The sequence below is a fragment of the Wolffia australiana genome, chromosome 20, assembly GCF_029677425.1.
Source record: "Wolffia australiana isolate 7733 chromosome 20, ASM2967742v1".
NCBI lineage: Eukaryota > Viridiplantae > Streptophyta > Magnoliopsida > Alismatales > Araceae > Wolffia > Wolffia australiana.
The window spans coordinates 4,928,201-5,045,617 of NC_135854.1; the positions used below are offsets into that span (position 1 = coordinate 4,928,201).

Sequence of the window (117,417 nt, forward strand, 5' to 3'; positions counted from 1 at the left end):
TTCAGTCCCAGATACGAAAGAAATATCGGATTTGAAAGGTAGCTTTCCGGATATCTGTAACAATAAAAGGAAATTTTAAGAGCATCAGTAACTTCCAATGACATTGCCACTTAAACTCAACAGTTTATGTTGGAGAACAACATCCTGCCTAAGCTAAGAACCATCTCCCTTGCTACCAACTATAGCTTTCATCATAGTGGTAGTGCTGAAATAGGCACGTGTTATAGAGCTGAGCCCACCTTAATTATGATAAAGACCTATCAGGTAATTTTTGTTGAAGGTGTGAAATAGTTTAATATGTACCGATCAAGTTACAAAATGATCATTATAGCAACAAGACATTCATATTAGTTGAATCATCAATTTCTTTACTAGGCCTGAAATTGGTCATAATTAAAGGGTTAAGGAATTTGGTCCTAATTTAAGGGTTTACGTAGACCTTCCGGTTTGATATCGAGCATAAACTAGACCTGCTAAAGTAGACTTAACGGGTTTAAAGCATAAAACTTTTACGTGTTAAGGGTTTAAGGTAACTAATCTGTTAGGAAAAAAAGGTAACACGCCTGAAAAACTAAGATATTGGATGACTTTTCAGCAGTATCAGACAGCTCCAACCTTCCTGACATGCTTAACTGCAAGTTGAGTCCAACAAAAAAGACAGTATGATTAGGTCAAAATACATGTGATCATAATTACACGCTCTTCACAAGAATATTCTATTATTTTGAGTCTTTACTCACGCTGACTGAAATAGCACCGTACATCAGTTCTGTCAAGTTGTGGACATGAAGCGTCCTAAATCCAGCAAAGTGTGTTTCAAGATTATCCTGCAAAAAAAAAAAAAACAATGACGGAATTCCCTCTGTCAAATAATCGCTTCAAAGACATAAGAAAATTTTATGTGCCGTCAAAAATTGATTCTCACCCTATGCCATCCACAACTTTTTCCTGTTATCCGATAGTTTTAACCTTTCTAAATTTGATTCTCAGTTAAAATGACAAAAGTATTTCTCGGCGTATAAACTAAGTAACAACAGGTAACTGGCAAATTTGACAGAATACATAGAGCTTATTTACGAAGAAATCATAATTCATTTCAAAATCCTTCATCTGGAGGAGATGGCAACAATGAATAATTGACTGTAATTCTGACATACTCTCTCAATGGCTAACTTATTTTCAATGTAAGAATCACTTTACCCTCGTATAACTAATTCTGGCGTACTCTATCCAACTGGCTGAGCGACAGTTTTCACCTTTGATGATAGATGGAGCTCCCAGCCGCCAACATCCTTTCTAGAACCGTAGGCCAGAAGCTCCTTATCCCCAAATGAACGACCTTCTCGACCAGGCTTTAAGGAATTCCCTGCTTCATCCGCCATGTAGAAGAACAGATGACCCGTTCCCCAGTCTATATCATCCACACTCGTCCTACAACAAAATTAATCCTTCATTTCCAAAGTAAGTATGTCAAAAAAATCCGTTATGTTCAATTTTAAACCTTACTTCTCAACGTCTGCTTCAATTCTCACAGCCCAATCTCCTCCGTATCCACTGCCATTTCCTTTCACTTTAATGAAGCTAGTAGTCAACTTCAATCCCCGATCGATGATCTCCTGACGCCCATAATCTCTTCCATTGTGTTCAAGCCACCCATATCGTTTAATTTCATCCCCATCTTGGCAAAAATGCCGCACCCCAAATTGCCCATTTTGCATCCCAATCCACATAAGCCCAGCAAGCAACGACTTCGGCGTCCTGAAAATCCTCACCAAAAAAAGACGAATCAACATCACAAATGAGGCCAAAAATCCACAATTTCGCCAAAGCAACCTGGAACGAATCCCAAGGTACGCGTGAGGGCGATAGGTGCCCCAGTATAAACTCTCCTTGTGATCCCCTTGGAACTGCAAAAGAAAGCAAATCTCAGGCATTCAAAAGAGACACAACCCAGAATCAAAAGAAAAAGGATTTGCTCAATACCTGAGGAAGATCCGTCATTCTTTGAGCACTGAGCGGAGCAGCCACTCTCTTAAGCTGGCGATCGACAGCAGCGCCTTTCCCGGGAATCCAAACATAGTGATAGAAGAATGAAACGCAAAGAGTGGGGACAACAACGGCGAGAGTGAGGATCAAGAGCAGTTTTAGGTTGGTGTTTACGAGGCGTATAGCGCCGTGGAGGCCTCTCTTGAACCTCTTCGGCACTTGCTTCGGCCTTCCACCGCGAAGAAGAGGATCAGCGTCGGAGATCTCACTAGCAGCAGATCTCGATCTGTTCCTCGCCGATCTCGCGGAAGCTCCCGCCATAGCCAGCGAGCTCGGAAGGAGGAGAAGAAGATGATTACCAGTCAACGGGGTATATTTATAGGCCGTTAGGATCTATGTGTCTAGGAAAATGAGATGACGTCAGCATATTTTTTAATATATTTTTTGTGGGATACTCTCTCTTGTGATTGAAAATGATAGACGTTCTGCTTCATAGGAGATTTAAATTTTGATAAGAGAATCATATAGTTAAAATTTTGATCATTCATCCCTTGTCGAGTATTATGTCTGAGGACGGGACGGTTTTTTCGTCCTTGGATGAAAAACGTCTGGTCCATGTGGAGGATGAATTTTCATCTTGTCCAATGTTCGAGGCCTTGGACGGGATGGTTTTCCGTTCCTGGGATGAAAAACCATTCTGTTCGCGTCTGTGCACTATAGTTAGAGAATATGTGTCTTGGAAATGAGATGATGTTAGCATATTTTAAATGTATTTTGTGGGTTACCTTCTCTTGTAATTGACAATGATAGATGTTCAGATTCATAGAAGTTTTAAAATTTTATAAAGAAATTATAAAGTGAAAATTTATTGCATTTGTCCTGCTTCCAGTACAGTGCCTGAGAAGGGGATGGTTTTTTTGTTCCTGGGGCGGAAAACTGTCCCGTCCTTCCGGCGGATAAATTTCTGTCTCGTCCAACATCTGAAGCCCTGGACGGGATGGTTTTTTGTTCCCAGGATGAAAAATGGTTCGATGCACTATAGTTACAATCGATGTGGCTCGATAATGAGATGTAATAAGCATATTTTCAATATATTCTGTTGGCTACTCTATCAAAATTTGAAACAATAGATATCCCAATTCATATAAGTTTCAGATTTTAATATAAAAAATCCTGAAGTGAGATTTTAATATATTCGTCCCACATTATGTCCAACGCCTGAGGATGGGGCGTATTTCACCTTCTGGCAGACAAATTTCCCTCTTGTCCAATGTTCGTGGCCCGAAACACGATGCTTTTTTGTTCCTAGGATGAAAAAACCGTCTGGTATGCATCCATTCACTATAGTTACGATTGATGTGTCTTTGAAATGGGATGAAGTTGGCATATTTTCAATGTATTTGTGGGCTACTATTTCTTGTAGATAGTGTACCAATAGTTGTCTAGAAAGACTTGTAATCATGTGAAGTTTTTTTTTGGTGTCCGTTCAAGCTTGCGTTCTTTCTTAATGAGAAATTTGTGGATTTGGAGTTTATACTTTGATGAGTTCATATGGGTTTGTGATGGCGCACACGACCACGCACTATCACTAGACGTGACACCACTACCGCACGAGACGTCCGTTGTCATGACACGTCGCCAACGTTAACTTCAGAACCGGGATCCGAGCGTCATTTAAAATTAGATTTGAATTTTACAGTTATCTTATGTTTCTCTTTCCTCCAAGGCCTATACATAGGCTAATGCTATAATGGACTACTTGGTGATTTTTCTTTTGGAATTGAACTTTTTCTTCTTCTAAGAGAAGTTGCCCTAGTCCCCTCTTTGCTACTGCTGCCGCCGCCTCTTGCCGCCGCTGCCACCGTTGCGAGAGGAGTTTTCTGCCCATAGCTGTTGCCCCCCTACACAGCGTGCACGTCCGCCCGCGCCTGCCATGCGTAGGGCCGCCTGCCTGCCCCCGCCCGCGTCAGCGCGCGCATAGCGCCCGTGCCCACCGTGCGCACGGCCGCTTGCCCACACACCGAGCGTCACCTCCTGCCTGTTCTGCCGTCACTTGCAACTGCCAGCACCGTCGCCCGTCGCTTGGCCATCGCATGCAGCCACCTACCCCAAGGTCGCCCGCGCAACCCCTCGTCGCCGCTCCTACCATTTAGGTTTCGGGGCGTGTCCCCGAACCCCGCAAGGGGGTGACTCCCCTCCTTGACCCCCAAATGACCGCACAGTTGGATCTGCGACAACCTGTTGAAGCGCACGTCACATGCCCCCACCAAGGACTCATCTAGAATTTCCTGCTTCGCCTCTTCGCACTACTCTTGTGCCAAATGTACATTCTTCCCTCTTTGGTGTCGGTGTTTCTCGTCTGTCTTTCCACCGCCACCGAACTTAGTTGAATAGGTTTGAATCTTCTCGTGATCGTCCGTTTGAGATATTGGATTTGGAGCTTGGTTTTTACCGCAGTGGTTGTATGACAGTCCTCCCGCCCTCGACTAAGGAAAGGGGCTGCACCATCAACATTTTCACCGGATTTAAATTTTCAAAATCAATCGTGTTAATTTGTGGTTTGTTTTATCCTTCCCTAGTTGAGTTAGCCTATCCTACCTGTGTCAGTCCTAGTCATCCTTCATCAAAATGGTATCAGAGCCAAACCTGTGTCTGCCTACCTTCCCTGCATTCTTAGACGTCATCCATTCTCATTTCATCTTGCATGCATCTGCGTTCAGGCAAACGCATCGTCGCCATGTCTGATCCTTCCCTAGATAACCGTGAGGATTCTATTCCTATCCGAGAGTAGTCACCACCTGCTCCACCATCCTCATCACGAGGGGATGTAGATTATCCTAGTCATCCTGCATCAGTTTGACTTTTGTGTTTTTTCTTTGTAGATTATCGGATAGAGTTAGAGCATATTATATTCATTTATATATGTTGAATGGATCAGAACTTCGGTTTTGAACCTTGAAAATTCACCAAATAAGTGTTCAATTGAAATTTTTTTCATTAGTCAGACAGCATTTGACTAGTAAATGATAACGCTCGGAAATATTGGATGTCTTGGTTCACATTGAGAAAATATTCAAATAGTTTCTGAAATATAAATAATCAGAAAAATTTTCATTTCTTCAAATGATAATGAATGATATATTTCATTTCTAACTATGAATGTTTGAAACCTTTTTGGACTCTAATCCAATTAGAAGGAATGTTTACTTATTTGATTTAAAAAGTTTTTTAAAAAATATTTCTTAAATTTTAATGAATAGAAAATAAGTGGTCATCCCAAAGTCATAAAAAGGTTTACTTAGCCATGCATGTGAAGAATATATGTTTGCCTGAAAGAACAAAAATCTGATTTTTAAAGCTTAACCAGAAAATCAGGATTAATCCTGACCAGAAATTGGAAAACAGATGGCCATTGATCTTACATCATAGTAAAGAAAGAAAATATATGATAGAGAAAGGGGAATCTGTAAGTCATCACCATTTCTCTCTCTCTCTCTCCCTCCACCAATAGTTTTGATCAATTTATATCATTTCAAAAACTTTAAGTATCAGAAAGCATTCCCAATAATTGATTTCATCTCGCACAATAGAGCAAGAGTCATCAGAATTTGAAAAAAAGTGATGATAAACAATGAAAAGGTTACATTTTTAACTTTCTGAGTGATAATAATACAAAGAAAAGATATGGCTGAAGCACTAGCATCCTCTATCGGATCACCCAAAAATAAAAATAAAAACATAAATTTTCAACTATTTATCACAGTCCTCTATCCAATCGTCAGAGACACCTTGAAGAAGACATCTACAAAAAAATGCAGATGGTTTGAGTATTCTACAAACAAAAAGTTACGTTTCCTACAAAAAATGCATGATTCATTTTGGGTTTTTTGGTGCAAGGACTGGAAATATATAATTAAAAGTGTCATCCAGTGGAAATTGAATTATTAATGAACAAGATTTAAAAAATCTTCTAAATGAAAATGCATTGTGTTTCAGAACTACTAATAAATATAGAAGAAAAACTGGAATCGTTTGAATTCTGGATATGTTTCAACTTTTGCACGGTGACGAGGGATAATGAATGAAATGGTGATTGTAATTTTCAAGTTTTAATATTTTAATTGATCGAAAAATGATTTTATATGTATTTTTCCTTTTATGATTATGATAATTTTTTGTTTGATAGATTTATCTTTAGGGGGATCTGAAGTTCCATGAAATAATAAGGATAAAAGTGCATAATATTTTGGGGGAAATTGATTTGATATAATTTCATTATATTATTATATTAATTTATCTAGTGTTTAATCTGAAGGGGAAGCCATACATACCTTCATCATCAAGACATAAATTTTAAATACAAGGAAGAAGAGAAAGGAACGTTGGTAAAATCAAAGGTGTTATCCTGATTCCATATAAAATTGAGATAGTTCATTGTTTGGGACTGAATCAATTGAAATATGATTATATGAGTGAATAATTCATTTCAGTCTAAATATTATTCTAAGAATTAATGTTCTTCAATTATTATAGAGATTAAAATAGTCACATTAAGGCAAAGGAATATTTATAAAATATTTTGAATTATTTGCTAGATTAATGTTAATGGAAAAGTAACAAAGAGAATACAAAATGTCGAGGATATACTGAGACTGTTCAATGGATATTATGAAGCTATTAAGCCAATCACACTTCTATGTCATGTTCTAAGTTCATTGAAATGAAAATTCGTTTGATGTTTATAAGGAAGACCATGAATTCATGCCATGAATTATTGAATTATGATGAGATTATAATACAGTGATCACTTGTCGTTAAAAATACACTCAAAATATTCATATTCGAAAGATACTTTAAAAGGATATCAAACTATCTGGAAGAATAAAACTATATGATAAATATGGCTGCTCCTATAGCCATTAATATGGAGATACCAGAGAGAAATAGTGGGTTCTCTTTAGGGCAAGAGTCCACTGAATTGACTCGTATGAACCCTAAATGGGCATTCTCCAAATTTCTTGTAATCCATTTTATTTTATTCTTTTTTAATTTTTTTTTTGAGGATGTTGATAACCTAGCTTTTGTTAACAACAAGATTGACGATCTTCATTATCATATGGCAAGACCGCGAAATCTTCACTTGTATGGTCATTACTAAAACACATAGAGAAATATAAAGAACAAAGACTTGAATATATAAGACTTCCATTTCATTTTATCGATCACGATTATGTTCACAATACATGGCATTGTCCTCTATTCCTTGTCATTCCACATCTTCGTGATCATAAACATACTTTATAATATTCACTTCTTCATCCATTTTAATTATATTTAGTTCTGAAAATATTTCTAACACTTCCCTAGGTAAATTCATGATTTTTATTTGAAAATAGAGTGTCTCAGAGTTGGTAAGTTAAAGATATTTTCTACTCAAAATTTGAATTTTCTGGATTGTAGAAAGACAATGATACTTATTGTTTTCATTCTTACTCCAAAATAAAAGTTTTAATAGTTCATCATTTTCAGGATAATTCTCAAGAAAAAAAGCCATATTTGGAGTTAAATCATAATGTGCTGAAAAATTATGAGAAAAATTATCATAATAATTTTTATAATAATTAATGGATGAGTTAATATTTTTTTCTAGAATAGTAGTGCTCATAAGAACCACATTTATCACGACTTTTTCTAGATATAAGATCATCATATTCATAATTTCTTCCATAAAAATATGAACCCATTGCATTATAAGAAAATACTCTATAAAACTACACTATAAAACTATAAGACAAATTAAAAAATGAAATTCATTAACTCAATGGCACCTGCTTCCCAACAACGATGCTAGTTGATATATAGGATTTGAAAGGATACACGTGGCCAACTTCTTAAAAATCACACAATTTTTTATCATATTTATAACTGAATGGAAGACAAAAGGGTAAGATCTGGGACAATTAATGCTCCACATTCTTTAAATTAATCTGAATCCTATTTCTCTACAAATAAATAGATCAGTCTGAGATCTAGATGACTCTTGGTTATTTCATTTCATAAAAAGAAATCCCAGCTGACTGTTAGTCTGTTTTTTGAAACTCGAATGACATTCATTCTCTGCATTAATTTCATGTGAGCCAACTGGATTTGAAGGGATATGGGAGGACCATTTCTTTATAATCATCCAAAATTCTGTTAATTTATGTCAGCTTTAAAACTTAATGGAAGACAAAATATAAATTATGGTACTGTAATGGTTCCCGATTCTTGAAATCAATTTGACATTAACTTATATCTTAACTTATAAAAGCAAGAATAGTGACATGTTCATAACTCTTGATTATTTCATGACATAAATACGGAAACCCCAGATGACAGCTGCACCCTTATTTGATACTTGAATGACCCTTGAAATAATTCCAAAATATTTTGTAATACATAGAAACTTTTGGCATAAATAATATCAATAAAATTTAAATACTTTAGGATTAAGTTTTTTCCTCAATATCCCTATATGCACCATTTGTTGGATGTTGACCCTGTTGATTAGCCCCGTAGAAGGATACAATCTCGATGACCGGTATTTAGGAGAGATATGATGATACTTTGATGCGTGCACTAACGATCATCCAACACCCTTAGCCTAAGCATATGATGGGTGGATGTATGCATACCTGATACGAATGCACTTCAACCCATTCTTGGATTTGACGTGTGGCATAAATAATACATCACTTGACACATAAGTAATAATAAGTATTCAGATATCTTCAAATCACTGCAATGCGATCTGAATTTTACATTTTATGGATTTCACTTCTGTATTTTGTAGAATGCGTCATCATTCTTATCTTTTTGAAACAATCATTCGTTTTCAACCGTTCAGCTTAAGCTAAAATAATGCTATTCAGACAAACATAGCTTTTGAAGATTTAGGCTTGACAATGTAAAATGGTTGCTTTGGCGAAGGAATTGATGATTTACTTTTGGTCAATTACAGATGAATGAGTCTAGTTTTTCTAAGACGTACCGATTAATCTTCAGAACTTCAACGTCATATCATACACTATTTGAATAAGAACAGTAGAAAATAAAACGTCGACTCTGTAATTATCTGAACTGGACTAAATCTTAAAAGAATCCTAAAGCTGAGAGTTGTTCTCATCCTTTTCAAATCCTTACGTTTCGAATGTATTTCTTTGCTTCTTCATCACTTTATCGACATCTTTACTCTTCCACTATCATTCTCTTACTGACGTGAACCAAAAGAGAAAATCCAGGTGTGCACATATCCAGCAAAACCGGCTATGCCCAGATTTTCATTCAAGTAGCTCATGCGTTCTCCGTGGTTCTAAAAGAGTCTACGTTTTGTGTTATCCTTTTGGAAACTTGTTTCGTGAAGAAACGAACCACCGTTCAAGAAAAGAAAATTTGGCTCCAACCCATTCTTCTTATTATAAAAGCAAAAATCGGTTCATCTATCTATCTATCTCTCTCAATTTTTTTCTTTCTTATTCACGCAGTGGAATGACAAATAACCATCTGTCTCTTTCAATCGTTGCCTTCATCTTGTTGTTGTTCTTCTTCCTTTTCTCTTGGTCGGCCATCGCCGAGACAGGAGTCTGTTCGTCGCTGGCCGTCCCTAGCGGATATAAATGCGAGGAGTTCGACGTGAGATATAATTTTTTTTTGTATAAACTATTATTTTTTATGTTTTTTATATAGTTTTTCTTGATCAATCCAGGTGAAAACCGAAGATGGTTATATATTAAAGATGCAGAGGATTCCATCGGTCGCTGATCAACCGGGGACTCCTGTTCTGCTTCAGCACGGTGTCCTAGCGGTCGTTTAATGAACTGGGTTAAGAATATGAGAAAATCTACTTAAAATTAATGATACATGGGTTTTGAAGAGAAGAAGAAATTGAAAGATTGGAGATTGTTTTTAAGAAACGATTGCTGTGCAGGATGGGATGGTATGGCAGCTAAATTCTCCTGGAGAGGCTCTTGCTTTTGTGTTAGCGGATGCCGGATATGACGTTTGGATCGCCAACACTAGAGGAACTCGGTGGAGTCGCCGCCATGAGATACTTGATCCTTCTTCTCGGGTCAATATCATTCCTATCTCTCTCTCTTCTTTATCAATCTGTCTTTCAGTCAGTTAATCTGTTTATCAAACTTTTGGCTTTGGTGGAGTCTATATATCTAAACAGTTTATCTATCTATCTATATATCTAATCTATTTTTCTCTCTATTATTACTCCATTCTATATATCAATCAATCGGTTTACCAGTCCATCTGTCAGTCTATATATAGGTTCAATATATTTGTCAATCTATTGTTATATCATTCCGTGTATCAATCAATCAATTAACCAGTCCATCTATCTATCTATCTATCTATCTATCTATCTATCTATCTATCTATCTATCTATCTATCTATCTATCTATCTATCTATCTATCTATCTATCTATCTATCTATCTATCTATCTATTTAGTAATTTTCAATTTATTGTTATACCATCCCAAGTATCAGTCAATCAATTAACAAGTCCATATATATCTCTATCTATTCATGCAATATATTTTTAAATCTATCGCTGTATCATCCCAAGTATCAATCAATCAAGAGTCTCTCTATCTATGCATCTAATATATTTGTCAATCTATTGTTGTAATACTCCATCCATCAATCTAACTATATACCCATTATTGTTGTCTATACATTTTTGCAATTTTCAGTCTATATATCTAAGTATTAATCTAATTTATATGAATAGATTTTTACCATTCCATCTGTGAATCAATCTACCAAGACATACATCTGTCTGTCTGTATAAATGTCTCTTAATTATTTTTCAATACAAACATGTTAAGTAAACTCATTTAACAATACTCCCCTATTTAAATCCATCGAGCTAGTTATCTCTATCCGTTGATCTCTTTTCTAACCTGTTGATCAACAGATTCATTCTCTACATCTCTTCCCGTTTGATTTTATCTTTTCCTATGTCTTTCTCTCAGTTCTTGTCTCTTGCTCCACAGATTTATTCCTTACATGTCTTCTGTTTGTCCTGTGTCTAGCTCCCAGTTCTTTTGTCGTTCTCCACAGATTCATTCCCTTCATCTCTTACCATATGCTCTTATATTTCCTCTGTATTGCTTTAAGTCATCGCTTTATCTACACATTCATTCCCATCGTCCCCTCCCGTTTGCTCTGATCTTTCCTCTGTCTTGCTCTCAGTTCTTGTGTCTTTCTCTACGGATTCATTCTCTTCATCTCTCCTTGTTTTCTCTTATCTTTCCTCTGTATTGCTTTCAGTTATTATGTCTTTCTCTACGTATTCATTCTCTTTCTCCACAAATTCTTATGTCTTTCTCTGCATATTCTTTCCCTTCATCTCTTCTCCTTTATCTTATCTTTCATAAATCTGGGTTTCAGTTATTGTGTCTTTCTCCACAGATTCATTCTCTTCATGTCTTCCTGTTTGCTCTTATCTTTCCTCTGTATTGCTTTCAGTTATTATGTCTTTCTCTACGTATTCATTCTCTTCATGTGTTCCTGTTTCCTCTTATCTTTCCTCTGTATTTCTTTCAGTTCTTGTGTCTTTCTCGACAGATTCATTTCCTTCATTTCTCCTTGTTTTCTCTTAACTTTCCTCCGTATTGCTTTAAGTTCTCGTGTCTTTCTCTACAGATTCATTTTCTTTATCTCTCCTTGTTTTCTCTTAACTTTCCTCCGTATTGCTTTTAAGTTCTTGTGTCTTTCTCTACAGATTCATTTTCTTTATCTCTCCTTGTTTTCTCTTAACTTTCCTCCGTATTGCTTAAGTTCTTGTGTCTGTCTCTTCATATTCTTTTCATTCCTCTCTCCGCGTTTATCTTATCTTTGATTGGTTTCATGGATTTCTTGCTGTCAGTTCTTGTGTCTCTCTCCACAGACACAAAAACTGACAATAGTTCTGGGTTAGGAATTTAACAAATTGGTGAAATCAATGTAAAAAAAAGGCTTTCTGGGCGTGGTCATGGGACGAGCTGGTAACTTACGATCTTCCCGCCACCGTTGAGTTTGTGTACAAACAAACAGGGCAGAAACTCCACTTCGTAGGCCACTCGCAGGTGCAAAAACTCACGTTTTTAACTTGGAAAAGTATAGCAAAGATGAGAACTGAAGAGGGATTGGGCATGGGTTTTACAGGGTACGCTGATAGCTCTGGCGGCTTTGTCGGAGGGGGGATTGGGGGAGAAGCTGATCTCCGCCGTCATGCTCAGCCCCATTGGGTTTCTGACCCACATGAAAACTAAGCTCGGAGTCCTTGCAGCTAAATCTTTTCTCGGGGAAGTAGGGTTTCCTTAGGCTGAATTTCTTTTTGCCCTCCCTCTCTCTCTCTCTCTCTCTCTCTCTCTCTCTCTCTCTCTCTCTCTCCCTCCCTCCCTCAGTCTTTTCCATTCTGTCTCTCTGTCTCTCTCTCAATCTCTCTCTGTCTCTCTCAGTCTCTGTCTCTGTCTCTCTCTCTCTCACTCAATCTCTCTCTCTCTCTCAATCTCTGTCTCTGTCTCTCTCTCTCTCTCTCCCTCCCTCAGTCTCTCCCAATCTGTCTCTCTCTGACTCAATCTCTCTCTCTCTCTCTCTCTCAGTCTCTCTCACTCTCTGTCTCTCTCTCTGATTCAATCTCTCTCTCAATCTCTGTCTCTGTCTCTCTCCCTCTTTCTTTCTCTGTCTCTCTCCCTCAGTCTCTGTCTCTCCCTCCCTCTTTCTCTCTCACTCTCTGTCTCTGTCTCTGTCTCTGTCTCTCTCTCTCACTCAATCTCTATCTGTCTCTGTCTCTCTCTCCCTCTTTCTCTCTCAATCTCTTTCTCTGTCTCTGTCTCTCTCTCCCTCTTTCTCTCTCAATCTCTGTCTCTGTCTCTCTCTCTCTCTCTCTCACTCAATCTCTATCTCTGTCTGTCTCTCTCTCTCTCTCTCTCACTCAATCTCTATCTCTGTCTGTCTCTCTCTCTCTCTCTCACTCAATCTCTATCTCTGTCTCTGTCTCTCTCTCTCTCACTCAATCTCTATCTCTGTCTCTGTCTCTCTCTCTCTCACTCAATCTCTATCTCTGTCTCTGTCTCTCTCTCACACACTCAATCTCTATCTCTGTTTCTCTCTCTCTGTCTCTCTCTCTCACACACTCAATCTCTATCTCTGTTTCTCTCTCTCTGTCTCTCTCTCTCACACACTCAATCTCTATCTCTGTTTCTCTCTCTCTGTCTCTCTCTCTCAGTCTGTGTCTCTGTCTTTGACTCTCTCCCCCTATTTCTCTCTCTGTCTTTCTCTCTCTCTCTCACTCTCAGTCCCAGTCTCTGTCTGTCTCTTTCAATTTCTCTCTCTCTCTCAGTCTATGTTTCTTTCTGTCTCTCTCTCACAATCTTTCTCAATCTCTGCCTGTCTCTCTCTCACACTATCCCTCTCAATCTCTCTCTCTCTCTCCCCCTCTTTCTCTCTGTGTCTTTCTCTCTCTCTCACACAGTCTCAGTCTCTGTCTCTGTCTCTTTCAAGTTCTCTCTCTCTCAGTCTATGTTTCTTTCTGTCTCTCTCTCTCTCACAATCTCTCTCAATCTCTGTCTGTCTCTCTCTCACACAATCTCTCTCAATCTCTGCCTGTCTCTCTCACACACAATCTCTCTCAATCTCTGCCTGTCTCTCTCTCACACAATCTCTCTCAATCTCTGCCTGTCTCTCTCTCACACAATCTCTCTCAATCTCTGCCTGTCTCTCTCTCACACAATCCCTCTCAATCTCTCTCTCTCTCTCTCTCTCTCTCACTCACTCACAATCTCTGTCTCTGTCTCTGTCTCTCTCTCACACAATCTCTCTCTCTCTCTTACAATCTCTGTTTCCATCTCTGTCTCTCTCATAATCTCTGTCTCTCTCTCATAATCTCTCTCTCTCTCTGTCTCTGTCTGTCTCTCTCTCTCCCAATATCTTTCTCTGTCTCTCTCTCTCTCTCAATAGAGATATAGATATTAAGATATTTAATTTTTTTTATCTATTTACGTTCCAATATATCGTTTTATCTATATTTCTATAAATCTTTGTATCTATCTCTGTATTCATTTTTTTACGCTTGTATTTGATAGTTATATTTATATTTATGTTCCATTTATTTATTTCGGATTTATTTTAATTTAACTCTGAAACCAAGCTCGGTGCCCTTGTTGCTAAATCTTTTCTCTAAAAAATATGATTTCCTCGCCTGATTTATACGTATAAATATGAATATTTATATCTACATAAATACAATTTTCTGTCTTTCTATAAATATATATATATACATATCTATGTATCCATCTTGTACATCGAATAATCTATTTACCTATCTACCCATCTTTCGTTTTATTATTTATTATTTCCTTTTATTATTATTTTTATTTTTACATTTGCATTGATATTTTTGTTTCAATTTCCATGCATATTTATACATATGCATCGATATTTATTTTTATTTTATGTTTATATTATTATTTTACATTTCTTTATTCTTTTAAATTGAAGCAGTATCCATCTTACTTATGTTATTTTTTTAACTTTGGTATATCTATCAAACCATCCTTCTCTGTTTATGGACATCATCTTTTATCTCTCCTCTCAGTCTTTCTCTCTGTCTCTTGCTCCAGATTCCCCACAGACATTTTTTTCTGCTCTGTCTCAATTCCTTGTCCTTCTCTCTCTCTCTCTCCCTCTCTCTCTCTCTCTCTCTCTCTCTCTCTCTCTCTCTTCCTTGCTCGCTCTCTCAATCTCTCTTCTTCCATTCCGCTATCCTTCCTCTATTAATTCCTTCTCTCTGTCTGCCTCTTGGTCCATTCTCCACAACTTTCTTTCTTCCCACTCTTTTCTCTCTCCCTCTCTCTCTCCGTCACTCTCTCTCTCTCTCTCTCTCTCTCTCTTTAACTTGATCACTCTCCCTCTCTCTCTCTCTCTTTGTGTCGCTTACTCACTCTGCATCTCTCTCTCTCTGCCACTTAGCCTCCCTCTCTCTCTTTGTCACTTACTCTCTCTTTCTTTCTCTCTGCCACTTACTCACTCTGTCCCTCTCTCTCTCTTTGTCACTTACTCTCTCTTTCTTTCTCTCTGCCACTTACTCACTCTGCCCCTTTCTCTCTCTATCTATCACTAACTCTCCCTCCCTCTCTCTCTCTTTCCCTTTGTCACGTACTCAATCACTCTCCCTCTCTCTGTGTGCCGCTTTCTCTCTCTCTCTCTGCCACTTATTATCCCTCTCCCTCTCTCTCTCTCTGTCACTTACTATCCCCCTCTCTCTATCAGTGCCAGTTTTTTTTCTCTCTCTCTGTCACTTACTCTCCCTCTCCTCTCTCTCTATCAGTGCCACTTTTTTCTCTCTCTCTCTGCCACTTACTCTCCCTCTCCCTCTCTCTCTCTCTCTTTGTCACTTACTCTCCCTCTCTCTCTCTATCTGTGCCACTTTTTCTCTCTCTCTCTCTCTCTTTGTCACTTACTCTCCCTCTCTCTCTATCTGTGCCATTTTCTCTCTCTCTCTCTGCCACTTAGTCTCCCTCTCTCTCTCTCTTTGTCACTTACTCTCCCTCTCTCTCTACCTGTGTCACTTTCTCTCTCTCAGTTACTTTCTCGCTCTCTCTCTCTCTCACTGTTATTTACTCACTTTCCCTCCCTCTCTCTCTCTCTCTCTCTCTCTCTCTCTCTCTCTTCTTCCCCTCTCTATACTCCCATTCGCTCTCAGTCTCTTGCCCTCAGTTTTCAATGAACAAGGTGGCTCAAAATTGTTCAACTGTCATTCCTTCAACAGATTTACGCTTGGCTCGGTATCGCAGAGTTTGACCCTGCCGGGTACAATCCTCTCTCTCTCTCTCTCACCAATTAGCAGAAAGAACAAAAAATTTAAAACGTTGATTTAATAACAATGAAATGAATAATTAAATACAGATCCTCGGTGAAGAATCTCATGAAGAAGCTTTGCCGCAATCCCACAGTCAACTGCTACGATCTATTCTCTGCATTTACTGGTAATAAATAATCCCCTATTTTTATAATCCTAAAAGAAATTGAATTATGATCGACTTTGTGGAGTATGGGGATTTATGAATTTTATTTATTTATTTTCCAGGGAAGAACTGTTGCCTGAACGAGTCAACGATAGAGCTCTACCTGCAGTACGAGCCCCAGTCAACGTCAACGAGGAACATGGTTCATTTGGCGCAGAGTGAGTTGACTTTTCCTCTTTTGGAAAGATTCCTGCTGACCCTCACACTAGGGATCGACGAATCGAGTTAATCGATCGAGCCGGGTCGGATCGATCGAGACTCCGTCCGAACAGCGGGTCCCACTGAATCGCTCGACTGGATCGATTTATTGGGTGGTCGGGTCGATCGTTCGATCGGTAGGACCCACCGAGATTGAAACTTTCGTTCGGTCTTGTATCGGATCGGTCGCCAGGTGATCGAGGGAATCGCTCGAAGAGGTCGACTTATCAGTTCGGTCGGATCGATCGACGCCGGCGATCAACAACGATCCGATCCGACCCGATCGGATCGGCCCGTTAGATTCGGCTGACGTGGCACGCGCACGCGATCTTCCCAGATTTCCGCGCCGGCGCGCCGACAAAGTTTGATTATGGCGGCGGGGAGAATCTACGGCGGTACGGACGGCTGACGCCGCCGCCGTACAATTTCTCCAAGATTCGGGGAGATCTTCCGTTATTTATCAGCTACGGAGGAAAGGACAGTTTATCTGACGTGGAGGACGTGAGGGACTTGGTCAACGAGCTGACAGCTGGCAACGTCTCATTGGTCGTCCAGTACGTAGGGGATTTTGCCCACGCTGACTTCGTCATGGGAACTGCCGCCAAATCAGTCATCTACGATGCCGTCGTTGACTTCTTCCGCCGCCATTCATGAGGAAGTGGACATCGTCATCGTCATCGTCACCATCGCTGATATCGTAATCATTGTCTTCATTGTCATCATCAATGTCATCATTGTCATCATCATTATCATTGTTTTCGTCATCGTCATAGATGTACTAGATGGAACGGATTATCATTATTGCCAGCGACCATCCGTCATCATCATCATCTTCATTAAGAGAGAGAGAGACAGTCACGAGGAAAAGTTATTGACTGGCGCCATTGCCTGAATAAATGAACATCACCAACTGAAATTGTCATCATCATCGTCATTGTCATCGTCATCATAATTGACATTATACATGGGATGGACTATCATTATCATGATCATTGCCAGCGACCCCTCTGTTGTCATCATCATCTGTATTGGTATCATTACCAGTGACCCCTCCGTTGCCATCATCATCGTCATCGGTATCGTCATCCTCATAGGCTGATGATATCCGCAAATGACAGACGGATGATGACGTCCACAAACTATAGACAGATGATGACTGCGGACTCCTGATTCAGGGTATGGATTACTTTAAAACATGCCATATGATCCTGGAATAATTTTGGAAAATAATCAGCATTAACACAGTTAATACTATGCTAAAAAAAATAAGGAACACCCTTCCCAGTAAGCTACAGAATAAAAACCCTATAAATAAGTATGATTTCTCGGTATATACTATATTGGTTGGCAGGTAGGATGTTACACTTTTGTAAGAAAGCAGCCCATGAAAGTAGGGAATGATGAAATTACCTTACGGCTGACATCATTCATGAAGAGCAGTACTCACCTTAATGAGTGAAACTCATGCCAATGAAAGTTGTAAACCAGTGGTGTCAAAACAAAATATTCGATAAACAAACATATAACTTAATGTCTAATAATATAACTACACATAATCTTGCTTGAATAATTATTGACCGCTCACTTTACTCCGAATTGAAATGACAGCAACACATTATCTTTTCTAATAATAGCAATTACACACTCAACATACACTATCTTATTATAGCAACAATCTCAATGGTTCAGATCTAATCACTGTCAACAGAACAATAAAAAACTTTATGATCAAGAATCAAGAAACATCTATAAATATGATAACCATGGGAAGTTAATATTCAGGAAATTTTATGATCAATGAAGTTCTGAATTCATCATGTATTTCTCTGTTATTTTTCTCCCTCTCCATCTCTTTCTTGTTTCTTTATTCTTTCGTGGCCCTCAAGTTTTTTTGTTTAATTTAACTAGCCATAGTTATTATTTGATTTTCCTTGATACCATAGTACAAGATAAAATGATACCAAAAAAAGGATAGTGACACAATGGGCTTGTCCCTACATCAGTGTAAGGACTTTCTATCTTCTCTTTATTCTAACCAAGTTTCCAACAAACATGCAAACCACACTCCCAAGATTAGAAGACCATGCAGAAAAGACACAAAGTGACACACTATCTATCAAACCATAAAATATCATACTGATGTTCAAAACCATAACTACATAGCATGATACACTAATAGGTCACCCAAAAAAATCTTATGGAGTGTTAGTGGATCTTCAAATTACTCTTAAGATACTACTTGCACTCTCAAATCATCTATTTGCCAATATGGATGCGTCATTGTCCTATTTTTGTGAAGAAAGGCATGATGTGGCAACACAATCTGTGGTGTCACATCTACCTGATTTCTCACTCTCTGCCAATGAAGTGATACCTCCAATTAAACGGTGCAAACATTTTGAATTTCCAAGCATCGAATAATAGCATAAAATTACGTTTTTTCTTGTTATCTGCAATCTCATTTGGGGAATTTTTTCTATTGATCCACGTCATACCTACAATTAAAAATATAGAAAATGAGTCAGTCAATCATTTGCTGTTATGGATTCCCAATTTATGATTCCATAATGACATCTTTATATCATGATACCAAAGTTCTCCAATAGAGCCGGCAACCATACCATATCAGGAGCTGTCTTAGCCATGCCACAATATATAGCTTCCGGACTGGAAAAAGAGATAACTTTCTGGTTATAAGATCTGCATAAGATAGGACTTCCCTAGTGTAAGTATAATAGATGGTTGATTTGTATTTTCCCTGGTCTCCATCATATCCAACATCAGAATATGCATCATTCAGACAACCATGCATGTATTGTGATAACCAATCTTTCATCTCCATTGTTAGAAATGTTACATTTCACAAGCATACCAAGCAAAAATATAAACAGCACATATTTCCGCCGCAGAAAATTAATATATTTATGATTTAATGTCAATTTTTTAAAAAATATATGGATTGACCTAGAAGATTATTTCACCTCAGAATATTTTGTCTAAAGATTATGTAAAATTACCCAAAAATCCAAAAAATGAAAATATGATTCTAAGAATCTAACCATTTGCAATCATATAAAATCATTTTACTAGACCCTCCAACATAGGCTTGCTAACACACAAATCTAATATTTTTACAAATAAACATAAAATTAAGTGATATTAACATAATAATTAGTCAATTTAAACCATCCAACTTAAATTATTGTTAGTCCGTTAGCGATGGTATTTAATTTCCCTTGGATTATCCACTCACCCTGTGAACCTAAAACATGAGTACGAAATATTACATATATATATATATATTACATATATCAATATGAACATCCCTGACTAATGTGGAAGATTTTTGGAAATATATGTGGCTTGTAAGCTAATTGCACATTCCTGGTTTTGTTCCATATTAATTGATACAAAACATATTCTTTATAATAGGCATGTAAAATTTTTAATTCAAGTCCATGAATATATTCAGTTACATGTTAATAAATCGATTACTATTTTTTAAACATGTATTTTAAACATTATTATTTGAAGGATACTTGATAAGGGCATACAATATTCAGATAGAAGTACACTGTTAATCTCAATAAATCGATTACTATACTCATATGATGAATATAGTTGATTTCATAGCCATTAATGTGAATACATTAAGGACATATATTAGGCGCTCTTTGGATAAAGAGTTTACTACTTTAGTTTGTATGAATCCTTGAATGAAATTATACCAATTATCCATCAGGTTTCTGGGGAGACTTGAGCTTGATGAAATCTTGGAAGACCGTGAGTGAGAGCGAATAGATGCTCTTAGGGAAGTGAACCAGCAAAGATGTCAATCACCATGAATGGAGCAAAAAGAACCCTTATTCCTTCAGTAGGGCGACTGCCATTTTTTAGTACATTTCGAGTTCTTGTTTTTTAAGATCCAAATCCATAATTTACAATGGTTATAAAAATAGACGTTACAGGTGTAGAAGTAAAATTATAGAAATGCAAGGGTAAATATGTAAATGCTGGATTTTAACAAGGTTGATTCATGTCATAAAAGTATATAACAAGTAATTAGAGCTAATGGGGGATTAGATGGGTGTCTATAAGAAGTATTGTCAAAATGATGCTAAAATGAACTGACTTCAGGACATATTGTTTAGTAACTTGTCGATTGTGCGACACGGGGCAGGTTTGACGGCGTGACACTGGGTAACACAGCATTTTAGGATTGTGTTTCCTTTGCAAACTGTTAGATATCCATTGCTCAGTGAGGAATGTCAGAAACATAGTTTGATCCCCGAAGCTCAGTTGTATAACCAAGTATTGACTTTCTCAAAGCTTATTACAGTACTGAGTAATGATTCGGTGCCATCAAAGCTTCACATCAATCAAAACTGAATACTAACATTTCGAAAGTGTTATTATCTCTTAATCAAGAGATACCTTCATCACACCAGAGATTATGGACAAGAAACAGCTCAAAGAAGTTTTTTACAGCTCATGAATAGGAAAATAAAATAAAGTTTCTGGAATGAAGCCACAAAACTTGAATTGTCAGTTCCATATCGTGGGGCTTCTGAACTGCGATGAAATAGCATCATTCAAGACCTTTACAAGCTCATCTCTTTGAATTTCCCTCTCCTTCTTCAGTTCAAGATGACGAAACTGCAAGCATACGTTCAAAATATTAGACAGGCTCAAGGAAAATGAATTGAAAAGTATAAAGGGGTATGGGGATATGAGGAATCATAAGATGCCCAAATCTAAATAAATACTCGACATTTTTAATAAAACCGATGATTAAAAACATCTCACATCTTATCATACTTTATTTTTGGTTAAAAAATTGATTGATAATTTCATAGATAATGGGATTGAATCATACATAGATGTATAGATTGAGTTATAGATAGTGGACAGATAAATAAATAGATAACCAGATAGCTAGAAAATAATATATAGATAATTAGATAGTACATAATAAATGAACACGTAGGTAGATAGATGGATATAAAAAGGACATTTATGAAGGGAAAACAACATTTCGCTTTTTTCTTAATTAGAAAGGAAATTAATTAAAGGGAAGATTTATCTATGCAGTATATTACTCCTATAGAAACGAAAAATGTTAATGGTTGAATACAAAATCCTTCAAAAAATTTAATAAAAAAATGCATAACACCTAGATAAAAGTTCCTTTTTAAAATATAAATCAACTAGTGACAATTCTATTACCTTCACGTATCCTGTCTGCAAGGAATCAGGAGTAATGATTATTAAGCATTTAAAATCATGCTCATATGCATATTCATACTGCAAAGTGAGACTTGGATCTTGTAGAAGAACAAACTCTGCCTGCATAAAGATAGTGGCAAAGGAATCAGCCAACCAACGATAACAAATCATGGGGATATTGTTCTTTTTGAATAACAAAGGTAGTTCAAGTAGTTCTACCATTCAATGTGTGATGCTTTATTGAGGCTGTAGCACCATTAATTTTACACAAAAATTAGATCTTTCATGACTAAAAATAAATTAATTCCAAATGAAGAAATGAAAAGATGAATTTTTTGAGGAAAATTCATGAAAAGATGATAGAGCAACAACTTCCAAATATTGTTAAGCTACCCTGTTTCTTGTGAAATTTCAAAAACAATAAACAAGAATAAAACGAAGAGATGTCACGCCTTCAAGTTAGCCTGCCAAAGCTCAGCAACCAACTCCATCCGTTCTTCTAGCATACCACCCCCACCTCTAGAGCATACAAGAATACTAAATCCAAGATCGCTCCTGAAACGTCGGAAATAATTTTGATATCTTAAGTTCTAGTAATGCATTTGGATAGATAGAAAGGTTTTATAGGAGCTAATCGAGTAGAATGATTAAACTTGCCTGCATTGTTTTATTTCCAAAGAAGGTTGATGAAGGATCTTTTCCAAAGCAAGGCTGATCCCAACCGCGCCAGGTGGATTTGTTTTCTAATAAACATTTAAACCATTGGAAGACTGGATAAGATAAAATAAGCTAAAAAAGGGATCATATGCACTAAACACCTCAACTTGATATTTTGTCATTCCATGGGACAACAGCTGACAGTGGCCGATAAGTTATATGGTGAAACTTATCAGAGGAAAACACAAAGAGATCACATGGGAACTCCACTTGTTGTTAGTTGAGAAGACACTCGTGACGAAAGCATTATAGATAAGGTGGCTGATTGGTAAAGAGCCATCCAAGATTTGATTTCCAACATTGGTAAGACGGCCCAAGGGGCAGTTATATGTGACCAGAGGAAGGAAGCTTCCAATTTAGTCTCCAGCCCGTTGTTCTCTTTTATGCATTCACTTACTGTAACTCTATTGTTCTCTTCTTATCTCTACTGGAAGATATTTGATTGTTGAACTCATCTCTGAATTCTGATTTACTACTAGCATCAAATTCAAGAGCTCTGATCTTATCAAGAATAGATCAAATTTGTTAATTGATTGAGCAGATTATCCTTGGCCACAAACATTGATTCTTGCTCATAACACTTTTAAGTTTATAGGAAACCAAATCTGAACAAAAGTTTACCCAAATGAAAGTAATTCTAGTGCAAGTCCAATAGAAGAAGCTAATAAAGAATATTCCTACAAAGAACTCTAATTGAGAGGCACAATGTTGACATCATCTATTGTAGACATCATTTATAATTTAGACATCACATGTCACATTAACATTTCATGTCAATAATGATTGAGATACTGAGATAATACATTGCACTTACATGATTCCACATCTGATGAAGAAGATGGTCATAACATCCACCAACAGCAAGCAAGGTGCTTTCAGAAACAGAACTCGGATTACTTTCTTTGATTAAATAAATCTGCATAAAAAGTTAAAAATAGGAAAGATGATGTATTTGAAAAAAATAATTATTTAAACATCAAATTTTTTTATGTTCACTTTTTGTGATGGGGCTGGAAGAGACATAAAAGAAAACCAGGACCACCAGTGAACTGTAGTATCTTAAAACAACATTGGATTTCTTTTTTTTTTTTTTTTGAAGAGAACAACATTGGATTTCAAATTGGGAAACCAAATATTATAGCTTAAACCTAAGATCCAGCGAGGCGATGAGCGCACATGAAAATTGAGAAGAGAATGAAGAACTTAAGCTAGCACTTACAAAGGGCACTAAGAATGAAGAAGAAGAGTGTGAAGATCCTCTCTCCTTCCAGGTTTTAAGCACTTGTCATTGTGGATGATACATACCTTCCCAGACACTACATGGAGAAAAATAGAAAGAAAACCTGTGTTGCACTTGCCACTTCAGGCACAATGTGTGGCCCTGACTCGAGCGGGAACTCCTGTATTTTACTGTCTCAAGTGAGGAAGAAGGGGGGTTTTCTCGGAAGACAGTTGCAACTGTGACTGTGCTGAGAGGGAGATCCTTCCCTCAGAGGAAAACGAGGGTGATCCGCCTTCCATCTCATCTCTCCATCTTCCCATCTTTCTCTCAATTGCATTCTATCTCTAATTACATGGGCTGTATTCACCGTCGGCATTTCTTGAACATTGTTACCTCATTGGGAAATTCTGGGTTCTCTTGGAAATTCGAGGTATAATTTGCATTTTTAGCCATAGATACATATATACCTCCCTCACATATCAGTGGATGACTCCAGTGGACCCAATCCTTTCTTGGTTTCTGATCAGCGACTTGTTTTGGCATTCCCAAATCTTTAGAAGAGATGAGAAGACGAGCCCAGGATAGGGTCTCCCCTGAGGAACGACTAGGTGAGAGAAAGACTAAAAGATTCATGACTGTGTGGGTTCCAAGGACATTTACAGGGTTACGATAGTTCTGGGACATAAACTTAATGTACACATATTAAGGGTCAATAAATAAACAGGGAATTCAAACTCAGATATTTCTAAACAGCAAAACTAGCTGACAATCAGCCTAATAACCACAAATTCCCAACTGTGCCTGCCTACTGGACTAGTGAAAAACAAGCAGGGTCATCCTAACAGCACATCCCCTTCTACAGCAGCCTTGACCTCAATTAGAGTATGGGAACAGCTGAAAATATGAACATCATCCCAAGTTGCCTTGCTTACTAGTGCTCAAGGGCTAGTCATCTGATGAGGACATAACTTGATGACACACTTTTTTTGGCCCGATGATGTGCTGCGTATCTGCTTGTAATTCAGTTTCTTTTGGCCCAATGAAGCATAAATGTCTCCATAGGCTTTGTGAAGCAGTGATACATGAAAAGCATGGTGAAAAGTACAATCTTTATGAAGTTTATGAAGAAACCTAACAGGTTAATGCGCTGGAGAGAACCTATAATGGTGAGGATCTGGATCAATCTTTGAAACTTTAGTATACCAAAGCCATGTCAGTCGGCTGTCATGAAGTCTAGATCACACCTATTTACAATCTTGATAGAAGGAGCACCTAGGGAAAGATGGAAGGTGCATTATGAATGTAATATGCTGAACCCAACAATTGGCTCCAGATTGTGTGGTCACCTGTCATGAAGTAAAAAATTGTGACATCCAACAACAAGGACGATCTGGCCAAGGATGGTGGAAATATTCAATTGGTGGTGAAGGCCACAGATATTCCTCAGCAGGAGGGAGAAATGGCATGGAGGCACCCCAGAAGCTACCCTTCTCATACTGTTGACAGGTTTGGAAAGTTCTTGGGGCTCCTTCCGATGGAAGCAATTTCCTGTTTTTCGAGCTAGCCAGTGCAATCCAATGCTCTTGCCCAAGGAGCTGATCCAGTAGGCACGGACAACAGGAAGATCTTTGAAAGCCAAAGGAAATGCATGGAATAAGGAGGATATGCACCTTCTGGCACTGATTGAGAGTGTAGACTACATCAAGGTCCTGTGAAAGGCGGCGGCAAACTTCACATCATGGTAATGAATAAAAGAGATGGCTCATATTTAGAGCTAAGGATATGAAATTAGGACATGAAACTGAAGAATTTGAACAACAGTGGTGGTTTGAGCTCTGAGTATTGAACAAGACTGGCTGAATGTACAAAAAAATATTTGGCTTTTGGAGGTATGCCAGTTTTACCATTCCATCCTCAGCCTGAGGTTATAAGATGTGTCGCAAGAGAGGAAGCCACTACAACCAGAGATCATTTGAGCTAGAAGTCCTGAATAAATAATCCAGAGCAATTTCCCCTAATTCTTTTATATAGCTCTTCCACGTAGGAGACGTGGAAGAGGTATATAAAAGAATAAGGGGAGAGAACATACCAATCCTGGGCCAAAGATGTGGACACAACAGCCTGAGTTGATTGAAGAAGATGAAAATTCTTTCACCTCTTTGCAATGCTTTTATTCCACTACAAGGTCTGGAGCATCAAACGAGGAGGATAGCAGAGTCAAAGAGGCAGGTGGGGCAGATGATGCCAAACTACAATGCTTTGGTGGAGGTAAATCAACCAACTAACTATGATGAGATGGCTTTCCACACAGCTCATAATAATTCTGCCTTTTATGGTCCTATTTTTTGAATACCTACAAGCTCCTGGCTTATAATACCTATTTTCCTGGCTGCCTTCCTAAAGGGAAGATGAAGAAGGGAATGACATGCATGCCCCTAGCAGCCAAAAGACAGGACTGCCCTAAAAGAGAGTTAGGGACCACATCATTCTCAAATATTATGCGTAAAATTAAGAAGAAAAAAATCTTCACGAACTGCTGGGGTAACACTGTCTAGTAACTCGTTGGTGCAGGATGCCCTCAACATCCATCAAGTGATCATGTAAGGATCAGTAACACATGTTTCGCTTACAGAAGGTGCTTCATATATTTCGGCTGAAGGATTATCTGATCCAAGTGTCGCCATTTCAAAAGATTCTACCTAGTGAACTGCAACAGGGTCGATGCACATGATGTCAATAATACCACTGTTCCACAACTGGGGCCATACCATTCATGGGAGATGATGAAGTCCAATTAAATGATCCAGTACAACCTCTATGAGAGAGAGCTGACCCAGCCAATTTGGATTAGAGAAATATCCTTTTTTAGCAAGATAGGCTGTTGACTGAATACTTAACAAGATCAAGGCAGGTCCCTGGCATAGCAGCAATTACAACCTTCCACTGATATCGAACAACCAGAGGGACCAAAACACCCACTGAATTCCAGATGAGATTAATTTCATAGCAGAACAGTACCATAATCGATGGACCCCAAAATTGCCTTTTTTGGCTGATGAGACCCCTTTATCATGGCCTGCAGAAAGGCATTCCAGAGGAGGAAATAACCAAGGCTAAAACAAGTGCCCCTACTGACTGATTAAAAATGATGGAATCTTGAAGGCAAATCCAGGTATTGACTAGACTGGAGATTTCAGGAAGTCAACGCAAAACTCACCCCAGAGAAAGTAGCAACAGTGAGGAAACCTTCTGCAATCAATGACAAGGAATAGAACTTGCTACACAGAAATTTCCCTGGCTCACAAGGTGATATGATCATTAAGAGGTGATAATGAACTGCCTTCAAGTGCAAGATTTCCAACTCTGACACCAAATTGAGCTTTCCAGTAACAAAAAGTCAAGAAGCCATGAAAGAGGAAGTAAACGTCTCTGAGGCAGCTTAAGCCACAGAAGAGGAAGTAACCATCAAGAAGCCATGGGCTTTGATACCATTAAGAAATTTAACCACTGAAGAGCTGGAGAGATGAATCGTTGGAGAGGATCTTGGACATAGCAAACATAACAGCAATGTTCTTACTCAGTTCAAAATAGGTTCAGCACATTGATAGACTTTTTGTTGAGTAGGGCAATAAACCTGACTCAATAATAATGAGTGACCTAATAAAAAACATCCTTAAAAAGAGGAGAGAAAAAAAGAACAAAAGACTTCCGTATATGTTTTAAGACAGCTAAAATAAATTAGTCTACGTAGAAACTGCGAAGTAGAACAGTATATCCAGAAAGTGTGGTTTACAAGAATAATATGTAGAATTTAAAATATTTATCTACAAAGATGTACCAATATAATGGCAGTGTATGTTGAATTTAACCAGTTAAATTATTGAATTTCACAAAAGAAAAGTATCTGATTCAACTTTTTGCGTCAGGAAACAAGCCTCCTCATAAGACTGCATTAAATACACAGGTCACACAACTGCTACCTGAAAATAAAGGCCTCTGTAGTCACTATCCTCAGGGGGCATGAGGACGTCCAGGGAAATGCGCTTTTCAATTCTCCATACTCTCACATATGTCAAAAGATCGGACAACTCTTGTAGTGCTTTATGAGTTGTTTCTGCAGTCATCTCAAAAAATGTACCAACTTCAGAATTTAAAAAGGCAAAACGAGATAAAACAAAAAAAAACAGTTGCATAACTTTGTGCATATAGGTGATATCTTCTGCTCAGACATATCATTTTGAATGCAATTTCAATGATAAAAGAGAGTTCCATGGATGAAGAGGAGGGCGGGAATGGTCAAGGCAGAGGCTGAACAGAGCTGTTAGGGATTGACTGTGGACGAGCCACCTGAAGACACGGCGAAGAGGAGACATTCATGAGGGACGGGGATTGCAGAGGGAGAGATGAGGTTTGGACATAGAGGGGAGAAGGGACATGTGCTTCCAATAAAAATATCGAGGGGTGAGGGATCATATCAGTGGGCCTCAATCCAGATATATTTTTCTATCCTTATGGCCTCAACCCATATAGTCATTTATCTCTCATTCTGTTTGCACATCTATCACTTTTGGTTGGTTTTCAAAAGGAATGAATGTCCTTCCCTTCCAATATCAAGTGCAAGATCAGAGTAACTACATATTCATAAAATCATTGCATCCGCATGACAGACTAAAGTGATAAAATTAAACAATTGTCATGCTGTGTAAAATCAAGAGACCCAAAAGTACCAGAAGAAATGGCCCCTCTCAATCTGGCCAATGCTTGATCAGCTGGGCCGCAGAATCTTAAATCCACAGCATGTAATTTGTCAACCATGGCCCCTGTTAGATCATGATCCTGGAATAAAAAAATAGAAATATGTCAAAGTCGAGCATTATTTTCTTGATCAGTATCCATCTCCAAAATTGACTTGGTAGCTGAAAAAAGTATTTGGAATATTAGTAACACATTGTGTGTAAAGGAGCCTCAATGTAGAAACAATTCCAAAGCTTAGGCTTGAATCCAGAAGCCTAGCTGATGTACCTGATATGATCCCCAACCCTGCATAATGGCAGACTCATACTTACCCTTTCTTCATGTACCCATTAAATAGGGCTGGCCTTCCTTAGGAGGGCCGCCAGAGAGTATTATGCAATTGGAAGTTCCTTGTATCTTCTCCCCTTAACATCTAAGCCCCATCTCTCTCCATCTATGATCCTTATCCACGTGACTGTCTCCGCCTCACTACGGCTTTAGGCAGCTCGTCCCTGGTCGATCCCTACCCAGGACTGGGTCGACGACACCATGGCGGTGCCCTCCTGTGCTTCACGGGAAACATTTTTCCAGGAACGGGTTGCGCCCCAGACTCTGAAGATGATGACCAGGGGCTCCTGCTGCTATCCTGCACCCGACTCTCAGCTGCTGCTCCGCAAACCACCCAAGAACTTGGCAGAGACACCCACATGTAGTGTTCGGTCGTTTGATACCCAGATAAAAATCAAGGCCATTTTAGATCCGGACATCAGATATCAAACGGATATCGGGATGGATATTGTAGGCCTCTGTAAATGGTGAATGCTGGTACTGGATATTGAATCCGGTTTCTGATATCGAAACCCCATATCTGAATATACAAATCTGTATCAAAATGGGTACCCGGATAGCGATGTCTGATACCCGAACACCAGTTTAAAAAATCATTACCCTTTGTCCCATATGGAAAAAGCAAGTTTAAAATCGTATAAATACTTATGAAAAAAATACATAACTGAAAAAAACTTTACTCTCTATGCACCTTGACAACTAAATGCTTCACAGATATGTTTTGGGTCCTGCTCTCCGTGCTAATGGACCCATTTTGGACCGGCTGGATTAAGTAGAAAATAATAATTGAATGTGGACGAAAACCTTGAAGAAATATAATTAATGCTCAAACATACTACGTACATAGCTCCCTATAGCTTAGTTACACATTTATAAATTATTTAAATATATTTCTATTTATATGTCGAATACGAAAAAACCTATGTCTGACACCAATATCTGATATCGTCATCCAACCCTTGAGACAAAGAAGGATGCCGATATCTGGATAATGCTATGAGATATTGGTACTGTAGCCATCGATACCCGATACCATCATCCGATATCTGGATATCGGTAACAATAGATATCAGATAATCCCATTTCCGATATTCGTTTCGGCATCTGTCCAGATACTGCCATCTGATATCAGGCTTGGGATGGTGATATGGACCTCTTGAGAACTTACCAAAAGAAGAAAAGAAGACTCGTGGACTCAGCACGTGCAAGATGATCAGCACGTGTGAGGAGCTTTTGAAATAAGGCAGGAACGAAACGATTCAAATCAAGGCCGTCATTCTATAAATAAGAAGAGGAGGAGGCGGGGAGAGGATGAAGAAGTCATTCCACTGGCGACGACGGAGATTCTCCTCGCAAGGCTACCTCGACCGATACGGCGGGCGGAGCTTACTCTCCAATCTAGGAGAGTTATCTACCTTCTCATCTTCTCTCGGATTTATGTTCACGTTTGAACGATTCTCTCTTTCTCTTAAACACGATATCAGTATTTTCTAAGTGTGAACGGTTAAATCAAGAAGATATCTGGTTTTCTTTATTGGAATTTCTGGAGTATTCGTTGTTCAAGATTCGGAATCTTAACAGATGGGTAAACACTACCCTTGTGCAGACAAACCCTAACAGACTGCTGACACAGGTAAATGTTTCTAGAACCACTACTTCCCAATCAGGAAATGGGCCCAATGGAAATGAGGCTGCCTACTTATCTCATGGTGTGGTGCCAAATCTTGCCGGGATTGACGGGATTTAGGCGGGCCCAGTTCTGCCAGATGGGCTTCCTGTCGGTACCAATAAAGATAAAAAGGGGCATCTTCAATTTGGTCAAATGCAGTGACATATCCAGACTTGGTCCATATTATTTCTATTAATTAATATCGTACGTGGACTTCAATATCTTTTGGTTTGATTTTGCTAGGCACAATTTTCCAAAAGACCTGACTGAGGTATCAGATGAGAATGATACACATATTTCAGAGTCGCCTATTTTCATACCTATCAGATCTGTCAACTTTGCTAAAACATCTTCTCTTCTGTCTCTTGTGTGAAAGGGACATCCCCTTTAATCCTATTCGCCTCATTCTAAGTCTCTTCTTCTTAGTAACCAACGCAATAGCATGTAATGTACCACAGAAACTATTGAAAACAATTATTCATTTTCAGGGATTCCTTCTCTTTAAGTTATCCATCCTTGTGAAAGATTTCTCCTGTATTTCTGGGTTTAATGGCTGAAGTAACTGATTTTGTGGATTCAGAACACAGCTTCTTCTAGCATGGAGAAGTTTTGTGAATTCATCAGCAAGCTTTTTTATTGAGCCCGCAGAACCAACTACGCAACCCTTGAATCCTCAAGAAATTTTTCTGATTCTACAAACACAAAAGAATTCAATGGCAGAGAAGGAGAGATGAAAGATAAGAGAAGCTCTCAAAAGAATAAACTTGTTCAAGTTTGTCATACGAACCTTGATTTAGGTTTCTACCAAGCAAAGGGAAAAAGAGGGGCTGAATTGAGGCGACAAGGATTAACTGGAGATGACCCTGCCTGAAGATGCGGTGAAGTACAGATGAGCTTAAGGTTAAGGAATCTTAGAGGTGGGCAAGGAGACAGACACATTAGAGAGTAGAGACATAGAAGGATCAGCACTTGCGGCATATCTTTTCCTTGTGGGCTACCCTCCCAAGAGGAGAGCTCCCCTATGAGAAAAAAATGCATCTATGAAGGAGAGATGACAATAATGACCCCAATGGGATACAATGCCAAAATGGGCATTGTATAAGCTACACTTGAGATGATATAAGCTACACTTCACCGCATCTTATGTCCATACAAATCAGTGTCCCAGTTATCCCAGTTATGGTAACATTAAATGCCGTTTTATTGGCTTACAATGGAAATAAACTTTAAATGATTAGTATATGAAAAAGGGGAGTGTCATTTCATCTGCAAGAAGATCCAGAAGCATCTTATTATCCATGCCACCATATATTCTGCTAATCAAGTAGCGGATGAGTTCAGAAAGGTGCTTCCCAGTCCTTGAATGGAGTTTGCTTGAACTAAGCTAGGTCTGGATGATATGTATGCTCCGGCTTGAGGGGGATTGGAATCGGTTTTGATGTATACTGGCTTAGTCCCACATTTCCGCTTATCCATTCCTATCTTATTTACCTATTTTCCCTTCGATGATTTTTTTTTCTTATACATTCGAGGAAAACTAGTACACATCAATGTGCAGAACAGGAAGAAGCACGCCGAAAGATAGGACGAAAAGTCAGTGGTTATGTGGCCCCTGCACATAAATATGTAGCATGGGTAGAAACTTGTGGAAAGTGTTATCAGCTACTAAGCCCTCTAGGGGCATTATCATCATCTCAAATTTCCTTTTGTGTTTCCCTTTAAATATGTAGCCCTCCTCGTGGAGGCCAGGACATGAGTTACAAGTAGTTGGTTCCTCTCAGTAGCCTCTCTTCCCCTCGATGACATCCACTTCGTCGAACCCTGATCCCTCCGACGACGTCCACTTCGCTGCTCCTCCGTTTGCCCTTGTCCCCTCGGCATTGTCCACTCTGCCAGGGCCCGGTCGTTCATGATATGATCCAGGCTGGGATCTTATCATTGGTATCAGAGCCATAGCGTGCCGCCGTGACCGCACCGGTGCTGCCACCCAGCCCATATGTCGTCGCCCTCCATGTCCGCAACGGTGCTGGTCAGCTCCAGCGCCAACCTGCCACTACCCTAGAAGATCTAGCAACCAAGGTGGCCGCCCTTGAGGTGGCTCAGGCCGCCAGCGTGCAAGCCCTCGAGGGCCACCGGGAGGCCTCTTTGAAGCAGCTCAGAGACATGGTAGTGGCTGTCTCCAACCAACTGGTGGCAGTCGTCACCGCTCAGCTAGAGTCAGCCTTGACTGCGCAACCCCCACCTCTGCCCGGCGGGGACCCCACCGCCTATGACTCCTCCCACCTTGGAGGCTTACCCGGCTGATGAGGTACTGCAGCTCCTCGTCCTCGGTCGGGCAGCCGCTGCATCTGCACCGTTCTCCGTCATGCTGTCTGCAGCCGATGCCTTCGCGCCATCATCGACCAGTGGTGTGACGTCAGCCTCCGTCGCAATGACAGCCGCCCCTCTGGGCATCACCAGTGGCGTGCTTGAGGACAAGCTGTGCTTGAAGGGGGGAGTATTGTTATGATCTACTAAGCCCTCTAGGCCATTATCGTCTTTTCAAATTCCCTTTGTGTTTCCCTTTAAATATGTAGCCCTCCTTGTGGAGGGCAGGACATGAGTTACAAGTAGTTGTTTCCTCTCAATAGCCTCTCTTCCCCTTGAAGACATCCACTCCATCAAACCTTGTTCCCTCCGGCGATGTCCACTCCGCCGCTCCTCCATTTGCCCTCATCCCCTCGGCGTCGTCCACTCCGCCAGGGCCAGCTCGTTCACGATACGATCCCGGCTGGGATCGTATCAGAAAGATAGGAAGATGAGATGTCATGTATCCCTCCATATATTGAAATTAGGTAAGAATAAAAAAATGAAATAATGTAGCTTTGGGATGGATTATAATTCAAATTCCAAGAATAGAAGAACCAAAAATAGAAAAAACTTGTGAACCTGAATTAGCTGACGACGAATAAAACCCCATATTGACTTCCGGCTTGTAGATTGGGGACATAATGAACTCATAAGTGAGAGGAGCTTAAAATTTTTAAAAGGATCACAATCGGTAAGTCATTCATTAATGTTACACTGAATTATTGAAGGAATATAACACTGCCATACCTCTGCAACATTTTGCCTCTGGGCATCATCAATCCCTGCCCATGACCAGATTGATTGTAATATTTTAGCATGATTCAGACGAATATCTAAAGTATCAGGATGAAAGAATTTTGATACAACTTCCATTGCAGTCTGAAACCAAATGAAGTGTGTCACTCATGAATTTATCAACTATTTACAATGAATTATTCATCAAGTAAAAGCTTCCCACATAAATTTGTCACCTATTTACCATTACCATGTATGACTGGAAACAATAAAGAACAACATTAATCTCAAGGGAAGGGAAAGAGCTTCTTATACAGGTCTCAGTGGGCCCACAATATAAAGAAATAAAGGTATCCTATCCTTAAGAGACGTTATAATGAGGCCCGCTGCATCATTGCCTCTTTGTCACTGAACATAACACCTTCAGCTACCCCTTTCTTTGGCTATACATCATAGCCCATCCCTCTATCTCATGGACCAGTTTTCCTCTGGGCATATGCTTAGCCATCGGAACTGTCAGTTGGGGTAGCTTCATCATTAGTAAGCTTCTGCTGATCACGTGGAGAAGCTGCAACAACAGCCGGAGGGCATGCATGATACAAGGCATTTCTTCTCAAAGAAATATCAACGGAAGAAGTTGAAAATTCAGTCTGGAGGAGCTCACGTGCATGCTGAAATGTCGCATGTGCGAGGAGAACATAAATACAAGTAACGGGAAATGAGAAGGGAGTCTTTTTGGCGTTCTTTTGCAGAGTCAGTTGCAACCGCAACTGAGGGCTGGGAGCAGGACAAGGCCTGCGACCAGAAGGGAGAGCTCTTGTAAGATCTCCATCGAGTCTTCTACCTTCTATCCCCCCTTCTTCATCATCTCTTTCCCCTCCTATCCTTGTTGGGATTTGGTGGATCGACATTATTTTTACGATCTTTATCAACATTGGGATTTATTGGTGTTTGGAACAAGGATCTATCAATACATTAACATCTGGCAGCTAATTTGATTGCACAGCCTTTCACTACTTCTGCCGGTAACACTCGTGTTATATTATCTAGTATTTCTACTTATTTACCCATAAAAGCGAAAGTAATATGAATTCTAGACTCCAAGGCCACTGATAATGATGACTACGAATACTATTTCTTCATTCAGTATACATTTTCCCCAATAAAAAACCACTATTGCAGCTAGTGGACATTTTATTCCCATAGTAGGTGTTGGTATAATAGAGATTCCAAAACTGGGTGACTCTAGAGTTTTTCATATCCCGGATCTCTCAGCCAATATTATCTATCATAGTCAGATAAGGAGATCAATTTTTCATGAATGGATTTGTACTTGTAAACAAGGAGATGTGCTGGATGACTGGGCGTCTCGCTGAAGCAAGGACAACTTGGCAGCCATAATCATGAATTTCTTAAGTATGTATCTCTGCAGTATCATGTGGTATTTAAACAATTTCGATCAGAATATGCTAAAGTTGGTTCAGTGACCATTCATATAGAATTTTCTGAGAATTTGTAGAATCCTAACTGGAAACAGGCAATGAGCGTCGAGATGATGGCACTAGTTGAAAACGACGCATGGTCTCTACTACCTCCGCCAAAGGGGAAGAAGCCAATGGATTGTAGAATTGATCTTCAGACTGAAACACAGAGCTGATGGAGATATAGAAAGGTATGAGGGCACGCTAGGGGCAAACAATTTCACTCATATTATTTTTATGAAAGAAAGATAGGGGATATCACACAAAGTCGATGACCCTCCCAATGATATAAAAAAGATATGATCATCACATACACGTAAGGCCTAGAAGACTGGCCTGGGCCTTGGACACAGGCCTTTAAACCATGCAGCAGAAAAAACCCCGGCTGGTTGTACCACTGCATCCATCAATGCTTTCCGTTTGGTAAACCATCAATGCTTTATAGTCATATTTATGGAACAGACTATATGGAAAATTTAGCACCAATTGATAAGCTGAACATACCTATACCATCAAATGTCTTAAAAGGATGAAATATATACCAACAGGATGTAAAGAATGTATATTAAATGGAAAGAAGAAGAAATTTACGGTCACAATCGAGCAGGATTCTGACATGATCCCATGACAGGTCTATGTCCGATCAAGGCCCAATAGGAAACCCAAGGGGAAGACAGCAGCCCAGACCCCTTCAAGGGGAATTAAGCCGTCCATCCTCCCGGGTTAGAGGGGAGAATAAAGAACCCAAGAGTGAGCCTCGTTCCACCCTGACCCATTTTCTTCCCTCCTACCAGTCGTGCTTACTTCTCTCTATGCTTGCAGGTCTCTTCAAACCCGGGAGCAGCGACTGTTCCTGGAGCTCCGTCGCCCCTGCTCTTCCTCGTCTTCCCTTTCCCCCCTAACTCTCTTCTCTATCACCTTCTTCCTTACCCTCAGACCTCTGGAAACCTTCGTATTTCATTGGAACCCTGCGTATTTTATTGGGAACTTACCAGATTCATAACTGCCCAGAATGAGAGCTTGTGTGTAAACTGAACAAAGCACTCTATGGGCTCAAACAGACAGGACAAGCTTGGTTTGGTGAGCTGACCAAGATTGTGAAAAGTATGTGTTATATAAAGAAAGCAATGGGGATCATACTTTGTTTATAAAGCATAGAAAGAGAGGAGTGACAATATTTTTTGCATATGTGGACAAAATGACAGTTACAAGAGTCGACCGCAAAGAAATACGGAAATTAAATGAACATCCATCTCTGGAATTTGACATTAAAATACTGGAGAACTAAAATATTTCATAGGATAGAAGTTGCCTATTCAAGAGAGGGGATTGTATTTATCTTTCGAAGAAAAAGAGGGAATATCACCCGAAATCGGTTTAATCTGAAATGAATAATACACAGAGATACTAAAAAGGATGAAACGTCAAATGATTGGCAAACCTTTAGCACTTCTGACGTTGACAAGGTAGGAATACCACCAATAATGTCAAAATCACCCTGAGAAAGGAAGAGGGAGGACATGCTGTACTGTCATTAAAACTATTCAAGAATGGGTGTGTAAAAATACTTTAAATAATTTTAAGAGACATGATATCAAAATTAAAAACATTAATTAGTTAAAAAATACCTGAAGAAACCGGTTTGGGGTGGAATGGCCAACTGATTTCCTATGAACCCATGAAATTTCATATCTTTTAAAATTGGCCTTCTGCATCCAGAGTTCATAAAAATGATGAATAAAAAATTCAGACCATAGGCTATGCTGATTCATCAGAACAAAGAAACATAGCACAAATTAGAATTACTATAATGTTATGGAAGGAGATTTAGATGAACCTCTTCTTAAAAAAATCTATAGAAGATCTTTTGAGACATCGAATGACGCCCAATAAAAATCATAAGTTTGTTCAAATGTTAATGCTTTGGGCATTCTGTGTCAATCATGTTTGAGAGCACTGGCCTTTGGTCATGAAAAATTGATAGCATATAAAAATGGGCTCAACTGTGGCTTGTAATACTCGTGGCTTGAAAGAACTTCTAAGTTAAGTGCAGCTCTTGCAGCCAAGATACATCATTCATCAGGTGTGGGCCTCACATATGGTGTAGGGATGACCAAATCACAAAAACGATGCGGCTTATCTTCAGGAACCTAACAAGAAGGAGTCAGTTCTTGGTGCCCTACCTAGAAAGGAGATATGTCATGCAAGGATACAAATTCATGGGGCACAACCAGCTCTATCAAAGTGCACGATAAGCCCAATAAGTCATTGGCATCCCAAAAGGAACTTGAGACAGAAGGAAGATTGACCAACAAGTCAATGCAGATAAATGATCCATGAAGCCAACTAATGGCACATCAACACAGTAAAAGATACCTCATGACAGTTTGCGCAAATTACGGAAGTGGGCACATAATTGTAGACAGAAGCATTTGTTCAAATTCGTCATTTAGGTCAGACATTGTAGATAAATGAGGCAATGATTGTAACTAATATGCATTAGAGTTAAGATTTTTACAGAGTACAACTGAATTTATAAATTCTATAATGCATTCCTCTTTGGACAGAAGTATTAATTATTGTCATGGAATATGACAAGCTTAATGTTTTCAGGGTATCTGTGCAATATATCCAAATGAGTTATGGAGTAATCCCAGTTGAACTCGAGAAATGTAAAAGTCATCCTAAAACTCGAGAGAGGTAAAAGTCATTTGAAGTCACACATTTTACACAAAAAAGACATCATATTGTACATGTATCCATTGGTAATGAGAATAAAGACAACCTAAACCAAACAAGATAATACAGACAAGGACTGACACAAGACTGTAACTCAGATTCAGATTTAACTTGCATAATTTGACAACCGAAGGCACAGTAAATGCATGAGCCAAAGATCTAAGGGAAAATTGACAAGCCATATTTTCATATATGAATATATGAAGCTATGTACAATCCATATACAAACTGACCAAAATGATCTTCCATTCGCCTCTCTCCAAACCAAAAAAATATTAATGCCTTAACGTCCTAAAGGACATTCTCCATGGAAGCCTTTTTCCCCTTGAATACCACTTCATTACGGTGCAGCCATATCGCCCAGAGCACTGCGAGGAGTCTCCCCGAATCCAGCTTGCTCCTCTATCTTCCGTCAACAGCTGAGGCCCAAAATGCCTCATCAGAGGACACATTCACTCCCCCCCCCCAACTGCTGCGATGCCCATATTCCCTGGGCGAAGGGACAAGTGAAGAAAAAGTGGGAGCAGTCTTCATCGCCTCTGGTGCACATAGGGCACTCTGTGGAAGCTGGCAGGACAAATCTCTTGAGTAGGACTCTTGTAACCAATCGTCACCAGCGGGTTTACGCCTGGAAGACCAGGCAGCAGCGCAGTTCGGACGTGCAGGCCCAGCCCACTTTGGCTCCTACTTAAGTCCTACCTCCAGGAAGGAAGGGTAGGGCGTATGATGCACTGTGAATCTCTCTAGTTCCCTCCTCCCTACCTCATTCCGGTCGCGACTCTCCCCTTCTCTGTGCTCGCAGGCCCAAAGTCATCCACCTGCCGAGCAACCACTGCTTGTCAGCGATCCTTCGTCATTCCCTCCACCATTCCTGTTTCTTCTCTCTCTACCCATTTCCACCCTCCTCCCTCATCCCTCTGCGATCGTAATACGTTCCCACTCAACGTATCGATCTTCCCTTGAGAACAGAAATCGATTATCACCACAAAGGTTTCACAACTGGGGTCCGGAACGGGAAAGGGAAGATAACACCTGAACTGAGACGGGAAGAACAGAGATGAGGGAGAGGAGAGTAGAACAGAGATGGCCGCGGATCGCTGATGGTCGAGACCTGCAAGCGGGAAGAGGGTGAGAACGACCAGAGGAGGGAGAGGGTTGGAGGCAAGGGAGAAGAGAGGGTAGAGTTACCGATTAACTGCTGTCTGCCCTAACCCACTGGTTGGCAGACTCTTCAACTCCTTCGTTAGCGGGCTGGGCTTGTCCTCTGTTCTTGGGCCTGCGTTTTCGTTCATATACTCGCCGCGGAATCATATCAGAATGATTTGAGATCTTGAAATATCATTTCATGTTGAACATCGCATTACAGTGTGCATCAATAAAGATCCCAACCCCTAGATCGTATTAAACTTCAAGCAGTCATTGACGAAAGTCGCAACTGTGTTCTAATTCTAGAATTGATAAATGATGAAGCTCATACATCACCGATGCATTCAATCAGTCAACCATTTAATTACTGCTACAGAAACATATATGAAAGTGCATTTAATGGGCTGAATGATCCTTCTTTGTCTTCTTTCCTTCATGTATATTACACGCTTCTCTATTTTCAAGATGATAAATCTGATTTATTTCAAAAGAAAAATCTGATTTCAGTCCTCACCATGGTATCAGAACCCTAGTCTATGCTGCCTCCCTCAGCCTTTATGCCATCCCCTGCTGCTGTCCATGCACACTGTCCTGCATGCATACGAAGAGATTTAATTGAAGATGGATTCCCTTGAACCCTCTATCTTCCACACGTGAGTCTTTCCCTTGTCTCTCACTGCCGTGATCCCCTGACCCACTTTTTGATATGATCCCGGCCTGCGTTTATACACCTCAGCGGCCCATGAAGCCAAAACAGCCGAATGGCCCACCAGAAGCCCTAATTTAAGGATGAGAAAACAAGGGAGAAGATAGGCAATCTAAATGTAAGTGCACCATTCTCCTTTCCCAGTGACCTTCCTTCTCTTGTCTTGGCCAGTGCTCACCCTCCTCTTCGTGCAGACGTCTCACCCCTGGAGCGATGATCTTCCCGCTTCCCTTTCCCCTTCTTCTTCTCCCCTCTTTTTCTGGGCTGAGCTCCCTGGGTTCCTCCCTGAATGCTGAATGCGAAACCCACCTTAAATGCATCGACGAAGCCCTAGAAACGGGTATTTTCTTCTGGTTGTTTGAAATAGTAGTGGGTTCTTACCACTTCTCTTCACAGGGTGTTCAGCTGGCTCTATGCTCTTCTTCCTCTCTAGATTGATAAATCCATTGTCTTATCTCCCTTCCCTTTAAAATTGAGGATGCATCTTGATAGAACCATCGAGGATATGTCAATTGGTATCAAAGTTATCACTGCTACTGTGATCTGCTGCCTCCCCTGCCACCAGTACCTCCACATATCATCGCCCCGTCACCATATCATGATGCCATATGATACGACCCCGACGTATCTAGGCCTTTTCATCATTTAGCCCAATATTTAGGTCATTTGGACCTTTTGTAATCCCTTTAAATAGAGCAGCCCTCCCTTGAGGAGGGCAGCCAAGAAGTATCACAAAGAATGTGTTTGGCTCCCTCCGGTGACGTCCATCCCGCGGACCCCTCTCATAGGCGACGTCCATACTGCCTGCCCTCATCCTGCCATAGTCCATCCCGGCACGCCAACGACCATCCTGGCGTCTTCTCCCTCCCTTCTCGTCTTCTCTCCGGTACGAACCAGCAGGTTCGTATAATTGGTATCAGAGCTGTTCTCCCGGAGGCTATGGAGTCGCGCCTTCAGCGCTTGGAAGAGCATCTCGAGCGGGTGCTCCTGTTGGAGCTTCGACTCACGACTCCTTTGTTCGAGCCGGCACCACCTTTGCCGTGAGGCCCGCCACCGTCGCTGGAAACCCTGCGGCGCAGACCTCCACTGTGCGTGCCTCCTCCACCGCCGCTCCCTCAGGAGCCACCTCCTGTGGTGCCATCGGCCGTCCCGTCAGCCGCGGCCCCGACAGCAGCCACCCCGACGACCGCGGTCCTGAAGGCAGCCGCTCTGACCACCGGGGTCTGGATAACAGCCGCCCAACGGCTGCGACCCTGACGGCCGCAACCTTGACGATCGCTGCCCCACAGGCCGCCGCCTCGATGGCTGTGGTCCCAACGGATGCAGCCCTGATGGCCGCCGGCCTGAGGGTCGCCTCCCTGGGCGCACCCTGGGGACCCTTCGACCCGGGGGAAGTGGCAATTGCCGCGGGTGGAGCCGCTGCTGCCCAACAACCGCCGCCCTGGGCGTCGGGGGCAGCGCCGCCACCTCGTCGTCGGTCGCGGCCCTGGGCTCTCCCTGGGGGCCACTCAACCAGGGCATCTGCCATAGGGCGAGACGGGCCCTGGGGGAGGGCCATATTGGCCCGTTCCGTCGTGAGAAGGCCCGCCAGCAGGAAGCTAGCGGGCCTGCTCAACAGGGAAACAGGCCGGGCGTGGGTTTTCCACCCCTGGCCGGCCCGCCCCGCTATCAGGCGGGCCTGTTTCGGGTGGGCGACCCAGAAAATGGGCCCAATAGTGGAATTTTCTCCACTACAGGCCCACCCTGGGTCCCCTTGGGCCCAAACCGACCAGGGGACCCAGTGAACAGGCCGGCCATGGGTTTCCTACCCGAGACCAGCCCAACCGGACCCCTGGCCCGCCTGTTTCCCAGGGGACGATCACCGCCCGGGGAACTGCCAGGAGCCACCCGCAGACCTGCCACAAGCCACTGGTGGACACACCGCAAGTTTCAGCACCAGCTTGAGGACAAGCTTTTTTTTCAGGGGGGAAGTATTGATACAACCCCAACATATCTAGGCCTTTTCATCATTTAGCCCAACAGGGGCATTTAGGTCATTTGGACCTTTTGTAATCCCTTTAAATAGAGTAGCCCTCCCTTGAGGAGGCAGCCAAGAAGTATCACAAAGAATGTGTTTGGCTCCCTCCGGCGACGTCCATCCCTCCCGACCCCTCTCGTAGGCGACGTCCATACTGCCTGCCCTCATCCTGCCGTAGTCCATCCCGGCATGTCGACGACAATCCCGGCGTCGTCTCCCTCCCTTCTCGTCTTCTCCCCAGTACAAACCAGCAGGTTTGTATCACCATACCAGACCAGCATGGATACTCACAATGCCATGGAGCCCCCTTACCCAATAAATGTCCCATTCTCATTGGAGATAGACCTGCTTTTCAAGAACCATGCAAATATCAATCCCATGTTAGATGCATTGACTGAGCTTCTGGTGTAGATGGAGACCTAATTCATGCTCTCAATGGCCCAGTTCTGTTCTATTTTTCTTGAATTTATCTCTAGCATCCACTCCCTACATAAAGGGCTAGTCTTTCTAGTAATTAACTATGGAAAAGAGTTCCTCTTACTCTTCGTGAATTGCTTCAACAAGCCTCATATATTCCAGGGTAGAAGGGATCCTCCACCAAGCAGTCCCAGCATATTCTCTCCATTTTCAAATCAACACTTTTGACATTAATAGGCAAAAAGAAACTGGTTTGATTGGTCCAAATAAATAATGAAGAGATACAACTTGAGTTAAAATTTTCTTACTCACAAAACATTAAACGGAATTGAGCAGTTTCTGGTCTCTACCAGAGAATTTAAAAAGTGTAGTTTTATACGTTAGGACAGAGACCTCACTATTTTCATGATCCTTCTAATATAAACTGGAAAAAAGAAAGAGAAAATTTGCAAATTCCTTTTACCTGATTTTCAACCACCCAACTAACAAATGGTGACCTCAGATCATGACAGAGTTCCAACATGTTCCCACTGCTTGTCAAAAGCTTGACAGTTTTTTTTCTGAATTAAGATTAAATGACTTGTCTCAGTCAATTATATAATTGTTTTACTACAAGATAAAAGAAATAATAATAGCAACACTGACCTATTATATGAATGGAGGCCATCAAATAAATGAATAGGTGCAATCTCTACTCGCTTTCCACCATGTATGCTGAACACTTCCTTGCAGACCTCACAAATACTATCTCTTAATTCAGAAGCCATAACAGTTGGCTGGCGAAAAGGTGAATCATTTGGTACAACTTTCACATCCATTCGCTGTCTTCTAGCTTTCATCATTATTCGTTCCTCATCAAAGATGGTAGACAAAATATGATCATAAACATATGTGTCTTCTGATGTCTGAATTGTTCGTAAGACATCTGGAAAAACATAATATGTAAGTTATGGAACCCCAGGAAAACATATATCATTCGGAAAAAAGAAATTAGGAAACTTAGAGTTCATATCTAAAAATGACCTCAAGAATAACATCAATTAATGAATGTAATTATGATGAAAAAAGGTACATGATAATTAGGCAGGCCAGTGAGCAGACTTATGAGACCGAATACAGGTATGGGTACATGGGTTCTGAAGGACACCTATGGATCTAGCTTCGATTGGGAGGGTTGAGTGGCTCCTACCTGCACATCCTCTGCATTCTGGCAAGGGCTGAGACGTGTTTCCTCGAGTCAGGGAATTCTTCCAGATCGCAAAACATTCCAATTTTGATTCGACACATGGTTGGCTCTGGGAACTCTAAGTCAGAATTTCCATGCATCTTTGCCCTTGCATGGACCCCTCATGCAAAAGTTTCTGAGTTTTGGGAAAGAGTGGAGGAATATATGAGGATGCAGCAGAACCTAATCTAGTTACACCCACTGGGAGGGACACAGGACGGATGGGGATGGATAGGCACATCTTTTCCTTTCCAGGATACCTACGCAAGGCTGAGCCACAGACACATAGGGAAAGTAACAAGGATCCTCCATGAATGTCAGGAGGAGGTGGCTCCCAGAAGCCGTGGTGGAGTGTACTACCTGCGCATGCGGCAAAAAAGACTGTGCACATTTCTTCTTTGAATGCTCATTTGGCCTAGCAGTGCGGACACACCAGCCAATCATGGGATGGATGTCTCCTCAGAGGAGGCCTTCTGGGATTCTATACAGGGTGATGCACTCAAGAGGTGAGATGGTAATTTTGTCAGGTATGGTAATTTTTTGAGTGCTCTGTAATCTAGGCACATAGCCAGTACCCTTCTTTCTTCTTAACCAACAATGCTGGGCTAGAGAACAGACTGTAAGATTGTTGAACAATCTTGTCGTCTAACAAATCTTGCATCAGACCTAATACATATTTGTGCTGGTCGGACATTGATGGGTTTGGATTCCAGAATTCAATGTACCTTGAGGTCAAGAGCTCTTGTGGGACATAGGGATTTTGGAATGTCCAAGACCGTTGGAATGTCAAAGACTATTGGGATTTTGAAATGACAATGCAAGGTTTGAGTTCAAGAGAAAATAATTCCACATGATGAGGTTGCATTTTTTTTACCTTAAGATTTTCCTCCAATGGTGCAAGCCAATCCTAATGGGCCTGTATCAGATTACTGGGGATACCTTGGTTGGATTTAATGTCTGATTCTCCTGGATGGTGAAGATCTGGTTGTCCCATGAAATCTTGATCATCAACTGATCATAGTTGCACAAAAACCACCACAGTGTTTTCATCTACTGTTTGCCAAGAATGATATGAATATTTCCAAGGTTTAAAGGGATGAGGTCCTCATAAGATCCCATGTCAAGACCGGGTCGAATGACGCTGTAAAATTCTTGAATTGTTAACTGATGTTCTCAATAACTGATGTTCTCGAATGACGCTGTAAAATTCTTGAATTGTTAACTGATGTCTTCAACCACAGATGAGATGAGAGATTGTTCAGGCTAGGAGGGGAAGGAGGGTGAGAGGTTCCCGGGATGCAGGGAAAGAACGGGAATGATGAGGGGAAGCAAAGGATCGCCGGAGAAGGAAGGACAGCGCTCGGCAGAGGATGGCAGTGTCAACCTGCAGGGATGGGAAGGAGAGGTCACGACCTGAGGGAGAGGGAATAGGAGGTGAAGAGGGGAAGGCTCACAGTGATGTTTTTCCTGCCCTCTACTCTCAAGAGAGAGGGCTTAAAATAGGATCGTCAGTGGACTGGGCTGAGACTTCTCGACCGGGCTGCTGTCGTGGCTTCTTCCGAAGATATATGTCTTGGCGATTCAAATCAAAAACTTAGGCCTTGAACTTCAATTGGTGTGTCCATGCATAGCCCGCTAGCCTTTCTGATAGAACCATCGCCCAAGATGAGATTGACGCACATTGATCCTGACTGCTCTCATGGGAAATAGATTGTGGGAAACAGATCCATTGATGAGTAAAATCAGCGGACATCCCAGTAGTGCCCCCCATACCTTCATCGAGCTGGTGGCAATTGGGGTCAATTGAACTGCACATAAGGAGCCCTCCAAGATAGGTGCGTCATCCATCTGCATTAGATTGTATTTGTTGACCGGCATGTCCTTGTTAGTGTCCTCTTCTTGAACAAAAAATATATCCAATTATGTCTTGAATCTATGACCTGGAAGATAATTATTGTTACAGTGATAACAAAGTCCATTCTCTTTCTGAAGATGAATGTGATTTTTTTTCTGGAAATAATGTTACACTGGACCTGTTTCAAATATTTGGAAAGGAGGATGAAGGTGTAGTTGCCTGCAAGGGTCTCGAGCATACTTATTTGGACAGAAATACAGAAGATCCATTTTGGCCTGTTGATTAGGTTTGCTACATAACTGTCAGATTTGTTTCTTCTTCAATGGAGACATCCATTACATGTTGGATTTCAAATGGTCAATACTTACAGGACTTCAGTACGAATTTCAGGTTTGAGTCCATTAAGGTACGTCGTTTCCAAACATCTTGATCCAGCAATGGAAGATAAGCCACTAGTAACTCACATTCTGCACGATAATCCAAAACTGCTCCAGGCTGTTACCAGTTGAATGATTTTTATTGAATAGATTTTTAGGAAAATCCACCCGTGCACTCAAACTGCAGTTTAAACTCTGACCAATTTTCAAATCCAAATTGTTTTTCTAACCAACCTTCAGCTGAACTTTGTCGATGTAAAGAAATCAAAGTAAGCTTCTTGGAGTCAAATAAACATTGATGAGAAAGGACATCTCAACACAATTCAGCCATCCTTGGCCTTAATCTCCAGAAAAAAATTAGCAGATTGCCTTTACAAAAGGTCTAGTTAGCTTTCACCAGACTTTTTCACGCCATAGGTACCCTCCCGTACCTTGAAATATTGGGTGTTGCAGTTAGAGCAGCATTGGATGTCAATCCAGTGCTACCATCGATTTTTGAGTTCCGATGATAAGTTGCTACAAGATCAACGTCAAAACTCCCATGATTGGGGCTGGATCCCCATAAGTCGCCTCTGGATCAAACTTCTGCTCTTTCAATGTGGTAGACCCCCAACCGAAACGATGTTAGGTTGCCAGATTTTTTATGCATAGACTACAGCGCACAAGATCCAATGAAATTAGGACGATTTCAGATGAGAGCTCTGTCAATCTAGAAAGAAAACAAGTCTTCTCACAGTCCATAAAATAGATGAAGAAAAAAAGGAAACTGGGAGATCTGATCTTGAAAGCAAATTTCTATCTCTGTACACTTCTATCTTTCACTTTTATCAATAAAGCAGTCTCATTTCTTTCACTTATCATAAGATTGTTATTTAAAAGATATCACTTTATGATTATCAGTTCCCACATATTCTGAATACAAAGATATCACTTCCTCTCTTTCTCTGTCTTTCTCAACTGTAGAAAACTGCATTTTCAGTCCACTTCAACCAGAATCTCCGCATCAAAGAGCACCCAGCACAACTTTGTACCATAATGTTTCTGATGTCAATGGTTTACAATGGATTAATTTCAAATAAAGATCATAAACATTAAGCAATTCATCAAACTAGAGACATGCTAATCTAGAATAAAAAAAAGAGATTTTGAACATAAAACTAAAAATATACATGATTTATAACGTCAAAAACATTGAATGAAGAAGATGGGAGCATGGCAGGGGTACAGACAGGAGTGAATCCTTCTAAATAATCAGCTATTGTGTAGAAAAAATGATTATTACGCACCATTAAGCCACTCGTCTTCCATCCTGGGAGGCAATTCACGACGCAAAATTTCAACCGCAGTTGGACGATCTGAGGGGCTTTGGGACATCAAACGTCGCACTAACGAGGCCTGGTCAGGAAACTCATTGGCCCATGCAGACGGGAAGTTTCCATTTTGCTTTAGTTCAGAGAGAACAATATGCCTTTCCATTGCTGTGGTGAACGGGTGCCACAATTCAAAAAAGACAACCCCCAAGCTATACATATCCACCTGAAAACAAATAAAAACACAACTTTTTTAAAAAGACATTATTACATGCCAAATTATTGAGAATAATACAGATGCAAGGATGGATGAATGTAGGGCAGCATAGAAGAACCAAAACGGGCTTGGAACACAATTTGGGCTGAAAATATATATCAATTTAGCTAGACGCAAAAAATATATACCAATAGCTGGCAATTTCACCCCACACTCACACACAGCGCGGCCTTCTGTTTGGGTCCCTTCTATGTCAATTAGTGTTGAAGATACACTTTAAAGCATGGAAAAAACAATTCAAGCCCAAGAAGAAAGCTATCGGGCCTGGTACAAGACTTATCGGGCTCTATGAGGCCCACTGACTGAAGCTAACGGCTAGTAAAAACTAGCCGTTAACTATCCGGTGGTGAACTAGCCGTTAGGCAGCTATTATAAAAATGATGGTGTACTGTTGTGTTTTTCTTCTAAGTTTTGGTAATAAAAACATTTCTATTGCTTTTCTTCTCCTGTTTTCTTCACCTCCTCGACCTCTAGTGTGCCCTACATGGTATCAGAGCCAGCCAAGTGAAAGCTCTGGAAATCTGTTGGCGTCAAGGTCATCCCACGGGAGGACTAGCTCGAGTTTTTTGAAAGGTCAGTGCTTTGCCATTTGTTAGTCACATAAGTCATGGCAGAAGACATGACTAAGATCTCTTCTGGAGGAGTAATGCCATCATCGGAAAGTCAGATGGACCTTACCGATAGATGGATTACCACACTTCCAGTTATTGCAAAATGCAATATTTTTAATGACAAAAATTTTATTGTTGTGGGAGAGGACTATCCAAGCTGCTCTAAAACCCAGAAAGCTTGTGCATCACCTTACAGAGAATTGTCCACCTGAGATTCATCCGAATTATCCAATATGGGTAATCGAGGAAGAATATGTGTTTGGATGGATGCTGGATTCTATTGCCTCAGATCAGTTAGTTCAATATTCATCCTACGAAACTGCAAAAACGCTATGGGAAGCTGTTCATCAGAGACATTCCAAGAAAAATGACAAAGCCAAGATCATTGATCTTATCATACAATCTTACACTCTCAAACCAGGAGATATGGATGTCCTGAACTACTCAAACAAACTGAGAGATATCCATAATGAATTAGATCATTGTAGACCCCCCTTCACTAATCCAGTAGCAAGGGCACATGAAGCAACAAATTGATTGTCAATTCTTGCAAGGACTTTGGCCAGAATTCGAAATAGTTAGAAGCCAACTCTACAACAGAGAGGAAGAGCCTACATTTGATGAAGCTGTGTCCAAAGTCATGCAGGAGGAAAGTAGACTCAACTCTACCAGAGGAGCAATTGAAAGCACAGACCATGTAGCCAAAATTCAGAATCAACAGAAGAGTGACTCAGAAAAACAAAGCAAAGAAGACCTTGTGTGCAACTACTGTAAGAAGAAGGGGCACTTCAAGGACAAGTGCTGGAAGGTTCATAGAAAACCTCCTCATATTGCCAGAGCCCATATGGTACAACCAGGAGAAAGTGGAGCAAATCAAAATTCTCAGAGTCATCTTCCCTCAGTCCAAGACTTCCAGAAGATGATGCAAGAGCTACAGAGTATAAAATCTTTCATCAACTCTGGAGCAGTCATTGGATCCGCTTCACTCGCCAATTCTGGTATGGAAGAAATACACCATAATATTACTTTACCTACTAAAGATCCATCAAATGCATGGATCCTAGACTCAGGTGCAACGGACCATATTTCATCTAGAAAGGAGTTCTTTATAACATATGGAGAAGTGCACCCTGGTAAGTATGTTCAAACAGCCGATGGTACATTACTTCCGGTTATTGGCATCGGAAATTTGAACATCAAACCTGTTGGTGAGTCACAAAATGTGTTGCATGTTCCTAAATTATCTATAAATCTAGTATCAGTACAGCAACTAGCAAAATGTAGGGAGTATAATATTCTATTTGATAATTTGGATGCTTATTTATGTCACAAGGAGCCCGGGTGGAGGACTGGACTAGCTAGAGTGCATCAAGGACTCTACTACTTACCCATGGAATGCCCAGGAGATAAATCCAAGGTGGCAGCAATGAAGATATCTCCTGAGGAAACAATCATAGAGACTTTCCAAAGAATGGGTCATCCGTCCTATCACCTTCTTAAACACTTGTACCCAAACTTGTTTAAGAACACTTTTGTTGAAATTTGGTTTGTGAAGCATGTCAATTAGGAAAGTTCAAAAGGTTAACATATCCTCCAAGTCATACTCGAATGCAATGGCCTTTCCAGATCATTCATTGTGATGTCTGGGGGCCATCTCCCCAAGCAGACATACTAGGGCACTGATATTTCCTAGTATGTACAGACAACTACAGTAGATACAGTTGGATTTTTTTACAAAAACATAAGTATGAGGTTACTAAGAACCTAAAAGGATTATGCAATCTCATCAAAAGACAATTTGGTGACCAAGTCCAAGGACTCAGGACAGACAATGCAAAGGATTTTCTCAACAATGAACTCACTGAATTTTTCATGTCTGAAGGAGTAAAACATGAAACATCATGTCCATACACTCCACAACAGAATGGAGTAGCTGAAAGAAAAATAGGGGACATTGTAGACAAAGGAAGAACACTCTTAATCCAAGGGAATATTCCTACAAATTTATGGGGTTTTGCAGTCATGACTTCTACACACCTTATAAATCGACTTCCGTAAAGTAACCTGGGTTTTAAAAGCCCGCTTGACTTGCTTGAGTCATATTATCAAAATGTGAGATTGAAAACTGACTTACCTCCTAAAATATTTGGTTGTGTTGGGTATGTGTATAATCATACACACAAACAGAATAAGTGGTCTACCAAGGGACTAAAATGCATGTTTGTGGGATATTCTGTTACACAAAAGGGGTATAAATTTTATCACCCTATCACCCGCAAATACATAGTCACCAAGGATGTGATCTTCGATGAAAAATCCTTTTACTACAAACAAAGAGAAACTGAATCATATCTAGACACTAGTTCTGTACTCAATAGTGAGAATGCAAAACTTGAACTGCAACATGAACTTGAATCTGCACAACCTCTAGATAGGTATCAGGTATTCGAAAATGGAGTAGAGACGATTCTTCAGGATAATTTTTTTTTTTTTGAAGAAAATAGGGCAGACCACCCGAAACTGGTGGCCCACCTGATACTATTAAAGAAACAAAGTCATGTACACATCATTTACAGATATGACCGCACATCCTGCTTTTATCCCCCTGCGCCCCAAAAAGATATTCGCGCCTCAACGTCAAATATGGCACTCTCGACTGAAGCCTTTCCTCCCTTGAACACCACTTCATTTCGGTGCAACCATACCGCCCACGGTGAAGCCTTTCTTCAGGATAATCCACAAAGAACAGAACAGAAACTCGAATCTAGGACAGGATGTGGCTGAAAAAACTGGAGAATCATCTCAACTTATTCCATATCCAAAATATTATCAAAGGAAGAAAAAGGATAGACAGTCTGAAGCCATGGATTTGGGTGAAGGGGGAGAACTATCCAATGAAGGGGGAGTAGTACCTAATGAAGGGGAAGTAGTACCCACTGAAGGGGGATTAGTACCTGAAGGAACAACTGATGCTGCCCCTATATCTGAAGGAGGTCATTGGCCAATTGCTTTGAGAAAAGGTACTGGAAAATGTGTGAAATTCCCTCTATATCCAATGACAAACTATCTAAACTATGAGAAGGTATCACCCAAATACCAGGTATTCCTGACAAATATTCAAGATATTACTATCCCTGAATCCCTCGAGAAGCAATGAATAGCATTAGTTGGAAAGGAGCAATGGATGAAGAAATGAGGGCCTTAGTACAAAATAATACTTGGGAAATTGTTGATCAACCCAAAGATAAGAAATCTGTGGGTTGTAGATGGGTTCACACTATTAAATGTAAATCATATGGAAGCTTAGACAGGTACAAGGCACGACTTGTAGCTAGAGGGTACACTCAGACGTATGGGATCGACTACCAACAAACTTTTGCCCCAGTTGCAAAGATTAATACTACTAGAATCCATATATCCTTGGCAGTTAATCTGGACTGGTCATTGAACCAATACGACATCAAAAATGCATTTTTACATGGAGACCTGATGGAGGAAATCTAAATGGATATTCCTCCAGGATATGAAAATCAACATAACAGAGGAAAAGTATGCAGACTTCAAAAGGCCTTATACAGGTTAGATCAGTCACCTAGGGCATGGTTTGGAAGATTTACCCAAACCATGAAGGTGCTAGGATATAAACAATGTAATGGAGAACACACTATGTTTTTCAAACATTATTTAAAGGATTTACTAACTGTTTTGATAGTATATGCAGATGATATAATAATTACTGGGAACAATTTAGAAGAAATAAAGAAACTTGAAGAACATTTGAATAGGAATTTCCAAGTTAAACATTTAGGACCTTTAAAGTACTTCCTAGGCATAGAGTTTGCAATATCAAGTGAGGGTATCTTAATGACACAACAAAAGGATATATTAGACCTCCTAAATGAAACAAAACATATGAACTGTCACATAAATGAGACACCGATTGAAGTAAACCATAGGCTAACTCTGAGTGAAAGCGACCCTAAGGTAGAAATTAACTCTTATCAAAGTCTAATAGGAAAACTTCTGTATCTGTCACACACACGACCAGATATCTGTTATGCTGTTAATGTTTTAAGTCAGTTTATGCACTCACCTAGAAGTTCGCATTTTCAAGCTGCTAACAGAATTCTCAGGTACCTAAAAGGGACACCATGACTGGGCATTGCACACAGTAGAACAGGTCAGATTGATCTTGTGCTATACACTGATTCTGACTTTGCTGGATCTCGGCTTGATTATAGGTCAACTACGGGGTATTGCACAATGCTAGGAGGAAACTTGGTTACATGGAGAAGTGTTAGTGTGACGTCATAGGGTTAGTGGGTCCCTGTTCTATAAGGCCCACTAACCCCACTTATCCCTCAACTATCTTAGGGTATAAATACCCTCTTCTTGTAACTCCCTAAACCATCAACGAGTATTCTTGTCTTCCTCCTTGACATGGTATCAGAGCCCTAGGCTCTTACTCGAGTTGGTCCCTGTGGAAGACATCTCCCACAGCGTTTTTTTTTTCTTTTTTCTCTCCTTGTTCAAGCGTCGCTGTCCGCTGCTTTCTCCATCGGGCGGTTCTTCGCGATTCATCGCGTTCTTTTTCAAGCGGTTGATCTGCAGATTCATTCGAATTCTGCAGATCCCGTCGTCAATCTGTTGTAGTCATCTCTGAAGGTGATAAACGGCCAGCCACCTGCCGGAAAACGTCCGGAAAACGGCCCAGATCGACCGCCGGAGCCGTCCCCACCGGAAGCAACCGTCGCGGACGAAAACGGCGCCGGACGTCATCCAGTCGCGTCCCAGGGCGTCAACCGTCCGTCAACCGGACGGGTTTCGCGTCAACCGGACGACTTTATCGTCAACCGGACGACTTTATCCGTCATCCGGATGGCTTAACCGTCAACCGGACGGACCGATTCGTCAACCGCCCATCTGTGACATCATCCCGAGGCCAGAATCGTCATCCAGTCGCGTCATCCACCGTCAACCGCCCGTTTCTCTGTCCTCCGACGCTAATTTTGCTGCCTGTGCCCCGCCTCGTCATCTGGACTGCTCGTTTCTCCTGTCGTCTGACGACGTCTCTGCTGCCCGTGTCAATACTGATGGCCGAACCCAAGCCTAGTGCCTCGAAGGTCGAAAATTTACCTGCTGATCTTATTTATACTGAGGCGGACTTTGCGGACAAGCTCCCTTCAAGCAAAATCGGCACGCCACTTCCCGTCCCGGTGGACAGTCAGCGTCTTCGTGGTCCGAACATCCTACAATGGATGACGTTTGTCGAGACCACTCTGCAGGCTCGGCTCCTCTTCAAGCATTGCACGCATCCACCTATACCGAAGACGAGCCCGTACTTCTCCGCATGGCAGGCCGAGGAGCATTTTATCCGCGGTTGGCTTCTCAATCAGACCCTGCATCCGGAGATTTACTCCAAATTCAGGAACCGTCTAACCGTCAAAGCTTTTTGGGACCAAGCACGTTCATTTGGAGGTTCCGACCAGAACAATTGGCGCCTCTTCCGGATCTCGACTTCCTTAAGCAAGATTGTTCAGGGAACTATGTCCATAGCCGACTATGCTATGGCTCACCGGGAGAAATGGGATGATATTGACTATTATGCTCCGGGTGAAGGGACGGACAATGCAGATCGACGTGTTACCGTACGGCTCCGTCTCATGGGATTCTTGGCCGGCCTGAACCCTGCGTATGATGCCATCAGCAGTCAGGCCCTGAAGCGCGCCGAAGGCCTTCCAGACTTCGACTCACTTGTCCAGGAACTCACTGAAGCGGAAAGCCATTCGCAGTTTCGGCAGTCCACTCCCGTGGATCCTATATCGGACTCCTCTGCTCTTCTCACCCGACCGTCTACGACTCCCACTGGACCGGGACCGGAGAAGGCACTTCCGAAGTGCGATTACTGTGGAAAGTTTGGGCATATCAAACCCAACTGTTTCAAGCGCCTGAATCGCGAGTCCCGGGGACCGCCCAAGAAAAGAGAACCTAAGGAAGCAAAGGACAAAGCTCTCATTGCCGAGACATCGTCTCCTGGGTCTACTTCCGTCGACCAGCTGACGGCAGAGGTAGCCCGGCTCACCGCCATGGTGTCAGCCATGCAGTCCCAGTCCACGGCTTCCTTCGGCAACTTCGGTGGGTCATCTCCTTCTTCATCTAGTGATTGGTATTGTGGGACGTCTGCTCTTACCGCACCACTTCTGTCGGATACCACCTGGGTGATTGATTCGGGAGCTACCGAGCATATGACTCCGTTCAATCACAGATTCGTGTCCTACACGAAGCATGTTGGGGGTCGGTCAGTTCTTACAGCGGGCGGAGGCAGACTTCGGGTAGCCGGTATTGGGGCAATCCATGTGGACGGCCTCGGTGTAGTCACGAATGTTTTGCATGTGCCATCTCTTCGTGCTGTGCTTATGTCCCCTCAGCGACTTGTTGATTCACTTTATTGCTCATTTCACCTTCAGCCTGATGGAATGTTCTTGTCTGACAAGGTGGGGAGGACTATTACGATTAGACGGGATCGAGATTTGCTGCTGCTGGACGGTGGGGGCAGTTCGTGTCTGATGATACAGCGGAGCCTGAGTGATGCTGCGGAGCAGAGACGTGGTCGCCTCCACCTTGCCCATCAGCGACTGGGACACCCGCCTTTTCTTATTCTACAGCGTTTGTTTCCGGACTTGTGTAAGGGGTTGGACCCGAAGATGTTTGTTTGTGACAGTTGTCAGTTGGCGAAGCATCGCCGTGCTTCTTTCTCTCCATCCACCTCTCACACGACAGTTCCACTATATCGGATCCATAGTGATGTGTGGGGACCTGCTCCACAAACCGGTCTCAAAGGACACCGGTGGTTTCTGATTTTCGTGGATGAAGCCACTCGGTATACCTGGACGTATCTTCTTGTGGCAAAATCGGCTGTTGCGGCGATTGTTCAGCAGTTTGTTGCGATGATCAAGACACAGTTCGGTCGTCAAATTCAGCGGTTCCGCTCCGACAACGCTCGAGATTTCTTTAACATCGAACTAGATTCGTTCTTTGCCTCTCAGGGCATTCTTCACGAGTCATCCTGTGTTGCTACTCCGGAGCAGAATGGGATTGCTGAACGTCGTATCGGCTACGTGACATCGACGGCTCGCACCTTGTTGCTGAATTATAATGTACCATGGAGCTATTGGAGTGAGGCGACGCTTACGGCATCTCACCTCGTAAATCGTCTTCCATCATCGAGCATTGAGTTCGGCATTCCTATTGATCGGATGGAAGCGGCCTTCCCGAACGTGAAACTTCGCACGGATCTTCTTCCACGAGTCTTTGGATGCATCACCTACGTCCACGACACTACACCGGGCCTGACGAAGCTCGACGCCAAGGCCCTGAAATGTGTCTTCGTGGGCTACTCGTCACTCCAAAAAGGGTATCGTTGCTACCACCCGTCCTCTCGACGCTTCTTTGTCTCTGCGAATGTTACGTTCGCGGAGTTCCGACCCTTTTTTGGAGCTAGCTCTTCTTCACCCGACCCTACGCTTGGTGAGGATCCTTTGTCTCCCCACTTGGAGATCATTCCGTTTACGTCTGAGGAACCCACAGTTCCTAACCTATCTCCTCCTCCTGTTCCACCCTCACTTGACCTTCCTGCTCCTCTGTCGGAGAGTCCTTCGGTGGCACCCATCGTGGACCCTTCTACGGACTCCTCCTCACCATCTTCATCGACTTCGCCGTCCACTTCTTCTCATCCCCCTGATGAGTCTATCATGCTTGATGGATCACCATCTCCTGCTTCCGCTCCTCTGTCAGGTGATCCCTCTGCTTCGTCCTTATCTGACGACGACGACGATGCTGATCTGCCCATTGCTCTCCGAAAAGGGGTTCGAAAGTGCACCCGCACTCCCCTCTACCCTCTTGCGCACTATCTGTCTTTCGGACGGCTGAGTACTCCCTACCAGCTGTTTCTCTCCCGCATCGATTCGGATCCCGTACCACGCTGCCTAGCTGACGCTATCGCTTCTCCTCGTTGGAAGGCGGCGATGGACGAAGAGATGCATGCCTTACTCAAAAATCATACTTGGGATGTCGTGCCACTACCACCAGGCAAGCAAACCGTGAGTTGCAAGTGGATCCACGCCAAGAAGCATCATGCGGATGGCACACTTGAGCGCCTCAAGTCTCGACTTGTAGCGCGGGGATTCACACAGTCCTACGGTGTTGACTATTTCGAGACATTTTCTCCGGTGGCCAAGATGGACACCGTTCGACTGTTGCTTGCACTGGCGGCCCACTTCCAGTGGGTTATTCGGCAATTCGATGTCAAGAATGCTTTTTTGCACGGGGATTTGACAGAGGAAGTCTACATGCGGCATCCACCTGGGTATCCGGGCCCACCGGGGACAGCTTGTCTCCTGCGCAAGTCTCTCTACGGACTAAAGCAGTCTCCCGGATGTGGTTCGCCGATTCTCCTCCGTCATGCGTGCTCAAGGGTATATTCAGAGTAATGGCGATGCGACTCTCTTCTTCCATCATGGACAAGGAGGGATTGCGATTCTCTCGGTATACGTCGATGATATGTTGATCACCGGGTCAGATGTTCAGGAGGCAACCCGCCTATCTGCTGCTCTTGCTGTCGAGTTCGAGATCAAGGCCCTTGGACCCTTGAGGTACTTTCTTGGCCTGGAGGTGGCGTCGCCTCGGGTATCTTTGTATCCCAGCAGAAGTATGCCGTTGATTTGCTGAAGCTCACAGGCATGGTTGATTGTGCACCGGTGAGTACTCCTATTGACCCAAACGTCAAATTGGGCAAAGGGGAGGACTCACCCCCGGTGAATCATCGCCAGTATCAGCAGTTGGTGGGGAAGCTCCTGTACCTCACTCATACGAGGCCAGACATCAGTTTCGTCGTGAATCTTCTCAGCCAGTTTATGCACGAGCCACATGAGATCCATCGACAGGCAGCCCATCGGGTTCTTGCATACCTGAAGGGCTGTCCCGGGAAAGGCTTATTGTTTCCTTGCAGCTCCGACAAGACCGTCAAAGTCTACACCGATGCTGATTTCGCTGGGTCGGTGACCGACTACCGATCCACGACAGGGTACTGCACTTTTATCTTCGGCAGTCTTGTCACTTGGAAGAGCCGCAAACAAGACAAAGTGTCACGCTCAAGTGCGGAAGCCGAGTACCGCGCTCTTGCCGATGGGGCCTCGGAAGGCCAGTGGATATATGGGATACTCCGCGAATTACGAGTTGAGTATGCCGCCCCGATCCACTTTTTCTGTGACAACAAGTCTACCATTGCCCTGGCGAAGAATCCCGGTCAACAGGGTCGAATCAAGCACATGGAACGCGACCGCTACTTCTTCAAGGAGCGGATGGACGAGGGGATATTCGATCTCGAGTTTGTTGCTTCATCCGACCAGGCTGCCGACGTACTCACCAAGGGGCTGTCCAACCCCCTACTTGTCCGTGCAGTCTCCAAGCTCGGCATGGATGATATCCACACCTCACTTGCGGGGGGCTGTTAGTGTGACGTCATAGGGTTAGTGGGTCCCTGTTCTATAAGGCCTACTAACCCCACTTATCCCTCAACTATCTTAGGGTATAAATACCCTCTTCTTGTAACTCCCTAAACCATCAACGAGTATTCTTGTTTTCCTCCTTGACAAGAAGCAAGAAGCAGAGTGCAGTATCTGTTAAGAAGTAGGTGGTGTGGCCTATTAGGCCCACTAGACCATTAGCCCACTAAGGGTTCCTTCTCTTAGTCCCACATGGGATAAATTACTCATACTCTCTCTCAGCCCTAGATAAGGGCATGTATCCCTTCCTTTCAAGACAACTAAGAGCCATCCATCTCATCTTTTTCAACAGTATCAAAATCCAGTATAGAAGCTGAATTTTGGGCCATGTCAAAAGGAATTGATGAAAAAAAATATGGATCAAGAACTTATTGGAAGACTTGAAGATCCCTTTTCTAAGACAAATTATTATCCACTGCAACACCAAATTGGTTATCAGTATAGCCCACGATCCAGTTGATCAGGACCGGATGAAGCATGTGAACATTGACAGATTCTATATACAAGATCACTTGGAACAAGGAATCTTGAAGACTGAATGCGTGAACTCTGAAGAACAGTGTGCCGATATTTTCACTAAAGGTTTACCGATCAAACAAACCCAATATCAGAGATCCACGCTCGGAATGATGAGTATACATTCCTGCACTTGAGGGGGAGTGTTGAAGATATACTTTTAAGTACGGAAAAAACAATTCAAGCCCAAGAAGAAAGCTATCGAGCCTGGAACAAAACTTATCGGGCTCTATGAGGCCCACTGACTGAAGCTAACGGCTAGTAAAAACTAGCCGTTAACTATCCGTTGGTGAACTAGCCGTTAGGCGACTATTATAAAAACGATGGTGCAATGTTGTGTTTTTCTTGTATGTTTTGGTAATAAAAACATTTCTATTGCTTTTCTTCTCCTGTCTTCTTCACCTCCTCGATCTCTAGTGTGCTCTACAATTAGCATGCTCATGAGTTCTTCCATGCTTAGATCTGACTAAGGACCCTCCAAGATCGGGCGCCATGTGCCATCCCAACACTCCCTGACTGTGGCCTGAGGGTTTTGTGCATTGGCGTAAAGGCGAGGAAACTCCAAACCATCCAACAAGTACCTAATGACAGATCCCTCCCCCCAGCTTGGCATCAAAAAATTCCTGAATTCAGGGAAAGGTCTGCCGCATGCCATGCCAGAAAGTAGATTCCCCTCAAACTGGAACTGCTCACCTCTCCCAAGCTAACCTTGCATCATAACTGTCATTCATGGCATCCATGATCAAATCCTCCTCCAAAGCATAGATTCTAGACCCCATTTTGCCAACAGTGCTGAATTCATGCAGTGCATATAAAGCAGGTCCAACCCCCCCTTGTGATCCACTAGTCTACAAACCACATCCAGGAGACCAAAGACATCCCCTTACCATTCCTAAACCATGATCTTTTTCCACAAAAAAATCTGTAGACCTGAGAAATCTGCACATCATTTTAATAAGATTTTCCTAGCTTACTCCACAGAGTATTGCAGAATTAATATGGGATCATCTGCATACTGCACAAATGGAGTGCCCATTAGGTTGCTCGCCGTCTAGAAACCCCTCATCACATCAGGTGTGCAAGCTTCAATCGTTCAAATGACCAGGGTATCCACAGCCAGAACGAACTTCAATGGTGTCAATATACATCTCTGCCTGACTCCTCATTACAAATGAATCCGTCTTGCCTCAGTGAACCCATTCATCAAGAAAAAAAGAATGAGACATAAGAGATATAATGCATCACTGGACCCATGTCACCCAATCGGGGGAAAGTCTCTCTTCTTGATTGAGGACAGCAAAAAATCCCAGTCCTGGGTGATTACTGAATTGTCGGGTGACCACCTTTTATTTCTTCAAAAAAAAATTCGGAGTCAAGGGAATCATATGCCTTCACAAAGTTGACTTTCCACATGAACCCTTTAAATCAAGTTGAGAATCATGCATATGAAACGATTATATGAATGTAGATAGAGAACACACACCCAGCCTAGAACTCAATTTGAGCGGCAAAGTCTTGCCTATTATTTCCTTACCACCTACCTCAAATAGGCATATGGAAAGTTGCATTACCAAATTTAATGACCCTGACAAATATAAAAAGATAAACTCTCCCATCATAAAACACAAATATATATGGTGGTGAAAGATAATTTCTGTAAGATTATATTAAATCAGATGATTAACAACCATTAAGAGAAATTTTAAAATCAGAAAGGGGACAACATAAAAACTACATAAAATGGTCAAACCTTTTCATTTATTTGGGGCCAGCCTTGCTCAACCTCAGGTGCAGTATAAAATGGAGTACCCACTTGACCAGTTCCATCTAAAGAAACCTCCGAAACTTCAGCTGGGAAGTTTTCAGGCTGATCGACCTGCTCCAGCTTTAAGAACTTGGCTAAAAAGTTGAAGATCATGGAAAGCCTTATTTAACTTTAATCGAAAATAATCCCATTCAACCAATCATTAATATAGATATTTGAAACACAATTCTGTAGGTAACGCAAAGGGTGGAATGATCCCAATAATCTGTTTTAAAGAAACAATACAAAGCCCTAGAAGATACATGCTTAACCATAACTTCATTAATTTCCATTTAAGAAGTCACTCCTGGAAGAGATTGAAGTAGACAAAACACAGGATCAAAACACTAAATACTCCATCCAATCGGGGAAAAAAACCACCAGATTATATAACATTAAATACAACATTGCAGAAAAATCTGATTTAAAACAAATCTGACAATCATAACAAGCCAACAATATAGCCAAAGGTGGTAATAAAAATCATATGAGAAAACAAATGCAAAAAAATAACATTGATCTTACCTAGCCCAAAGTCCCCAATCTTAACATCATTACGTGCATCGAAGAAAATGTTGTTTGGAGTAAGATCACGATGGATGATTCCTTGGCTATGAATGTGTGCTAGGCCTTCAACAATTTGGCGGCACAAATACCATGTGGCTTGCTTGTCATATATAGTTTTGAAGGCATTCAAATCTTGGCGTAGTGTCCTTTAAGTGGAAGAAAAAACAAGCAGAAATATTATCACAAAAATAAATTATTTAAATTCTCCTTATGTGTAACTATTTACAATGCAAAATCAACATGATCTTTAGTTAGAGTTTAAAATTTTTTTGCAGAAATTCAACATAGAAAATTAGAATGTATCATTAGGGCATTCTAATTCAACATTTTCAGCCCCTTCTCGAGTAGATTGATTAGATGTAGAGCAACAGTTGCAAATTTGATCATAAAAATTGCATGAGTACCGTCCTGATCCCATGAATGGTCTCAATTATTTGAAGTATTTTGGATGTGCCCATTTGTCTATAGCCAGGGTTTTCTGAAGGTACATCCCAAACCCTTCAGCTGATATCCAGTGGCCCAAATATTCCATCATGGATTGCCGAATCTGGCATTTCTTTCCATTCTCTTCTAGTTTGTGTCGAGATTATAGTGACAATACTTATGGAATATGTCAAGAGAGGAAGGAAGAAGATAATGACATAACTCAATAGAGTACATGGCTGGGTATACATATACCCTAGGAGAGAGAGAATGATAAGAGGGCTAATGGGCTTATAGAATAGGGCCCATTAGCCCATAAGGCTGACTATCTCACTAACACCCCCCCGCAAGCGAAGTATGGATGTCATCCATGCCGAGCTTGGACACTGCACGTTGCAGGAGAGGTCGAGATAGTCCTTTGGTAAGGACATCAGCAGCTTGATCAGCAGATGGAACAAATTCCAAGTCAAAGATGCCCTCGTCCACGCGCTCCTTGAAGAAGTAGCGGTGGAGTTCCATATGCTTGATCCGTCCCTGTTGGCCAGGGTTCTTTGCCAAGGCGATTGCCGACTTGTTGTCGCAGTAGAAGTGGATCGGGCCGGAATACTCCACACGAAGGTCATGGAGAATTCCGTATATCCACTGGCCTTCAGAGGCCCCATCGGCAAGTGCCCGGTATTCGGCTTCAGCACTGGAGTGGGACACTTTGTCCTGCTTGCTGCTCTTCCAACTGACAAGACTGCCGAAGACAAAAGTGCAGTACCCCGTGGTCGAACGACAGTCCACAACTGAGCCGGCAAAGTCCGCATCCGTGTACACCTTCACGGTCTGCTCCATACTCCGAGGAAAGAACAAGCCCTTCCCGAGGCAGCCTTTAGGTACGCAAGTACCCGGTTGGCCGCCTGACGATGGATCTCCCGCGGAGAGTGCATGAACTGACTGAGGAGGTTGACGGCGAAACTGATGTCGGGGCGGATGTGGGTCAAGTACAGGAGTTTCCCCACCACCTGCTGGTACTGATATGCGTTCACCGGTGCTGAGTCCTCCCCCTTACCCAACTTGACGTTAGGGTCGATGGGAGTAGTAACCGGTGCACACTCAGTCATTCCGGTCAAGGCCAGTAGGTCAACGGCATACTTCTGCTGTGACACAAAGATCCCCCGGGGGGAGTAGGCCACCTCAAGGCCGAGGAAGTAGCGAAGAGGCCCGAGGGCCTTGATTTCGAACTCCTTGGCCAACGCAGAGCTGAGGCGGCCGGCCTTTGCAGAATCGGAACCCGTGATGAGGATGTCGTCGACGTACACGGCCAAGATGGAGACACCCGCGGAACTGTGACGGAAGAATAGGGAGGCATCCCCATTGCTCTGAGTGTAGCCCTCGGTCTTCATGACCGAAGAGAACCGACCAAACCACATCCGCGGTGACTGTTTCAGTCCATAGAGAGACTTCCGCAGCCGGCAAACGGTGCCCGGGGGGCCAAGGGTATACCCGGGAGGTGGCTTCATGTACATCTCCTCCGTCAAGTCACCGTGGAGAAAAGCATTCTTCACATCGAACTGTCGATCGGCCAGTCGGAATGGGCATAGCGCCAAGAGGAGACGGACTGTTTCCATCTTCGCCACAGGAGAGAAGGTCTCAAGTAGTCCACGCCATACGACTGAGTAAACCCCGAGCCACAAGTCGAGACTTGAGGCGCCGAGAGTACCATCAGCATGATGCTTCTTGGCATGAATCCACTAGCAATCCACCGCCCTCTTGCCAGGAGGAAGTGGACGACTTCCCAAGTGTGGTTCTTGAGCAAGGACTGCATCTCCTCATCCATCGCCGCTTTCCAATGAGGAGAAGCAAGAGCATCGGATAGGCGGCGAGGAGGGGATGCGACTGATGTGAGAAAGAAAGGACCGGTAGGAAGGGCTTAGCCGATCAAGAGAGAGATAGTGAGATAAGGGGTAGAGAGGTGTGCGGCGCACTGACGAACCCCTTTCCGAAGGGCGATAGGCCATCCCAACTGAGCATCATCATCAGTAGACGAGGGTGACGATCGTCTGACGGAGGAGCGGAAGCAAAGGAGGGAGAAGAAGATAGCTCCCCGGGGGTAGGGGGAGGCTCCCCGGGGGAAGATGGTGCACTAGGAGAAGGATACGGTGCACCAAGAGTAGGAGGTAGCTCCCCGGGGTGAGAGGTGGACTGCCCGGGGTTAGGAGGTGCACTAGGGGGAGGATACGGTGCACCGGGAGGTGAGACGGTAGGAGGCAAGGGAGAGAAGGTGGCTGGGGACGGCGACGGTGGAGGAATGGGTCCCACAAACGGAAAGGGTTCCAAGGAAGGAGTCGAAGACGCCTCAACCAGCGGAAGGCGTGGCGAGGTAGAATCACCGAAGTAAGACTCATGCTCGGCAAAGGTGACGTTTGCCGAGATGAAAAATCTCCGAGACGGAGGGTGGTAGCAACGGTAACCTTTCTGGAGAGAAGCGTACCCGACGAAGACGCACCGGAGAGCTCGAGCATCGAGCTTCGTGCGAGTGGGAGCCGTATCGTGGACGTACGCCGTGCACCCGAAGATGCGAGGGAGGAGTCCAGTCCGCAGTGAGAGATGGGGGAACGCCGTGGAGAGACGATCCAGTGGGCTGACAAACCCGAGGGGCTGGGAGGGGAGACGGTTTACGAGATGGGTACTCGTTAAGACCGCCTCACCCCAATACGCCCACGGAACAGAATAGTTCAGCAGAAGGGTACGGGCGGTCGACGTGACATACCCGATCCGACGTTCTGCCATACCGTTCTGTTCCGGGGTGGCCACACAAGAGGACTCGTGGAGAATCCCATGGTCAGCAAAGTACGTGGCCAGCTCGGTGTTGACGAAGTCCCGGGCGTTATCGGAGCGGAAGCGCTGAATACCTCGGCCAAACTGAGTACGAACCATGGTGCAGAAGTGACGGACCGTCGGAGCAACCTCACATTTGGCAGTCAACAAGTAGACCCATGTGTAGCGGGTGGCCTCGTCAACAAAGATCTGGAAGTATCGGTGGCCCTTTAGGCTAGCCTGCGGGGCAGGTCCCCAAACATCACTATGGATGCGAAATAATGGAGTGGAGGAGTGCGAGGTGGACGGAGAGAAAGATGAACGACGGTGCTTCGCCAGTTGACAGGCATCACACACGATAGTCTGAAGGTCCAATCCAGTACACATCGAAGGAAAGAGACGCTGTAAAACTGAAAATGGCGGGTGACCCAGCCGTTGGTGAGCCAATTGGAGACGCCCCATACGCTGCACATCCGCCGGTCGGAGTTGGCGGTGAAGCAGGAAGCACCGAGAGCGCCCCCCATCGTCCAACAACAGCAACCCGTTCTCCCGCCTAATCGGTGTAGTCCGACCCACCTTGTCAGATAGAAACATCCCGTCAGGCTGGAGGTGAAAAGAACAGGACAAACTGTCAACCAAACGCTAAGGAGACATAAGTATAGCTGGCAGGGCGGGGACATGAAGAACATTGCTGACCACTCCGAGGCCGTCTACAAACACTGCCCCAATTCCAGCAACACGCAACCGTCCACCACCGGCTGTAATAACTGTACGGTCCCCACTATGCCTTTCGTAGGATACAAACCGGTCATTGAACGGGGTCATGTGTTCGGTTGCCCCCGAATCAAGAACCCAGCTCGTATGCGATACGAGAGGCGAGTAAGAAGCCGTACCACAATACCACTGTTCAGACTGAGGGAGAGAGAACGCACCAAATCCACCAAAATGTGCCGTCGACTGAGTCGGAGTCTGCATAGTAGCCACTTGGTCACGAAGACGGGCCAAGTCGGCTTGGAGCTGCTCAAGAGTCGCCGGGCTGGTAGAAGAGGTAGAGGAGGAGGCAACCATAGCTTTCCCTTCGATAGCCTCCTTCTTTTTCCGGTTGTCGTACTGACGCTTCTTGCACCACTTGCGGAGATGTCCAGGCTTGCTGCAGTAGGAGCAAATCAGCCCGGAGGGACGCCTCGCGGGGAGCAGGAGCGGGCGAGGAGGCCGGGCGAGGAGGGCAGTCGAGTCACGAGCTGCCTCCGAGGAGAGAGTGCCAATGACATGAAAATGACTCTCCTCTTCCTGGAGTTCCTTCACCAAGTCATCAATGGAAGGAAGGCCTTCCTTGCGATGGAGGGCACGGCGCCGAGTGTCGTCATACTCCTTGTTTAGGCCATAAAGAAACCCCAAGAGGCGAGGCGAAGAGTGTTCTGGAATGACTTGCACGCCGGATCATCCGTCGGCAAGTAGTAGTCCACCTCGTCCCACAGCTTCTTGTGTTCCAGCGCATAGTCCGAGATGGACAGTGCGCCTTGGCGAAGTTGCTGGCTTTAGCAACGAGCATAAAGAGGCGCCAGTTGTCCCCTTCGCGGCCGCAGAATTTGTTGGCCTGGTCCCAAAAACCCTTCACGGTGGCGCAGCGAGGGAACCTTTCACGGAACGAGGGTGCCAGGGAGGTCGTGTAGAGCCATCCAAGGACGAAGTGTTCCTCGGCTTCCCACGCCGCATAGTGTGGATGGGTCGATGGAAGCGGGGCTTGTGTGCAATGCTTGAACAGTTGGCGCGCCTTGAGAGTAGTCTCGACAAAGTGACGCCACTATAACAAATTCGGGCCCTGGAGACACGTCGTGTCGGGAACCGCCGGCAGAGAATGAGTAACCTTGTGTGACAAGGGTTCTCGTTGAAAGTCTGCATCGGTGAAGCCATCATCTGGGACGGCCGGTTGACGCGTCTGGCCCGTGGAGTAAAGTTCCTCCGACATCAGAGCCGTGGTCTCTACGGAGACGGCTGTTGTGACTGAGGTTGCGGCCCGTGCTGCGGCTGCGGCTGCAAGCTGCGGCTGCGGCGGCGGCGGCTGCTTCGGCGGCTGCTGCTTTGGCGGCTGCTGCGGCTTCTGCTGCTGCTTCGGCGGCGGCGGCTGCTTCGGCGGCTACTGCGGCTTCTGCTGCTGCTTCGGCGGCTGCTGAGGCCGCTGGCTGCGGCTGCGTCGACCGGCTGTCGCGCTGCGGCTGCGGCGCGCAGCTGCGGCTGTGCGCGCGGCTGCGGCTGTTGCGCGGCTGCGGCTGTGCGCGCTGCGGCTGTGCGCGGCTGCGGCTGTGCGCGGTGCGGCTGCGCTGGCTGTGCGCGCGGTTGCGGCTGCTGTTGGCTGCGCGGCTGCGCTGGCTGTCTGCGACTGCGGCTGTCTTGCGGCGCGCTGCTGCCGCTGTCTGTGCGGCTGCGGCTGTGTGGCTGCAGCGCTGGCGGCCGCGGCTGCGCGGCCAGCTGTCTTGTGCGGCTGGCTGCTGCGCGGCAGCTGCGGCTGCGCTTGCGCTGGCTGTGCTGCGGCTGCGCTGTCTTGCTGCGGCTGCGTTGCGCGCGCGCGGCTGCGGCTGCGGCTGCGCGGCCGCGCTGCTGGCGCTGCGGCTGCGCGGCGCGCTGCGGCGCTGTCGCGGCTGCGCTGCGGCTGCTGGCTGTCTTGTGGCGCGCGGCTGCGCGCGGTGTCTGTGGCGGCTGTGGCTGGCACTGCGGCTGCGGCTGTTCCGCTAGGGCTGCGGCTGCGCGCTGGTTCTCCGGAAGCTCGCGCTGGCTGGCTCGCGCTGTGGCTGATCCGTCGGTCACGCTCCGGATTCGCTAGACAGCGAGAGGGTGATGTCAAACCCTAGATGGAAGAGCTCTGGAGCTCTGATACCATGTCAAGAGAGGAAGGAAGAAGATAATGACATAACTCAATAGAGTACATGGCTAGGTATACATATACCCTAGGAGAGAGAGAATGATAAGAGGGCTAATGGGCTTATAGAATAGGGCCCATTAGCCCATAAGGCTGACTATCTCACTAACAGAATATGCTCCAGATATTCCTTCTCAAAGCAACTATATATAAGATATGGGAAAGAAAGACCAGGACACATTGCCACAATAGCATTTTGAAATGGTCTTGGTGCATTTGTTATCCCAAAGGGCATAATCTTGAATTCATAATGATCTCAGTGGGTCTTGAAGATTGCATTGTGGATATCTTGTTCTTTCATTCAGATCTGGTGATAGCCATATACCAGATCTAACTTGGAAAATACTGTCATAACATGCCGTTCCTCATAAAGCTCTTCAGCCTTCTGTATGGAGTAGCGATTGGGAACTGAAACTTTGTTGAGAACTCTGAAGTCAATTCAGAATCGCCAGCCCCCATTCGTCTTTTTGCCTAGCAAAACTGAACGCAAATAAGGACCATCTTAATACCTAATGAATTAAGCATGTAATGAATCTTGAAACAGATTTTCAATGTCAATTTCTGAAAGTATTAATATTGGTAAGTCCTGGCATTGACTGGTGAGGTCACAGAGATAAGCTGAATCTGAGATTCGATACTGCTCAGTGAAGAAAGTTTAGCAATGGGTTGAACATCTCCCTCAAACTCATGTTGCATCACATCTAGAGGTATTGATGGGAGTCTTGAGCATCAGTGCAGAAGATTGAGAGTTTGTGCCCGGCACTTTCAAAAATAGAGATAAAGATGCAGAAAGGTCAGAGAGCATGCAGCAGCCGAAGTGTAATTCATCACATAACGGAAAAAGAAAGAAGTTGAGAGAAGGAGAAGACCCAGTCGAGAGCAGTAATTAGGGAAAAATCCGTTAGTGTATCAGGGGAACCTGTCTCTTATTTAAATGTTACCCTGTATCTGATCTTCTATTATACGACAGACATATATCTGATACTGTTTAGAATGGTCAAAAGTAATGGTAAAGAGAATGTCCTATGATAAATACATGAACTTATATTGACAGAGACATAGACATATCTTTCAATAACCAGGTATGTTGGAATCCAGTTGATATAATTCCAGAAATAGTACTTGACTCCCTTAAATTATTTTGCCATATCATGTAGTGGAGTCTTGGACTAACAGAGACTTGGATCTGCCTGCTAAGGCGCAACATCATCCCAGATTTTAATTTGGGATTCCACTCACTCATACTTCGATGCAAACCACCCAAGGGTTCATATCCATTGTATGCCTAAAATGATATCCGTATTTACCAATAGTATTTCATTCAAAACAATTATCAAGAAATCTTGCTTTATTTCATCCCATGTAGATGAAGAGAAACCCCTCTACAAATGGCTGAGGGCTTTTGGTAGTGCTCCCATTACCAGTTTAATAATATAGACTTCAAATTATCGAGTGGGCAGATCAAGAAAAATGATGCTCTCATCTCATATGGAGTTGTTGGATTTTCCATCCACTAGGATAGTCACCTGCTGGTTGCCAACACATCCCAAAAAAAAATTTCTCCTAAAACGGTAAGTCCCACTGCTGGCAATAAGGATCTATGCCTGAAATTGGGACTCGGCTTTTGTGAGCTTCAGTTGTTTACTTTTTGGAGGCATGTACTTAACTCCAGTGGTGGGCAGTAACACTAGTAGATTGTCCTCTCTCACACTTCTATATGGTACTCTGGATGAGCTCAATTCAAATTCATTCCCCTCTCATTTGAATGTTGGAACCCCAGCCCCAATTCATATAGTCCAGCATGTAGTCCCTGCCTTCAATATATACCTCTCATATTTCAAACATGCCTCTACCACTTTGTGAAGATGCAGGGGCGTTGTCCTTTCCTCTTCCTAAAGAATCATTGATTTTAAGCCATTGATATCAAATTGTGTCAATTTATCATCAGTAGTATCAATAGCAATGAGGTGGTGTTCAGGGAACGGCTGTCTTGACGGACAGTGTCTTATATGATGTGGAGAGCCTCATTACATATTGGTTTGGGAGGGAGGGATGATTGGAGAGACGACCATGTTGGTCACGTACTGCACGTTCATGTATATCACTAATTTCAGGTTGATTACTGCTTTCGGGTGATCTTCCCTCTTTCTTTAAAAAAACCAATCATCAGTGGTATCACGAATAAAGCGAAGAAATGCTCAAACTCCAGGTTTAATTCTCAGACTGATAGTTATTCTAGCATATTCAAAATGCATTGGATTACATTACCAGATGAGAACCCCCGCCAGTCCTGACATCGTGATTACTCTTCTGCAAAAAGATATCATCCCAGTGCTTCCCAATCGAGATGCAGTGAAATAATTTGTAACTGCTCTTGCTCTGTCATCTGCCATGTAGCATTGTCTTTAAACAGAAACATCTGGTGACAGTGAAAAAAGGAGCAGAAACACCATGAGCAGAAGACCACTTTTTCACATTCTTCCATTAGGAAAAATGCCCATTTTATAATACATTTTGGGGTCAGATCTTAGTATCTGAATCGAAATTTTTTTTGAAACATCAAAAGGGATGATCACCCGACAGGTTGATGACCTTCCCTGTGAAGACTTACAGACCAATCTCAGCCTATTCAAACATGTTCGAACCCTCTTCTCCCCATGCACGACTCAAGGAAACCAGGCCGCCTTAAGTCCCTCCAACTCATGGATAGTCTCATCGGTAGAAGCCATCCTTTTCCATTGGCAGAACCTCATTCCAAAGCAACCATATGGCCCAAAGTGCCCCCAGTACCCGCCCGTCCTCGTCCTTTCTTCTACACCTGCAACTCTGGATTGAGCCCCGAAACGCCTCTTCTGAATTCACCTTCACTGTCGATATTTCTTGGCTGGCCCAAATCATGCGAGCAAAAGGACACTCAAAAAATAGGTCCTAGCAGTCTTCTTCCACTCTTGAGCATCACACATGCCGACGATGGTTCTGGGTCAATAGTCTTCTCTGTAATAGAAGCCATGCAAAACCCATTCCTTCATTGGGACTTTTTGCTGCCAGATGAACCTACACGCCCGGATGATTGTCAGGTCCTTCTCATGCCCCTCTCGGATCCTCATGTATGCCTTTTGGACCGAAAAAGGGTCGTTGACCCATGTCCAGCCATTCTTCTTCGCTGCACCTTGGGCTGAAGTGTGCTAGGTACTGCTGCAAGTCCAAGAATTTGTAACGATCTTGTAATACAATGATCCAATCTTGTAGTTCAACTAGTCTTGATATTATTACTTAAACACTGTAAGGTCCACATGCCAGCAGGCCGAAATAGGGAAGATAGAAGAAGATATAGTGATAGATGAGGGAGAGATGTGGCGGAGTTGACACGCCCCGAGCAAGCGGAGTAGACACGCCTGGCTTGTTCTGATGGCCGCCTCGAGCAGGATTGGTTGTCTGCAAAGAGAAGGGTCAGCAATCGGCCTTCGATGGTGAAAATGCACAAAGCACTTACAGATTCAAAAGCCTCCTCTGTGTCATCCAGCTGAAGTAGGCGTCGCTAGTGGGCCGCTGACATGGGCCTGGGTCTGCGTTCATAGATACGATGGCGTATCGTATCAGAATTATGCAACCCTCTGGTTCAACAGGGCACCAACTAACATCAGGTTCCACACTCCATCCCAACAGTCCCGAACCTTGTCATTAGGGTTCTGTGTGAGTGCATATAACCGAGGGAACGCTTCGCGCAACATGCCTTGTGGCAACCATGCATCCAACCAATACTGGAATTCTGAGCCATAGCCTAACATAGCGGAGAAGTTCTGTACCTGGGGGAAGATCCATCTGAGTCCTTACCAAAAAGGTGGCTCCCCCTTGAACAGGTTTGCTTGTCTGAGTCTGAATCTAACTCACTACAACTGTCAAGAATCTAGACATTACAGGGTTAGGAGTGCAATTATAGAAAGAAGAGGGTAAAGGGATACATGTCGGATTCTTACACCTACCTATGAAATCTCCTCCCCTGTGAGGGAGTTATCAAGAGCATGTGAATTTATGCCCTTCCCTTCGGAATCCAATGCCTGAAATACCTAGTTCTGTGGGTTCAAAACACTTCATATTTCACCAGAGCTTTTGTTTGTAAAATCAAGCCTGCTTAGTGATACAATTGTCAGTATCGCCTTGGAGTTTCCCCAAAATAAGCTTTCTTGAACGTTTTTTTCTCAGGTGGAAATGAAAGTAACTGTGGAAAAGGATATCCAGATAGTAATAGGATCCCACTAAAGACGTATCGTATTCAATATAATTTGATGATAAAGAGAGTTCCCCAGATGAAGAGGAGAATGTGAATGTCGTGGAAAGGCAAAGCAAAGGGGCAGGGGTCGGCCAAGGAGGAGCCGCCTGAAGATGAGGTGAAGAGGAGAACTATCATGAGAGATGGGGATTGCCGGGGAAGGGATGAAGCTCAGACACAAAGGAGAGAAGGGGAGGGGTATTTCAAATACCAAATACTTCTCTGGCTGCCCTCCCAAAGGGAGGGTACCCTATTTAAAGGGAAACATGCACAAGGAAAGGAAACGACCACCCCTAATGGGAAATTAATGGATTAGGGATCATATGAAATACATGACGTGATCTGAATTTTAGTAGCCAGATGAGAATAGAGAGAGAGAACAAAGACTTGTAGAAGAGAGAAAGGGGAAAAGCTTCCGAAACATTACTTAATTGATTCATCAAATGGTGCGTCCAGAAAAAGAATAATCATCAATTTTGGAATTTTAGCAGCGTAGGCCTTTTAGAATAAAAAAACATGAATAATTGATGAAGCATGGGGAGTGAAAAGTATGCAGCTTCTGATTACAAGAAATTGATTAATCATAACAGTTCTCGAAACAATAAGTCAAATCCCAAAATGATGAATTAGTAATTTAAAAATAAGGTGAGAAGTATAAGGCTAAGTCCATACCTTGGGCAATATTCCATTTGTATATACAAGAATGTCATCTCCTGAGAGTTGCCTTGTCCTGAACTACTCATAGAACTAGCCCCCATATGGCTAAAAGTTGACTCATCCAGGGACATTGAATCCAACGTATGATAACCAAAACTCCCCGTTTCAAACCAAGCCTGACGTATTTGCATAGAATAAGTTTAAGGAAGACTTTTGCAGTTTTGTTCCCGATTCCATTTGTTAAAATATTGAAATAATGAGAAGATGAAATTATTAACAGTCCAGAGGAGATACCAAAAAGTTGAAGACAAGACATCAATGAAGCTGCGATTTCATTTATTCCATTCTTGTGTGCTATCACACTTAACATTTATTCATTACATATCCCCCAATCATCAAACTTTCAATAAAAATAAATTTTCTATCAGACAAATGTTCGCCCCAAAAACATAACCACAGATTTGGTTACAGTAGCTCTTAAAATGTGCAAAAAGAATCAAGTGACCTCAATTCTTCTACACCGCGTTGATCCCAATGCTTCTTGTTCAGAGTCTCCGTGTCGAAGCACAGTTATACTGTTTATTTTTATACATTTTGAGAGAAGCAATATTGGCATTGGTTCATAATATTGCAAAGATGGAATGAGTGATATCCCTTAGCACGAACAACATGTAAACAGCTATGTGTTTCCTTTTGCTTTTTTGTGGTACATGACATCTATAGTCCAACTGGCCCATTAGTTGAATGAGGTATTCATCACTCCTTTTCAGTTCCAGGTTTCATCATCCTCATCTAGATTCCTAATAGGCAAGGATACTATAATTAAAGAAAGTCACAAAGCTCTCTAGGATAATGCCCTAACAACATTTATTTTCTCATGTGTGCTCCTAACAGTTTCATCAAATAATACTACAGTACCACAGTGAAGAACATACAAATAGAAATTCGCAAACTTCCAAGGATAAGATTATCAATTTTACCTGATAATAGCGAACTACATGCTGATGCTGCAAACGAGAAAGCGTAGCTACTTCCCTGAGCACATCATAATGGAAACAAGGAGATGATTGATATTAAAGGCAGAAGACAACAAAGCAACTGTTTTTTCATCAACATCCCGGTTAAATGTCCTTGTTATCAGGTCCAGCTTTTAGCACGGTGATAAGAGCCCAACTCTTAACATGCTATCAGAGCCAAGGTTACAGGTTCATATCCTTAATTTTTTCCTTTTATCAATGGTAACTGGTATTGGTCCATGAGTGAATAGGTCCAATGCTAGACTTTTCTAGTATCTTATTTTATTTTCTTACTGGGATCATTATTATAACCCATAGTTGTAACTGGTACTTAAACCAGTTGTATTCTCTGTTGATAATTACGAATTTTCATTCTTAAACCCTAACCCCTCTGTTGGTGGCTGGGCAAATCACTGTGAAAGCAGTGTTTAACATTACGCACTCAAATTCTAACAGTACCATTAATATATGGAAAAGTATTCAGCATTCCCTGAAGTTCGCCAACTTTAGGGACTGTAGAAGTCCACTCAAGCTGGATGGGAAGTGGAAGCCAGAGAGAGAGAGACAAGAGAGCAGGGGGTGGGAGGAGCCTTGCTACCCTGTCAGTCTGGCAGAACACTACTACGTAAATCCAAACCAAAAACTTTACATCAGGGGTTCCCCACCCTTATATGGAATAGGAAACCAAAAGAGGAATTACACATAAACCTCTATCTCCAACAAGGACCAACAAGAAGAAACAAAGTCTTGAAGTGAACGTGTATTCAAATATGTTGTGTAATATACACTTTGCCATTGTGTACTGATGCAGTATTGTTATAGACAGAGAAACATAGCCAGAAGATTGTGTATCTAAAAGACACCACAGTAATGCCATATTTAAATATTCCATTTTATATAATCAATTAAGTCGGCATTGCAAAGCTTTCTTGAGGAATTTGACAACCATTGTTAGTTATCATATGTTAAATTGGGCCATATGGGCCATCCCGGTTTATTGGTCTCCCTTTCTTTCTCCCTTCCGTAATGCGTACATTTCTCCATTGTGATGATCAAACAAATCCTGAGTACAATTCTTAACATGATATCAGAGCCCCAAAGGATCTGAGGATTTACCTGTCCACAGACAGTCCCCTTGCACACTGTCTACATGTTATCACCATCCGCGTTGATGCAAATTGTGCACCATGCACCCAGAGTGACATACATTATGCACCATGTGCGGTGTCCATCCACATGTCCCCCATTTTTTTTTGCATGTTGTCTGCAGTCAGCTAAAGCAGCATATACTGTGCTCCAACATGTTATGCCATCTAAATCCCTACCCTCTGCACACACTACCGCATGTGTCTCATGCACTGCCATTCGCAAAATCTCCTCTGATGTTCATTTAGCAGGTCCGCCATTGACCAGAGAGTAGTTGGAGAAGAACTTTTTTTTTTAATTATAAAAGGGGTGAACACCCGATGAATCGGTACACCCCCCCTCAAGACCTTACAGTACCTTTACCATCTATTCAATCAAATTCGAATCCCTCCCTCTCAGCCAATCGCCCGCTGGAGCCATGTAGCTTTTAAACCCTCCACTTTGTGTATGGATTCATCTGTAGAAGCTATTCTTCCCTTGAACAGCACCTCGTTTCGATGCAACCAGATGGCCCACAATACTGTCAATGCTTGTTCACCTTCATTTCCTCTGCCTCTGCAATTCTCAACCGAGTCCAAGATAATCTCTTCAGATGTCACCTCCAACCTTGATAATACCTGGCTGGCCCAAATCGTGCGAGCAAATAAGCACTTAAAAAAGAGATGATTGCAGACTTCTTCCCCACTATAGAGTAACAGGCACTGTGACGATGTGTCCGGATATAGCCTTTTTGCGAAAAACTCTTGTCATTGGTCTTCTTCGTGCTAGCAACCAGCCGAAGATCCTCACATTCAGCGAAACTCTTTGTCGCCAAATGAATCTGCATGCTTGGACTAGCAACCTATCTTCCTCTTGCCCCCCCCCCATCCTTGCGTGGGCCTTCTGAATTGAGAAAGGGCCATTTGTCCATACCAAACCATCTTGCTCTCCGTCATTTGGTCTTAATTGGATTAGGGATTGTGGGCATATCCATGAGTTCAGACACCCGCTGGTCTGGTAAGGCACCCTACCCTGTATGATCGGTGTCCATGCTCCATCCCAACAGTCCCGAACATGGGCATTGTGATTCTGTGCGACTGCGTACAAACGAGGGAAAGTCTCACTCAAGATGTCTCGTGCCGACCATGCATCCCTCCAATATTGAAACGTCGCCCCATTGCGTAACTTGGCAGGAAAAAATCTTTGTACTCGTGGAAAGATCTGTCTAACCCCTTGCCAGAATGGCGAGGCCCATGATACATATCTGACTTTCTTTCCCAATTCAATCCCCTGCCATAGACATCTCGCAATCATTTGATGACAAGATCATCCTGTGGATTCATAATTCTCTCAACCCATTTGAATAATAATGCAGTATTCATACTCTGCATGCGCAGGACCCCCAGACCTCCCAATTTGGCAGGACGACATACTTTGTCCCAAGCCACAATTGCAAGTCCCTTACTTTGTTCCGGCCCAGAACCTCTCCATAGAAAGCGTCTCATCATGCCTTCTAATCTCTTCCCAAATCCTGCTGGCATCTTGAATACTGTTGGAGAAGAATAAAGGAGAATGCTGTGTTACCTTTGATGATTTTTCATTTAGTCATGTGTTATTTCTTTTGTAATGGTATAAAAATGCCAAAATGAGTTATGATTAGTATTTGATTCTCACTTTGGGTCTCTTAGGTATTACCCAAACAGGGTTCTACTATAAAAGCATATATGGGTCTACATAATGCATGAAGTACATTCTTAAAGTTTCCGCTACAGAATCAGTAATTTTTAAAGAACATCTTTGTCAATTAATTAAGAAGATTGATTCATAGACAAAGAAAAAGCCAATAATGGGCCTGAACCTGTAATATTTGTAACTGGTATTTGAAGCGTCATCAATGAGTTTATGCACAGGTTTTTCTTTGGGAAAAACTCTAATGAAGTAGGAAGCAAGCATGGGAAGGGACAAGCCTCTTGGATAACTATTATTGACTTCAATTTCAACTGTGGGAGGATAGCTCCAAGAAATCCAGAAGATTGTGATTATTCCAGTAGATCCATCTTCGTAAGGATATTATTATCAGTAGAGGAAGGAAGAATTATATTCAGTTTGCATCTAAGTTAAGTAGCGCAGTTATCCAGATATCCATTGTCTAACCTCTCTTGCACCCTCCTTCCCTATATTCTTCACCGAGAAAATCCGACATCATATCAACGGTATCAGAGCCAGTGCCTAGGGGACTAGGTGCCTAACTTGTAGATATCAACTTGATGGGAACAGACATCCCAGCTATTCAACTCAAATTTGATGAAGCGCTACCAGCAATTCAAACTCAAACTTGGCCATTGTATAACCCGCATTCCCCATTGTATAAGGAGTGCACATTGTATTACCGTTTCTTGGTTCTCCTGTTGTTCTTCTCCTGTCACCTGTCATCTAGTGCTTGGATGAGGAACCCACGACAAGTTGTTGATGTGAAGTTGTCGGGGAAGTCATTGTCAAGGTCACCACTGTGACCGCACTGCGAAGCTGCTGCAGTTGCATCGTGGAAGTTGCTGCATTTGCGCTATCTCAGTTACACCATCAACATGCATCTTGTAAGTCGCTGCAGTCGCGCCGTCAACAAGAAGTTGCTGTCAACACATATTCGAGCCTCTACATCTTTCATCAAACCATCAATACTAGTATGTGTATTACAAGATGTTGTCTAGTGAGGCATCGTCGAATGCAGAATCTACTTCATGGAGCCTGTTACCGTCAGTAACTCCTCTGGTTGCTGAACCACTCTGGTACAATTGGAGAAACTTTGTCCAATGGGGTAGATAGTTGAGGTTACTCTTATTGGGCAGGTGTTAGACAACCACTTGATTGCAGAAGTCGATCCATCAGATTGGTCATACAAGATTTGAAAAAGAGTAATGCAAAAGTTCACATGTTCCTATTGGGCAGTATGACCAAGGACCAGCTTCCAAATATGTCTTTTCAGAAGAGTGTCAAACAAATTTGGGACTATGTTCGGAAGAATGCACTTAGAAGAGTAATCTTTGGAGGACCTATGAGCTTGTCATCAAGGCATGGAACTTACGACAAGGTGACAGGACTCTGGCAGACTAGGCGAATGAATTTCAGGCTGCTAGGTTAGAACTGGATCATTAGCGTTAAATTCAAAATCAAGATGAGTGGGAGTATACTCTCAGGGATATGATGTTTAAATTATTGATGGGTTTAAATTGAGAATATAAGTCAATAAGAATCCAAATTCTTAATCAGGAAAAAATCCCCCACCTTGAGCATCCTATAAACATTATACTGTACAAGGAAGGTCAACTACAAGTCGACTCATCAAAAGGTGACAGGACTGTGACACACTATGTGAATGAACTTCAGGCTATTTGGTTATGTTAAAGATATAAGGAAAAGAGCCTAAGCCCAAGAAGATGATTGTAATACATGAAGGAGATAAATTGGGCCCACTATACCCATTATCGGGTTCTGTGGTTCCCATCATTAACGGCTAGTAATTACTAGCCATTGGGCGACTAGCCATTAGACGACTAGCTCTTAGGCAGTGGCTATAAAAGGAGATGTTTGTAATATATGTATTACTGTTTTTCTAATACAAATATTTCTCTTTTGTTCTTGTTGCTGCTCGCTCTCCCCCTTCTGTACTCTTCAAGTATTACAAGGTCGACAGGTTAAAATTGGATCACTACCCCCACTTCAAAATCAAGATGAGTGGGAGTAAACTCACAGGGATAGGATGTTTATATTCCTGATGGGCTTAAATTCAGAATATGAGTCATAAAGAAGCAAAATTCTCTATCAGGAAATAATTTAGAATATGACAAAATGACATGTGACAAAAAGTTGAAGACATTCACCACTGACAAAATGACACGCCGGGTTGGGATGTCCACCATGATATCACTTCATCTTTGAATCCCTTCTGACACAGCCACGATCTATCCAACTTGAAATGTGGGTCTATTCGGACTGACATTATCTTCCCAGATAATTGGGACGTGATCCAATATTGGTCTAGGAAGTGTTCGCATATCAGCCAATGGATATTCTTCCACCAGTTCCACAGAGCCGAGTTAGCTGTCTAGGCGAGAGAATGTGGTAAGTCCCCACGTGCTTTGTCATGAGTAAGTACAGTTTGTCTGTCCCATTTTCGTGCATTCCAACTCCTGAGATGAAGAACCAGAAAGTCTCGGAACCTGGTTCTTGCCCTCCCGCCCCATTTGGCCTATTCCCTGACTCCAAAGGCATACTGAAATCCCCTCCAAACAGCATTGGGGTCCCCTGGAAGAGTGAGACCACTACTTCCAGCCCCGCCCACAATCTGTGTCGTTGGGCCACAATAACTGGGCCATAGACCAATGCCACCACGCATTGAAAATCGTCACTTCTTTCCAGTTTTACTGCAGCCACCTATTGTCCCATCTAGTTTTACTCCATGGCTGTGCGCGCGTGGATTCGACATTCTCTTGCTTTTTGACTGCCCATGCCAGCCTGCAATTTTGTTGTTTATGCCCCTGAAGTTGACTTCGGGGTCTCTCCACACTCTCCAAATGTATGATGTGCGCTTGAAGGGTCCCCGCTCTCCAGTCTAGGTCTCGCACTACCACCTTCTCTGCACAATAGCATTTGTCCAAGCTTGCCCGACCACCATAATGGTCCCCCTATGCGCGTGCATGTGGCCCGCCATTAAGCTGCGCCTGCGGAAGCCTCCTCTCTCTCTCTCTAGATCTTCTCCTCGCGCCAGGCCTGTGAGCAAGTCCAGCGCAATGGAAAACTTCTGGGCTGGTATCCTCGCACTTGAGTGCTTCACGGCGGAAATCCCCTTGACTGGTGTCCCCAAGCCAGCGATTCCTTTCCCCCATCACGGTTTTCTTCATGATGCTTCTCGCGCCAGCTCATCACACCGAATCCCCTAAAGTCTTCCCATCGTGACCCTTCGCATCACAAACCCATCGCGTCAGAAAACCTCACCACGGAAGCCCTAGCGTTGGAAATCCTCACCACAGAAGCCCTCTTGCCAGCTCAGCCCATCAGGTCCCGACTTTTTTGCATCGCCAATCCTACAAGAGTTAGGGAAGGTGAACCTACAAGTGTTCTTCTATTGTTTCTAAAGTAATGTTCCAATCCTTGTGTCAGAAACTCCTATCGCAGAAACCCCCTTGGCAGAGGCGATCTTGGCTGATGCCCTCTCAGCCGAGATCCTCGCAACAGAGAACCTCGCGATGGGACCCCATCCCGCCATTTTGTTAGCCGCAACGGCTGACGTCGCGTCGGTCATCGCGCCATCCCCAAAAAAAATCAATCCACCATCTTATCTTTTGGCTATAATGGACATCAAGTGCTAAGTGCCACCAAACACACAATTCAAGCAGTAAAATCTCCCCATTTACCAGGACCCAAGACTCTCGGGAACCATGTTATCCCACATTTCTTGGTATTTCTGTCGTGTTTTGTAAGACTTCTTCCAGAGTGGTCCCGCCACCACACTCCAAAGATAAGGATTGGACAAGACAAAAACTCCTCTTTCTTACCGCACTTAGCACTTCAATACTGGTTACAGTAGTTACTGGTCCCCAACCCCTTCTTCTTTCAGCAGATCAGCTAGCATCTAGCAGATACACCTCAGGACAGTGTTACAGTATTAATAATCAGGATAGTGAAGTAAAAATCGAACATACAACACTTCAAGAGATTTAAAAAGTAACGTGAAGATTGTAAGTGTTATGATTTAATGGGGAGGTTCACTGATTCGTCGGGTGTTCGTCCCTTGTTACAGTTCAAAAAAAAAAAAATTTATTTAATGCGTCAAAGATTCATCCGATCACCTGATGTCAAAAATTATGAAGAAGAAAGCTATTTTCAAGAATCTGTGAGAGAAATTTTAGCTAGACCTGGTAGAGATCAATTGTAAGGGGACCTAAATTATTTATTCCCATGTGGCCTTCACAACAAATGCGCTGGAAAAATCCTATGAATGAGTTTATGAATTATCTAGATATTATCTCCTATAAGCAGTAGGGAGACAGAAATGGAACATTACTTCAATAAAAAATGAAGAACACTTGTAGGCTCACCTTCCCTAGCCCTGAAACAATCAAAATCCAGTACCACTGACCCTTCATTATATGGATTAGAAAAGTATGGTCAGGAGGACTACTACCAACTGCCTACATTACCGCCCTTATGCAGTGGAGGAATTTTCAGCAGATGAATTGAATGTTTAAATATGGTGGAACAAGTTTTAATCATTACAAGATTATAAGATAACACCAATATGCTATGCAAAGTAATTGAATGTTTAAAAAGGTTACCTCAAAATTTTGTCATTGACAGAGAGGTTTTTGTCCTTGAGGCGAATCTTTTTTACTGCATAATGCCGTCCGTCCAATTTGTTCTTACACAGTACAACATGACCAAAACCACCATGACCTAAGAACAGAAGGATTCAACAATGACTACATGCACAGATATTACATCGCAACTGCAATCATCAGTGAAATAAAATACCACAAAAACAATGCACTAAATTGATAGGAAATAGAAAAGAAACGAAAACTAAATAACATAAGCAGTACTCAACGACCAAGGAACACTTTCATGTGTATCAATGACTACAAAACCTAAAGTCCAAAGAATATTTCCTTACATCTCAACCAACACAGTCAGTGTGAGAATGAAATTACAAACTAGAGTCCAATTCTTTTTTTTATTTCACTAGAGTCCAATTCTTACAACTGAAGAACACCTTCGATAGCTCCCCCCAACACCCAGCCTTTAATTTTCCCAATTTCCTTTGCAATAGATTGTTTATTTTTCACTTTATTTGGTTCAATCAGGATACAAATTTATTTTTTTTCAAACATTAAAAGGGATGATCACCCACCAAGTCAGTGGGTGATTGTTAACTTCTTGGATCGAATCAGAGTAACTGGCGGAACCAGACAAGAGAAGAACAAGAGAAATGCAATATTTTCATTCAACACAAAAACAGTACAATTACAATCGCATACACTATGATTTATAATCGCCGTATAACGGCTAGTTTTTCTAACGGCTAGTTAACGGCTAGTCAAACTAGCCGTTAGTTGTAGATAGTGGGCTCAATAGGGCCCGATATGGAGCAAAGTTGAGCCCGATAATGATTAAGATAAAGCCCAATATTTCGGCCCATATCTTCAACACTCCCCCTCAAGCAAAGGAATGTATATTCTTCATTCCAAGCTTGGATCGTAGATATTGTGTTCGCTTGATTCGGTAAGCCTTTGGTGAAAATGTCTGCACACTGTTCTTCTGTGTTCATGTACTCTGTCTTCAGGAGTCCTTGTTCTAAGTGGTCTTGTATATAGAACCGGTCACTATTTACAAGCTTCATTCGATCATGTTCAACCGGGTCGTGTGCTATACTGATGGCTGATTTATTGTCGCAGCGGATGACAATTGGCTTTAGAAAAGTGATCTTCAAATCTTCTAGCAAGTTCTTGATCCACATTGCTTCATTGATTCCTTTTGACATGGCTCGAAATTCAGCTTCCGTACTGGATTTTGATACTACACTTTGCTTCTTGCTTCTCCATGTAACCAAATTCCCTCTTAGCATTGTGCAATATCCAGTAGTAGACCTGCAGTCAAGTCGAGAACCAGCAAAGTCAGAGTCTGTGTACAAAACAAGATCAAGCTTACCTGCTTTCCTGTGTGCTATGCCGAGTCCTGGTGTTCCCTTCAGATACCTGAGGATTCTGTTAGCTGCTTGAAAATGAGAGCTTCTGGGTGAGTGCATAAACTGACTTAAACATTCACAGCATAGCATATATCTGGTCTTGTATGTGACAAATATAATAGCTTTCCAATTAATCTCTGATATGAATCAATTTCTACTTTAGGATCACTTTCATTTAGACTTAACCTATGATTTACTTCTATTGGTGTCTCATTTACATGACAATTCATGTGTTTGGTTTCCTTTAGAAGATCTAAGATATACTTTTGTTGTGTCATCAAAATACCCTCACTAGATCTTGCAAATTCTATGCCTAGAAAGTAATTTAAAGGTCCTAAATGTTTAACTTGAAAATTCCTACTCAACTGTTCTTCAAGATTCTTTATCTCTTCTATATTGTTCCCAGTAATTATTATATCATATACACATATACTATTAAGATGGTTAGTAAATCCTTGGAATGGTGTTTAAAAAACATAGTGTGTTCCCCATTACTTTGTTTATATCCTAGTATTTTCATAGCTTGGGTAAACCTTCCAAACCATGCCCGAGGTGATTGTTTTAATCCATACAAAGCCTTTCGAAGTCTACATACCTTTCCTTTGTTGTATCGATCTTCATATCCTGGAGGAATGTTCATGTAAATCTCCTCCTTTAAATCACCATGTAAAAAAGCATTTTTAATGTCCTACTGGTTTAGTGGCCAGTCTAAATTAACTGCTAAGGATATTAGGATTCTAATAGTATTAATCTTCGCAACTGGGGCAAACGTTTCCTGATAATCAATCCCATATGTTTGAGTATATCCTCTAGCTACCAGTCGTGCTTTATATCTATCCAAGCTTCCATCTGATTTATACTTTATAGTGTAAATCCATCTACAGCCCACAGAGTTTTTATCTCGGGTCGATCAACAATTTCCTAGGTATTGTTTTGTATTAAGGCCTGCATTTCTTCATCCATTGCTTCTTTCCAACTAGTATGTTTCAGTGCTTCTTGTGGTGATTTGGGGATAGCTACTTCTTGAATTTTTGTCAAAAAAGTCTGGTATTTGGGTGACACTTTTGCATAGTTTAGATACTTTGCCATTGGATATGGTGGAAGTTTCACACATTTCCGAGTACCCTTTCTCAAAGCAATTGGCCAATGGGTCTCCTCAGTATTAGTTGTTCCTTCAGGTACTCCTTCAGGTACTTCTCCCCCTTCAATGAACACTCCTTCACCTTCATTAGATGATTCTCCCCCTTCACCCAAATCCAAGGCTTCAGACTGTTTAGCCTTGTTTTTCCTCTGGTAATATTTTGGATATGGTGTAAGTTGCAATGATGGTCTAGTGTTTTCACCTACATTCTCTGTCCTAGATTCCATCCCCTGTTCTGTGCTTTGTGAAATATCCTGAACAAATGTCTCTACATCATTTTCAAATACCTGGTACCTACTTATAGGTTGTTCAGATTCACGTTCATGTTGTGAATCGAGTGTTGAATTCTCACTATGAAGTATAGAACTAGTATCTAGATGTGATTCTGTTCCCTTTGGTTTGTAATAAAAGGATTTTTCATCAAATATTACATCCTTGGTGACTATGTATTTGTGGGTGATAGGATGATAAAATTCATATCCCTTTTGTGTAACAGAGTATCCTACAAATACACATTTCAGCCCCTTGGTTGACCACTTATTCTGTTTATGTGCATGATTATACACATAACCAACACAACCAAAGATTTTAGGGGGAAGACCAGTTTTCAGTCTCACATTTGGATAATATGACTCAAGTAAGTCTAGTGGGATTTTGAAGGAGAGACTACAAGATGGCAACCTATTTATAAGATGTGTAGAAGTCATGACAGCAAAACCCCATAAATTTTTAGGGACATTCCCTTGAATTAATAGGGTTCTTCCTTTGTCTACAATGTCTCCTATTTTCCTTTCTGCTACTCCATTTTGTTGTGGAGTATATGGACATGATGTTTCATGGGCTATTCCTTCAGACATAAGGAATTCAGTAAGTTCAGTATTGAGGAAATCTTTGGCATTATCTGTCCTTAGTCCCTGAACTTGATCACCAAATTGTCTTTTGATGAGGTTACATAATCCTTTTAGGTTCTTAGTAACCTCATACTTATGTTTTAGCAAGAAAATCCAGCTGTATCTACTGTAATCATCAGTGCACACTAGAAAATATCGGTGCCCTTGTATGTCTGTTTGAGACAATGGCCCCCAGACATCACAATGAATGATTTGAAAGGGTCTTTGCATTCGGGTATGACTTGGAGGATATGTTCCCCTTTTGAATTTTCCTAATTGACATGCTTCACAAACTAATTTTTCAACAAGAATGTTTTCAAAGAGTTTTGGGTACAAATGTTTAAGAAGGTGATAGGACGGATGACCCATTCGTTGGTGAGTCTCTATAATCGTTTCCTCAGGAGATATCTTCACTGCTGCCACCTTGGATTTATCTCCTGGGCATTCCATGGGTAAGTAGTAAAGACCTTGATGGACTCTAGCTAGTCCAGTCCTCCACCCGAGCTCCTTATGACATAAATAAGCATCCAAATTATCAAAGAGAATATTATACTCCTTACATCTTGCTAGTTGTTGTACTGATACTAGGTTTATAGATAATTTAGGGACATATAGCACATTTTTTAACTCACCAATAGGTTTAACGTTCAATTTTCCTATGCCCATTACTGGAAGTAAGGTACCATCGGCTGTTTGAATGTATTTACCAGGACTAACTTCTCCATATGTCACAAAGAGCTCCTTTCTAAATGACATATGATCAGTTGCTCCTGAGTCAAGGATCCATGCTGTAGATGGATCCTTAGCAAGTAAAGAGATATTATGAAATATTTCTTTCATACCAGAGTTGACTAAGGAGGCTGATCCAATGACTGTTCCAGAATTGATGAATGACTTGATACTTTGTAGTTCCTGCATCATCTTCTGAAAGTCTTGGATTGATGGTGTAGTACTCTGTGGATCAGGATTTATACTTCCATCTCCTGCTTGTAACATATGAGCTCTGGCAATGTGAGGTGGCTTGCCATGAAGCTTCCAGCATTTGTCCTTCATGTGTCATTTCTTTTTACAATAGTTGCATACAATGTCGTCCTTGCTTGGCTTGTCTGAATCATTCTTCTGTTGATTCTGAGTTTTTGCTGCATACGAGGTACTTTCAATAGTTCCTCTTGTGGAGTTGAGTCTACTTTCCTCCTGCATAACTTTGGACACAGCCTCATCAAATGTAGGCTCATCTTTTCTGTTGTAGAGTTGACTTCTGACCATTTCAAACTCTGGTCGAAGTCCTTGTAGGAATTGACACAATCGGTTTGTTGCTTCATGAGCTCTTGCTACTGGATCAGAGGAGGGTGGCCTGCAATGATCCAGTTCATTATGAATATCCCTTAATTTATTTGAGTAGGTCAACACATTCATGTCTCCCTGCTTGAGAGTGTAGCATTGTATAATCAGATCAATAATTCTTGCTCTGTCATTTTTCTTGGAATGATTTCGATGAATAGCCTCCCACAGAGTTCTGGCAGTTCCATAAAGTGAATATTGAACCAACTGTTCTGCAGAGATGGAGTCAAGCATCCACCCAAACACATACTCTTCCTCTACTACCCATCTTGGATAGTTTGGAAGAGTCTCTGGTGGACAATTTTCGGTAAGATGATATACTAATTTTCTGGGCTTGAGGGCTGCTTTGATTGTCCTTGCCCACAATAACAGATTCTTTCCATTGAAAATATTACATTTAGCAATAACTGGAAGTGTAGTAATCCATCTATCGATAATGACAATTTGATTTCCCGATGATGTTATTGCTGCTTCAGAGGTGACCTTAGCCATGTCCTCTACCATGACTTTCGCAACAGATATTCTGCTAAGAACTAACCTTCAACAGGCTTGAACAGGTCCTCCCGGAGGATGACGTTGATGCTCAACTGTGACTCCAGATGTTTACGCAGTAGGCTCTGATATGCTGCTGTTCTGAAAAACGAAAAAACCTCCCAAAGGAAGACGAACAGTCCTCTTATAGTCCACTGGAAGATGGACGGTCTTCCCTAAGGAAGACAAACAGTCTTTTTAATACCGCCGCCACTAGAAGATGAATGGGCTTCTCAAAGGAAGACGAACAGTCTTCTGGGAAGACGAACAGTCTTCTGGGAAGACGAAAAATCTTCTGGAAGACGAACAGCCTTCTGGGAAGACGAAAAATCTTCTGGGAAGACGAACAGCCTTCTGGGAAGACAAAAAATCTTCTGGGAAGACAAACAGCCTTCTGGGAAGACGAACAGCCTTCAGTGAAGACAAACAGCCTTCTGGAAAACGAACAGCCTTCTGGGAAGACTAACAGTCTTTAAGGAAGACGAACAGCCTCGAAAACAAATGGTCCTCCCCAGAGGATGACCTTGCCATTTAAACAAAAAACTCTGAAGAATCCAGCAGTCACGACTGTGGCTCTGATACCATGTTAACTTCTTGGATCGAATCAGAGTAACTGGCGGAACCAGACAAGAGAAGAACAAGAGAAATGCAATATTTTCATTCAACACAAAAACAGTACAATTACAATCGCATACACTATGATTTATAATCGCCGTCTAACGGCTAGTTTTTCTAACGGTTAGTTTGACTAGCCGTTAGTTGTAGATAGTGGGCTCAATAGGGCCCGATATGGAGCATAGTGGAGCCCGATAATGATTAAGATAAAGCCCAATATTTCGGCCCATATCTTCAACAGTGATCACCCACCAAGTCAGTGACCCTCTCAGTAGAGCCTTACAGGATACAAGATAATACTTTTCCCAATGTTTTTCCAACCACTATCCACCACCAACACAAGGCTCCTATTTCAATCTAAGAAGTTGCCGAAAGGCTATCACCTGGTATCTCGCCATTAGGGGGTGATGAAGAGAAACGGCGATCATCAATCTTCATGACTTTCCTTTTTAATGTTTTTTTCACCATACCACGACAAAATACGAAAACAAATGTTCAGGAAAGGTGCATGCGGTGGATTAATTTTCTAGCCTCGGAGACAAGGACGTTCTTTTCGATGGCACTCAAAAGCCAACTTCTTAAGGAAACTTCTATAGATAATCCCTGACAAATCATTGCCCTAATACAGACGAAGGTAAAGGGAAGAAATAAAGTTTTCATGCCTTTTATCCAAGTAGTGACAAGAATCAGTAGGAAACACACAAAGAGGAAAAGATAGAGGCTATCACTATGTCAGAGTTTATAATTCATGGAGAAATAAAAAGAGGTTTGGCGAAAATACTGTTAAGCTTTTGGATTTAACATAACTAATTTGATTACCAAGTGGGCTAAGTTCTTCAAAATCAGTGAGGTAACGAGATTTTAAACCAGCAGGAGCAGCTGTATTGGCATCACTAGTAATCTTCCAGAATTGAGATATCCGAGAAGATGCCTGAACAGAAAAAAATCAAAGAACATCAATGGCAAAAATACTCCGTTTCTGCTTTGACATGATCTATTGAAAATAATACAATTTTCATACATAACAATTGGGCGTTTCTTGCGAACAAATTTCATGAATAATGAGAGAAAAGGCAGATACAAACCATATAGGGCCGAAAAGCATTCTCAAAGGCTTTATCAAAAAGTGATGGCTCACGAAGTAAATCCTTTCCCCACTCGGACAGCATCTGATCCAGCTCAACATAAATAATTGGGTGAGACGGATAGATAGATGAAGCAAAATTACCAATCCCCATGGGAAAAATAAAGAAAAAACTTACCCCTAAATTGGACAATTCAGATGCAATGTCAGATGAAGAAAATGACAAAGGTACTTTCGATGAAGATAAGATGCGTAACAAGTGAACCTGGAAAACGAATATCCACTAGAATTGGAAGCAGAAATTTTATAGCATAGTTATTGAACCAACTGCTAATTTAAAATACCAGAATGAGATCCCTCCTCGCATTTTGTGACTTATCATCGTCAACCAAGAGCTTTACAGAGGCTCTGATGGGCTCAGACATACATTCTGCATCATGGACACACAGTCTGTTCACCTTACTTTCCAACTCAAGTTCCTGCCAGGACAAAATTAATGGTTCAACCCAAGCAATGTTGGATTTCTGGAAAATTATTTCACTCGAAGACACATTCCGATTTATGGAGGACATTTGAAATTAGGGTGATATCCAATTTCAAGACTATAATGGAGTTCTATGACAAAGTCATGCTTTAAGACCTTTTGACTCATTCATATCAGTAAACCACATAAACCATTTATCTGTAGAGAAAAGGCCATTAATCACATATCCTTGAAATGTCTGGCTAATCTGCTGAGACTCAGAAAGGTTCAAATATCATGAACAAAAAATGAATGTATGATATTTTTGATATTTGAACCCTTACGAGTAGACAAGATATTATTAGAGGAAAAGTCAACAAATGAATGCAGCAATATTTTTTCCTTTTAAATCTGAGATGAAGTTAACCCAATATTTATTTTATCAGTCCCGAAGTCCTCTATGGCCTTAACTGGCAAACAAAGGAGGATCATTACATAGGGAAAGAACTCTATCACCCCTCCATAGAGATCACCAAATTGAGGGGACTCAATTCTCAGGGACTGGAGGGAGGACAGGAACAGCAGGGACACAAAAGGAAAATACTACAGAACAGACTTCCCTCCTTACCCTATGGCCAAACCAAACCCTTAGGAACTCCCTCCTGGCACATCCCATCGCAACAGGCGGACAGAAGAGGGGCTTCCCAAATCAAAGTCGGTCAGAGTAGAGAAAGAGAAGTCAAGGAGATGAATGTGCAAGACCCACCAATTGAGAGTCTGCGAGGCAGCAATCGAGTCGAGGCTATGTCAGAGGCAGGAGCTCCAGTAGTTGGCGAAATGAGATGTGTCCTTTCAACCCTTCCCAGGTGAACTCGAGGGGAATAGCACAAAGGACCGACAGAGCAGCTCAAGAAGGCAAAAACAAAGGGTGAGAATCATGCTACTTTTGCTAGCTTGCCATAGGTCATTACGCTCGAGACTGCAGAGATCCGCTGACATGTAGGAACTACAAAGGACTTGGACCCTGACAGTCATCTTGCCAGATGGCCGGCCACAATGCTTCAAGGAAGAAGATTCCAAGAGTCAAAGCGCAAGGGCAAGATGTAAGGACCCCACTGGAGGGACTGAGCTGAAGGGGAGGGCGAATGCACACACAGTCTTTCCAAGAATGTCCACTCGATGAAGTGGTAAAGAGACCCGGGAATATGAAGAGTTCAAGAGCGAGTTATGGAGGAAATTCTCCCGCTTGGGAGAGGCAGAACTTTGGAGATTGGACACAAGAGATCTCTCCTTACGGGAGGTGTCCATGGCAGCATACATGTCGGTGTGTGGATGGACACAACCAGTCTCCAGGAACGGATAGATAAGATGGCTTTGTATACTTCCCAGTGATGGGACTTTCTACAATGAGTCTCAGAAGATCATCTTGGAGCTTCGTGGGATGCCAATGGGATATCAGGTTCATACTTTAGTAGCGGTCCTAGTTAGACCCTTAGGTTGACTACACCATTTATTAGCAGCAGGTTTGGACTATGGAGAGCTGAATGTTGCAATACTGGAAGTTGACGTTGACAGGGATTTCTCACCTCCACATTGGCTTATGCTACAACAACCAAAAGGTTAGGGTGTTAGTATGCCACCCCCATTGGCACCGCCACCTGATTTGCGAGGGGCGGAGGCAAGGAGCTGCCCGAGAAAGGCAACCTTATCAACTGAGACGCAGCAAGGGCATGCTGAAGTACCAATGAAGTATGTCGACATCCCACAAATGTTGGAGGCTCCACTAATGGCAGAGATGAGTAAACTAAAAAATCCAACAGGACAACAAACACTAACAGAGAGGACCTCAATGAGACCATGGCATCTTGGGCGTCTTCAATGACACAACCTTCACTAGCAAATAACACAACTGAAGCATAGCGACCCTAATGCCCAGCAGAAGACTAGACGAAAGTATATACATTTACAAGATGAGATGGTCATCTTGGATGCCAAGCATCCTACTGGCAGGACTGAATGTGTGGGAGTTAGAATGGTGGGAGGAACCAAGCTCGGAGCAAGGAATAGATAGCAAATGTGGCACCTAATTATGAAGAGGGATATTTTTGGCAAACTCATCCATTATAGAAGAAAAAGATGGTTTCTACAAGAAGAGACGGGCGCAATGGTGTGTCTGGTAGCTGGGAAAGGAGGTTGCCTACATTTTCCAAGGAATCGGGCAAGGCAGATCAATTATTGGAACGACATGGAACCCTAGAGGAGCAGCCCACTGTTGAGGAAAACACAAAGGTGCAGCATGAGAAATGAAGGGAGCAGAGGTGGGACATGAAGAGGAGGCAAATTCAACCCATGGAAACTATGACTGAAAAGGCAAGAAGCCCATGTACGAGACGAACATTGAGATGGACGACTGTACAGCAGTGGATGAGTTGGTAGTCAGATGCAGCGCGGAAGAAGATAAGGATTCCAGCTCTCAGATCCAAACAATAACAGATGGATCAGGATACCAGCAGGAGTAGAGCAATGAAGGGCCTGATCAGATACGCCCATAAAATGCATATCATGGAATGTGTGAAGGCTTTGTGATGAGCGGAGAAGAGGTATAGTGGGGAGATACCATTATTATCACACTTGAGGTGGTAAACCCTGAAAAGGAGGGGCGACTTTAATATGACACTTGAGGTGGTAGACAGACCGAATGGAGCAGGAGGATAGGACTTGGGATCCGAAGAATTTAGGGCACTTATTGTAGAGGCCTTTTTGAAGGAAAGGTGGCCAGGGGATTGCACATACACATGGAAGAGCTTGGCCGGCCCTACAACTCTATCTAGGCTGGATCAATTTCTATGCTTGGTGGAGCTCCTTGAACAATTCCTGCTGGTGGATGTGTGTTCGCTTCCTCAACCTTTGTCAGACCATACTCTGATATTTTGGCATTCACAAGAGAACCTTGTGACCCACATTTTAAAATGGACAGATCTTAGCTTCAGGAGGAGGGCTTCAAGGAGGAGATAGCAAGATGGTGGACAGCAGGTCTACCACAGGGGTCGACCACTGTAAACCTGAATGACAAAATTGGAGGCCTACACAAATACCTCTTGGAATTGAGAAAAAATATAAGGGAGAAGAGAAATAGAAGGAGATCCAAAGCTTTAGCCAAAATCAGGGTCTTGAATGACCTAGAAGATGTCAGATGTTAATCACAAGGAAGCACGTCGTAAACATAGAGAGACAATAGCAGAGGGGGATAAGAAAGTGGAGATGGATTGGAGACAGAGGTAGAGAAAACTATGGCTAAAGGAGGGAGATGCTAACACAAGACTCTTTCATCTTATGGCAAATGGGACTTTTCAAAAAAAAAATCTTATGGCAAATGGGAGGAGGCAAACAAATCAGCTATTGAGGTGGATGCAGGAAACCAAGAGTATGTCAGTACCAAAGCTATTGGCAGAGCGCTGAAAGATCGCTTTAGGAACTTCTCACGGCAAGCGTCTAGACACCAATGGAGGTGGAGCATAAGAGGAGCAACTAGATTTAATGGGGAGAGCTAGAGTGTCCTTTCTCAAAGACAGAAGTCCTAACTGCAATCTGAGAGATCCCAATCTTCTTTAAAAATGTCTTTTGGGGGACGACCAAGAGAGGTAATCGCTAAGATGGAGGAATTTCAATTATGAGCAAGAAAAAATAAACCTTGCTTATTTGGTACTTCTCCCAAAATGTCAAGGAGCCACTGGTGTGGGAGATTTTCGGCCAATCGTACTATCCAACTCATTATCTTATCACAGCCAAGGTCTTGGCCAACTGGTTTAAGGAGGCGATTGGCGATCTGGTAGGTCATTTCTAATCTGCCTTTCTTCCTAGACGGCAATTGATCGACAGTGCAGTTGTGTTGAGACTCTTCGAGAATGCTACGATTTGATTATCCGAACTTGGCACTTCCTTCGATCGTAACAATCCACGATGATAAAGCACACCAAGTCGAAGGAAGAACGCAGTGTAACCGCAAAAGTATAGATAGAGCTTGAACGAAATGTAGAGTTAATGAAGGAGAGAAAGATGAAGTTCTCGGAGTACTATGGTAAACAAACTGAGAACAGACGATAACACAGGAGAGCCCGGAGCGATGCCTCCTCCTTGCAAGAACATCAAGAGCTGGATCAGCCCCTCCGCCGACGAGAGAATCTCCCCGTAACCGCTTCTGATGAAAATTGCCTTCCCCCTTTGTTGAGATTCCTTTTATTCACCCTTCATGTTTCCCGCCTTCATGCTGCTGGGCATCCATGGTCCAGGCTGGCACGTGACTCAGCTTCTTTCCTTCTTCTTTTACTTTGATTTGTCCTTGGTAAGTCTTTAACAAGTTGTCATATCAGAAATCTTGACCACGTGGAAAAGAAAGAAAGTGAGAGGGTTCATGTGGAAAGTAAACTTTACAAAGACATACAATTGCCTTGACTGGGACATCTTATGGGCTCTTTGCGGCGCTGAAAATTCCCAACCGAATAGGTGGGGCATACAAAAAGATGCATTAGATCCCACTCTTTCGCGGCGCTAGTGAACGGACACCCCGAAGGAGGCTGGATTCAACCTCAGCGAGGGGTTACACAATGATGCCCTCTAGCTCCACTACACTTTGCCGTGGTCGTGGATGCCCTTGCCATCAGCACAACAGAGGCTTGCTTCAACGGGCTGCTGAAAGGTTTTCAGACCCCCAGTTTCCCAGCAGGGATCCCTCTTCTGCAATCTGCTAACAATATACCACATTTTTCATAGAATGGGCTGAGGAGGAGGCTCAAAACCTATCCATATTGCTAGACCTTTTTGCAGATTGTTTGGGACTACATTTTTTTTTGAATTAAAGATGGAATATCACCCGAAATCGGTGATCAACCCAGATTAATGATATACATGAACGTAAAGTACACGACCAGCATGGTCCTCTCCAATCAATCCTTCCTCCCAAACCAATATGTAATGAGGCTCTCTACATCATGTAACACACTGTCCATCGAAACTGCCTTTCCCTTGAATACCACTTCATTGAGGTGAAGCCATATTGCCCAAATAACCGCAAGGACCTTTTCCCATCCCATCTGTCCTCTGCCTGCACTCCCCTGGATTGAGCCCCAGCATGCCGCATCAGAAGACGCATCCACCCTCGTGAGCTTCTGAGGCCTCCATATCGCCTGAGCAAATGGACATTCAAAGAAAAGATGCAAACAGTTTTTCTCTTCTTGTGTGCACATGGGGCACTTGGAAGATGTATCCAGGAACATATGTTTTCTGAAGGCTATGGTCATAACTCGTCTCCTAACCCGGAGCCATCCAAAAATCCATACTTTAATTGGAACCTTCTGTTTCCAAAGCGAGCGGCACACACAAGTGGTAGAGTCTGCTTCTGTAATACTCTCTCAAATCTTCTTGTATGCCTCTCCAACCGAAAAAACTGTGCCTTTCCACTCCCAGCCATCACATATCCTATTCGAAGGACGCAATTGTGCCAAGGCCTGCTGCATGCTCAGCCATTCATCCTCCCTCTGGTCAGAAAGACTCCCATCTAAAATCAGGTTCCACGCAATGTCCCAACAATCTCTGACCGAAGCTTGGGGATTCCCTGCCAGTTGGAATAAGCACTGAAACTCCTCCCGTAACTTTCTGCAAGCCACCCAGTCATCTGTCCAGTATCGGAATATAGATCCATCCCCTAGACTGGGTTCAAAAAATCTCTAGACTAATGGGAAGATGAGCCTCATGCCTTGCCAGAAAGGAGACGCTCCTCTGAGGGGGACCGTTTGTTCCCAATTCATCTCTGTACCATAGCTGTCTCTTACTACCTTCATGACCATATCTTCCCCTGCCCCCTTGATCCGGCCTGCCCATTTTTCCAATAATGCATTGTTCATGTCGTGCAGGTATATCACTCCAAGCCCCCGCATTCCACCGGTTGGCAAACCACCTCCCAAGAGACCCGAGCAGCTCCTCTACCATTCCCAGCGTCCCTTCCTTTCCAGAAAAAAAATCCTCATCTTGACCTCCAAGCGCCTGCCAACTCCCTGAGGCAACTAAAAGACTGATAAGTAAAACAACGGGATGGCTGACAGCACCGATCGTAGGAGTACCAGCCCGCCCCTTCTCGACAACACGCGGCTTTGCCAGCCGTCTAATCTCCTCTCCACCTTCTCAATCACTGTATTCCAGTCTGTATTCCTGAGTCTTCCTCGTGTAAGTGGCGTCCCTTGATATTAACCCCGTCTAATCAGTCTTTGTTGGTTTCCGATTATCGCAAGAGGAAGCCTCTATTTTAGAGCCTTGGGACACCTAGTGATTCATTTCCCATGAAATATCTAGGTCTGCCATTGACAGGGGTTCATTTCAAATCCGTAGATTGGCATCTAGTAGGGGAGAAGATAGAGTGGAAGTTGGAGGGGGGGAGGTGGGGGGAGGCTCCAATTGATTCACATTTATGACCATAACCCTCAGAAAAACATTGAAGACAGAATTACTGGCCATTTTAGGCCCTACATGTACTTAACAATCATATATTTTTATCTCATCGAGAGGGTCACCGACTTTGAGTGATCTCCCCTATCTTTGTTTCAAAAAAATGAATGAAATGCCCCTAGTGGGCGAATGGCTGAAATGCTCCAAGATAGTACCGAGGTCATATCAGAGAGAGACTTAAATAAAAAAATCAATTGGAGCCTAACAGTAAGCAAATATTTTTTTTTGAAGAAACAGTGAACAAATATTAGCATATAGAATTAAGCTTGAATAAAAGATAAAAGACTATTATGTGAATAATACTACCAAATAAATATGAATCTGAAATGATCTTTTGAGATAAAGAATAAGATTATTAAGGCATCAAATTTACAAGAGAGAAGCTGAAACTACCTTTCCAGATGTATCTTCATGTAAAATATTTTTCAGGGTTCCTCTTCTAAATTCAATCTCAGAATGTGCACTGCCTGACGAACCCTCACTGCCTAGATCAACCTCATATTGGAAATCATCCAAAAGTGTTTCCATAACCTTCTTACCAACTGATTTTTCTTTTGTAATTCTTTGTACAGCGTTTGTTGGTCCTCTTCCAAAAACAGGCGTGATTTGCTCTCTAGGAATTTTAATCTCCCTATCATCCAATACATGTTTCTCAAGAAGCTGATCCCACGAACCACCACCCATGTCACTATAAAGGTCATATGAACCATGAACGAACGTTCCGGCAGACAAAAGACATCCGGGACTTAAACATTGTCCATCGTCAGCATGCCAATTCTTGCCAGTACCAGAATCAAAATTAAGAATCTGCGAAATGGAAACATAAGTTGACTTCATTTATTTACCAATCTCTCAAAGCAATGAATTTATGGATTAAATTAAAGTCAGTTGTCATGGCCACATCAATGAAAACTGGAAATTTTATTATAAGACAACCATAAAAAACAAGAATACAATGGACACCAAATTCCTCAAATAACCATGCGCTGAATTCGTCCATGTTTCAGCAAGCTGTAGCAGTAATAAGCAGAAAACCCTGACCAGAGTGACCATAAATAAATAAACATATTAAGGTGCGGAAGATGGGCCCTTCTCTTCATCTTCTTTTCTCTTAGTGAATGATTTGTCACCCATTTAAAATAGCAAATAATCAAGTCACCTATTCATTTTGGGTCTTGTTGGAAGTTAGGGCATCCTTCATGCATCATCAACTCTGATGCATCAGAGAGCGCGCACGGTTTAGGGCGTAAGATGAGAGGGAGAGAGATTTTGGGCAACAGAAATGTGAATCCACGTTGTTTATTGAACCGGGGGATGGGGGGTGGGGGAGGGTGTTCCCCTTTATAAGGTACATAGTAGGTTAGGATCGTCAGATCCGAATCCCAGTTCTTTACTACGTTTAAAAATATAGATGTTAGAAGGGCATAGAGCTAATAAAAGACAGAGGATAAAATAAAAAACTGGGAAAAGAACAATATGGATGGAGCTTCTAATTTCTAACATGCCCGGTTACAAAGTCTTCCAGATACCCCATCTGATCTACTGTTTTTTTTTTAAATATAATCCATCCCATGTACTGTTACCTGTGATATTATTTCACAGCCTCCATTATATTTAATCAAATATTCGTTTCTTGCTTTCCTTCGCCATCCCAATTCTTCCCTTTAGACATTACAATAATATCCAGCACTCCACATTCGGATGCTCTTCATAGGGAAACAGGAAAATGCATAAAATTAAAATGAAATGTGATTAACATGAGAAGAATGCCATTTTATCTGATCCCAAGGAACAGGAATAAAGTAAATATATCAACCAAAAGTATTCTTTCAAAAAAAAATCAATCAAAAGTAGGTAGAGAGAATCTTTAGCCACAGTTCTATGTTTTTGAACAATTTGGTATAGCATAACAATTCAAAAACACCCAGAAATTTCCATGCCTGAGATTCAATTCTAGGAACAATATCCGAAAGAAACTCTTGCGCAGCTTCGACAAGGTTAAAGATCATCACACGTCCTTCTCGAGCGTTAAAATTTGCCTGGGAAGAAAAATTGAGAAGACAAATAAGTGCCCGAGTAAATATGATTCCAAGAGAGTGTCTGAGCACCCCAAAATTTCTACCACAGGTTCCAACACATTAGAATTAGATGATCGAACACTACATAACGTGTAGAAAACAAGATTAAATATACATAAAAATAGTTATGCGCAGTCAAACTACAACCTGATCAATAAGAAGCGACAGAAGTCGATCAACGTCGTCCTTCGTCAAGCCTTTCTCCGGTGAAATATGTAGCTTTGGACACTTATATGGGTACCCGGGCAAGCATCTGGAAATAGCAAGAAACTACATATCAAGAGGATGAACTGACGTTGTACTAAAACACACAAGGAGGAACCAGTCCACCGGCATCAACCTCACGGAAAGAACTGCGGAAACTCCTAACTCGTCATTTCCCACGTCGTTTGTATGCGGCCTATTTTCCCAGAAACCACCCACAATATAAATGAGGCCTCTTCGCCTTCAATTCAACTTTCACGTTGAGAATTTGATGTTTATACCTCAGATTTATGGTGAATTGAACATTGGGGGATTCGGAGATAATCCTAAAATCTTCCTCAAAAATTGCGGACCTTAAATCAATTGAAATGGTTAGTAATTCAATTGAAAATTGGAGAGCTAGTGTAATGGAAAGGAACTCACAGAGCGGTCAACTCCTCGGAGAGAAGGCCCGAGTCGTCATCGGCGAGAGAGGACCTGTCCTTGCCGACTGCTCTCCCCTTGGCTCGGCGGCCACCACTGCTGCGTTTCTTCTTTCCCATGCCCACCTAATCAGCCTGTTCATTGAGATTCATCATCCAATCGATCGCCACGATGAACCTGACATTCAAGACGAGAATAACAACACAATGAACATTCGATCGTGGAGGTAATTCTCGCAAGCATTTCTCTATCATTGATCATGGCGGAAGAAGAAATTCATCGTTAAAAACGTACCAATCAGCTGACAGATACTCCGTACTCCGCGCGCACAATCAGAAACTTGCGATCAAAGCTCGTAAACTCGGATCATGCTGCCACTTCTAGTAGAGCAAGCCGAGGAACGCACGGACCTCGAACATACTATTTCCAAGGAAAGTTCATTTTTTTAGAAGGTTACAAGCATTCTTTTATAGTTCCGGAACGTCCGCGACGTGAACGATAGACGGGACGCAAAATCGTCCCGTCCGACGTCTGGAGTCAGTGCAGGGACGCGGAGGGGACGGTTTTTCGTCTGAAAATCGTCTCGTCTGGACGTCTCGGGATGAATTTCCGTCCCGACTTTCGTTCAACCTCACGGACGGGACGATTTTTTCGTCATGGGACAAAAAAACCGTCCCGTCCGGGTCCCTGCACTATAGTTTATTGGCAAAATTAATAAGGAAAATTACTGTGTAAAACAATATGTAAGGGTTCTGATAATTCTCAAATATTCAAATGAATTGGGCCATGGAATGCGAAACCTAGTACACTATCATCTGGGATGGGGACAGTTGGACGGTTAGAGGGTGCAGCATGGTTTTCTTCGCATCCCCTGGCCCAAGTGTTTGCCCATCCGATATCCAATAGCGGAAAACCAATACCCTATAGAAATCTGGGCAGTTTTCCCTAACTGGAAATCCCATACTTTGTTGGATATCGAATATCCATCCAAGACCGGATATTGGGAAAGATATAACAGGCCTTCGGACGTGGCAGATGCTGGTACTAGATGTTGAATCCAATATTCGATATTGAAATCTGATATCCGGTTACTGGATATCAAAATCCATACCAAAAATATGTTGCCAGATTATGATATCCGATATATTGATACTGGTTTAAGAGTAGAGGACGTATGGTCCCATATGGAAAAATGTAAATTTTATTGTAGTGGAAATAGTTGTGGTCATTTAATTGTTGAAAAAAATATTGTGCTCTACCCATTGCTATAACTGGTTGTTAGATGGGCTGAAAAAGCGCTCCTCTGTGAGGGCAATCTGATATCTTTTGTACTGGGCCAGACTAAGTATGAACTTATAAATAAAATATTAATTGAAGTTCATTAAGAAAATTAAAAAATGCTCAAAAAAATAATATATATAGGTCCCAATATCTTAGCTACGGATCATAAATTATTCAAAAGATATTTCTATTCATATGTATGATATTAAAAAAAACCCATATACGACGTCGATATCCGATATCGTCATCCAACCTTTGAGACGAGGACGGATGCCAATATCAGGGTGGATAATGGTATCTGATATCGGTACTCTAGCAACCGAGCTCCGATATTGTCATCCGGAATCAAGATATCAGGATATCAATATGGACAGATATCGGATAGCCCATTTCTGACATCCAGTTCAGCATTCGTCCTGATATTATCATTCAATGCCTACTGACATCAGGAATGAAAAACGATAGACATTCTGAATCAAAGAAGTTTTAATTTTTGGGAAAAAATCATTAAATTAGAAATTTAAGACATTCATCCTATCTACCATCCAAAGCATATGGAGGAGATGGTTATGTCTTATTCAACGTCTGAGGCAGTAGACGTGACAGTTTTTTTCATCTCAGGACAAAAGAACTGTCATGTCCGTATTTGTGCACTATATTTGTGAAATTGGGGACAAACGAAAAGAGATGAATGATGGAATCGGATAATGCCACTCTGTTATTCAGATGTCATAAGAGTCAACGGTTTAGTTACGTTTTTGTGTGAGCGCCTAGATGACATAACAAACGAAGGACAGTAGTAAATATTGAGTAAATCAGTAATTAGATGAGAAAACAAATGTACAAGGTTCATGGATGTAGAGACCAGTGTTTCATCTGATTGTTTCAATGTTCAATCATTAACATCATTTGATAGATCAAATACTCTCCTCGATCATCAGGGGCTAATATTCGATTTGTACTCGATCCACCCATTGGGTGAACTCAACTAAAATGATTCGACTCAAATATCCCATCCAATTTGATTCAAGCAGTCCACTTCTAGTCGAGTCAGATCAAAATGTTTGATTAAATACCAAAAATAAATTAACACCGGGTGATAGCTCGACGTGGTGCTAGGATCCAACTAGAAATCATTTGAATGTCAACTAGGGCTATGAGGTTATCAATTACAGGTGAAAAGTGGTCCAAAGAGACGCTGATGCATGATACATTGTTACATCACCTCCACAAACCCACATGGTACCAAGGTCAAATCAAGAGAAGTTATCAAGGCTAATCTGATGAGGTTATTCATATGCAATTTTTTAATCATAGGAAGGATAAAAATACTCTTGGGGACACTTTTCACCAATGTATATATGTATGTATACATATTTGTCATATTTGACCCTGGCCTATAATTTTAGATCTGATCAAGCTTATCCAAAGGCCAACAATTATGGAAATAATTAGCATAGGACTTTTTTTTTGAAATTTTGAACTGTGGTCACATGCCCATGCTGTGGTCACCAACGAGGACTTCCCAGGCGATCACCCATCCTGGTACTGCTCTCGCCCAAGCACGCTTAACTTTGGAGTTCTAATGGTATCCGGTACACTAGTGTGCTAATACCAGTGCTTGTAGCATAGGACATACGCTTGAAATCAGATGGAATCCAATGGCGTGGAGTAAAATAGAAGCGCTCTGATGACTTTTGGGCATCAAACTACATATGAATTATCTTGTGTTTGCTCATCTCATTGTGGCAGATTCCCTATGAGAAGAACTTGTCTCTGGGAAAGAACATTATATGGTCCTATTTATCTCATTCTCAAATTTCTTAAGTGGAACATTGAGCTTGTTGCGGATAGAATTGTATATTGTCAATATTCACTGATAGAATTATGTATGGTCAATATCATTTGATGGCGACAACGTCAACACAACTTATGCGGACACGCCGCTGCCGTCGCCATCCACCTACGCACGCCCTGTCATGCGTCATGACACGTCGTCAACGCCAGATCAAGAACTGCTCTTTGACGTGACATGATATCACGTCCTCCACCTTTATTTTTATTTTTATCTCTCGCATTTCCTCTTTCCTTCAAGGCCTATATATATAGGCCAATGTTGCAAGGAACATTTGGCAAGTTTTATTTCAAGAATTGAGTTTTCTTCTTGGAGGACTTGCCCTAGCCCTCTTCCTGTCGAATCGTCACTGCCATCGCCCCGAGTCGTCGACCGCAGCTCCTTCTCCGTGCATGCTCATGTCCTATCGCCCTTCATCAGGATCGCCCAAGCGCCATGCCACCCACACCAGGGTCACCCAGCGCTCCAGCCGCCCGCCCATCCAAGCGCAAGGCTGCCCCGTCACGACCGCCCAGCGCCCGACCATCAAAGCGCCATGCCGCCCCATCTGGGCGGCCCAGCGCCCGGCCGTCCAAGCACCCGGTCACCCACGCTAGGGCCGCCAAGCGCCCAGCCACCCAAGCGCCAGGCCGCCCACCAAGGCCACCCAGCGCCCGGCCGCCCACACAAGGGCCACCCAACGCCCGGCCATCTAAGCACCATGCTGCCCCGTCAGAGCCGCCCAACACCTGGCCACCCAAGCACCAGACCGCCCACGCCAGGCCGCCCAGCGCTTGGCCGCCCAAGCACCAGGCTGCCCCACGCCTGGCCACCCAGCGCTCGACCACCCAAGTTCCATGCTGCCCACACCAGGCCACCCAACGCCCAGGTCGCTGAGCACCTAGCTTCGACCACCCGGTGCCTGGCCGTCCCGCGCCAGGATGCCCCCGACAAGCTGCCTGCCCCCTTGGTCGCCTTTGCTCCTTGATCGCCACCCGCTTCCCGATCACGCCTCTCTCTCATCAACGATACGTTCAGAATTCCCCGCATCCTCGTCATGTACCCCTAGTGCAGAGGTACCCCTCAAACTCTTTGGTGTCCGTGTTCTTCGTCCAGTGTTCCACGAGAAGTTCTTCCACCGCCGTCGGATTTGTTTTAGGTTTTTTGGAATTTTCAATGACTAGTGGATTAGGTTTTGCTTGAGTTTTCCCACGAGCGTGAATTCGATAGTATTGATTTTGGTGTTTGGCATCGTCGTGGTGGTTAAAGACAGTACTCCCGCCCGCGACGAGGAAAGGGCTGCACCACTACTATTTCATCGGATTTAAATCTTTCGAAATCGATCGTGTGAATTGTGGTCAGTTTTATCCATCCCCCCTCTAAACCAGCCCACTATTTGGCCTTCCCCGTCGTCCCTTTTCCATCACCAAAGTCGTCCTACATCCATCATCTCTTGTTGTCCTGCATCATCATTTGTTAGGAATTTATTAGTATGATGCACATGTGATACCTATAATGAAGTCGAATGCTATAGGAAATGATTGCTGAATTATGATGACATCATAATAGGGTTTTCACTTATCTTGAAACATGTATGCTAACTATTATTTTCATAAGACATTCAAGAAGGACATCAACAAATTCGAATAGAACAATACTATTTGTTCCCACTCTTATGATGAGAATGGTCAATCCACAAACATTGTCGTGGAGACGTAAAGGATGGATAGCAAGTGCTCTTTAGGGAAACCATATATGAATTTGTACAAATATAGGAATGAATATTTCGATTATTTAATTGATTGATACATACGAATCCATTTATGGTATTTTACTAAATAATCGACAAGGTTCATTTGTGTCACAATTGTATACAATGACTTTAGAACTGACAAACCAAAGATATATTGAGGATGGACAGTTGTATTGTTAATGAGCATATACAAATATTTGAGGGATTCTAAAATCTCTCATATTAAATACAGAAACAAGTCAACAAATATGACTGTGAGGTCCAAATGGGATTATTTGTTCTCAGTTTAAGAGGAGATACATCAAAGAAGATGATGCAATGAAGTCCTAGGCCAAGGTAGTGGATATATTAAAGAAGTAGTACTCTAAAGATGTCCCAATGCATTAGTATTAATTTGCACAACCAATCAGGGTCTGATAGTTGACCACACCTTAAATCATTCTTTGATTGTGATGTAGATTAGGAATTATATGTGCACCGAAACTGATGATTAAAATATTCCACGAAATAGTTGATGAAGTCGTTAATACCTCATAGAGTTTGAGGTACTTAATATCTGATAAATTCCCACAAGCTGGTAGCGCGATTACCAGTTGGAGTAGAATTAGTTCATGATTAATTAATATGTATGTTACATATAGTTAATTAATCAGGTCAGATTTGTAAATTAAGGGCTATTGGGCTACCATAGTACATGGGTCACATGCAAAATGTTCTGCATGTCAAAAGATGTACTTAAATTATACGAGTTTTTATGAAAATTTCTCATTAATCATAAATAAGAAAAACCCCAAACAAGAACTTCCCACGTGAGACTTCCTTGGGCGCCCATACCTTCTTGTATCTTATTTATTTCGATGCCATCCCATCCCAATGCAACTGAAACAACGAGGAGATCCTTCCCAGATCAACTGTGGTGCTAATGAAATAGAATAAAATGAGATCTGATCAGTTGAGTACCGAGTGGGTACATCTAGAGGGTGGACAGTGGAACAACGCAAAGAGATTCAGTTAAGAATTGGTTAATTACAGATTTTACCATGCACAAATGAGCCTTGAACATTGGTTTTTCCCATTCGTATTTTTATGGTATTTAATGATTCCATGGCCTCGATAACCCAAAAGTTTACTATAGAAAGAGTAAGGAGGGAAAGTATAGATGAAAGATGTTAAAGTATGGATGAAAGATGTCAGCAAATATATTTTACCAAGGGGCTAGCACATACATCTCCATAAGATAACATTTATTGCCTTGTAAGATCAACATGAATCCCATATTTCATATATAATCGATATGGATGATAAACCAGGAGCACGGAAAGTTAGAGGAATCACTTCCCATGATTCAATCTCCATCTTTCTCTTAGTCTAGGTTTGTCCTAAATCAAAGTTTCACCTTATATATTACTATTTCAACATTCTTACTATATATCTCACCCCAGTTCATCACTCTAAACCTTATGATGAAACTAAATTATACTTGCATCCCCAAAGGATTACTCCTTGCTTTCACTGTCTTCCAAGAAAACTAAAATATTAGGCGAATATATATATATATATATATATAATTATTGTTAGTTCATAAACATCTCTCCATTTAAAATTTTCACCAAATCTTAAAGAAACTATCATCAGTGTAATATAAGTAGACAACCAAGTGATACGTATGATTTGGCATGGATAAAAAAATACTTGAGAAAATATTTGGCAACTAGCTCAAATAGGAGTAATCTTAGATTTTATTTTTAATGTTGTCAATGTTCCAACTTTCATGAACTATTTTAAAATACATATAACTATATAATTTAAACTCTTTAGTATCCCCAAATCATCTCCTAGGTTGATTATTGACTATCAAGTAAATATAAGGGTACCTTGTCTAGGGGAATAGATTGAAGACATAACATTGATATTTACTTCCAATAAACATGAGAGCCGCACTTTATCCTGTCCTAGGGTACTGTCTGTAACCCCACATATAAAAATTTATAATATCGATAGTATATATCCCTAAATAATGAACCCTGTCGACAAGACAATGTACTCCTCTTTTACAAACAAAATAAGCCTGAACAATACATGGTCGATAAATATCATATTCTGAGTACCAAGTATTCAATAGATTTCGATTCAGTATATTTTTCGGCTCCAGTCTGGAGATACCCTCTCCCTGGGTCAAAATTTAGGTCCCTTAAAGCTTAAGTGTATATGTTTCATATGATTGATAAAATGGTCTCCTTGCATCTTATTCACATGCCTTCTTCTCAAAAAATATGTCTCAACACAAAGTTATAGAAAAAAAATAAAATATATGCATTCATAAATTATATAATATATCCTAAATATTCATTAACTACTTATATTCAAGGAGCTATCTCACATTCATATCTAGCTTTTAAAATGCTTTTCTGCAGTGCTCTATGAGATAATATCTAGAATCTACAATCCTGGAAAAGACGGTTCCGGATGGGACTGTTCAGGATTGGACAGTTTCGGATGACGGAAAAGGGTGATGCAGGACGAGACGAAAACCATCCCGAATTGTCCTAATATCCTGAGAACCACTCGCGATGGGACGGATCCAGACAAGACGAGACGACTGACAATAGATCACCTTAACTCTACCCCATTAGTGTATTTTATAACTGAGTGGAGGGCTGACATGGTTCCCCTCAGTCCGTCTCAAACCAGAGGAGATTGACTCCAGGAAGGAAGCCAGTGGCAAGAGAGAGATTACTTTAAATGTGAGGTTCAAATGCAAACAATGAGTACACGTCCAATTAACTGGAATTCAGGCATATCATGCAATTACGTAGTTTCCCGACTACTTAAAAGAAAAGTTGTAAATTCATCATGGAGATTTCCGATCGTAGCGACTGCCTTACTCCATGCAGTTTCCTTCAATCGTCTCTCTCTTGAGAAACGAAGCGCAAAGCTCGGGTGATCATCGATATTGCAGAATTCGGTAATAAAAAATTATAATTCCTGTTTTAGTTTCCCGAATCTTCAAGTGTTTTTGCATTTTTTTCAACATTACCGGAATTGTTGGTGGATCTTTCGCTTCTCAGAACAATTAGGCGGCTTATTCATCGCCAGTCGCCGTTTAAAGCGTATTTTCCTCGCGAAATTTTGATGTATCCTTCTGGAATGCTCTGCATTACATTCATGGTGTAGTCATTAAGCATCGCACGGATTTCCAAAACCTTATTGTATCATTTGGAGCAGTGAGAAAATACAGGCATTGATAGCGTCATTAGGGCAAGAATTCCCATGAATAAAACTTCAGTATAGCATAAGTCGGGAAGAAAAATAATTATAATGAACAACACTGCATCTGGCCCCGTTGATTTCCCAAATACATAATTAATGTACATAACTTACAATGAGGCATGGCCAAAACCTTATAGAATTATTGTGAATCATGAATCCTCGATCTGCTAACGCCTGTCGTCTATCTCGTTTCCTTGTTTGCATGTGTGGATTTGAAGATGTATGGATCACCGGAGAAATCAACTACTTGATCTTTTCCGGGTAAGGATCTGCCCAGCATTCGTCGTCATGAACTGCATCTCTCCATCTCTCCGTGAAAATCTCCAACTCGGCTGCTGATCTGAGTCTTACCTGTAAATTTGTGAGCGAAGAATTTACTCTGAATATCAAATATCTTGAAATTGAGCGTACTCCAAACGCTCTTAATCATTCTGTTTTAGTATTTTATTTTCTTTACAGATTATCATCCAGTGATCCTTAAGGAAGCTCGATAATAAAGAAGAAACTGCTTACGTTTACTCTATCATCATTGCCGGGTGCTGCAGGAGAGGAAACCTAGACAGAGAAGGTTTTCAGAGAATCAAATCTGGAAAAGCTCAATTGAGGTATCGATTTACTTACCTGGTTATTCGTATCCTCTGAATCTTCAGATGGAGAATGAGTAACGGGTTCCTCTGGGATTGACTGCATCATAATCACACTCCAGTAACCAAAATAACGACCTTCAATCTTATAAACAGAATATTTATTGCTTTTCTCGTCTGATGTGATACATAATATAGTTGAATGGGTCATGGCGAATAATCAAAACCACCCAATGGGCGGTTTTTGAGGAAAGCAAAATCTTTTCTGACATTAAATTGGGAAAGAAAACGTATCTTGCAAATGGTGAAAGAAATACCGTATGTAAGTCGAAACCTCCAAGAGTGGGAATACCCTTGTGGACAATATATTCAGCGTCCACAACTCCAATTTTTTTTGATCGTTCGCCCTGTAAGAGAGGGACAGATACTGAGAGTAGACTAGAAACTCATCGGAAAAGAGATTGGAAGAGACGATTAACACCAAACTCACTTAACAGTCAGGGTTACCTAATTAGGGATAGGAACCCTGAGAAGGGAAATTACAAAAAACCTAATTCCAACAAGTATTCACCTGGGCACAGTAGCCGAGCTTATAGTCCAGACCCCACGCATGAATCAGATCATTCTGAATCAAAGAAAATGAACAATCCCAGATGTTCACATCAGACTGTTCTTAACTAGTTATGATGGCGACATAAATATTGGAAGAAAGAGTTATTGCTGGGTAAGAACCTGGATCATGTACCATACACAACGCCATGCAGATCTTGAGAAGACAGGAGCCATCATCTCCACCCATCTGCCATCCAGCTTTGATGTCAAAGTTAAAAAAAAAACAGCACGGTATCCTGTATTGAAGATCGAGTGCTTCTATTTCCTTTTTCACATTGGATTCCAAATTAAGGTTTGGCATCCAGCAAGACGATGACAAATGGACGATGACAATGACAATGACAAAATAATCATTGTCTAGTGTTTATCGCTGTGTCATTGAAACATCATTGTCTCGTCATCATCTAATCATTTTCCTCCAAGATTATTCCAGTCTTCTTTTTATAATGTCTTTTCTCGATATTGATTTTTTCAGAAACAAATTGTTTTGTTCCAATATGTGTCTAAAGTTTAATATGCTGCTTTTGTAAGCCGATTTTTTTTTGAGTTCTTGAATTTCTCTTCCAAAATTTGCTACGACTGATTTGGAATATGGACGAACTATCACTATAAGACTTCGCACGTATTTCTTCTTTTCACATGGATTCTGTGTCAACGATGACAAGATGATGATGATGATGATGATGATGACGAATCACCATCCTCTCAACATCCATCTGTTGATACAAATCTTCATTTTTCAAACATCTGAGCCCAAACATGCGGTGATGACAACAACAATGATGATACATCATCGTCATTCAATCCTTGTTTGGAGCCAGAGATAATAATGGTAAATAGATAACGATGATGACAATTTTTTTTTACAAAACAGTCATGGCTATCATCATAGAAATTTACCCTTTATAGGGTTCAGCGACGATGATGACTGGACGATGATTAATTTTCTTCGATTGGTTGACGACAGCTCATCATTATCATCAATCGTCAAAGACTAAACATGGATGAGGATGACGATGACGAGGTTTGGAGATGACGAAATTGTCGTAGTCCACAAATCTTACTATTTACGGTGTTTGAGAACAATTGTACTATTAAAGAAAACTTTTTATAGCTGATTGTTATTTCTCACCCGGTGCATGGAGGACCCGTGCTATTCCCATAACATCTGGAGCCACCACTAAGTTTAAAAATTCTCCTGAAAATTTTACAAACTCCAATTATTGAGGTAAATGGAAAACACCAATAACCTACTTTATCGAACTGCGAAATAGTAAGAATAGTGCCTGTGTAATTTTTTCCGCTGCTGACGGGCAGTGATCAAATAATGAACTCTGAGTCCTCTCGTGGTGTCTAATGCAGGCTGAGATATCTCCAACCCCTCGTTGCGCACAATCTTCAAATACCTGTAAGTATTTAATTTCTTAACGCCCAACTCATAAATAAAAAAGTCAACTTTGAAAAATATATTCTAGATATTCCAGATCCACTGACCGTCCAGGATGGAAATTTTCGACCCCCAGATCTTCATCCCAGAGAAATATATAATCATAATCTGCAACTATATCTGGATGTAAGAATCTCTTAGCAAACCACCTGCGAATGAAAGTGATGACTCAAATATTCGACTTAAATTTTCTGTGATCTGTAGTGTATGTGACTCCTAATTATGTAAGATCGGATATTTTTTTTTGAAAAAATATGTCGCATAGGATTTTATAATAGAATATTACCACTTTGTTTGATTGATGGCAGACACGTGGATAGCACGATCGCACCAATGGAAATCATGCCACTCGTCTATGATGCCATCATAGTGGAAGATGATTACTTGGAATTGGCTGCCGAGGAACTGAAGCCAGATGAATAAGAAAATATTAAACAGAAAAGAATGAGCAATATCAAAAACAACAATAAAAATAAAAACTGATTATTTGGAAAGACCTTCTCAACTATCTGATTGACAACATTCTTCTGCTTTATCCCAGCCGGAATGGCCAACAAGTTCTTGGGAGTGCCAGAATTTTCCTGAGATCGAATTATCCCAAAAAAGGAAACTTCTCCAAGCTTAAATTTGGGGCATTTCCACAAAAATATGAGAAATTTCATTACTAAAAATGAAAATAATAATATTTTTTACCTGTTCTTCACGAGGCCCGTACAATGGCTGCATCTGCAAATCAGATGTTTTCTTGACGATGCCCCTTGGCAATGTTTCACTTCCTTGAGGCAGAACTCTTTTCTACAGAAAGAAGGTCAACCATCAGAAGTCAACGTGTGAAGAAATGAGTCAACGACCAAAGCTCAACCACAGTCAACTCAAAGAGCAAACCTGACAGATTTTGGACATATGTGCCGTTGACCTCTCATTTACCCACAAAGGCTTTCTCTAAAAAAACCCAGAACATTATCAAATAATTTCAAGCCACTAAATTAGCAAAAAGTGGATAAAAATAAGTCAGTTTGACTGTTTTATTCAGGAGAGATTCCTCTCCAAAACACTCCAAAAAAGAATTATTTAATTGGATGCCAGTTTTTAAGTTTAAATCTCTCACCGTGCTATAATCAGCGGCGAGGAAGACGCATCCGATGGAGAAAAAAAGAAAAATTGTAGTGACAATAGCGATAGTGCTGAAAGGGCATGATTTTCTGTGACTGGTATGATCAGAGTTTGTGACAACCTGTCAATATTTAAAAAATAACTATCAAAAAACTTAAAAAGTCGTTTTTTTATTTAAGCAGATGCGCCGGCTAAAATGGCTATGAACCGAAGTTCTCTGTATTTTAATCTAATGAGCATTGATGGAGAAATAAATAGGATGATTATAAGGGGTTACAGTCATCAGCTATAAGTGTATGAACAATAAATGGTACAATAAACACGTTAAATTTAAAGAAAACACTGCAACGACGAAAAGGGCAATTCTCAAAGCACGATTTTGAGGAGAAATTCCCAACCCAACTGAATAATCCGTACTAACAACTGAGTAAACATGAATAAATATATTCAAGAAGCAATTAAAGTTATCAGGAACAAAATTACACGCAAATTCTGCAATTTCTCGCCATTAAAAGGATCAGAGAACACCCACCAAAAATTCGGAAGAAAAAAGAAGAGAAGAAAAACAAAAAAAAACCAAACTTCGCCGCGACATCGGAGCATGTAAACAATTGAGAAAAATGATCATTTTTTTCAGGCGTTCTATCAGATGAACACAAGGTACAAGGCTGGTAGAGAGAGAAAGAGGAAGAAGATGGCAGAAGAACTAACACTAGATGAGTTGCTCCAAGGGTACCCTGCCAAAGCCTGCGAGAAGAAAGAAAATTGAACATCCAAGAGATAGAGAGAGAGAGAGAGGAGAAGAGAGAGAGATAGAGAGGATGAGAGAGAGAGGGCCCAGCTCACCATAGCTAGCTTCAGCATCAATACATCTCAGATGCGCTGGTAACCCAAACGAAGATGGAGGAGAAAGATGAAGGGGAATGAAAAATGTAACGCATGGTCTGACCCACTTTCCGTTTCAACGTTACAAAGCAAGAGAGAGAGAGAGAGAGAGATAGAGATAGAGATAGAGGGATATATAGAGAGAGAGATAGAGATGGAGATAAAGAGAGATATAGAGATAGAGAGAGATAGAGATGGAGATAGAGAGAGATAGAGATAGAGATAGAGAGATTAGGAGAGAGAGATAGAGATGGAGATAGAGAGAGAGATAGAGATAGAGATAGAGAGATTAGGAGAGAGAGATAGAGATGGAGATAGAGAGAGAGATAGAGATAGAGATAGAGATAGAGAGAGATAGAGATAGAGATGGAGACCAAACCCAGATATTAGGCACCAAACCCAGGAGCCTCCTTTGCTCGGTGTAAATGGGTGCGCTGAAAGTTTAGAGAGAGAGAGAGCATCAGGTCAGTAAAATGGTGCCAGCGACGTTTCCGCCATTAATTGATTAGAGAGGGGGGTAGGAAGAGAGAGAAAAGGTGGACCGAGGGAGCTTAAATGAGAGAGAGGGAGTGGGCACGTTACTGACAAAGAGAGAGAAAGACAGATATAGAGAGAGAAAGCTCCTTACTAAACTCCCATAATCTGTATAACCCGTCGGCAATTTTTTAATGTTTCCTAAAATACCCTCGTTTTATCTTCATTCCAGTTAAGAAAGGAGTGGTATTTTGGACAATTGTTTATTTTCTATCTAAATTACCCCTTGTTTAATCGGTCAAATGAGGGGCATTTTTGGACTACTGAATTATCCCATTACCGAGAGACCTGTAAAAATGGCAGACCCGTAAATATCGCACCGTCGTGGCCCACCATCTTAATGCTGACGTGTGAGGATATTTTCGTAAATATTTGTAACCGTATATCCAGTTTTAAGAGTTGTCTCGTCCCACTAAACGACGTGGCCCAACTACCCGCGTGAAAAAGTATTTTGGACTTGAGACGACTTTAAGAAAATATAAATAATTTAATTCATTGTTTGAGATATTTAGATTAATCAATTATTCATAGTTCCATAATAGGAAATTTCCTCAAATTGGAGGGTAAGTCTTGATTAGAAACAAATATTCTATCTTCGAATAAGAGAGAGAAAGATAGTCCAAGAATGAATATTTTTCCATACTACTTTCCGCATCAACCGCTATCTACAAAGTCCAAGTTGGAGTATACAAATAGCCCTGTGACTCACCCTCATGCTTCCTTATTTCTGATTTTATGCTTCCCTTTTTCCACAACTGACTTTTTTACTTTGTACTGCTTGATCCTTTTTTTTGTACTGGTTGATCTATTTGAAAGTATCTATCTCTATAACAGACATCTGAATAAACATTCTCTATACGAGGCTGAGACTTTGAATGTATAAAATAGAAGTAAGAGCCATATTATCAAGCTCATGCGCCTAATAGTTGATATAGCAGCATTGTTATTTTATAAGCAATAAAATAATTAATAAATCTAGAAAAATAAAGACTTAGAAAACTTTTAAAGATGTTATTAACTAGGGAAAATAAATTTGTGCACAAGTTTCAAAATCTAGTTGATTTTCTCATCCAACTCAGGGATTTGCAGAGATTTTTTTGGAGTTTTCAACTTTCAAGAAATGATTAATATGGGTTGTCTTAGTTATAAGCAATAAAGGAAATATTAAGTAAACTACTAGTGCTGATATCACTATGATGTCAACACCAAAGAACACACATTTGCATAGAGAATAAAAAATTACTTTGAGATTTTGTTCTGAATTTGTGAATAACAAAGGGTAATAATATTAAGAGAAGATATGGAAAAATAAGGGGAAATCAGGCGATTTTAAAATATGTGAATGGTGTATCACGTGCCCGCCACGTAATAACTTTTTTCATTATTGGTTAAAACGTCATGTGTCCAATTATATATCTGTATATATGTGTGTGTGTATGTCTTCTTTAGTAAGACAGCTCTGATTCCATGTTAATTTCTACCAATTAAGGGATGAAATAGAGAATTTAGAGTAGAGAAAAAAGTGTTAAGTCAAGGAAGAGAGAGTCCAAGTTATCTTAGTGATCAAATTGTCACCCAACTACAGGCCTCCCTACATTAATATCGCTACTACCCTACTCGATATCCGATGATGATAGCAGGATGGATGATCTACCAGATATCAAAGGTGCTAGTCCAATATCTGTTTGAATTGATGTCCATATATCAAATGACAATTTCAGATATAGGTTGCTATATTACAGATCCGATATTGTCATCCATCTTGATATGAATATCTGACTATGTCAAGGGATGGATGACGTACTGGATTTCAGTTTTTTTGATATCCAACATGATATTTGAAAGTCCATCATTATATTATGAAATACATTTTAGTATGTAATATTAATACATTAGGTCATCCATGAGACCATGTTGGCACCTTGGCTCTTAGCAAATCTCAAAACATAATGGTTGTTTGTATGTGCTCCTGTGAGACCAGCAATGGCAATGGGAGGAATAAAAGGTGCTAGACTACTTTCCACTCTGGATATTTAACTTCAATATAGTATATAAATATTTGACCATGCGAAACTTGCCTTTGGTCTTCCTCTTAATCAAGTTTAATTGAATAATTATACCATACCTCTGATCTCAATCCTCGTTGGATACACAATATCACAGATGGATTGAAGAGTCATTTGGTAAGGCTGAATAAATTGTTATCACCTTTGTGGTGTGTTACATTTCCTTTTGGGGAATACATATTATGCATGACAGAGGAAGTTTGAAGATGATATTTTGTGTTGGTAGCAAAGGTCCTGGTTGGATATGTATGCCAGATCCTAGTTCTTAGAGTCATTCAAACAGAGCTGAAAATGTTGCTTCACTCAAATAATACTTTACTCCAATTCTATCAACCAAAAAGCCACAAATTATGCTCTAAATAATCGTCATCTCAAGCCACCATAAACCCCATACAGACAATAGACTTCATGTTCGAAAACAATATTTTCTCCTTGTTTATTTATACAGAAAATATAAGAGACAATAGGGATCCTGAGAAAGGCTTGAAGAAAGGAAATCATCCATTACATTCTTCAACACATGCCCATGCACATTTATGTTGCATTGGATACTAAATTTCAAGGAATCATTGCAAGGGGACTAAAAAAAACTGTAATGCCATGGAAGAAGAAAAATATTTAATTAAGGGAATAATTGCCTTTCTCGATGTTCCATGTCAAGGCATGACACTGTTGGGTTCTAGAGGTCTAGATCTGGATGAACAAAAGGAAACGATCCGCAGCAGAAGACTATTGCGAAAATCAAACGACAGCAACAAAAACATGAAACGAAGTACCTTCCTACAGATCACATTCGTGACTTTTTGGATCCTAGAGTGAGATGAGTTTAGCTGCTCAAGTGTGCAGCCTCTAGACGTATCCATGCGATCCTCGGCACGTAAAATCTGCTCCTCGTTGACGAGCCCCATTCTTTCTCCGTCGTCATCGTTACCTCGTCCCAATCGTATCGGGAGTGGATAGGGGTTGTGGGGAGAAGGGAGAAGAAGGGGAAAGGCCCTTCAACAATTCTGGCATGGGTGAATTTCGTTCACAGCCTTCCCCTATTTATACTAATGTGTATTTTTCATAAAAACCACCAACACTTAAGTATATCTTTCGACGTCTAGAAGACCATTGGCGTGTGACCCTCTAGGCCCATGTATCAGTCTAGTTAACGACTCTAGTAGCCCAATAACTTTTATTGACCTTCCCAATTAATTAACTATAACATCATATAGATTAATTTATGTCGGATCAATTTAATCCAATCGATAGATTGAGTTTCAAACATGTGGGGTGCCAAGCTACACCTCGGGTTTTAGAAGATACAAAGGAGTGTGTATCGACTCACTTCATGGAACCAGTTCATCATTGGGTACTGTGTATGTATAGTCCCTCGTCCACTTGATGCTCCTTGGATGACCTAGGGTATGGTTAACTGTCAAATCCTAATCGGTCATCAGAGTTAGTATTGAAGCATTCGAAAATCATCGGAGATCTCTTCTCTGATATTTCACTAACTTGGCCAAGGACTTCATCCCATCGTCTTTCTTGATCTATCACCTCTTATACCGAGGGTGGACGATCCCATCTCGACCACTCAATCATCTTCGTGAACTTCTTGATTTACCCAAACTAAGATCGTTTAGAATCCCATGATTAGAGACTCGTTGGTCGTAGTCATAGTGCAACCGTCCATCCACAAGATGTCTTTGGTGTCTTAGGTCTAAGGACCACTTACGCAACCGTGACATGAATTGACCTGATTGACAGTTTGTTATAATACCATTCAGGGATTCGTACAGATCAATTCAGTGAACTCTTTCCACTAAAGCACCCACTATCTATCCTTAGTGTCTCCACACTAATGGCTACAGGACCGGCCATACTCATCATATGAATGAGGCTAGATAGTGCTATTCTATCTAGATACTTAGATGTCCTTCTCGTGTATCCTTTGAATAGGAATGTTTAGAACACATGCTTAAAGACTAGTGATCTTCGTATTACGATCTCATCATAATTCACTAAGTCCAATCATGTATTCATGGACTTCATTATAAGCATCACACGTGCATTATAATGAATATATTGTATTAATGAATATGGAATGAGATGTGAAATGTGTGATTCGCTTGCCAGCCACATATATTTCCATCACACACTTCATTGTGGTGTCAAGAGATCGCAGACATGTACAGAAGTATTTCAACACTTCCATATTAGCCCACTTGAAGAAATTCAATCTAGGTTGGTCCAATGCAGAGAAAGGAAGAAAAGTCAGTGGGGGATAAGGGTACTCTCAAGCACCTCAGACTTGGAAGACATAATGGATCTTAACTGTGATGTTGTACTTGTGCATTGATTTGAGTTCAGCGAAGTTGTTCAAGACTGAAATGATGACAACTAAAGAGGGCTCGTGGAACTACAGGAGGCTAGAAGTACTGTGATAACTGTTGCAGAGCAACTTTAGAACTTCATAGGATGTCATACCTCATTGCTATTCTCTGTCATATTAGGAGAAGATATATTTTATTAATTAAGAATACAATATAAAGAAAGATATATGAAATAATAAAAGATGGATATAAATGAATGGGATAACTTAAATATCAATGGATGTTGCGTATGAATTTTATGGATGAGAGGGATGTGGATGGGTGTAGATGGATGTTGATGGGCGTAGACGGATGTGGAAGGGTGTGGATGATGTCAAGAAGAAGACAACGAAGTAATCGCAAGAAGAGTCACCATAAATCCTTTGATTCTACCAGGATCAAGGCAACTTTCAGCAGTGGAAGTGTTCCTGAACTTCTCTTTCATCTTATAACTTCAGTCGATGATGAACGCCACCGTAACATGAAGTTACCCAGAAATATTCAGCTTGAAAATCCTTATATATTGTTGGATATAGCGATTTAATGTTAAAATATCCTCAGCCTGTTGAATTTTCTCCCTCCAATTTTTTCTCTCTAGATTACCAACGTGATGCACAAATTTTGGAAATCCAACAATCATTAAATCCATTAAATAATTCTAAAAAATATATGTGATTCATAAAAGTTCTAGAAATATATATTTTGACATAAAAAGTAATCTTTTTGAATTTACAGTTCTGAAAAATTATATTTCAGCTTTATCTCAGGAAAATTCAAAAAATATCAAGATTCAGAATATCATTCTAAAAATAGATCCAGTAATTTTAAGCTTGAAAACATGGCCAATTAATGGTTTTAGTGCGAATAAACATGGAAAACTCATGATATTAACTTTTTATTAGTGTGTTATCGATTATCTTTCTTTTTGTTTTCAAACTTTAATTCAAATCTATCTCAAAGGAGGAATTTTATTAGAAGTGGCTGTGTCTTGGATGGAAGAAATGCCGGAGAAAAATTTCAAGAGATGAGAGAATTGAGGATAGCTACCAAAAAAACTAATCCAATCCATAATGAAGTAGCAGAAAATACAATATTTTTGTTACTTGACCAACCATCAGAAGAAGCAAATACAACATGTACACTAATCAGTAAGACTGATGAAGTCGCAATTAATGCAAAAACAGCCAATTGGAAAGCACCAGTCATCCTTGTAATCCTCCAAGCTACCAACAAATAAACTATACCATTTGATCAAAAAGGTATAGTCTAACCCACAAATGGGCAAATATCCTTCTGAAAAAATAAATAATAATGAACAATGAGATAGAAAAATGAATAATAGATAGAGTTCAGGTTCGAATTACATAATTACATAATTACATAAATCATAAAATAAGATAAGATATGTATGGAATTATCTATAATGGTAGATAAAATAAACACACTTCTTCATGCTTCTTAGTCACCTTCATCTACCTTAGTTGAAAAAAGATTGTGGTTAAACTTGAAAATACATTCATTGAATGAGTAAATGATTGAATTAGATTCAGTTGGATAGTACCAACTAAAGGGTATTTATAGTTGTTAAAGCTAATGATAGTGAAAAAGAACTCCATTCACATAAAACTTTAATTTTGAATATACTAGAACTTGATTGATTGAATAAGTCATTATGATCTGCACATGCAATCATTGACATGTCAAATCTCCTTGTCTCGTACTTGATAAGCATATCCATCAATCTGAAATCACCTTCTCTCCATCCTCTTTACACTAGGAGAGGAGGAGGTCCAAGGAGAGGGATAAGGAGGATGCCAAAGGGAAGACATTTGATGAACCTTATGTGATCGACCATCTAGGTCCATGTACTATTCCAGTTAGTTTGGCCATTTTATATCCAATATCCAATATCTGATATCCAACGTCCAATATCCAATATACTATATCCAATATTCGATATCCAAGAGCTGATATCCTAGGCCTCCAAAGAAGGTAGATGCCATTACTGGACATCTAAGTATAATAATTTGTTCAAAACATATGTATCCTGATAACAATATATGATATTTGGATACTGGTTGAAAAAAATGCTTGGATTGTATGATGTGGAAAAAATAAAAAAAACTTTTTAAAAGTATAAATTCTTGTGAAAAAATCACAATTGAAAAAACTCCTTTGCTCAACCCATCCAAACATATATGTTTAGGTGACACATTTGGGCCGTGATGTCTGTGCTCTTGGGCCCATCGGGAATTGGACTAGACTAAGTATAAAATTAAGAGGGCCATGCATTATATTCAATAAGTTAATCTACACTCAGGTTGAGTTGCTGCCACTGGGGCCTTAATAAGAAGCCGAATGGGGCCACATTAGGAAATATGGGGGAACTGGACGATTGGTAGGGAGGAAGAGAGAAAATTTGGGACACTGAGAGGGGAACGAGACGGGAAAATGACATGACAGACAGAGAAGAGAGATAAGAGAGTTAGAAAGGGAGGGAGAGAGAGAGAGGGGGAGGGAGAGGGAGGGAGGGAGAGAGAGAGAGAGAGAGAGAGAGAGAGAGAGAGAGAGAGGAACCCGGAGATGAGATGTGTAAGTTCAAAAAGACAAACATGAGATGGGGTTAAGTAATTAGAATGATAACGGAGTTAGAATTTAGCACAGATGTGGAGACTGCGCAGAGTGTAGAGGAAGACTTAAAGTGCTCCATGTTTGTGCGATGTAGGAAAGAAGGAATGTACTAAGATTGCGACAAGACATAACCTTTTTCATGTTTGATAAACTTTCTAAATCTTTAACGTAAATTTTGGAGTTTAGAAAATTTTCAAGGTTGTAGATTTGAAGCTTATTTGGACATACGATTAAAATGTTACCCACATATATTAAAATCGAGATGGGATCAGTTTGTAATTTAAAAAATAGTGAAGTTTTTGTTTTGTAAGATTAGTAAACTATGCTCTGGAAGACTGTTTAAGACCATAGAGTGATTTGTGTAAATAACATACATGATGTGGAAACAACTTAGCCTTGAAGCCTGGATGTTGTTCCGTATAAATGGTTTCATTTAAATCTTCATGTAGGAACACGCTAGATATGTCTGATTGATGTATATTCCACCCTCTACTTATAGCTAGAGATAGTAGTTAAACGAATGGTTGTATGCTTAATGTCTGTACTAAGATTATCATTAATGTCGAAGCCTCTTGTTGGTTGTATCCTTTTGTACTTATCTATTTCTCTAGAATGTCTGTAGTTTATCTTATATACCCATTTACACCCAATAACATGAAAAATTTAATTTCTAGGTACCAATGTTCAAGTTTTATTGCATATTAGAGCTCGATATTCAGTATCCACTGCTCTCATCCTATGCGAACTCTTGGATGCGGCAGAGAAAGAAGTAGGTTAAACTATTTCAGCAATATTATAGGTAAAACATTGGGGTAGATGATGTCGAATAGAACACACATTAAGAGATTTAACATGCTAATTATCACAATTTTCCCTCTTCAATTGGCCAGTCACTTGAGAAATGTTATGAAGCGATTTGCTCTTCATAATAGTATCAGGTTTGGGGTATGATCTAAGTTAGATTAACTCATGATATA

General features: G+C 41.7%; 4 protein-coding genes across 13 annotated transcripts in view; 1 reads left to right on the forward strand and 3 right to left on the reverse strand.

Moving 5' to 3' along the window:
• The window catches only part of GCS1 (glucosidase 1), an 8,846-nt gene extending 6,517 nt beyond the window's left edge, over positions 1–2,329 (reverse strand). Inside the window, exons 1-7 of the mRNA XM_078591104.1 lie at positions 1,984–2,329; positions 1,834–1,907; positions 1,507–1,758; positions 1,257–1,431; positions 741–827; positions 564–632; positions 1–54 (exon numbers count right to left, since the gene is read on the reverse strand). The exon at positions 1–54 is cut by the window's left edge and continues 43 nt beyond it. Coding sequence (XP_078447230.1) covers positions 1–54; positions 564–632; positions 741–827; positions 1,257–1,431; positions 1,507–1,758; positions 1,834–1,907; positions 1,984–2,307 — 1,035 coding nt within the window. The 5' untranslated portion in view covers positions 2,308–2,329. The remainder of the gene's footprint in view (positions 55–563; positions 633–740; positions 828–1,256; positions 1,432–1,506; positions 1,759–1,833; positions 1,908–1,983) is intronic.
• A 7,159-nt stretch (positions 2,330–9,488) lies between these two features.
• MPL1 (Myzus persicae-induced lipase 1) lies at positions 9,489–17,070 on the forward strand. 3 transcript variants are annotated; one of them, XM_078591350.1, is made up of 9 exons: positions 9,489–9,657; positions 9,731–9,829; positions 9,953–10,093; positions 11,996–12,106; positions 12,186–12,329; positions 15,793–15,833; positions 15,930–16,009; positions 16,111–16,206; positions 16,584–17,070. In XM_078591350.1, exons 1-9 carry the CDS (start codon positions 9,514–9,516, stop codon positions 16,898–16,900), a joined length of 1,173 nt encoding a protein of 390 aa, XP_078447476.1. In that variant the 5' UTR covers positions 9,489–9,513; the 3' UTR covers positions 16,901–17,070. The 3 variants fall into 3 exon arrangements, with proteins under 3 accessions (XP_078447476.1, XP_078447477.1, XP_078447478.1); XM_078591351.1 differs by having other exon boundaries at positions 16,440–16,696; XM_078591352.1 differs by having other exon boundaries at positions 9,637–9,657; positions 9,731–9,846.
• Positions 17,071–20,615: 3,545 nt separating this feature from the next.
• GCN2 (protein kinase family protein) lies at positions 20,616–96,498 on the reverse strand. Of its 5 annotated transcripts, none has more exons than XM_078591448.1 (30): positions 96,368–96,498; positions 96,074–96,250; positions 95,932–96,003; positions 95,787–95,846; positions 95,594–95,699; positions 95,309–95,407; positions 93,762–94,175; positions 86,752–86,886; positions 86,586–86,672; positions 86,409–86,492; positions 86,143–86,254; positions 79,400–79,517; positions 71,907–71,961; positions 70,942–71,102; positions 59,816–60,003; positions 59,237–59,385; positions 46,496–46,745; positions 42,398–42,677; positions 42,216–42,312; positions 36,356–36,436; positions 36,169–36,225; positions 33,259–33,390; positions 33,091–33,174; positions 28,139–28,247; positions 27,392–27,525; positions 23,004–23,105; positions 22,130–22,215; positions 21,925–22,027; positions 21,473–21,592; positions 20,616–20,902 (listed from the first exon to the last, which is right to left on the reverse strand). In XM_078591448.1, the coding sequence occupies exons 2-30, from the start codon at positions 96,190–96,192 to the stop codon at positions 20,792–20,794; spliced, it is 3,705 nt and encodes a 1,234-aa protein (XP_078447574.1). In that variant the 5' UTR covers positions 96,193–96,250; positions 96,368–96,498; the 3' UTR covers positions 20,616–20,791. The 5 variants fall into 5 exon arrangements, 4 of the variants coding, with proteins under 4 accessions (XP_078447574.1, XP_078447573.1, XP_078447575.1 ...); XM_078591447.1 differs by having other exon boundaries at positions 36,356–36,490; XM_078591449.1 differs by lacking the exons at positions 95,787–95,846; positions 95,932–96,003 and having other exon boundaries at positions 36,356–36,490.
• A 7,409-nt stretch (positions 96,499–103,907) lies between these two features.
• LOC144716135 (uncharacterized) lies at positions 103,908–109,335 on the reverse strand. 4 transcript variants are annotated; one of them, XR_013584826.1, is made up of 17 exons: positions 108,814–109,334; positions 108,679–108,714; positions 107,963–108,088; positions 107,740–107,796; positions 107,548–107,649; positions 107,352–107,435; positions 107,141–107,259; positions 106,902–107,003; positions 106,694–106,813; positions 106,540–106,605; positions 105,528–105,594; positions 105,367–105,420; positions 105,113–105,202; positions 104,833–104,895; positions 104,725–104,766; positions 104,323–104,562; positions 103,908–104,093 (listed from the first exon to the last, which is right to left on the reverse strand). XR_013584826.1 is itself a non-coding variant. In XM_078591187.1 (16 exons), exons 1-16 carry the CDS (start codon positions 108,829–108,831, stop codon positions 104,455–104,457), a joined length of 1,254 nt encoding a protein of 417 aa, XP_078447313.1. In that variant the 5' UTR covers positions 108,832–109,334; the 3' UTR covers positions 104,255–104,454. The 4 variants fall into 4 exon arrangements, 3 of the variants coding, with proteins under 3 accessions (XP_078447313.1, XP_078447314.1, XP_078447315.1); XM_078591187.1 differs by lacking the exon at positions 103,908–104,093 and having other exon boundaries at positions 104,255–104,562; XM_078591188.1 differs by lacking the exons at positions 103,908–104,093; positions 108,679–108,714 and having other exon boundaries at positions 104,255–104,562; positions 108,814–109,335.
• Positions 109,336–117,417: the final 8,082 nt, after the last annotated feature.

Excerpts from the sequence above, each read along its gene's own strand:
- LOC144716135 (XM_078591187.1), bottom strand. Across the intron at positions 105,595-106,539 it reads ACGGGTCCTCCATGCACCGG|ATGGGTGGAGATGATGGCTC; the intron begins GTGAGAAATAAC and ends GCTGGATGGCAG. Across the intron at positions 104,896-105,112 it reads GAGGTTTCGACTTACATACG|TCAATCCCAGAGGAACCCGT; the intron begins GTATTTCTTTCA and ends ATTATGATGCAG.
- GCN2 (XM_078591447.1), bottom strand. The coding sequence starts at position 96,192 with ATGGGAAAGAAGAAACGCAGCAGTGGTGGCCGCCGAGCCAAGGGGAGA. Across the intron at positions 86,887-93,761 it reads ATGAAGATACATCTGGAAAG|GAACTTGAGTTGGAAAGTAA; the intron begins GTAGTTTCAGCT and ends TTGTCCTGGCAG. Across the intron at positions 71,103-71,906 it reads ATGTAGTTCGCTATTATCAG|GCTTGGTTTGAAACGGGGAG; the intron begins GTAAAATTGATA and ends CAAATACGTCAG.
- MPL1 (XM_078591350.1), top strand. The coding sequence starts at position 9,514 with ATGACAAATAACCATCTGTCTCTTTCAATCGTTGCCTTCATCTTGTTG. Across the intron at positions 12,330-15,792 it reads CTAAATCTTTTCTCGGGGAA|ATTTACGCTTGGCTCGGTAT; the intron begins GTAGGGTTTCCT and ends TTCCTTCAACAG. Across the intron at positions 16,010-16,110 it reads TCTATTCTCTGCATTTACTG|GGAAGAACTGTTGCCTGAAC; the intron begins GTAATAAATAAT and ends TTTATTTTCCAG.